The following is a 139,726-nucleotide window of genomic DNA, read 5'->3' on the forward strand; positions in this document are numbered from 1 at the left end:
CCTAAGATACTACCTTTATCACAGCAAGATGCTCTTTAGATGATAAATATACATACAGTGCTTTTTGAGATAGATATTTCTTCCTGTTTAAGCCAACTTGAAAGTCGCCCCAATTCTTTGTTTCAGTGAAGAACAGAAACATGTTTAGCTCTTAATTTTGTAGCTTAGTTTATAACTGTAACTATAATCTTACTGTGTAAGAAACTGAAAAGTATGGTAGGCGTTCTTCCCTTCCATTGTGAAAGTGGAGTACTGTACAGTACTAGCACTGTTGACAGGCAGTTTGGTTCCTCAGGTATTACATCATAACTTTCATCCAAAGAAATGATTTGTCAAATGTTAGCAAACTATTATGCAGATCTTTAAAATGTATTTTTATTTCTTTGAATCATCTGTTGCTGTTAGTAAAATTATAAAATTGTTACAAAGTGACCCAGTTTCTCTGTTATGACTACAGGTGACACCTATGAACTTGGTCATGCTAGCTACAGACATAATGGTTTTATTTTTATTTTATATGTATACAATTCTTCTTCCAGCAAAAGGCTAAAATAGTCTTCCATCAGTAAAAGCAATCTAAAATAAAATAATATTCCATAACAAAAATAATGGGAGTACAATAATGTAACAAAAAAAAACCTGTAACTTTAATATATATTTATAACAAGACAATGAAAAGGCAACCTTATTTCCCCCGGGAAAGGCTTTCATAATCAGAGGGACTCTGCTAAGAAGGTCCCATTCCCACTGTAAGCCAAATTTATTAGGGGAACCTCAGTGAAGGCTTAATTGCTGTTTTTGTTATTTGGGGTGATTAAATTTTTATTTTAACATATAATGGCTTTGAGTAGTATTCTCCTTAGTAGTTGATAATATGTTACCACTTTTGAATACATTGTATATTTGCCTAAGATTTTACTTAGCTTTCATTTAACATGATATTTTATTTGGCTTCTTTAAAAGCTAAGCAAAGTTCTCATTCTTTGTCATCTTTTTCTATCCCATCACTTGCATTTTAGTTTGAAACTGAATATATCCTCATTTCTTCTATTTTGATTCAATCTCATGGCAAATATTCTGTTACATGGACTTTCCCAATCAGAAAAGCCCAATTCAGACTAATTATCTTGTATCTTAATTAATAGTGGGCAACTAGCAGCTGGTGCCCATTGGGACTGATAGAGCAACAGAAACAACTGATTCTGGCTTTATTCCCATTTTCTTTCCTGGGGAATAACAGTAAAGACACTTGAGTGCTGCTGTACAATTATTTAAATCACTTAATTGAACTTATGTATAATCTCATACCTTGGTACAGTGCATTTACATGCTATCGTATTTGATTCTTTGATGGAGAAAAGAAATGTGGCTTTTCTACCATCCTTTCTAGCCACCCATCTCTTCTAATTATTCCACTGTTCCAGAGGAAAAAAAGATGGCCTTAGAGATGTATGGTAAGTTCATAAATGAGATCATGCAACCTCCCCATCCCATGCTTAAGCACTGAGAGAAAGTTGCATTCAGAGTAATCTTCTGGGCAAGTGGATGGCCAATTTATTTCTCTGTCCCTTGATATGTAGATTAATGGCTTTCTTTCTTCAGTATTGAATGGTTATCACTGGGTGATAACTATGCTGATCTCCCATCTTTGCTAGAGAAGGTTCTATTGATTGGGCAAAACTGATTGAATATGTGCAGTAGAAATCAACTGTGCTTTCAGAGACATGCCTAGGATAAGCTTCCCTAGGTTTAGTTCAGACTGAGCCCATATTTGCTAATTTTAAACTTGTACCAGATTCATATGACACATAAAGTCATATTGTAATTTGCCTTATGTGTGTCATTTATCCAGACTAAGGCCCAGATTGTGGCTAAAACAAAGTTAGCTACAGCCATAGTTTGTTCTTCGCTTACTTATCAGAATGCCTTCTCTCGTATTCCTGGTGGATGGATAAATAGATGAATACCATTTTCCTTGTGGTCACAACTGTAGCTACAATTTTAGATAAAATCACAGGTTGTTGGAAAAATATAAGATGGGACCATTATGTACATTCCCTTTAGCTGTACAAAAAATAAAAGGTGGAATATAATACAGGTAGTCCTCACTTACCGACTACTCATTCAGCAACCATTTGAAGTTTCCATGGCGCTGAAAAAGGAGACTTACGGCCAGTCCTCGAAGTTGCAGCCATCACAGGATCCCCACGGTCACATGATTGCAATTCAGGTGCTTGGCAACCGGCATGCATTTATGACAGTCACAGCATCCCATGGTCACGTGATCACTATTTGCGACCTTCACAGCTGGCTTCCAACAAGCAAAGTCAATGGGGAAGCCAGCAGGAAGTCACAAGTTGTGGTCACATGATGTTGCACTTAACAACAGTGGGTGATTCGCTTAATGAGTGTAGCCGGAACTGACATCATAAGTCGATGTGGTCATGGTCACATGACATTTTGCTTTACGATCACATCATGTAATGACAGTTGCTGGTCCCAATTGCAATCAGTATGTGAGGACTATCTGTAATAACTTGTTAGCCCTTCGAGGTAGCCCAGATAAGAAGCACAAACATGAGTACCGTAGTAACTCTATCTTTATTTTAAGGTTACATTAACAGAATCTTGCAAGACTGAAAGTATTTCCCCCCTCCTTTCCTTTAACTTTCTGGAAAACCGGGGATGGTCCCTTCTGAAATGCTTCCCACGCCTCCTCTTCTTCTGTGGGCTGAGAAATCTTTTACATGCCAGTTGTACAGTCTGCAGTGATTCCTCCTGTGTCCCAAGATCATTCCTGCATCCCAAGGTCATTACATAACTACTGTAATGTGCTATACATGACCTGCTTTAAAGACTATTGGAAATTACAACTGGTCCAGAACACAGCAGCACCAATGTCAACAGGCTCTTCTTGCTAGGAGTATGTAACACCAATACTATGGTCCATGCATGGATTATTGATTCATTTCTAGGTACAGTGTAAAGTCCTGATTTTAACTTATAAAGCCTTTTGTAACTTAACAGGCATACTTGCAGGACTGCCTCCTCCAACCTGTATCAACCTAACTGACTAGAGCATCAAAGGACAAAATCCTTATGGCCCCACACTTCTGGAGATGAGGAGAGAGAAGACCAGAAAGGGCTTAGTGGTATTTTGTGCTTGTATTTTGGAAGGATTTTCTGCAAAGTTCAGGATTGTTCTCTCTCCCTCTCTCTCTCTCTCTCTCTCTCTCTCTTTTGATGGCTTTCAGAACATTATTGAAAACTGACTTTTTTTGGAAAGCATTCCCATGATTTTCACCTGCTGCCCCAACCCTACTGCCATAGGGCCATGTAGAGCCATGAAGACTTGGTTTTATTCCCATGCACTGGATTGTCATAATAGATGAGCCCATTCCATGATGAGAGAGTATATAATTATTGCCAGCCTTAATTATATGTTGCTTATATGTTGTACCTGTTTATTTTGGTTGTGTATAGTATTTTTTAAAATTTTGATTTTCTTTTCTGCCTTTTATTGTTGTGTTCCAGATTGTGATGGGGGTTGCAGATCTGTGAAATAAATAATTATTTTAACTTCCTATTTTTCCTAGTTTGCTATACAGTATATGCTTCCTTCTTTGTCTCCTCTCTTTATGTTGTTTATCTTTTAGTCTTACTGTGGATGGTTTAATTTTTTTTTTCTTTTCATCCCTGGTATACTATTGGGAGTTGTGAGATTGCTGCAGGATATCAGTTCAATAAATTCAATAAATAAATAGTCTTTTAATTTAAAAATGACAACAGCCAAGAAATGTTGCTGACCAGCTGCTACATAGTCCATTAGGATACTGAGTAAGAAGAATTGTGTAAATTACAGTGGAAAATAAAGGAGAAGGGAAGAGAGTGGCTGTGGTTATAGGAAGAGATTGGAACTGTGGGCATTCCCTAACTTCAGATGTGTTTGTGTTTGGCCTGGAACTGGCCTGGAGTTTTTTCACTGGAGAAAGATTTGCCAATTCTGAACTGACTATATTACCAATTTTACTGAGATATACTGTATATTTGTTATTTTTCCATCATTTGAAACCATATTTCTCTTCTGATAAATTCTTTTCTATTTTAAAAATGAAATAATTTTCCTTACAATAGCTCCAACAATTAGAGAATATTTCTTTCGGGGTTTGTTGGGCTACATTTCTGCCTCCATTAAACTTTTGTGTCTTGAGGCCTGCCAACAGGATTTACAATACCTACATTAAACTAAATTTAAGAGTAAGGCTGCTCCTGCTGCTAAGATTGTCAGATCGCAAATGTACAAAAAAAAGAAACTGGCAGCTTCAACTTTAATGGATAAGCTGAGTATGTTGGAAAAAGAGCACAGTAGCATATATGAGAATAAAGAAAATCCTTTTACCATTTATGAATTCCAAAATGACTGACAATTCTGCTTTGTTTTACTGTACTGTTGTTGTTATTCTGCTTATAATAAATGCTGATTCAGTTTCCTACAACGCTAATAATAATATTACATTATCATCACTGCAGTGCATTAGTAATATACACTGACATATTAAAATGCTCTTACAGTATATGTGCCAATTTCATCCATAATTTGTTTGTTCTTTGGGTTATTTTTAGTATTGGCTAGAATTTAAATGCACCTTTTCATTACAATATAGAAACAGATATTTTGTATTACAAATCAAATCAAATCCCTTTATTTTGGTCAATGACCAGTGTAAACCATACACCCCAGACAAAAACAAAAGCAATAAGGCAGTAGGGTGAGCAATAAAAAAAAAACATACAAAACAAGAACTGAGAATACTGGATCCCTGTGAGCTCTTAAACAAAATTTGGATGTAGGTAATGTAATATAGTATGGTAAAACAGATTATTATTGAAAATTAATAGCAGACTAAAACTAAAACTCAGGACTAAAACTAATAATAGTAATAATGATATTGAATAAAATTTTGAGAGGAGATTTTTTGGTGGGTTTTCCCATGCCCCAGCCAACTACCTCTTTGCAAATTTTGATTGCCTCTGTACAAAATTTGGCTACATGATATGCAGTGAATGGTTTCTTGTCAGTCAAGAGAAAATCCATATGTAGGCTTTCATTTTGACCTATATGGCATGGTAGAGTTTGGTCACTGTCCTGATCATAGGAGCAATGGAGTAGCTTGTGTGCAGTAGCTTCAGTGGCTCCAGTGCAGCAGGGACAAGTTCATTCACACATGGGATTTTAGCAAATTTCCCATTAAGTACAGAAGAGGGGAGAATGTCAAGCCTAGTTCTGAAAAAGACTCTTTGTTGGGCAGGAGAAATTAGGGTAGTTAAATATCAGCCCAATCCCATCTAGTCTGTTATAGAATTTCTTTTCTAAAAGTTTTTTTAGTTGTGTGAATTTTGATGTGCGCTGAAATGTGTCTGAGTTTATTCTGGTATTTGGCATCTAGAGCCCTCTCTCTAATGGTTTAGTTTGGACATAATCCAAAAGGAGTTGTTGTTCAAATGACACCCTGTAATGATTGTGTTTCCCTACTGCTGCTTGATGCCAAGAAGACTGAAAATGATCCGCAAGGACTAAGAGGATCAGTTGTGATGGGAAATAATGGCATTTGAACCAATAAGGGAAAATTAACAGCCATACCATCACCTCGACTTTTGGTTGCCCTGCTTCCACTCTGAGATTTGCACTGGCTACACATCTGGGTGCTTGGAATAGTGTTCACAAAAACTTACTTTGTTTGATCTCTAGTGGCCTGTAATGTATACATGCCCCTAATTGAGCACCATCAAGTATTTGGGCCATGGGGTTTATAATAAAAATATTCCCAAAACTTTTGTTTTACAGTTTAATGTTACCACCTTTCTTGTGATTTGGGAGTAGCACCTTAGCATTTCTGTTTGTAGGCATTCCCTATCCTTTGTCTGCTGCATTCCCTATCCTTTGATTTTCATAATGGCTGCTGTACTTCTTTGTGCTTGTGAAGCAACATGATCAATATTGGCCTTTCAAGCACCAGTATTCTGGAACACTACCCCCAAGTATTTGAAGCTCTTTACCTGCTCAATTCTTTTCTTCAATAGTCCATTTAAATCTTCTTAATTAAATCTTAATTGAGTACTGACAAATTTAAATCTTCTTAATTAAATACTGACAAAATTGATTTTATAAGAACATTTTATAACTTTAATTCTTCACTATAATTGTTTTAATGTAATAGAAGCTATACCTCTAAGTTCACCATGCTTGATAGTATTCTGAAAATGTTTTGGTTTTACAGTTACAGTGAAGTCTTGTTTTAATGGATTAATTGGGGGCAGGGGTATCTGTTATTTAGGAATGTCAGATGGATCAGAGAGTAGATCAGAGGGAGAATTTACATCTGCATGATTATATTGTTTGTATCATTTGTGTCATTTGTGTAATGATATCATTATCAAATGACATAAATCATTGCGGAAATTTGAGGCTAATATGGTTTATGCCAAATTGATGTTAATATTAGATACCCATATACTATAGTCAGATCTTGTCATAAGTGACTGCAGGTATCTTGATGTAGGTTCGAATTATTTTTATCTGCAAATATTTGGAATGAATGTCTATGCAAGTTGAGAATTATCTGATACTAATTTAAAAATATTCTATATTTATTCAGTTCAAAATGAGTATATTTCCTCCAATACCTATACAAAGTCCAAAACCACATCCAAGTATGGAAGAGATGAGATGCCCTTCACCAACTCTTGCAAGGTATATATTTCTTATTTTTATTTGCTTTCTTTTGTGATTCTTTGAAACTAAAACTCTAGTAACAGAATAATTATAATACAGTACAGTAACCATGCCACATTAAGAGTCAGAATTGTATTTTGGATTAAAATCATGATATATGTAAAGACTATTCTAGGAAGGTAGAATTAAGGAAAGATTTTCATTATTTTTAAAATTCAAAATGACAACACTTGTAAATAGCTGGTAATTATAAATAGTGCAGTATATTATGCTCTAGGGGTTTAATTTACGTTTCCTATTTCCTAGGGCAGCTGTTACTGGGGATAAATTCTTATTCCCTCACTTTTTTTTTAACCTCTCAGTTGCAAATGATTGTTAATTGTGCTTTTGTGAGGAATTCTGTAAAGCCCATTATTGTGAGGTTTGGTATAGCATTTTGAAACTTTGCACATTTATTTATATAAGCATTAAAGTTAGTTAAGTTTTATGTTTTGTACTATTGTATTAATTTTTCCACTGTAGTAATACCAAACCTATAGAATATCAAATACCAGGTTGTATCTAGCTATAAATATAAAATAATTCACATTTTTCAGCATAGAGATTATGCAGGCCTTCCTACCTTTTTTTGGAAATTATAGGAAACGGCTGACATATACCAAGTTGGCATTTTTTTTAAATGCTGTGTTGTATGTTTCATTTTATAAGATTACTTAAGGTAGTGAATATTTATAGAAAGAATATTTTTTCTTAGCATAGTTGTGCATAATCAGTAAGAAAGCAGATATATAATATGGCTCATTTGTGTTGTATTTTGTCAGAATAAAAGAGCTTAAAGTAGAGAAAGAAAGAAAGAAGAGAGAGAGAGAGATGTTATCTTATAGAATAAATTAATTCAATGAAACTTACTTCTAAATAGATATAAGTATATAAGCCTGAAGTTCCTTACCAATTTATTATCATTTTTCACCTCAAGGAAGCTACATTTGGATCCTTTCTGAATTATCAGACCATGTATATCCTGATTATATCTTATTAGTTTGGTATATACAGTATCTGTAAGCATAGATCTATGTACAGTGCTATAATAACCTAGCCAAACAGATTTGATGGCAGATCAATTCTGTCTTCCCCAATTTACAAACTTAGGTTTGCATTATAGTACAGAAAGAGTGTCTCCAGAAAATTAAAAATAAAATGGAAATGGAAAAAGTCATAGAGTATAAGTGCAGAGGTGTAAGCTGGAGAAATGTTGCTTAAAATTAGGTCATTTTCATACAAGATGCAGCAGCAATGTGACTTTATTGTTTTAAGTACACTTGGCAGAGAACTGTGGTCTGTTAATGATTTATGGGTGAGATGCTTGTATTCATAGATACACATTTTTCGTCTCTTATTCAGAAATTTACAGTAATACATTTAAATAACATTTGTATAAACCTATGAATTTCATGTTATTTTTAGTTACATCTATAAAAACATTTTTATATTTGCTGTTTACCTTTGAATCTGCTACTTGAGGTGCTATGTCCTCTCAAAGGCTTAATATGGCCACTCTGAGGACCTCCTCATATCACTCTGAAGTAGGTTGAGCAATAAAATGGTTAATTTGCTACATCACCAACTGAGGTTCCACAACTGAGGGTGGAATTACACCTGCATCTCCCCAGTTCTTAGCAATGTGTAGGTTAAGCTGTCTCTGTCCAGGAAAGGTTGTAGTTAGTACAGGCCCTTGATTTCACAGCACCCATTATGGTCTTTAATTAAGGTAATGGTTTTAAAGCTATATACCTGTTTCTCCAAGGAAAATGCAATTCCATCCAGGGTAGTACATTATCTGATACCTGTTTCCTGGACTTGAGAATCACCCATCCAGAGAATCTTCTATTAAGATTTAACAGCTACACAACTATTCTACTTTGTAATTTGTGTAAGGTAATATCAATACTTTGGCAGTTGTTATTATTTCACTTAAGAAGGCAAATTCATTCTTCATGCCCTGGACAAGCATAACTTTGCTATGTGGACAGTGAACATGAAAGCAGTGAATAAAAGAAATCTTCTTCTAAAGCTACATTTATTATTCTATAAAAAACAAAGATTTGAAATAGGTTCAGATCAAAAAATTAAAATTATATTTGTACATTTTTATAGTATGTTTGAAAAATACTTAATACATACCTGCCTTTGCCTGGGCAAGGGTTAGTTCCTAATATATGGAGCGTATTGTGTTATTAAGTCATCTTTCAGTGTTCTTTATTTTTTTTTGCTTAAATTTAGGATGCATTTGATCAAAGGAAAAGATGCCATAGATCGTTATTTGGCCATGCATATCAAAGGATTGTCAAAAGAAGAGGCTGCTGCGTAAGTAAGCTCTTTCTGAGAATTTAATACTGCAACTTCATTATTTTCTTTGTTTCTAGTATTATTCATTGATATCTGAAGTTCCTCAGGCAATTTTCAGAAGAACATGGCATTTAAAAATTAAAATTGATATTAAATAATTATGTTTCACTGCTACTTATCTTGCATATATTAAAGACGTTAGATCAATGCCTGTGTTTGGTAAATGATTTACTTAACTGTTAGTGTTTTTATAGCATCTGATTATCTATTAGCAATTAAAAACATATATTTTTCTTCCATGGGTGATTGAAAGCCTCTCAAGGATGAACTTTTACTTTCCAAAATACAATTGCGTTTGCAAAGTTGACTCTTTAAAATTCACTAGTGCTTTGAAAGCTAGCATCTAAAAACTGCTAAGAGAAGTACCGTTTCATGCAAGTAAAAGAGCAAAATAGATGTTTTGTGTAACATTTTAAGTCACTGTGTGTACTATAACACTTTAGTGTTAGTCATTTTCAAAAGCGTTGCTTGTTAGTTTGTGCTATTGAAATTATTGTAATAATTCAGTTTTTGTTCAGGATTTGCTACTTTAGCCATTGATCCCTTAATTACATGCAAAAGAAAATATTACTGCATATTAAATGTGATTCTTTTTTCGAGCATGCAAACCTAGAGCAGTTATTCTTTGATAGTCTCCTGAATTGTCTTTTCATGGTGATCTTCTTTATTATGTACACTGTCATTAAAAATAATATTCCTTGTCTTGTATTTAAAGCAAACTGGATTTTTAAAGGTTACTCTTGAACCCTAAAGAACTTTCAAAAAGCTTCGGTTTGACATAATCAGTCATATAATACCATCCTGAAAAGCCATTCCTTTCAAGAGTTATTTGGGGCTTGTAAGTTTTTTATGATTTCTATGAAGTCCACTGCCAAAGCTTGAATGTCTTTGGTTCCTGGAAAAACAACTTCCATGGGCCCATCAATAAACTATACAACTCTGGCCCTCTGCCTTTCTCCTCTTGCTTTTTTTGATAAGAAAATCTTTGATGGAGTCCCAGATGATTCCCTTTGATCATGCTTCAGGTTGCATATTATGGAGGACATAGGGCAAAAATGTTCTCTTATTTGGAAAAAAAATCTTCAAAGCATTTGATGAGAGATTGATAAGGGTACCTCTGTGCCCATACTTGCACCACATTGGGATCAACTGTAGACTTGATTATCTCTTTAGATTTTTTGGTTTTGTGAGCTGAGCCGATTTATTTCTGACTCTGTTATAGTTTACTGGAAATTGAACAAAAGTGGTATTTTCTTTGCCTTACTGTAGCTTTGTAATCTTTAGTGGTGGTATTTTTCCCACTCGGTAAATTTGTCCCTCATCCTATCTCCTAGCCTTTACTTCTTCTCTCTCTCTATTCCCACACCACAGAGATTCAGTGTCCTGTTCTTTTTTTGTATATACTATTTAGAACTTGTCTCTCCCATTTCCCCAATCCAACCACTGTAGCAACATGCAACCATGATTACAAAACTGAGAAAAGAACACAATTGCAAAGTTGCCAACATGCCTTCATTTTACCTTCATAATTCATAGCGGCTTCTCCTGCTACAGAGGAATGGCAGCAAGGTGGCTGGGACACCTTTTGCAGCCTTCCCATCAAAGAACCTTCAGGTTTTTTTGCAGAGGCATCCACAGGACACATCCACTGTCATCAAAATGACAAAAGCAGCATTGTGTTGTCATGATGCAAGCTCCACCCTCTTCATACAGGCATGTGACATCACAATACATGTTACAAAAGGACAGAGCTTACATTACATCAATGTGACACTACTTTTGTTATTTGGTCCCCCTGCCCCCCCAAAACTAATGGAGACAAATAAACACAAATAGATATATTAAGAAACATAGATAGAAGGATTACTTGAATAAGTGATTTCTTTAATTGTCTTCTCATACAGAATGGAGGTGAGAGGGTTTTTGTTATTCCAAGACTCGGCGGGGGGGAGTGTTGGGAGCAAAGGAGAGGTAGAACATTTTCTGAATGATGCTCTTTCAATCTTCTGTTCATCAGTTAATATGTTCATGATGTTCTTTGCACAAATCTGCATTTTGAGGTTGGCAGAAATAAAAATGTTGAGTTGATTTTAAGCTGCTTCTTAGGATAGAAATGCTGGTGATCTGAAAGTAACTTCAGGCTAAGGTTGTATATCAACTGATACGACATTAAGTGAATTCCACAGAGCTTTTTTCTAAGTAGGCATACATACACAAACAACAAATAAAACTATACTAAACACAGGAGCAGATCCTGAAACACAGTATTTCTTCTGCCCCTTATATTATAAGAGTCTAACAAATTAATCAACATGGACCTGATTCTACAAAGTCTAAGAACTATTTTACAAAAAGGAAGTTGCAAAAATATTGAAATACAGCACTGAGTATTACTGATTGAAAAAGTCCCTGTGGTGAACTTACAAACTGTTCAAAATAAACTATTTCTATTACTGCAAATTAAAAAATGTTGATCCCTGTCTTACGTCTGTCCTGAAAATAGCGCATCTGTGGCGCCTAAATGTCTCCCATTATATCATATCATCAATTCCCCTGTTTCAAACAATTGTTGGAATGTATTTATTTATTTATTTATTATTTTCTTGATTTATATAGCTACCCATCTCACTTTTACATGACACATAGATACTCTCACACATAAGTAGTTCACATTTCTGATAGTATTTATATTCTGGAAGGAATTTATTCAATTTCTGTCAGACATTAAGCTTTGCCAGACTTTAATTCTTCTTTCAGTTTTCAAGGGGAGTAATGCTACTTTGATGTATAAAGATTTGATCAGTTTTTATTGCTTGGAAATCTGCTTCTGTGAGTTGCCCTGAGTCATGCAAGTAAGATGAGTGGCTGTATAAACTGGATAAAAAAAAATAGAACAAATAAAATAAAATGATTCATATGTATGCACATTATGAATAGGGCCAGGCAAAGAGATGCTTCGTAAGCTCTGTCTCCACATATGTGTGCATGGGCAGCCTCTTAGCTTCATTGGGAAAAAATTAAAGAAGCCAAATGTATGTGCATGCACACACAAGCAGGGCCAGCTGGGAGCAGGTTACAAATCAGTTGCACAAGCCTGGAAAAGGGTGAGGCTATTTTAATGTTTTATATGCTCATGTTGATTGTAAAACATACCTTTCAGAGGATCGGTACATCCCTTGTTATGAACATTAAAAAATTGGTTAGGAGAGAACTTCTCAAGAATAGCTTTGATTGCCTGAATGTAGCTATAGTGCTTAGGATACTTTAACACTCTTATGAAGTAATATATTTTAAAAGTTGTTTATTTAAAAAAAAATAAGCCAGAGCATTCTGTCATAATTCTGAATACAATAATGTTGATAGAAGAGATAGTTAGGTGAGATTGCATATGTCATCTTTACTGACTCCCAGTTCTGCAAATATGTCAAAATTTACAGAAATACATGATTAAATATTAGGTAAATTAAAACTGGGTTTGAAAGAATGCTTTAAAAATGAGATGAATTTACCACTATACAAAATTATCCATACTGTGGCTATAAAATAATTGCATGTAATGCAATAATGGTGCATTGCTGAAATATTTACTGAAGTTGTTTTGTTTTAGAGTCTAGATCTTTCTTACGAGAGGAATAATAGATGACTGCAATTCAGTATATTGGCTGAAAGATTATGTCAGCCTTCGTTGAAAAGATTTGTGTGATAGAAATACTATAGTTGGTTCATACATTTCTGCTTATAAGCATTGAATTTAATGGGACTTATTCCTAAGTAAATGATTATAGGATCACAGATTTAAAGTACACCCTGGTATTACACTGAAATGTTCAAAATCAACTTTTTTCTTTTTGCAAGTAAATTATACAAATAAGAATTGTACAGTTGTCTTCCCATATTTCGATGCAATGGAATAGTAGGTCTAATTATTCTTCGATATATCTTGGTCAACATATATTGTACTTGGGACCTCAATTTACTTCCATTTTTTAAAAACTTGCTAGACACTTCTTTTTAAAAAATGTCTTCACCAAGAACAGATTATACAGCAGATGTGCAAAACTTAAGATCCAATTTGTTATGGCCTGGATGTGAAACTGTAAATTCTATAAAAAGAAGAGATCAAATGTAAGACTGAATGATCCTCTGTTTCTTTGTGTTGAATTTTTAGCTGCAAACCTGCATTCCCTTAGTTAAAATTAATTGACACTGAACTCAGTAGAATTTCTTTCTCAGGATGCCTTCATGGAATTAGTCTATTAATGTGGATTAAACCTTTGATGACTACTCAGGTATGACCTGCTCCATGATTATATTGCATGTCTTTATTCAGAAGCAAGTCTTATTGTCACAGTAATGCAAGTCTAAGATTGCAGTCTTACTTTACCAAAATTACAATCTTCTCCTACAGTCGTTCAGAGCTCTTTCTGTTCACTGCTATCTTAATTTCCCCTATTCCCAATGAATTATCAGTTATATCTTATTCCTGTACATTAGAGATATATAATCTAATACCCGTGGCTGCATATGTCCCCGCCAAACCTTGGATGTTCTGAAAGCCCATTCAAAATTGCTATTGACTTAAAATACCTGATGTGACAGAAAGTGAAGAACATGAAATATATGTGGAGTAACTATATTAACTATTCTTAGTTTCATTCAATCCTAATTAAATAAATTCTTCTTTATTTGCTGTCCTGGCCCCAGCTACATTTGAAGTACAACTATCAGACTTTCTATTCAAAGGATATATATGCCCGTCTTCTACAAAAAAGGTGGAAATAAAATTATTTCCATAAAATAATTGGAGCCATAAAATTAATTGGAATCTATAATAAAGTTATTGCAAAGAAAAGTGCTGTTCTTCAGAACACTAGCAAACTAGCTAGCTGTATACTATTCAGGAATAAGCCATTCAGCCTTTTAACTGTGTCTTCCTGGCCCCATAATTAGTGTCTTGTGGTCATTGAACATACTCTGTCTTCATTGGGATATTCTCCCCCTCTATAGTTTTTTGAACTTCTCTAAACTTGAGGATTCCCCCAATCATAATCTCTCTTGTGCATACCTGGTACAATTTTGGCTACAGAAAAATCTACACAAAGGGAGTTAGTTTACTTTTAATATATAAGATATTTTAATGAGACATTACATCCCACTAAACTCACTGCTGAGGTAATGCTGCCCAGGAAAGAATATATACATCTTTATAGACATTACTGTAAAACATATATTATGATTTTTTCTAATGCCTTCCAATGTTAATAATGTATGTGTGTATATTATTATTCTATTTGAATAATTTTTCGCAATCTTGCTTGTTGTGACTAAGATTCTATGTTTTCACTAACCAGCATTCTTTCTGGGTTAATATCTCCTTCGAAACAGAGAAAGGAAATACAGTGCTGTTCAAAAATATGGACTCTCTACACTTTGGAATGATGTAATGTACTTATCAGTATAATTAGAGAATGATAAAAGAATAGGATAGTGGGGGAGATAAAGAGTTTACTTTCTGTTAAAAAACTATTCTATGCATTTGTGTAATAAGGAATATTTTCCTTGAAAGATTAAAAAGTTCTAATCAACTTCAGTACATTATGTAGAAGTTCCATTTTCTAAACTCTGCAAAAGAAAGTTTCATATTTAATGGGAAATCATGAATAATTCCATTTATTATCTATTTCTTCCTTTCAAAGACATGATCTGGATAAAAGGCGGGGTGAATAATTTCAAAAAATGCAATACATTTTTAATGGGAAGGTGCAAACTACAGATTCTCATGACTATTAGCAAGTGTAGAGGAAACAGAATTTTACTTGCAAAAACTCATCAGATTCTAGGAAAGATAAAATAAAAGACATACTTTAATAAAGAAATGTACTGAATTTTTTACTTATTTACATACCTTGTTTTGCTAAGTTTAGGTCCATAGTTTTCTAAACCTTTCATTTCTCAATAGTTCACCAACACTTGGCAGGGAACGTAAGACACAAGTAAATAGCTGTGCCTTATTTGAAGTGTGCATAGAGTGCTATGGAAATGTTCAGTATGTAAGTGATACAAAATGCAACTGGGAATTTGCGCACGCTAGAATGTATAGAGTAAGTCTTCTGGACTACACAGAAAGCTTTTTAATCTTACTCTGAATTCCTTTGGGCTGATTTTTTGCCCCCTTATACTTTAAAAAAAGAATACAATATGAAAATCTAAGAGGAACTGTCATATTGGTGCACTGCATATGTAGTATCTTTTTTTCTGATGTTCCCCTTACATAATAGAGTAGACTAGAAGGTTCCTTTTTTAAAAGACAATAGTCCATTTTGTATATAATGCTGAAATTCAATGAAAGTGTTTTCAGGATGCATAGAAGAAGGGGTGGAGGAGTGAATCTGTTGCAGATGCAGATTTCTGTTCTCCTAACACTGAATTCAGCTTATAGACCTTTATCCATTTTGCCTGCATAAGAGAATCTGAACACTCTTTTCTCAATTCAGACATTATAGGAAACTATAATCAGTTAAATAGTTAATATTTTAGATAACCAGTGTACAAGACCGAAACTGATCCATGTTTTTCCTCAGTGACAAAAGTAGTTTCTTTCTGCATCTCAACCAGGCCAATGAAATTTAAGGTATTCTTCCCAAAACTATAGTTTCTGAGTTTTCAAAATTCAGCCATAAACTGCTATGTGTGTGGATAATTTGTTCAAAGGGAGGTTCCAATGTGAAATTACTTAGAATTGATCAACAAATCCCATTCACATTCTAATCTTTTCAGGCTTAATTAAAACAGTGGACTTCTTTTTTGAAGCATGATTAAATAGCAGGTGAAAAGATACCAACCTTAGCCTGAATGAATTGCTCATGTATACTTAGGCTTTGCATAGGAAGAAGGCTGTAATATTATATATACAATTATAGGAAAGTAAAATGCATTGAATTCAGTGGGATTTATTACTTTGTAGACATAGGATTGCACTGTGAATATTACACCATACATTTCACAATTTTTTGTCTTCAATATTTTGAGGATTTTCTTTTCCTCAAAATGCTTTTCTGTATGTGTGTGTGTCTACCAGCCATCTGGTAAATAACATGTGAAATGAGATTTAGTACACAAAAGCTAATGTCATAATCAAACTTTAATAATTATTTTCAATTTTACAGAGTTACTGATTATCAAAATACAGTATGTTAGGCTTCTTTTAAGTGAATACATTTAAAAGTATAAAAACATGTGTCACATTAGGAATGGAAGAAGCTGATCTGGGGGAACATTTCCTGAAGTATAACCAAAAAATAATACAGCTCTTTCTCACTACCTCAGATCACTGTATATTTTAAATGGGCTTAAGATATTATGTTCTAATTGAGTATTTTTCATCTCAGTTAATATACTTTTTCCTATTATAGGGGAAATTGGGGTGGGGGGTTGTATTGTAACATTTATTACTATATACAGTAATAAGTTTACTTATTAAATATATTGTATAAAATAATATAGACTAAAACTTAAGTTTTGGTCAAAACTGAGATTTGTTTTCTTCTGTATCCTGTAAATAAAATTGTAAATAGCCACTTAGGGTAGGGGCAGTAGTAAATAAGGTTTCACACTTAAAAGATCAGTGTTCATTAGATAGCCATCACATTTCACTTATACTTAGTATTAGAATATTCTAAAACATCATGGTATGATAACACTATATATTTTCCTTGCATTGCAAACAGTAAATTGTTAAGAATATGCTTATGAAGGATGTAAAGATGGCACTTAGTATCAGTAGTATTCTGCATTCACATTATTACAAAAACCAAAATAGGATATAAGATGTATTACTAATATCCATATTTATACATTTTGTATTTAATTCAAGCATCATTATCTTTCTTCTTGAAAAGAGATTAGGCTAAATAACCATCCAAGTGAACAAAATATGTTCAGAAATCAAGTTTTTATTATATAATATTTAGAACTAAAATAAAAATAACTGGAGTTATGCTATGCAGAATTCCTTAACTTTTTACTATATGTCTTAAAGCATAGTGACACTTCAACATTATTGCTAAATGTTTTGCTTTTTTGATTTTATACTGGGTAAAAGTAAAAAATACGAGATTTGGAATGTGAAACTGGTTGTTCACAATCACAATGATTACCCAATTAAGAAAATATCCAGTGTATGTTACATATTAAAATATTTACCTGATCAAGCAGCTTATTACATTAATAAGTATTTATTTTTTAAAATGCTTTAAGTAATACACCTGACACTAGACTTCAAATAAAATTTGAATAATGCATTCTAATGTAATTTTTTAGAAACCACAGCCCTACATATTCTGTAGCCTTAAGATCAATTTACAAATACAGCACTTATTAAGCTAAGAAATTCTCAGTGCAAACTAAGAATTTTTTTTCCAACTAAAGAATATTTAATTGTTACCTGCAAAATTTGTAGTTCCTGAAATGTTGACCATTTAAGTACCTAAAGAAATAATACGTTTTTACAATAGTTTTATCTAGTACTTTTCTGCAGTTACATGGATATAGAAGCCTCAGGCTTTATATCTTATGACCTTGTTCAACTTTTTAAAATTAGAAGTATTGTCTTATAATTTAAAGGGCCTACACATATTGGCAAGTATAAATAATGAAATTATGCCCACAGCTGAAGCAGGGAAAAAGAACAACATACAAACTGCAGTTATACAGAGAGGGTAAATAGCAGTGATTCTGTTTTGGTGATGCTCAACCCATTTTTTCAATAATGAACTCTGAGGAGATTGATATAAGCCAAGGGCTGACACATATCAATATACTGTGGAATTTTGGTTTTCACAGCTGTAAGACCAGCTTCAATACACTAAGTTTGGACAGCATATAAACCTATTCTCCTTGGGTAATAAATCTGAGGTTGGCCATCTTTTCCTGTTCCCTAATTCATGCCTATTTAAAGCTACTAGGTTTTGTGAACCTAGAATACCTGCCTAATTCAATCAGCAGAAAACAAAAATTGAGGTCGAGGTTAAGAACTGCATGGGAGTCAGAGGGTCATGGTTAAAAATATAGGAGGGCCCTGTTTTTTAATCTTCATTCTCCTGTCTTTGAGTTAGGTAGTTTAGAAGACCACCCTCAGATAATTGTGTAAAACTCCTTGCTCTTGTTCTGGGAAATAAATAAATAAATAAACCCAAATTAAAACAAAATCCTTGAAGGCCAAGAAATTTCTTTTCTTTGCCTATTTACTTCAAAATCTGTCTTTTTCCTTAATAAACAGCTAAATATGAGAGAAAAGGTATAATTATTTGCTTCAGACCAATCTTTTAAATGCAGTATTACCAGTACTAAGAAGAAAGTCATCTTCTTGGGCAGTACAGCAAATTCAGTAAGACCTGTACAGGAAGGACTACATTGTCAGCTAAGTGGCTTTTTTTTACATGTTTGCCATCCTCTCCATTCTGGCAGGCACACCAAGATTTGTACCTTAAATTAGAGCGGTCTGCCTATACGTTTGCATTACTAGTTTTGCCTCAAAACACCAAAATCTCCTAACTTAAATGCTTTTAACAGGTATATTATTTTGAGAGCAATTATAATTTTGAAATTGCTATGCCACTCATTTATCTTACAAGTTTATAATGGATGCAATCATTTTGAAATCAGTAGGAAAATCCACATGGAAATTATACTTGAGTATCAGGCCCAGTATATGGAAACATTATGTATTTGCTTTTGTTCATTGTTACTCTGGGTGTTGCTTAAATTGTAATATTTAACTGCAATATTGCTATGTTTCCAGTAGAGGCCCCCAGAGGCCATTCTAATTATTGAAAAACTGTTTTGGGGGACAATTTTTGTAAATATTTTCATTAAATGTTGTTGATTTATAGAATATCATTTTAATATGAATTTTCAAGTTGAGCTACATAATATAACTAACAGGATATTCTTGCAATTTGGAAATGAGTTTTGACCAAAACTTGACCATTATAAGTTTTGACCTTATAATATGTTATAAGAATTTAATAGTCAAAAATCTCTTGCATGTACCTTGTGATATATTTCTTTACATTTGGTGACAATTTTTTAAAGCTCTATAAGCTTTATCTTATTTTTCATCTTCAGTTAATATGAACTAATTAATTTATAAAATGATTACATGCAAATGTAAATTCTGAATATTCAAGCATAAATTAGAATCCAAAAACCATATTATGACAATGCATTTCTTATGACAACTTAATACTTCTCAAATACTGTTTGATTACAAACAATAGCTAAGATCATATTACATTAAGCAAAGACCAAACAAATCATATTTGCGGTTTAGTAATATATGTGAACCATGTCATAGTCTGACCCATACATCACAGTAAGTGCATTATGTAATATAGAATAAGTATGAACCCAGTCAATTATTTAAGAAGCCTTAGTTAAGCAGATCCTGACAATGTGATGTGTTACCCGAACCAGTGATAGTCTCAAATCAAATGAGACAGTGTGAGCTAATTTGAGAGTTACATGCTAATAAACTAGGTTCACTCATGTGAACCATGTAAACTGTGATCTACAACCAAGCATGGCTGAGTTCAAAGATCATCCTAAATCAAAATCAAACAACCAAACCATGATAAATTGGTTATCAGTTGATCAATTAGAAGACTGGTGTATTTTTTTAAAAAAATCCAGATCATATAGAAAAAGGCCACATTAAAAGAAGCTGCACTGGAACACTATCTACCTTATCTATGGATAACATTTATCTCCATAGTTCCTTGTTCTTTGTGTTGAGAATGCCTTTTTAAACCTTTTCTACTCTCTACTCACCTAGATACTTCAGTTTTGAAGCCAGAAGCATAGGAGAAAGCCCCTAAAATTGTGAGATTCTCAGCTTTGGAGGTTCTATCTTTGGAATCTAAAAAATGTACTATGATCCTTTTCAGAGAGCACTGGATCACCTTGCAGTTATTTCAGGCCTTAGTAACCAACCCATTATAATTTTTTGAAGTTAATACAAGAAGTTATATTAAATCCTGAAATTAAAGTGGAAGTCAAAATAAAAGAGAAAGATTCAAAAAATAAACAAGAAAAACAAAAAAAGTTGGAGTGAGCGTTCTCCGTTTGTGACTGAACCCTATGGAAGAGTTATTGTTGAGTGGGGAAAGCTGTCCTGTAGCAGAGGAGCTTCGGTCTCCCTATGAAGTTCCTACATTTTCCAGCCATGATAAGTTGTAAAGCAAACATTGTACGCAAGCCAAGGTTATGATTTCATAAGTTTAATATATCAAGATCAGAGGCAGTACACTGAAAGATATGCAAGATGAATGAGGTCAGAATATAGAAACTCTGGTGTTTTGCTCTGGGTTGGTTCCTTGTGATCCACTTATTTACTTACCAAAGTAAAAATTCATATATATATATATATATATATATATATATATATATATATATATATATTTATTTGTGGTTCATGGCTAATCATAAAAGCAAAATACAACAAATATGCTAAAGAAAAAAAATAAAATTACATAGATTTATATTTATTTCCTCTTACAATACTGATTTCTTTGATTTTACTTAGAGTGCCCTACTTCATGATAATTAAGTATCTCTATCAATTCTTTTTCAAAGAGTATATTGTTTATAGGCAGGTTTTTTCTGTTAATTTATATTTAGTGCACATTAGAATAATTCCCGCATATATAAAATGTTCTGTGCTCCTATGTGGAAACCAGCAAGCTACCTGAACTATATTCCGTAACAATACCTAAATTTAGAAGGTTCTTCAGCCTGACCTGCTGTGATGCTCTGCCTACTACTGTCTTGGAAGAAAAATTCATTATGTCCTTGTGGATTGAACGCAGTGGAATCCCTAAGCTATACTTTATTATACTGCTTCTTCTACAGAGATTGCATCTCTTCTAATGGACATCCCAGGACTTACAGACCTTTTTTATATTCAACTACCGCTGGCTGTCAGTACAATCCTACTCCTTGTAGTGGCCGGATTTTGCTTTGCTGTCTTTAAAATCAGAAGCCAAATTTTGATTCAGCAAGAGAAATATTATGCCCCAGATTTGTTTTAAAAAATCCTAATTGCTTCCTGTCTTTTACTTTTTTTTAGGTACCTTTTAAACAATAACAAAAAAAAATGTTTTCTCTTTTTCCTTTTGTGTTTCTTTCTGAAATTTGGTTTATGGTTGTAAATTGAATAAAAGAAATGAAAAATGAATGAAATGTTTTGTGCCTCAGTTTGCCTTGAGTAAACTCACAGATGTGAATATCTGCAGTCACATAGTGTTGGGATTGTTCTTCTCACAAGAGTTGGATAATCACACAGTCTGATCTTATTGGAGTTAATATGCCTCCAAGTATATTTTTAGAATTGAAGAGTTGTGTGCTACTAAGAGTTGAAAAACCATGTGGCTTGATCTCTTTGGCGATAAGATGGACCCCAAGTCTGTTGTTAGAGGTGAAGAGGTACATATTGCTAAGTACTCTAGATCTGTGATAGTCTTGGAATAAAAAATTAAAAGATAAATTGCATCAGTTAAGAAAAATAAAGTGTTATAACAGTAAATATAAAACATGGAATAGCACCATCACTTAAACTCTCATATATGGCACATGACTCAAATATTGAGAAGATGGAGCAGGCACCCAATCTTGGAATGAAGGATCAGAGCAGAAGAAAATACAAAAAGTACAAATACAATTATGAATAAAGCTGAGGATCTGACTGAAAGTTTAATGGACACCACAGAAAAGAGATGGTCTAGTACGTTTGTGGCCAGCAACTTGATTTGTGAAAGTATCAGATGTCATGGTGCAACAAAAATGGATGGGAGAAACAGCAGAAAGTTAATCTTTGTAGTTAAATGTGCTAAAAAATGTCCAAGCCCTTTCTTACCCAGGCTGATGTTACTGTTTCAGCTTTTGGCTTTAAACAGTATAAATTAGATTATATAATTTCTTTATAAAGTTGTTTATAATAACAGTCTGATGATATCAGTTGCAGATCAAGGTTGAAAATGTCATTGATTGTACATTAAAGAAAAAAAAATTCTGTTCAGTGCAGGGCTGAGGTAGTGTATGAAAGTATTTGTTTAGCTACCAAAGGTCATAGAAATCAGACAATGTTAGATAGGCAATGGCAAAATTTTTAGTTTGTTGTCTCCCTTCTTTGTTTTTCAGCATATTTCATATTTTTGTGGCTTAATATACATATTTAATTTCTTATTGAAAATATCTAAGATATTATGCTACTACACTTTGTGGTGGTGGGTTCTAGATACAAAAAAAGTGTGGGTGGGAGGACACATGCAAGATTGCAACAGCTGAAGTGAACTGAGATAGGTGGAGGGAGGGAGAGGGAGGGAGAGGGAGGGAGAGAGAGGCAGGCAGGCAGGCAGGCTAAGTAATCGACTTCATGGAGATCTAGACTGAAGTCAGATCTGAAATAACTTCTAGATTATTTCTGTGAATTATGCCTTGCAGTGCCTCATCAATATAATATCTTGCATATATCTTGGACTATAGCCCCTGTCACCCTAAATTGGCATGGCACAATTTTGGGTGGGCATTATGGGAATTTAAAACATCTGGATGGCATCAGGGGTGAGAAGCCTGCTATTAAAGATCTATTTATACAAATATCTAATATGTATATCTGATACGTATATTAATTTTGAGATATATTTTCATTGTATCTTTGTGGATATGGTTTAGAAAGTAATAAAAAAATATGAAACTTTGATGTTAATTAATCCTCACTGATGACAGTTATTGAACAGAGGCAAATAACATGTAAGAAGTCTAGTTTCAACAATTTGTGTTAGACATTTTAACTAAACCACCATAACCTCCAGCAAAATTGTTTAACATATATGTTGTTTTGACATGCGGTATATGCTTAGTTTTCCCTCTGCTCACGACTTTAAGCAAAATATAGGCTTGTATCCTAGCAAATAAATGTCAGCAAGTTTAGGTGTTGCTTTTTTCATAAATTAATTCAGTTGACATTCCTATCTGATTTCAATTGCAGAAGCCTTATATTTATAATATAGTTTCAATAGAACTAGAACTACTATAGCTTTCTTTTTGTCTCTCTTGAGACAAAGTGTGCTTGATAAATGTGCTGGCATTTTTAATAAGTAAAGCTGATGTAACAAACCACTGTGTTACCTTTTAACCATATGTGTATGTTGTATGAGTTTTTCAGGAAGAGATGATAATCAACAATGAAAAAATTAAAACTGGCCTTTTCAAATTCCCAGTTACCAGAATTCATACAAGAAGAACATCTGCATAGACATGCTGCGGCAGGGTTATCACAAGTCTTTTGCTGAGCTCTTTACTCTGATAGAGAAGTGGAATGCCTTGAGGGAGGCTTCAGGGCCTGGGTCAGCCATATGGCAGGAAAAGTCCCTGGAGGAGCAGCCTGATAAGCTGGATCAGCTTCACTATTTCCTGACCAATGCTGAGGCAGCCCAGCGATCAGGTAAATAGGGGAATTCTGGGTAATGGACCAGCAATGTGTGCCTCAGGGAAGATTTCAATTTTTTCATGTGTGAATTTGAGATACTTCTACAAGTTAGCATTTTTTAGCTTTAGTCAGCTAAACTGTAATTTTGGAGGAAATGATGGGGAATTCTGAATGATGAATCCCAATGCTGGAATGAAACATTCAGCTGACAAAATGAATTTCTATAATGAAGTTATTAGGAAGCTTTCAAAGTATTCATGCTAGTTATCATTCAATTATCACTTTTCCTAAAATTCATTTTTTAGTATATTGACTTTTTAATTTTAAAACATCATAATTGTCAGATAAATATAGTAACTTTTCAAATTTATTTCTTATACATTTCATGCATTTCTTTATTCTTTAAAATGTTAATGCTTAACGTGTTTTATTAAAGAATCAGTTGCATTCCTCATAATCATGTTATTGAATATTGCCTTTTCAGACAGCAGGCCTGTATGTTGGTACACACCTTTAAGCACACTAATTTTAGCAAAAATAATTTATGCTGAAGTACTGAAATTGGAGCCATAAGATAGGAAAATATGAGAAGCTCGATGGACAACTGAGAACATGCATCAAGACCACTTTACTGAAAAAGACAGAAAAAGAAACCTCACATCATGCTTGAAAAAACAACAGTATGACTGGCAGTTTCGAAATTAAAATAATGTAATGCATGACACCCTAACTACAAATGAGAGAGAGAGTAAAAGTAGTTTGCCCACCTCTAGCGTAAAGAATAAATAAGACATAACGCTAGATGTAGTATGGGACCAGAAGCCCATAGAAAGTATATAAGTAGGTTTTCCAAATTGAGTAATGTCAAATAGTTATTATTTTAACTATAAAACTAAATTCCGAATTTAAATAATATAGAAACCAACTAAATTTCTGCAGCAAGAAAAGACTAACATACTGTACATCTGAGTGAATGGCGCAATTTAACTTGTTTCTCAAATTCCAGTAGGGCTCCCAGTCTTGGGCTGCAAAAAAATCCAAATAACCACTTAGATGATAAAAAAGAAATGTAGAAACTGTAGCTCTTCACTACCAGTTAGTGGTTGACCAGGTTTTTGCAATCTAGCTAGGTGCCCTTCGTTCTAGATTCCGTAGTTTGCAAACATTTGATTTGCCAAATGATTTTCCCCTGTGATTATAAAGCATACAGAGCGCTTAAGACCAAATTCTTTTTAAGATAACTTTTGTCTGAGTTATACCATTTCATACTAAATGCAGCGGATCAAACTGAGAGTAATGCTAAATGCATTTTATTTAAACGCACATGTTTTTAAAATTCTAAGAGTCATGCTGATAGAGCATAAGCCACACTGGGAGTGAATAAACAGTTTGGGGCTGGTTTTTCCATGTCAGTAGGGATGGTAAGTGGCCCCAATTCCCAGGGGGGTATGTTTGCTGCACTTTATTAAGTTGTAACCTAAAAAATGTTGCAAAAGTTGCAAATACAAAATTGTATTATTTTTAGTTAGACTCCATATATACATGATTGAAAATTAAAAATTAAAAAAAGAAAAAAAGCAACTCACATTTGCATAGAAAATCAGCATGTCAAAGAAAAGGCTAGCTGGTAATTCTCTCTCTACTATGTCAATGTTTTAATATTTAGAGATATATTATTTGGAGGAGCAATCAAATGAAACCTCTACTTGCGTTCTGAAGTAGGTTTACCCAGCACAGATCAGATTAATACACTTCAGTCAACAAATTAGGTTCCAGAGTAGGGTAATGGTAAAGCTTCCTTCTGGCTTGGCTTAGCTCTGGCAAATTTCAAATAAAGTTATGAAATAGAGCTGAATAACATCATCATACTGAGGACATTTCACTTGAAATCCCCAGATGGCTGGTATCAATAATGCAGTTGAAAAGCATGATGGTATAGAAGGAAGTTTTGCAAATCTTTACAGTACAAATGCTATGAGATTTGGCCACAATCCACCAATACTACTTTTTAAACCAGAATCTGTAAATGAAAAGAACCATAAAATAGTGCGATCTGTCATACACCTTTAGAACTAATTAGTACAGTAGTTACTGATTTTAAAAGTGGCTAAAAGGAAAATCCACACAATCACATTCCCTACCTCTCCCTTGGCAAAGATTATCCCCATGGACAATGAAAGAGGTCTTTCTTCCACAACTAAACTAAACTAAAAATTTTTCATAAACTTGAAGAGTCTAAATAAACGTTTCATCCAAACAGTGCTGGAATTGGACAGCCCTTTGAAGTTCTTTGCCCCTAATAAGTAATGGACTACTAGATAAAATTTGTTACCATCTTCCAAGTCCACTGCGGGTTTCTTAAGAATAGTCTTATATGGTCTTAATCAAGGGACCCTTTCTCAAGAAGTTATTGAAGGCTTAGCCAAACAGCAGGCCATAGTCTAGAAAGGGACAGCAACTGATACCTAAATTTTACCAGGAAGTTATTCCCCTCCCCTTCCAATTCTAGATTATCATTCTCTCTAGTTCTAAAACACTAAATTAAAATCTTGGGATTTTCTAATACCACATTCAATACCATCTTCCAGAAGATGTTCAAGAACCCTCCAGTTAAGAAAGTTAATCTTGCTTACACAACATCCTTGTGGTATGGCCAGCAGCAACAGGGAGGAACCAGATAAGAACAGGGTCCTGCAGAGCTGCCTGGGCCTGCCTATCTTTTTTCAGCAGCATGTGGTGCTTGGAAAGAGGGGGAGAGTGAAGCCAGCCTGGGTTCTGCCTGAGCCAACATATCATCTTCCAAGGATTGTTCTATGCTGAAAGTAAGTAGGGCCTGCCTTCAGTGTAGCAATGATACATGGAGATGGTGCCTAAAGATGTTTGAGAAAAAGACAACCCACTTAGTATTTAAGTCCTTGGATTTTTTAAACTCTTTTATTATTGTCAGCCCAATGGACACTGTAGGCTGCAACATTTGTGGTGCTATAGGCTGACCCTTGGCCTTACATGCTACTAAGTTCCTAGAAATATTTTCCTGGTTTACCCAAATATTTTCATTTTGAAAGAATAACTCTAGTGTGTGATACATAGTAGTTTAAGCTATATCTGCAGAACTATAAAATTGTTCATCTGTCAACCTTCCCCAGACCCTTGTACATGTTTCATAATTGCTGTAATGTTCTAGCTGAGAACTTCAAGCAAGCTTGAGATTTAATTGTGAAATGATTGGGGATAGGAATTCAAATAATTGCATAGAGGGTTATTGGAGAACTTTATTTTTCTAGACATTGATTTTAGCTAATGCATTAATTAAGTTAACCCACAACACTCTGAAATGTAAGATGGCCAATGCTTTTTGAAAGCAAAATTGTTTCTGAGGTTTCTATATTTTAAAAATATAAAGAGACATTTTAAAAGAGAATGTCTTATCATTGCTTTGCTTTATTCATGTGATTCCAGCCCACTTGGCCAGTTTGTGTCCAAAACAATTACACTGAAATGGTTGTCTTGGTGCACTGCTTATTCTTATTCACTGAGTGGGTAGACACTAGGGTATAGGGTCACATTAAAGTTCATTCAATCAAGGCTGCGACAGTAACAGTAACCAGCCTCAGGTCACTTTAATCTCTTGAGAATTGTAGGGTATTTACCTCAAGTTATTTACATAATTTTACTGAAGTTTATTGCTTTGCTATTCAGTAGCAAAGAGAGAACAATTTTAATCTCTAGATAATGCTTTCTTCCAATTAGTAATGTTCCATTGTTTATATTTTCCTCTTTTATCTGTTTCTAGGTAAAATAGTTGCAATATCACTTAATATTATTTTCTGCTATATATGCTCTTGATAGATAACTCTAAGGACTGAAAATATAACATGGAATGTACTATGTAATATTAAAAACCACGCTTTTATATGTTCGTGTGAATTTTCTTTTTTCTAAAATGAGTTTGTGGTGGCACCATTTCATCTAGTATTTAAATGTAAGGATTGTTGACAGATCTTAAAGTTTACAATAACTTCCTGATACTTTTGCCCACTTTCATTGTAGGCTGTTGAGGGAGATAGCTTCAGCATCCCATGTCTGTATGTTTTTCTTATCAGTTTCAATGAATAACTATTTGACTTCTCTTCTAAATAATCAAGTTGATGGAGATTGTTTCTATAGAAGAAAAGTAGCAGTCCAGACTGAACCATTTTTTTAGTAACTGAAAACTGCAGTACAGTGCCCAAAGTACCAAGAGAAGCACATGAAGTTTGACAGGAGTGAGGTCTGCTGAATGCAAAGGAAAAGAATGTGTGAGAGAAGAGATCAAAGAAGTGTGTAAATAATATTGTTCTGTTGTAGTGGAAATGCATTTCTTGTGATTGTATTTTGAATGCTGATGTATTGAATAACCAGCTGAAGCTGAAAATAGTGACATTATAGACATTATAGACCTCTGAGTAAATAGTCAGCTCAGGAATTTGTTTCAGTATCAGAACTGAGTTAAAGGCTTGCCACATCAAAATCTATTCTATTTTAGGATTGGGTATGAATGAAGTTTTATTGTTGCTGCTCCTTCAAGTCAGGAAATCATCCAGATATCTAACAGATCTTGAACGATCTCCTTCCTATTCATGCTGTAGACTAATAAACCAGAATGAGGTGCTGGTGGAGTGGGATGCTGAAAAACAAGAAGCAGAAACTATCATAATATTGGTCACGTCACATAATTGTAACAAGTGTGTGAGAGAAGGGAACTGAATAGAAAGTGGAATGAGGATGTGTAAATTGACAGTGTAAATGGAGAAGTGACACAGGAGGTATTTTGAAAATATATTAGCAAATATCTGTTTTTACAGATATTTCTGTATAAACAATGCTGCTTATATATAATATATATAGTACACAATAACATTTTATATAGCTATAATTTTATAATACAGCAAAACCTAAACAAAAACAAACATAATACAGTATTTTTAATATTATTAAGATATAATCATTTTCTTTTCATTGAAGAATACTATGAAGAGGTTTATGATAATCAGCTGAATTTAGCCTACTGCTTCAACAAGCCTGAAGACAGATGGTTAAGGAATTATTTCTATGAACAATGCTACAAAACTGCTCAACTGATTAAAATCGATGGTGGGAAGAAAGAAGCTGAAGCACATTCTAATATGGGCTTTGTTTATGAAGAACAAGGTATGTTATAGCTCTTATCATTTAGTCAAAAATTATGGTCACCATCTCTAGAAATCTGTAAGATAGCAATTAACACATGCCATAAGAATATAGCATTCGATCAATCAGCAATTTTGGTGTACTAAAGGTAAAATTCTAGCATTTTTGGTCTACTAAAAACTTGTGTAAACTTGTACAGGTAGTCCTTGTTTAGCGACTGCCTCATCTAGTGACCGTTCACAGTTATGACAGTGATAAAAAAGTAACTTTGCAACCAATCCTCGCATTTATGATTGTTGCAGGTCTGTAAAGCAAAAGAAAGCTGAAATAAGATCATAAGCACAGTTGTAGTTTCACTTAGTGACCACTTTGCTTGATGACCAAGTTGCTGGTCCCAGTTGTGGTTGCTAAACAAGGTCTACCTGTATTTACAGAGACACAGATGTTTGCTCCATGATAAATTCATAATGTAGAATTAACCACTGCTTCACCCTCTAATTGGCTGCAACAGTGAAAGTTTTAATTAAGATTAAAGTTACTAGAAATTTGTGCCACAGAGGAAATAAGACATATACAATTGTTACCATCCATTTCTTCTTCTTGAAGCTTGGTATGTTTTATAAGAACATCCCTATAGTGGTTTTGCTGTTGGTACTTGATAAATGGTATTTATAATTAAGAAATTCCTACCAGTGGTCCTATAAATGATAATGGAACATAAGGTGGGATATCATCATCATCATCATCCAATTTGCAACAATTGTTCAGTCCTAAAATGCAGTTGCTAAACAGCTCATTCATTTACACCACTGGTGAGTAGTTTTATGCTGATGGTGGGTAGAACCTAGATTTCTTGCTCCCTTTCTCATTCACAAAGCTTTTTCCTATTTTAGCATCTGAACCTTTCTTGTCAGCACACTGAGATCCCATAATTCCCTTTCCTACTGCCCAAGAGATTAGTACTGCAAATAGCTGAGGAATGTGCAGAAAGATGCATTCTGTTCAACATTTTTACAAATGAGTAGCTGAGAGCAAGGAGGCAAATTGGCCAGCAAACAGACTTGTAAACCTCATGGAATTAGCTAAAGATTACCTGTGGTTCATAGGCTGCAGGTTGCCTTATATTAATTAGAATCTGTGTTGCCTTGCTGTTTTGTGTTTTTCTCCTATTTATTATGATTAGCAAGTTTCTTACAATGGCAAAAAAACTCAGTAAGAAATTACTTGATTTTTAAACTTCACGTTTCCTTCCAGTTTTAAAAAGTAGCATTTCAAACCAACATCTAAAATATAATTTCTGCAGAGAAGAATATGGTTTGCTATCCATATTCTAGCTTCAGTTACTATCTGGAATAAGAAACTTCAGAATCAGCTTTTCTTTGGACTCAACAGGAGAGTTATTATTGACATCACTGAAATCCCAGCTACTATTGGGACATTTGTCCCAGAATCAGCTTATGCTGCAAGATGCATTTGGAAAATATTGGATTGAAGACTAACTTTAGCCTCAGTACGCATGAAAGGCTTACATTACTAGACAGTAAAGGTTTAAAAATAGCATTTAAATCTCTTTTGGGGAAAAACTAGGCCTTTTATAATAATACTACTTTATATCAACTTGAGGGACGCGGTGGCGCTGCGGGTTAAACCGCTGAGCTGCCGATCGGAAGGTCGGCAGTTCGAAACCGCGTGGCGGGGTGAGCTCCCATTGCTCGTCCCAGCTCCTGCTCACCTAGCAGTTCGAAAACATGCAAATGTGAGTAGATCAATAGGTACCGCTTCGGCGGGAAGGTAACGGCGTTCCGAGTCGTCATGCTGGCCACATGACCCGGAAGTGTCTATGACAACGCCGGCTCTAAGGCTTAGAAACGGAGATGAGCACCGCCCCCTAGAGTCGGACACGACTGGACTTTACATCAAGGGAAACCTTTACCTTTACCTATATCAACTTAGTTCTGAGGAAAACCTTTGTAGTTTTTTTTTTAAAGTTTGATTTATCTTAGTGTGACTCTTGGGAGTTAATTCAATTTAAACATCTGTTATTTGCTTTATTTAGTCCAGATGTGACAGCTGCTTTTGAAGTTCCATGGTGGCTAGATGTTCTGGAGGAATTACTGTATTTGTGGGCTCTAGGCCAGTAACACTTCTTATAAGAAGGTGAAGGAAATTGATAAAATTGATGTTAGTTATTTATGTGACCTTTGAAATAATGAGTTTCGATATCCGGTCCTAGTAAATTTTTGGAGAGTTGCATTAAACAATACAAAATTATCTTCCTATTATTGTAAAATGAGGTGAATACAACAACAAATACTGTATTGTGAATACTACATACTTCAGAAAGTGTTCAGTAAGTATTAATTAGAATCACTCTGATAATTCAGGAGCTGGAGCATTAACTCATATTGTTTGATCTTGTCCAACTCATACATTTTGGACGTACATTAACAGGATTGTTAATATGATTCTGGATCAATTAAGTATGTTGAAGATGTATGTATGTCTCTCTCTCTATATATATATATTTGGTTATATCCCCAATATTTGGAATCTTCCAAAAACAATATTTTAAGCACAGGGGTTAGAATTATTATTACACTGAAAGGAGAAATCTTTTCCAGCAATGAATGGCCTTGAAGAAACTATGCACCGACTTTTACAAAAATGTGATTTAAGCCCAGGAAATGAAAAAAAAGAAATAAAAAAGAAAGAAGCTCACACTGACTCCATCTTAACTCTAAGGGAGGAAGGGAAGGGGAAACATATCAGGCTTTGAAGTTTCTGCTCCTATATCTTATATCAATAAAGCAGAGTTCCAGTCATTCTTGAGGAGTTGATTTCCTAACCTGGTCTACCTCAAAGGGCTGACGGTATCTGAAATAAACTCCAGTTTGTTCGTCATGACCTAGCCAGGGGCTTTCCCATTTTTTCAGGCCACAGAACCTGTTAGTTAAAAAAAAAAACACCAGCCCCTGATCAAGAGGCAGAGCAATAGGGATAGAAAATTAGCTGTCTTCAAGTGAACTTAGGATTCAACGCCTTATTGGAAAATTCAGTTTATCTCTCTGCCAGCACAAAATTTTTATTCCCTTAAAAATATACCGTTACATTATATTGTACTAATAGACTGCTAACAGTATTAAACCAACAGCACTTGAACTGATTAGATGTTCATTATTTGTAACTTCAGTTTTTTGAAATCTATAAATAGCATTATGTATAGTAATACATAGCAAAATGACATGCAGGTAACAAAACTATTTATCTGATAAAAATCACAAGGATATGAAAATGATTAAATATGCAAATCCTAGCTTTTTGTACTGATGTGCAATGTTACGTGGTTTGTGTTGCGACATCACAACACATACAGTACTTCGTTTTGTCATTTCTTGCCTGCCTGAAAATGCCTATGAAGGATATGTATTTTTCTTAATCGTGTTATAATATATACATGCATGGTAATAGCTAAACAACTTATGAACTAAAGAAAATGAAGATGATTTGGCATTCTTTTATATTACTGTTTTCTTCCTTTTTAAATATCTGGAAAGTGAAGAAAAAAATATTTTCAGCTGCAAAAATCTTCCATTTTGATTATTTTAAACAAATGTCTATTAAGCCAATCACTTGAAATGTCTATTAAACCAATCACTTCCCTTCCCTCCATGCACAGAGGGGAAATCCTTGGTGGGGCTGAAGGAACGAAGCAGAGATCTTCAGGATCTGAGCTTCGTTCCTTCAGCCTGCCGAAGGGTTTGCCCTCCCCTCCTGCACAGAGGAGAAGGGAAACCCTTCATCAGGCAGCTTTTTTGCTCTGTCTGCTTAACGACCTGGGAGATCGCTTAACGACTGCAACCAGGAGTGCTGGGATTGAAGTTGTTGAGCAAAGTGGTCATGTGTGTATCTCGCATAATGACAAAGTCACTCAACAACCGAGATTCGGGTCCCAATTATGCTCATTAATCAAGGACCACCTGTATTGGTCATCCAATTGTACAAAATAAGCAAACAAATTAAAATATTGCTGCAAATTAAGAGAATATTGTTGATTGGTAAATAACTTTACACAGTGGAAATAAAGTGTGAAGAGAGAAATATTAAAGTTAGGAGTACAACTTCTGGAAAAAAAAAAGTATTCTTGAGGCTTGTGCTAGCATTAAAAAAAACCAAAGGAAACAACTTGGTGATAGGAAGCCTAAGTTACTTAAGTCTAATTACAGCTAATATCCTGTGGTATGCTCTCCACCATTATGGAGAGCAAGTGATTTAGCTAACTGCACAGATCAGAATCAGAAAAGGAGAGCTGGACGTTGAGCAGGAAGATGTGGTGAAAATCTGGAGAATATCAGTTTCACCAATAAGAGGCATGTTACTGAAAACCATGGAAAGTAAGTCTTTTAGGCAAAGAAAGGAGATAAAAGTGCAGAGTATTTGAGTATCTTCCTGTCCTACCAGATCAGATAGGGTAGGCATGCTCCAGGTGCCTTCCCCCAGCGATCTGGCAGGTCCGCAGCCTTTTAGCCTTCTGGAAGGCCATCATGACCTGGCTCTTTACCCAGATACTGGGCACAGTGATGAGAGCCTATGGATGGTTGTTGGGGCATCCTAGGAGATGGCTGAGACATTAGGTTTTTAGTTCTTGGTTTTAGTTTTTATGATTTTATGGTTTTTATGGTTTGTAGTTTTATTGTTGTTGTGAGCCACCCAGAGTTGTGCTCTAAGTTGGGCAGCCATACAAATCAAATAAATACATACATGCATACATACATACTATGCTAACACTTTGTATATCTATTGCCCTTTATGATTAAGTTGGTTTATAGGTACAGAAAGACTGTGCATGCAAAGCTGAATTCCACCAGATGAGGTCTGTGTAGGGGGAGAGGAAAGTTCCTTTGAAATGCATTGCTTTACTGATGAGGGAATTAATAGGTATTTCTGCTCTGATTAGCAAAGAACTGCATAGGAAAAGTAAGACTTAATAATTAGGCGACCTTTCAGTACAAGATTCTCTGAGAAATAAAGCTTGCAATAAAGCATTACATAAAATCAGTACAAATCATAAAACCAAAAGTCAAGAATCGGTAAAACCGGATGATAGTCTGTCATATGGATAAATTAATTATTTGTTTTTGTTGTTTCTGTATTGTTTTAGCAAGGTAAGAAGAAAAATAAGGCTGTTTATAAAGCAGAATCAATATATATTCTAATACCATGTTTTTCACTTGGAGGGAGGGAGGGGGGAAAGAGAGAGTGTCATGTTCCCGTTCCGATGTTTATGGTTCCTCGTAACGTTTCACATGTCATATCTGCAGTTGCGTGCCTGCCTGGCCACGCTGGTAAATTTCCTTTGTGCTGACTTGTGATCTTCTGGAATGTATGTTTGGGTTATCTCTGCTGTTCAAGGTTACTTTCTCAGGCCGATTCTAACGGTTGCTAGCATCTGGGGTGGGTGGTTGCTATGCTAGCCTGAGGGGAGGGTTCGCAACGGGAGCAAGGCTTTTTAAGTTTGCATTTGGCGCGCTTTTGCTCATTCTCAGCTTTCTTCGTACTTTGCATACTATTCATTCAATAAATTAGTTTTCTCTAGTAATTACTGATGAGACTCCTTTTATTGGAATAGGCAATCGTTACATAAAGCTGAGAATCTTTAATATCAGTCCGCTAGCATCCATCCAGTTTCCTGTGAGGAGTTTAATTAGCGATGACTGAAACGCCCCAACCTCAACCACCGGCTCGGGGGAAAGTCAGCTCTCCAGAGGTGGGGAACAAGAGCCCATGGGACCGCGGAGAGAGGGGACTCTCACGCCAGGGTCGGATGACCTCTCCGAGGCAACGGATTCCAGTTGCGATACGGAGAAGGCAGTGAAGTCAGTGGTAGTCAAGAAGACGGAGGGACCCTTGTATGGGTCGCCACCAGCCCCAGCCAAGCCGGTGTATTCCTCGCTGTTTCCGACCGTGCAGATCACCAAAAGGACAAGAGCAGTGACACCAACGGAGATGGAGATGGAGAAATCCCAGCAGCTGGAGGCGAGGATGAAATCCATAGAGGATTTGTTGGCAAAGTTAACCTTTACCAGGGACACTCAGAAAAAGGAAAAGACGGGAAGTGAAGAAGGTAGTGACTCTCCTGACACCTCCGCATCCCCAACCCCCCCTCCCCCAGTAGACAAACAGGGAAAGCAACGGAAATATTGGGGGGGAGGGCCCCCGCCGAGCAGGCCTCCAAAGAAAGCCTCCTTACCTTCCCCAAGTAGGGAGCAGAAGGAGAGAGGACGGAGCCGGGAGGGGGGGAGACGTGTGAAACTTCGACTGGCAGAGGCTCAAGAAATAGCGCCAGAGGTGCAGGAGGAAGAGCCACCACAGCCACAAAAGGCTAAGCACAAAAAGAGACACGATAGCCCAACCCGGGTCCGATATCGAGACTTTAATGTGAAGTTTAATGGGAATCCTACAAAGCTGTCATTTTTTTTGACTAATGCACACAGCTATATGGAAGAGTTTGGGAGCGTGTTTCGTTCTGAGCGGGCTAAGATTAATGCTGTCGCGACCCAACTAGAGGAGAGGGCAGCAGACTGGTTCGTGAGACTGGTTGACATGGACGCTTTGGAGTTGGATTGCTTTGATGATTTCATGTGGGCAATGAAAATGCATTTTGGTGATCCTCTAGCTGAGGAAAAAGCAAAGGTAGCCCTAAGGGAGTTGGTTCAAGGCTCCAGATCAGTCTCGGATTATGCGCTGGAGTTTCAAGCACTCTCCGGCAAAGTAGAGGATTGGTCTGCCACCACCCTTGTAGAGATGTTCAAAGATGGACTAAGACCAGATATACTACGATGGGCAGTTGTACGGGATGACCCAGCAACGCTGTATGAGTGGATACAATTGGCTGCGAAGGTTGAGCAAGCCCAAGCTAAGTATACTCAAACTGAAAGAGGTCCCAAACAACAAGCGATGGGGAAACCTACAAGGCCAGCAGCTACTGCTAGCAAACCAGTGAGACGGTCGTGGCAAGAAGAAAAAGAAAGCCGTTTTGCCAAAGGATTGTGCCTGCGGTGTGGTAAGGAGGGGCACCTGGCAGCTGCATGTCCCCGCAGGAAACCAGAGGAACGGAGAGACAGATCGGGGGGGAAATCACCAGTGGCACCGAGGAAGCTGAAAGCGACAGTAGCAGAGCTGGTGGAGGATGTGGACTTGTTTTATGGTGGGCAAGACGAAAAAGAAGCCTCCCAACCGGCGGAAAACTCCAGCCACCTGCTCTAAAAAGCGCCAAAGAGCAGGTGGAAGAAGAGGGGCGCGATCATGTCTCGGTGAGTGGAAATTTCCCAACGTTAACCGTGAGACTTAAGCTCGGTTCCCCTACAAAAACTGTGGAACTATGGGCTATGATTGATTCAGGATGCTCACGTTCCTTAATGCATCCTGATGTAGTAGCTGCTTTGGAGTTACCCACCTTCCCGTTGAAACGTCCCATGATTTTCACCCAATTGGATGGATCTATATCGGGGGGAAAACCAGTCACCCAGTCTACAGCGTTAGTGGCTTTGCAACTGGGTAGCCACTGGGAAAAGTTGCCCTTTGTAGTTGCACCGGTGGGTGGTCCCTTGGTCATTCTGGGGATACCTTGGTTTGTTCAACAGAACCCTAGTATAAACTGGGTACACCGAACTGTTACTTTTGCAGATGGGTTCTATAAAGCCCCTCCTGGGGATGATGATGAGGAGGATACCAATGTGGGGAGGGCAGCAGTGTCAACGCTGCATACCCTCGCTGTACCATTGTAAGGGCTACCGGACCAATACCAGGACTTTGCCGATGTGTTTGGGGAGAAGGAGGCAGATCGGCTGCCGCCTCATCGGAAAACTGACTGTGCCATTGAAATTCTTCCCAATGCCAAGTTGCCCAGACCAAAGGTATATGCAATGACCCCAAAGGAATTGGCTACTCTTCGTGAATTCATAGACAAAAACTTATCTAGTTTTCATCTAGTGCGTCGACAGTTCTGGTGGCCAACCCTCCGGCGAGATGTAAAAGCCTATGTCAAGTCTTGCCCTGTCTGTGCTACTGCAAAACGAAAAGGGGGGAAACCCCAGGGCTTTGTGCAGCCAGTGGCCAATCCCTCCCACCCCTGGGAGGAAATCTCTATGGATTTTATTGTGGATCTACCTCCTAGCCAGAGAAAGACTGTCATTTGGGTTGTTAAGGATTTTTTCTCGAAGCAAGCTCATTTCGTCCCTTGTGCGTCTCTACCATCTGCACAACAGCTGGCACGCCTCTTTCTAGTTCACGTGTACAGATTACACGGTAGCCCCGCCCGCTTGGTGACCGACAGAGGAACACAATTTACTTCACGCTTTTGGCGGGAATTTATGAAACTATTGGGCACTAAACAGGCGCTATCCACGGCTTTTCATCCCCAAACGGATGGAAATACTGAGGCGGTTAATGCCATGTTGGAGCAATATTTACGTGCTTTTGTTAATTATCAACAAGACAACTGGGTAGACCTCCTGCCATTTGCTGAAGTTGCTTACAATAATGCTGTGCATCAAAGTACTGGGGCGGTGCCCTTTCGTACTGTATTCGGCCATGACTTTGTCCCTATTCCTGAATTGCCTCCACCGTCTACTTCGCCCACCTCCCCGACAGATTGGGCCTCACAACTGGCAGATTCCTGGCCAAAACTACAGCAAGCTTTAGCCGATGCTCAAGCCACTTATCAACGACATGCCAACGAAAAAAGGGCACCACAACCTCTTTTTCAAATAGGGGATAGAGTATACCTTTCCACCAAATACATCAAATCCCCTCAACCATCCAAAAAACTGGCGCCCAAGTTCATAGGTCCATTTCCTATTGTTGCTCAGATTAATCCTGTTACCTTTAAGTTGGACTTACCTCACAATCTCAAGCGCTTACACCCTGTTTTTCATTGCAGTTTGCTTAAACCATTCGTGGAGTCTACCCATTGGCATCCTGAGCCGCCTGCACCTCCCCCCATAATGATTGATGGTCAACAACATTTTGAAGTCAAGGAAATACTAGACTCTAGACGTTTCCATTCCACTCTGCAATATCTGATTCGCTGGAAGCATTTCTCTCATCCAGAGTGGGTCCCTGCACAACATGTGCGCTCTCCCCACTTGGTTGCTCAGTTTCATGCTGCTTACCCTGATAAACCTGCGCCTTAACAATTAAGTTTTTTTCTTTGTGGGGGGGCGGTATGTCATGTTCCTGTTCCGATGTTTATGGTTCCTTGTAACGTTTCACATGTCATATCTGCAGTTGCGTGCCTGCCTGGCCACGCTGGTAAATTTCCTTTGTGCTGACTTGTGATCTTCTGGAATGTATGTTTGGGTTATCTCTGCTGTTCAAGGTTACTTTCTCAGGCCGATTCTAACGGTTGCTAGCATCTGGGGTGGGTGGTTGCTATGCTAGCCTGAGGGGAGGGTTCGCAACGGGAGCAAGGCTTTTTAAGTTTGTATTTGGCGCGCTTTTGCTCATTCTCAGCTTTCTTCGTACTTTGCATACTATTCATTCAATATATTAGTTTTCTCTAGTAATTACTGATGAGACTCCTTTTATTGGAATAGGCAATCATTACAGAGAGAGAGTTGCCAATCTATGGCTTGGTTCATCTGTAACATTAAAACAGATTTTGTTGAGATGTTTGAATATGTGAGCTTATTCAAACAAGCCAAGATTTAAGAAACTCCAATTTAAACAAGAGAGCCAGTTTGGTGTAGTGATTAAGGCATCAGACAAGAAAATGGGAGACTGTGAGTTCTAGTCGTGCCTTAGGCACGAAGCCAGCTGGGTGACCTCAGGCCAGTCACTCTCTTTCAGTCCTAGGAAGGAGGCAATGGCAAATCACTTCCAAAATCTTGCCAAGAAAACTGCAAGGACTAGTCCCAGGCAGTTGCCAGGAATCAAAACTGACTCAAAGGCACACGTACTCCCAAGACTAAACTACTGTCTTTTTCCTCAGATTCTGGATTCTCCCTAAGAGCAGTATTTTCTTCATAGCCAATTCTTAGCTGAAATAGGGAGGAGGTAGGAATCTGACCACCAGACACCAATATGTGATCCCCATTCAAGCATTTCAAAGAACTGTACAACTCACCATGCAAGTAGCAGTGAGCAGTCCTTATTTTTTATAGAGTCATAATCAGTAAAGCGCCACAACTCCAATATAGTTGTCTGTACTGGAGGGCCCTCAGGTATAGTGTTGGCGAAAGAAAGGCTTTCAATGAGCTGGAACCCTGGTAGGCTGGGAGAAGAACAGCTTAAGGGGAAATTTGGTTGGTTGGGAGTTTTTGTAGAAACTTAGCTATATTTACTTCCTCAGATGAAGCATGTTTGAGAATGAAGCTCTCTTGGGCACACACAGTACTACCCAGCCTAAATTTGCTAACTGGGAAGAAGTTCCTGTGCTCAGTGGGGCTATGTTTCTATCAGTCTCAAGTTTCATTCTAGCCCCTTCTTCCTGTTAGAGAAGATGAAACAAAATAGGAGTTGAGTAGCTCTGCTACTTCAATTTTACCGCTATTTTTCCATTTAACATTGTGATAAAGTGTTCCAAGCTTTGTTGTTGTTGTTTATTCGGTTAGTCGCTTCCAACTCCTCGTGACTTCATGGACCAGCCCACGCCAGAGCTTCCTGTCGGTCGTCAACACCCCCCGCTCCCCCAGGGACGGGTCCGTCACCTCTAGAATATCATCCATCCATCTTGTCCTTGGTCAGCCCCTCTTCCTTTTGCCTTCCACTCTCCCTAGCATCAGCATCTTCTCCAGGGTGTCCTGTCTTCTCATTATGTGGCCAAAGTATTTCAGTTTTGCCTTTAATATCATTCCCTCAAGTGAGCAGTCTGGCTTTATTTCCTGGAGGATGGACTGGTTTGATCTTCTTGCAGTCCAAGGCACTCTCAGAATTTTCCTCCAACACCACAGTTCAAAAGCATCTATCTTCCTTCTCTCAGCCTTCCTTATGGTCCTGCTCTAGCAGCCATATGTTACTACGGGGAACACCATTGTTTTAACTATGCGGACCTTTGTTGTCAGTGTGATGTCTCTGCTCTTGACTATTTTATCGAGATTTGTCATTGTTCTTCTCCCAAGGATTAAGCGTCTTCTGATTTCCTGACTGCAGTCAGCATCTGCAGTAATCTTCACACCTAGAAATACAAAGTCTTTCACTGCTTCTACATTTTCTTCCTCTATTTGCCGGTTATCAATCGAGCTGGTTGCCATAATCTTGGTTTTTTTGAGGTTTAGCTGCAAGCCAGCTTTTGCCCTTTCTTCTTTCACCTTCATCATAAGGCTCCTCAGTTCCTCTTCGCTTTCAGCCATCAAAGTGGTATCATCTGCATATCTGAGATTGTTAATGTTTCTTCCAGCGATTTTAACTCCAGCCTTGGGATTCCTCAAGCCCAGCATGTCACATGATGTGTTCTGCGTACAAGTTGAATAGGTAGGGTGAGAGTATACAGCCCTGCCGTACTCCTTTCCCAATCTTAAACCAGTCCGTTGTTCCGTGGTCTGTTCTTACTGTTGCTACTTGGTCATTATACAGATTCTTCAGGAGGCAGACAAGATGACTTGGTATTCCCATACCACTAAGAACTTGCCACAATTTGTTATGGTCCACACAGTCAAAGGCTTTAGAATAGTCAATAAAACAGAAATAGATGTTTTTCTGAAACTCCCTGGCTTTTTCCATTATCCAGCGGATATTGGCAATTTGGTCCCTAGTTCCTCTGCCTTTTCTAAACCCAGGTGTACATCTGGCAATTCTCGCTCCATGAATTGCTGAAGTCTACCTTGCAGGATCTTGAGCATTACCTTACTGGCATGTGAAATGAGTGCCACTGTTCGATAGTTTGAACATTCTTTAGTGTTCCCCTGTTTTGGTATGGGGATATAAGCTGATTTTTTCCAATCTGATGGGCATTCTTGTGTTTTCCAAATTTTCTGGCATATAGCATGCATTACCTTGACAGCATCATCTTGCAAGATTTTGAACAGTTCAGCTGGGATGCTGTTGTCTCCTGCTGCCTTGTTATTAGTGATGCTTCTTAAAGCCCATTCAACCTCACTCTTCAGGATGTCTGGCTCTAGCTCACTGACCACACCGTCAAAGCTATCCCCGATATTGTTATCCTTCCTGTATAGGTCTTCTGTATATTCTTGCCACCTTTTCTTGATCTCTTCTTCTGTTAGGTCCTTGCCATCTTTGTTTTTGATCATACCCATTTTTGCCTGGAATTTACCTCCAATGTTTCTAATTTTCTGGAAGAGGTCTCTTGTCCTTCCTATTCTATTGTCTTCTTCCACTTCCGCGCATTGCTTGTTTAAAAATAATTCCTTATCTCTTCTGGCTAACCTGTGGAATTTTGCATTTAATTGGGCATATCTCCCCCTATCACTGTTGCCTTTTGCTTTCCTTCTTTCTTGGGCTACTTCTAGTGTCTCAGCAGACAGCCATTTTGCCTTCTTGGTTTTCTCTTTCTTTGGGATGTATTTTGTTGCCGCCTCCTGAACAATGCTGCCAACTTCTGTCCAGAGTTCTTCCGGGACCCTATCTACTAAGTCCAGTCCCTTAAATCTATTCTTCACCTCCACTGCATGTTCCTTAGGAATATGTTCCAAACTAGTTATATGTTAAAAACAAGACAAATGCAACCCATTTTGTTATTCAGTTGAACATTTGAAAAGAAGGAAAAGTTGCAGTTTAATGAAGTTTGTCCATAACTTTTTAATACATTTGCTTACAGTTCAAATACCTTTAATACAGTCCTTCCTAGTTATTATTTAATAGCTTCTTTTCTTAACATTCACAAATCAAGATATTTCCAAACAGTTTTCAACCAAAATTTCAAGGCTGCAACCCTTCTTCCTCTGAATTTTAGTGGCAGAAAAAAAAAGAGGGAATGCTTAGAGACTCAGCTAAAACTTAGCTGGAGGCACATCTATGTTTTATTTTGTGACAAGTTACTAGAAGAGTTGTGCTCACTTATGTCGGCCTGCTTGTGTGTAAAAACAATTATATTGGAAGGCACTACATAGAGGCCTTTGTACTTACCCAAACTTTCAAATTGCATTTTCTGTCAAATGCATATAAGTTTTTATAAAAGTCCTAAGATGTATTCTGATATTTTTCCATGAGATGCGTTTTATCGAGCTGTTCAGTGTTCTAAGTGTGATTCTTTCTAGGGCTTTTAGTAGTTTCCTGGCCTGGTTTTCTTGTTTTTTTAAATCATAATCAAATAGTTTTTGAGCTGTATTATCTACATTTTGGAAGCTACCTTTTGGAAGCCACCTTAAAAATGTTTACCTTTGAAAAAAGGGTATAAATATTTTAAATATGTAGGAGATTGTTTTTAAGGCTGAAGGTCAGTGTACTTGTAAACCAATAATCTTTGAACCTAATTAATAGCCTGCCTAATTAATATTATATATACAGGCCAATGAAAGATTCATAATCATTTTCTTACTGAATGCCACTTTTTCCGATTTACTATTTTTATTTTTCTATATTATAAATTTGAAATTTGTGCACTGTTTTCTTAAGTGCAGCAACCCTTCTTTTGCTTCACCCGCCTTCAAGTAATCAATGTGCTGCTGAATGAGTTCATTTTAATGCATTCAATCATGCCTCTAATGTTCATAGCTTACGGGTGCAAGCATCAGTAATGCAGGAATGTTATATGGCTTTAGTTTGGACCATTTCATAAAATATTCATGGAATCAAAAATGTGCATCAAAATAGCATCTAGGAGAATTACATTTACGTGCCTGCTTTTATGGCAGCTTCACGTTAAAACCCATTTGTGTTAATATCTAGTCAATCTCTCTATTCAAAAATAGTACAAAATTATAGAGATTCTATACATCCCCTTTTCATTAATATTTGCCTAAGATGGTTTTTATTTCATAAAAACAGAGACTTTTGGATCTGCTTTGTAGAGGAATAAATATAAAGAAGCATAGTATTCATAAAACAGAAAAAAACTATATAGATCATACATTTCCATTTATTCGTCCAAATCAAGGAGAACACCTTTTATCTTAGCAAATCATCTGCTACCTAGCATATGACATTATGGATTGCATTGTCCAATTTCTTATTGTAGAATTTCTACACTTCTACATTTTGAATAACGTGTGTCCATTTTGTCAATTAGATTGATCCAATTATAGACTACTTTGTTAAAGATTATAGTGTACTATAATCTAGTATAAAGAGTCATACTAGTATGGCCCTGTGCTTTAATGATTTATGCTTTCTTCTCTAATAGCTCTTCTAGATTAAGGGTATTTGATCAGGGTGAATGGCTGGTTCAAGTTTAAAATTTGACTGTCCCTTTTAATCCCCTAAAATAAAATATCAGATCAAGAGTGAATAGAACCACTTTATTTAGCACCTCCAGTTTCACGACTATATGAACATAGTAATTTATCAAAAATCACTGTGTTTTGGATTACTGTATACAATCATATTTCTTCCACAAAATAGATATTTCTTATGTATTTCTTATACAATAATTTATTTAGGCTACTGGACAAATCCTCACCCCCACCCCCCAAAAAAACTATTTCTGACTTCATTTTAAAGAGCAGTTTGCTTGGGATTTCTGTCAGACTGATGAAGCTGCTCATATTAAATTATTAAGAGTTCATCAATTTAGCATTCTTCTTTTGAAGACGTATTTTAGGAACAATATTGCTTGTGGAAGAAATTTGTTTCTCCCAAAGTTTGTAACTGATTTTAAAAGGCTGGACAATGTTAATCTCAAAAACTATTAACAATTAAATGACAAATGAAGGGACAGATATCATATGTTCTATATTGCCCTTTCCCTTTAACCTTAGTGGATTTGTCCCTGTTACTAGAATTATGGAGGATGGAACTATAGAAAGGAATAACCCAGGTGTTCCAATTCTGGTCATGTTACATTCATGATTAAAGTTCTGAACACATATGGAACTGCAGTACTAGTAGTTATTGTATATGTGTTTAATTAAAATGTATGCAAGAACATGAGAATATGTGTGTAACAAACTTGATCAAAATTTTGGCAGTAGTTAAGATGAAGTCATGTGGCCTAAAATTTAACAAATAGTAGTGCTGCTGATTTGAGAATGTGTAGACTGGCACTGAATATGTTTTGATACTCTGTTCAGAGTTTTCATCCTAAAGTTCCATGTGCACAGCAGTTCACTGTGTAACTAAGGTGAACTCATAGTGCAATTTGTCAGAGTGTTTTTAAAAAAACATTTGAATATATTTGTGATGATCTACAGGTGTTCTTGATCTCCATATTGATGAAGTTGTCTGAATTAATGGTATAACCTACTTAAACTACTTAAACCATTCTCTTAAAGCTAAAATAAATTAAGTGTAGGTGCCAAGTCTAATCTGGCATTTTTGGAAATACTTATTTATAATGTTTCTACATAAAATACTACTTTCTACTATACTGTATCTACCTTTATGGTATCTTTAAAGTGTCTATGGACACCCTTTGAAAAATTATACTCCTCTGTTGTTGTTGTTGTTGTTCTTTTGGGGGGGGGAGTTCACAGCTTCATTATTATTATGATCCTTTTATCAATATATACCATTCTGTGGAAGGTATTATGAGTTATTTCGTATTCTTCAGGTCACTTCCAGAAAGCTGTAGAACATTATGAAGCATTCTATAATCTGACAGTGGGACGGACATGGAAAGATGATACAGGCCGGAATTTCAACTCACTAGCCTGTGAGCATCTCTGGAGAATTTACACATTACTGGCAGACAAAATGCTAGGAAATAAAGAACACCAAGAAGCCATCAGAATTCTAATAAAAGCTTTCAAAATGGCAAAAGAAGGTGAGAAGGAAATAACATTCCTGCATTTTCTTTCTTTAATGTGCCAGCCTGGATTTTCCCAAGAGTAAAGTAAAAAAAAAATCATCAAGTGTTTGGTGATTATTTTCTATGAAATTCAAGACAAATGCTATCAATATATTTCTAAATCTTGTTGTAAAACTGAAGTACCTACTTGCTGACAAGTAGGTATCCATTTATTTCGAGAAAGCTTTTAACTCCAAAAATGGAGTCATCTGGGACTACTGCTTTAAAAAATTGAGTCCATAATCAGAAATAAGGTCACTGGAAACATTTTTGGTTGTGTTCTTCACTGATTACTTGAGTGACACTGCTTAGGTATTAAAATAAGATAATATATTGAAATCTTAGGGTAAAACATGGCTCAGGTACATATCCATATATAGATTTTTACTTACTGGGGCATTACTGTTATCACAGTAGTTCTTAAATGATTTCAGTAATAAATGTAGTTAATGCAGGTTTAACTCTAAATATTTGCTTTTTTGTGGTGCACTGATACCATTTTAATTATAATATATGTGGGAATACATCAAGGGTATACATGGCATACAGCCTGGTTACTTGAGGGACCACATGTCTCCCATAATATCTGCCTGGCCAATCTGGCAGGGTTGGCACACTCCAGGTACCTTCAATTAAACAATTCCATCTATCAGGACCCTGGAAGCATGCCTTCTGTGTAGCAGCACCTGTCCTCTGGAATGAGGTTCTCCTGAGATTCGAATGGTCCCCACCCTACAGGTGTTTCAAAGGCCCTGGCTCTTTATCCAGGCCTTTGGTGAGTGTGATTGATGCCCCCATTTCTTTTTCTTTGTTCCCATCTGGGCTTGGTATCTCTGCCATCTTTATTGCTTTTGTTTTGTGCTGTTTTCTTGTTTTTTAAATGTTTTTAACAATTTTTAAACCGACTAGAATTACTGGGAGTTGGGCAGCATATAAATTTAATAAATTAAGTGTAATTAAGGTGAGGCCAATTACACAGGTCTTTTCCATCTGATTGGCAACCTTTCTATACAGAGAAGTCTTACCTACCCTATAATGAACCAATAATAAATTATTGATAATCAGTTGTATCAATACAGCTTAAAAGATAGGAGAACAGTGAGCTCAGTGATAAAAAAAACTTACGGAGTAAATCCTCTCAGTCAGTTTCTCCTATAGCCAGTGCATGTTATGCAGGAATCCTATCATATTTCTCTGAGATGGATAGAACTTTGACACAGACTATTATTTTCTGTTCAAAGTTACTGCATTGTTTAGAAATACATAGAGAGACGCTACTTCTTTAATTCAGCCTGTGTCCACAATTTTTTTTTTCAGTATATGTTTCATGAAAACATATTTTAGACATCATTACAGTGAATGTTGACTTGATATATCTTATTTTTTGTGGGAATAATTCCTTAAGCAGTATTTTCTAATCTTTTTCATTGCAAAGATGGTTTCCTTTTGATACTTATTTTGCTAGCAATGAATCATGGAGATTGAGTTCTAAAGCACTTTAAAAACTGAATAGCTTGACATATTAATGGAAGGCTTTTCATATCATCATGATGAATATCTAGAATATTCTTCAAGAAATCATGTATTTCCATCCTCTACCTAGTGCAGGATTCCACTACCACAGCCATCGGTTCCTTATAGTTAAAACAAGGGCAAACCGTTGTTTCTTGTCCTGAATTCTGGAATAGCTCTGAACCATTATACCCCACCTTCTACAGTTAGCCCTTCATGTACTTAATGAAAGCTAACATTTCTCCTACAGTCTTCTTTAGGCTAAACATACCCAGCCAATCTGGGGCTGCTCCAGCCTTTCAAAGTCCTTTCTAAAATGTGGTTTCTTAAACTGAAACAATATTCTAGATACTCTTGACCAATGCAGAATAGAGAAAAATGATAACTTTTAACAGCCTATCTTACTAATTGTTAATTGTGGACAAAGCTCAGAATTTAAGTCATCAGCATGAATTTCAGATACATTTTTAAATGATTATCCTCTCAGTAAACACAAATACAGGAGCGTGGTGTGTTCCTAATTCATAACTTGTGCATTGGCCCAGATCTGTTACTTAAATGTTTGGAATCAAGAGTGTATTTAGGGATTCAAAAAAAGGACAAAACAAGGAGTGCTGAATATTCTCATGATTTCTCTCATTTGTCTTGGAAGAATTTTTTTCTGCATGTACAAACTAGTGGCATGGGGGGGCAAGAGGTGTCAAAATCTACAAGATGGAAGGTGCAGCATTATTATCCAAGCCTCACCTCTTTGTGGATGCATTAAAGCTGCACACATGTACAAAAGAGTCAGCACTTGGATTGCAATGCAGATTTTGACACACATCCCTGTGGACGTCCCTGGCACAGACATAAATAGAAGGAGATAGTTATGCTATATCCTGGAGAATATGTAGCACTTACTCTTCTGGCAGCATGATTTTAACTTGGTTTCCTTCACACTGCTTGCCAGTGACTAACAAGGAAGAGATATTTTTCTTTTCATTGCATTTCTTTGCCTGCACCCCCACTGAAAGCAAAATGAAACACTTGACATAATATTCTACACAATATGTTTTTCCCCTGTAAATAATACTGATGTTTGTAAAGATGACCTAAGATCAAAATATTCAGAAAAAATATTTCAGTGCCATTAATTATAACATTTATTTCTATTTAGCAGAGAATATGAAAATGGAAGGAGAAACTGCTTTCTGTTTAGGTATAGCATATCATTCAGCTGGAGAATTAAAGACAGCTACATTAGTAAGTCTAAATGATATGTATTCTAACATCTTTAATGTTACAGTTATAAACATTAACTTGCTTATAGCAATTAAATTGAGATCTGAAGCACGTGTTGCAGTATGAAATAGTCCTATTCAGAATTTCACTGTCTGCCATGCTGTCTTAATGAATACTGTTTCCTCATTCTCTCTTGATTTCTGTGTGTTCCTCCATCTCCCTCCAACACCAAACAGTCCATTCTGCTGAATATTCTCAATTGTTATAAATGTCATGGTTCCTGTTCCAATGCTCCTGAAATATCATAACAAGTCTCCATGCCATGTTGGTCCTGACACGTGTTGCTGGACAGGAGGGGGCTGCTATTAGTTCGGACCAGGCAGAGAGAGGGATGATGCGAGTGCAAAGGAATTCATGTTTGGGCTATCTTGCCTGGCCGAGGTTGTTACCTGGAGACTGCCAGCAACCGTTTGAACACCTGCAGAGGAATGGAGTTGCACTGACAATGGGGGGAGGAGTCTGGGATTGCTTGTGGTTTAATTGGGAGAAATCCCACACTTTTGGTATTTTCAGCTTTATGTAATGACTGCCAATCAAATCAATGACCAGACTGACATAGAGGTCTATGGAAATCTAATTTAATGATGAATAGTATGCAGAAACACAGGCAAAGACACTTTTTGAGTGTCTCCCTTATTGGAATTCATCTCTGAATGCACCATCTTTCTGCACCTATAAACTTATTGACCACTGGTGGCAATAGATATAGAAATACTTAACAGTAGTCTTCTGCACTTTTTTCTCTTTACCTTCTGTGAAATACTACTTTTTGCATCTCTACATAATGTGCCTCCTGTTGTTTAGACTGAGATTCTCAGACTTTTCATCACTTCCTTTCTCTCTGAGTTCAGTTCTCTTTCTCTTCTGATTGTAACCTGTGCAGGTCAGGTATTTATCCAATTTGCTCCCCATGACAGAGGAAAATACACTACAGGGGCTTAGCTGTAGACAGAATTAAGCAACTTAGGCTTTCTTCTCAACATGTCATTTCCTAAATAAAAGCTTATCTTTCCCCCCCCTCCTAGTAGCACTATCACTTACAGAAATTATATTCCTAATTTTAATGTTTCTCTCTCCTTGTATATTTTGCATTGTATAAAACTATTTGCTATCCAACTTCCCCTTCACCCTAGTAGTGGAATCCTTATTGGTTTCAAAACTTTGGCATTGGTTTATAATAGTATGTAGTATGAAGTTTTCTTTAACAGAATAAGTATGTGATAATAGTAGTTCTGCCTCCTGGCCTAGGCATTATTAACCTGTTGCATTTCTGGATCTGATATGCAGAGCATGTGTTTGCAAGTTTGGGGTTTTTTTTTACCATGAGATAAGTTTCTTATTTCCCTGGAAAGGGAAGAGAATAATACATAAAGTAACTTGTCTGAGGGGAAAAATGTGTAACTGGAGAAACAGCCCTTCCCTATTGACCCAATCTGTTTCCAAATTTAGTTGGAATGAGTGAAATGTCTATTCTGGGAAAGGTTGTTCTCTAAAACTGCCAGAGATCATATAGATAATCACATGGAGAATTTTCCTTTGTTCAAGACCAGAAGGATCTATTTATTTATGTAATTAATTATTTTAAAGTATAGATTCCAGCCTTCAAAATTATAGTGAAATCTAATAATAATTTTATTAAGCCTACATTGTTAATTGCTATTAACTATCTTATTTGCCAATTCTACCTGCCCTGGAAAAGAATGAGGAGAGCTTACGTTGTTTTTTGTTGGCAATAATTGGTAATATATTGGTAGCATAAATGATGATAATTTCTTTGACTACCCTACAGTACATTAATTGATAAAGTGTAATATGTTTTGCACAAATCCATCTCTTGCACCAAATGTGCCCATTCCTGGACCAGGAAGCCTTGCTCACAGTCACTCATGCCTTGGTCATTTCACAATTGGATTACTGCAATACATTCTACCTGAATCTGCCCTTGTAGTGTACCCAGTAATTAAAACTGGTCCAGAATGCAGCAACGTGCATAGTTTTCTGCACCTCACATTTTGCCCATGTTACACTGCTACTGTGCAAGCTGCATGGGCTTCCAGTTTCTTTCCAGGTGAAATTCAAGGTGCTGGTTATCACTTTTAAAGCCCTGAGTGGCATGGGGCCAGTTATTTGCAGGACCGCCTTTCCCTGAGGGTATATGCCCCTCCCAGCAGAACAGATAGGTCTGGTATCTTCTCTTAAGTGTTGTCATCTGCAGGACCTAGGAGGAGTGCCTTCTCTGTAGCAGCCCTTGCCCTATAGAATAGCCTTCCCAACTGAGCTCCAGATGTCCCTACCCTCCTGGCCTTCTGTGAAGGCCCGGAGTGGTGGGAGGATGGAAGTTGCCAGGCAAACAGGGAGGTGGATATGGAGATGCTTGGACACTGTGGTGGGAAGTCTGCTTTTTTTTTTTTATATACTGTGGGATTCCTGTTTTATTTTTATGTTTTTATTGGTTACTGTTTTGAGCCACCCACGATTATTGTATGTGCTGTGCAGAAGATGTACAGTATATTAGATGTATATTGTATATATTGTATTATATATGATAAGTGACCATATAAGTCTTTTTATTAATATTAATTTAATTATAGTGGTTGGACTATCAAAAATATGTTAGTGTTATATGTATTTTCATGAATCTACAGGACAATAATGGTTTAAATTAAACTGTAAAACCTGAGACTTGGTTTAAAGTGGAAGATAGCTACTTATCCTATTCTACATTAAAGGAATCAAATCATAGAGAGATACAGAGCACACAATTGGTTTTGCTGGTCTTTGAATATAAACAAAATGGCAAGTGTTGCTCTTTACCTATTTTGAATTTGCCTACATAACATCAGTCATTGAAATGAGATTTGAACTTGAACTACAACACAGGAAGGGAGGGACGCGGTGGCGCTGCGGGTTAAACCGCTGAGCTGTCGATCGGAAGGTCGGCGGTTCGAAACCGCGCGGCGGGGTGAGCTCCCGTTGCTCGTCCCAGCTTCTGCACACCAAGCAGTTCGAAAACATGCAAATGTGAGTAGATTAATTGGTACCGCTTCGGCGGGAAGGTAACGGCGTTCCGTGAGTCATGCTGGCCACATGACCCGGAAGTGTCCTATGGACAACGCCGGCTCCAAGGCTTTGAAACGGAGATGAGCACCGCCCCCTAGAGTCGGACACGACTGGACTTTACGTCAAGGGAAACCTTTACCTTTACCTTTTACAACACAGGAAAGGATGTTTAACTTTTGTTCCTTGTGTAGCCTCTTCAATGCTGTCTTCCTCTCGCAGCTGTTATTTCCTTTCAGGAAAGGAACAACCTGCCCCTAATGATTAATTTCCTCCTAGGCAAATAGGAACATTGCAATCCAGATAAGTGGTAGCAAAATAGTTGTCCTCTCTCCTGTACTATAGTTCTGACACTCAGTTATCCCCCTTCACTGATATTTAAACTAAGTTTAAACACAAAGGTCTGTTCTATGCCTAAAGTCAGGTCTAATTTGGCTCTAACTACACCCAAAGCATTAAACTCTTAGGTCATGTATTCCATTCAGATAAAATTTTGGTTTCTTTGTAACACTGGCATTATTCTTGTTGTTTCTGTTCAAATAATACCAGCATTGTGTTGAGTGCTTTATATAACAATGATGTGAGGCAGTCCATGAAAAAAATTAGATGATAGAAATATGAAGATAGGATTAATAGCACATGGCTTGGAAAGATTGGGAAAGTAATAAAAGAAGAACAAACAGAGTGATACTAGGAAAAATTGGGAAATCCTTTGTATGTCATGTTCGCCGTTTCAATGTCTTTGATACATCGTAACGTTTCGCATGTCATTAGCTGGATGCGTGTTTCATCTTTCTTGGGAGGATGGGAGTAGTTATCTTTTGGCTTTGCTCTGGAATGTATTTGCATTATCTACTGCGTTCAAGGTTACTTTCCCAGGCTAGCAGCTCTGACGAGTGCTCGCACCTGTGACGGGCGGGGCTGTTACGAGAGAGGCGGGATACGTTGGCACCAAGGGTTTAAGTTTGTATTTGGCGCGCTTTTGCTCATTCTCAGCTTTCTCTGTATTTGCCTTTAGTTCCCTAATAAATCAGATTTCATATAGCAGCCTCTTGTGAGTCTGAGTATTTGGGCTGGGGGCAATCCTTACATTGTAGAAGTGAAGTTTTAAAGAGAAGAAGGTGGCATGATAAATTGAGAAAAAACACTTTTTCATGCTGAGGAAACGCAGCATCATGAGCAGGAAAAAGCGGAGATAGCATAAAAGGCAAGCTGTAGCTAAGCTTGAACTGAGCAGATAAAGTGGGAAAAGAATCAAATGAGTATTTGTTAGAAACTTCCCTGGCATGTCCAGGTAGGAAACATAGATATAAGAAAACATTTTGTCATACTATCCTCTATAGATCAGATGGATAAGATAAAAGAAGAGCTGGGATGGGATGTAGAATTTGATTTGAAGATATTGAAGAACAAGTGCGACTGGTAGGAATCATATTGGGAGAAAAAAAGATTATCTGGAAATGCTGTATATGAAAAGCAACACGAAGAATTAGAACAGTCTTTTCAATAAAAGAATACAATTGTAAGTTGCACTACCTAGAGCAGCCAAGTCAGGAAAACTGGTAAGTTATAAACCCAGTATGTCTGAGGGGCACTAGATTGAAAAGGCTCCTTTAGAAATGTATCTGAAATTATTTATGTAGCATTTATACAGAGCCTCAAGGCTCTGTATAAATTAGGTTAAATGTTTAACCTAAGTTATATGTTTTCCTTCTTCCTTCCTTTCCCTCTTGTATCTTTAGATTTGTAACTTGCAATCTAGGTTTAACACTTAATTTTACTGTGTTGGTGTCTTATTTATAAGGCACAAAAGAATGTTAATACTCCATAATGCCTTTCAGTAGTTTTGTGGTAGTAGCTTGTTTTGGGCTCTGGATGTATGACTCGGAACATGACTGTCTTGCCTATTTCCACTTAAGGAGGTCATGGCTGCCGCAAGATTTTCACCCTGGGCTTCTTGGTTCACTATTTAAACTCTTAATCATTGCATTATACCAGAAGGCAGCACATAATTTCTATTATGAAGATGCTGACACAGCTGTTACATAACTTGTCTGTCGTATACTTTGCGTAACTTAGCTGATCAGAGTGACTCCATGGTAAATTCTTATCAGTTAATGCAGACAATGTTCACTACTCATGCACTTGGTTTAGTCTGTAAGTGCTTCCATATGTGTTTGTATTTGTTCTGGGTATAGTAACAAATTGTTATTATGTACTACTGAATTCTGAATTCATATATTTAATATAAATATTTGGTGAAAATAGCAATTTTGGGGAAATATTATTTATTATAAATTATAAGAATTATATTATAGAAAAGAAATTAAAATAGAAGGATTTCCCATACTAAATTTTTATCATTATACAGTATGTTCATACATACATATCTACTGTACTGTTCCCTTTGGAGGCAAAGTGCAGAAAAAAGTTGTTGTTGTTTATACGTTTAGTCGCTTCGGACTCTTCGTGACTTCATGGACCAGCCCACGCCAGAGCTTCCTGTCGGTCGTCACCCCCACCCCCAGCTCCCCCAGGGACAAGTCCGTCACCTCTAGAATATCATCCATCCACCTTGCCCTTGGTCGGCCCCTCTTCCTTTTGCCCTCCACTCTCCCTAGCATCAACATCTTCTCCAGGCTGTCCTGTCTTCTCATTATGTGGCCAAAGTATTTCAGTTTTGCCTTTAATATCGTTCCCACAAGTGAGCAGTCTGGCTTGATTTCCTGGAGGATGGACTGGTTTGATCTTCTTGCAGTCCAAGGCACTCTCAGAATTTTCCTCCAACACCACAGTTCAAAAGCATCGATCTTCCTTCTCTCAGCCTTCCTTATGGTCCTGCTCTCACAGCCATATGTTACTACGGGGAACACCATTGCTTTAACTATGCAGGCCTTTGTTGTCAGTGTGATGTCTCTGCTCTTAACTATTTTATCGAGATTTGTCATTGCTCTTCTCCCAAGGATTAAACGTCTTCTGATTTCCTGACTGCAGTCAGCATCTGCAGTAATCTTTGCACCTAGGAATACAACGTTTTTCACTGCTTCTACATTTTCTCCCTCTATTTGCCAGTTATCAATCAAGCTGGTTGCCATAATCTTGGTTTTTTTGAGGTTTAGCTGCAAGCCAGCTTTTTCACTTTCTTCTTTCACCTTCATCATAAGGCTCCTCAGTTTCTCTTCACTTTCAGCCATCAAAGTGGTATCATCTGCATATCTGAGATTGTTAATGTTTCTTCCAGCGATTTTAACTCCAGCCTTGGATTCCTCAAGCCCAGCATGTTGCATGATGTGTTCTGCATACAAGTTGAATAGGTAGGGTGAGAGTATACAGCCCTGCCGTACTCCTTTCCCAATATTAAACCAGTCCATTGTTCCGTGGTCTGTTCTTACTGTTGCTACTTGGTCATTATACAGATTCTTCAGGAGGCAGACAAGATGACTTGGTATCCCCATACCACTAAGAACTTGCCACAATTTGTTATGGTCCACACAGTCAAAGGCTTTAGAATAGTCAATAAAACAGAAATAGATGTTTTTCTGAAACTCCCTGGCTTTTTCCATTATCCAGCGGATATTGGCAATTTGGTCTCTAGTTCCTCTGCCTTTTCTAAACCCAGCTTGTACATCTGGCAATTCTCACTCCATGAATTGCTGAAGTCTACCTTGCAGGATCTTGAGCATTACCTTACTGGCATGTGAAATTAGTGCCACTGTTCGATAGTTTGAACATTCTTTAGTGTTCCCCTTTTTTGGTATGGGGATATAAGTTGATTTTTTCCAATCTGATGGGCATTCTTGTGTTTTCCAAATTTGCTGGCATATAGCATGCATTACCTTGACAGCATCATCTTGCAAGATTTTGAACAGTTCAGCTGGGATGCCGTCGTCTCCTGCTGCCTTGTTATTAGCAATGCTTCTTAAGGCCCACTCAACCTCACTCTTCAGGATGTCTGGCTCTAGCTCACTGACCACACTGTCAAAGCTATCCTCGATATTATTATCCTTCCTATACAGGTCTTCTGTATATTCTTGCCACCTTTTCTTGATCTCTTCTTCTTCTGTTAGGTCCTTGCCATCTTTGTTTTTGATCATACCCATTTTTGCCTGGAATTTACCTCCAATGTTTCTAATTTTCTGGAAGAGGTCTCTTGTCCTTCCTATTCTATTGTCTTCTTCCACTTCCGCGCATTGCTTGTTTAAAAATAATTCCTTATCTCTTCTGGCTAACCTCTGGAATTTTGCATTTAATTGGGCATATCTCCCCCTATCACTATTGCCTTTTGCTTTCCTTCTTTCTTGGGCTACTTCTAGTGTCTCAGCAGACAGCCATTTTGCCTTCTTGGTTTTCTCTTTCTTTGGGATGTATTTTGTTGCTGCCTCCTGAACAATGCTGCGAACGTCTGTCCATAGTTCTTCTGGGACCCTATCTACTAAGTCCAGTCCCTTAAATCTATTCTTCACCTCCACTGCATATTCCTTAGGAATATTAGTGAGCTCATATCTAGCTGATCTGTGGGTCTTCCCTAATCTCTTTAGTCTGATCCTAAATTGTGCAAGAAGAAGTTCGTGATCGGAACTACAGTCAGCTCCAGGTCTTGCTTTTACCGACTGTACAGATGTCCGCCACCTTTGGCTGCAAAGGATGTAGTCAATCTGATTTCGGTGTTGTCCATCTGGTGAAGTCCATGTATAAAGCCGTCTCTTAGGTTGTTGGAAGAGAGTGTTTGTTATGCAGAGTGAATTGTCTTGGCAAAATTCTATCAGCCTATGTCCTGCTTCGTTTTGTTCTCCCAGGCCATGCTTATCTGTAATTCCAGGTGTCATTTGACTGCCCACCTTAGCATTCCAGTCTCCTGTGATGAAAATAACATCTCTTTTAGGCGTGTTGTCCAGTAGGTGCTGCAGTTCCTCATAGAACTGCTCTACTTCAGCTTCTTCAGCATTTGTGGTTGGGGCGTATATTTGGATCACTGTGATGTTAGATGGCTTGCCCTGAATTCGAATTGAGATCATTCTGTCATTTTTTGGATTGTATCCAAGCAGCAGAAAAAAGTAGTAGTTACCAAAAGAAACTAGAGGTGGGACATAACAGAAAGAAAAGGGAATCTGTCAATACCATTCTTCATACTTTACGTTCCTTGCCAGCCATCCTTGCTTTCATCATGTCCATACACTAATTCAACATATCTTTTGTTTTTTTTAAAGTTCTCTCCTCTTTTTGAGGGTAATATTAACTCCATCCAACCAGACCTTTCTCCAGACACATCTATTCTTCTTTCATATATTTATTTTGCAATTCTATCTTCATTCATTCTATTTCATCAAAGCACCACAACATATTCCTTTCATGCAGGTCACTCACTTTTGAATTCTTTCCATATTCATTGATCAGCTACTCATTCTTGATCCTGTCCCTTCTTCTCTTACCATATACATACTTTCTAAATACCCCCTTCCCACTGTATTCAGCTTTTATGTTTCTTCTGACATAGCCAGTTGTCACTACCATATAACAAACTTCTCTTACACCCAGCTGTTTATACTTCTTCAACAAACATTCATTCCTTGCAACAGATCAAATACTACCCACTACTTTCTACCAACATTTGCATAGTCTTAGAATTTCTCCATTTTTCCATCTTCAGGAAATACTTTATCCAAGTAAACAAATTTACTTCCTTGTTCTGTTTTTTTTCCACCAACTATGTATGACTTGCAATAATTCACACCATTTTTCTTGTCAAACACAATTCCTTGATGCATCATACAGTCTGTCTAACAATTTCTGCAAATCATTCATGTACTCAGCTAACAACATACAAAAGTATATATGCATTCATGGCCCCAGTTAACACACCTCTAATGTCACCACAAGCATTTCTTAAATATTTATTAATATATATATGTGTGTGTGTGTGTATACATAATATATACAGCATATATACATCTTATATTATATACAGTATATTATATATATATATATAATATATATACAGTATATGTGTGTGTGTATATATATATATACACACAGTATATTTATATTTATATATATATATATATATATTATACAGTATATTATATATATACACACACACACACATAAAGTATATGTGTATATATATATATAATATATATATATATTCAAATTTTATCACTGCCCATCTCCCCTCAAAAGAAGGGACTCTGGGCAGTTTACAACAAAAACAAAACAAAGCAAAAAAAATATTGAACAACCAAGGGACATTATGCATTCTTGTCTTATTCTCTACTTATTATATTTTTACTTATTTAATTTAAAAATACATATAATATTATGTAAATATGGTATTTCTTGTGGGTATAGTATCTCTAGAGTAGAAAATTTTGCTATCATTGTGGAAAACAATTTTTTTATTTTACTGAGCACAAATCCCTAATCCCGAACATTAGTGTAGGATTAAATCTTGTTTTAAATTTATATTTAATCATTAGCAGTTATCAGTCCATACCATGGTAAAATTTCAATTGTTTTCATCTCTACTGAGCACAAGTAAGCTTTACTGTCAAATTAGAAAGGATTGCTAAAATGTATCTGTTCTTGGTTTAATTGTCCCTTCATCCAAGGGAGTTCAGATGCTTACAGAGACAAAATCATTGCCTTCTGTTTCCAGTGGACTGCTAGTTATCATTACGTGTAACTTATATACAATAGAGCTATGAGCCTGTTTGCCACATGTTGATGTGTATTTCATCACTAGCTTCTGTAGCTTGCCAAAGGGTTTTGCCACACAGCGTGGGACTATTCAGAGATACACTTGGGGAGCTCAGCAGTTATTTTCCAGCTTTCCTTTGAATTTTCATCATCATTTTCCCTTTGTTCTGTGACCCACCTCAAGCAGCCTCCATCTGGGGGAATCTAATGGGAACAGGCTTTTCAGATAACCACTGCCTCTGGTTGTTTTTGGCTCTTTTTGGTATTTCATTTTTTTTTATTTTCCTCCCATAATGCAAACAGTAGAGAAAGAACATGTTCTACATAGTCCCCTGAGTTTGTGATACAGCTTATAAAATATCAAATATATCCATTTTTATTTATTAAGTGAACCACTTATTATGGAATTTATTTTTTCCCTTAAAATGCTTAACATTAAATCATGTTTATCCTTATTTTAATACAAATGAGTTTAACTTTTGGTCCATAAATAAGTAAGTAAGGGTAAGTTTCGAGATAGGGGCTTTCTTGTGTGAGAATTCTCCTGTTCCAGTCAATTGATTGTGTTAAGTAATTGTTGAAAGTAATGGATACCATGAACATTTGTGATACTTCAGTGTTTCTTAGATGTTGTAAGAAGTTGGTTATTTTTTGCACAAAAGACTAACAGGAGAAAATAACATTAACTGTGGACTTGTCAATCTGTATGGGGTTTTAGATTTAGCTTGGGTATGATTGTTATAGAGTGTTCTAGATAAGATAGCACTGAAAATGGCTCAGAAATTTCACTTAGGGCCAAATGTGGCAGTCTAGAACTTGGCACTGCCAAGGCACTTAAAATTTTCTGGTGAGGTTCTGCTCAAAAGACTATCCTGCAAGGAGCAGCGCCTGGTCAGTGGTGATTCTCATGCTGTAGAACTCTTTACCTGGTGAGGTCCGGTCAGCTCCCTCTTCTTCTTTTTTTTAAATAAGCAATCCCTTTTCACTTTAACCTTTAAAAACACATTTTCCCCAGGCTTTATATAATTATATAGGTTTCATTGTTTTTGCTTACTGGTTATGTTCTAACTTGGCCTATTTAGATATTTTATATGACATTTATGAACCACTTTTGAAATTGTTGTGAGGAAGTAGCATATACATTTGTTAAACAAATGGTAGTAAGTAGCCAATCTTGATAATTCATGATAATTCATGATAATCACAACATTGTAGTTCAGAAAACTCTGATTTATAACAGCAAATGTGCTTAGAAATTCATACTGTATGCACTAACGAACTAGTACAAGCAAAAGCAAAATCTATACATGAATACTTAGATATCTCCATCGTATTGAAGAAGACTTAACAGAATATGAAGGACTGCATGTCTATGCTGGATTTATTGCAACTGTCCAATTAAACTCATTAGAACATACTTTTAAGTAGAGACATGTAGGATTATGCTATGTATTAGGTTCCTTATATTCATTTGTTCCCTTGGGCATTTAGCCTCAAATCTGTTTCTTATATTTGCATTTTTTTTTCCTACATAGTCATGCAGAACACAGTGTGGTCATGTATAATTTAACACAAGCAGTAGTGTATTCAATTTAAGGTTGTGCTTATATTATTACACGCACTTTTAAACTGCATCTTTTAACAGCTGATAAATAAAAGTCATTATAGATACTTACATCTAAATCCAGTGAAATTCTTAAGTTTTTGTTCTGATCATGAACGTATTCATACTGCTTGAATTTCAAGGAGGAAGTCCAAACAGTTAATATCTGATGTCATATTTTCAGAATTCATGTATTTTCTTCCCAACAATTTTATTAATTTGTTACAAATAAATTAATATATAATTAATTAATTGAATAATAAGTATATAATTACATAATTAATTGCAGATCTGATCAGAAATTGGTAATGAACTCTGAAATCAATCAGTATTTATAATAATGAAAGCTTTTATTACTGCATATGGTAATACAGTAATTCAGTTTTAGATATTATGAAATCGGATAGCAGCACTGAAGAAATATTGTCAACATGTGTACATGCCCAGCATCTCAGTATATATTTACATATAAATATGTAGAAAAGAATCAGTAAAACCATATTTAGATGCGTTCCTTATAATGGATTCAGGCTCTACAAAATGGATGAGGAATAGGAACTGTTTTTTTACTATTTGTAAACTGCACAGTCAGTTATATCTATAATGTGAGCTTTTTCTTAGCCACTTATCCAATACAAAGTTGAGGAAACCTACAATTTTTAATGGTTATTAAGTAAAAAAATATAAGTCAAAATCTTTGAATATCCACCTATGTCAGCAGCTGGAAGATTTCTTTACATATAAGTAAAACAATAACTAAATGATTTTGTTTTTTAGTAATGTAACAATTTGCACTTATTTTTCTTATCATTTCACCTACAATTTATGTGAAATAACTTCATCTTGACTACAAGGTGCACAGTATCAGCATATAAATCCAATAAGGCACTCCAGTTATCTGGAACACAGTACTGCTGTACAAGAACATGCATTTCTACTTACTCAAATCTCCAGTCATCTTACATCTAGCTCATTACTTTTTTTTTTTTGCCATCTTTGAAGAGTTTTTTCTCCTCCAAGAATACCCTCTATATGCTTGTGTGGTTTTTATGCAACACATCTTGGCCTGTACTCCTCATCCATTCTTCTCTCTTTGCGCTGCTTTCAGGCTGTGTACTGTGTACTGCTCCGTACACAGTGCCATTCTGGCTTGTTTTGTCAATAACCATTTATATATTGCTAGAATAGTAGCAACCATTACATCTGACCTCCCTGTTTCATCAATTATGGATAGATTATTGGATGTGAACATCTGCAAAAGCTCGCTGCTGAATTCACCTCCTGACAGGGATTAGATAAAGTATTAAACTGTTGTTTATTGTTAGGCCAAACATCTGAGAAGCCAGGGAACTCAAAGTCCATCAGATTCCTATCAGCAAGTACCAAACATTGTTTACTATTGCTGCTGTTTCCCATAAGATCTTTGGCATTTATTATTTACACTTATTACTAGTTGTTATAACATACTTGATAAAAGCTCTTGGCAGGTTAGCATTTAGAGGCATTGTCACAGCTGCCAGAATAGAAGAGATACATAAATTATATTTGTTTTAAATCTCCTCTATGGAATATCAAAGCTTCTTCAGACTATTGCACTGTTTAAACCCAAAAATATATTCCCCACATTTTTCATTGAAAATATTGAATTATATTATATTGTAGTTTTTCACTTAGAAAATTATGTGCAGGGATTTGCTTTTATTTTAAAAAATTAAAATGATTTTGTCTGGAATATGAATATAAATAGGAATACCTGCAGATTGCCCTAACTGATCTTTAAGGAGAAAGAGGTATGTACCTATCCAGAACAGGTATATCTTCCACATCAGAAGTTTATAGATGTCAAATAACATGGGAGATAAGATAGAACCTTTTGGGGCATTTGCCAAGAGATCAAGCTGAAGTCTCCTTGTACCACTTTCTGGAAGCACCCAAATAGGTAATAGTCAAATGACTGCATTCCATGGGTGATATGTAGACCACAAGATCCTGTGTTGCATCTAATTCTGAAGTGGCAGAATGACCTGAAGTATGAATGCACAAAATGGAATATGAGTTTTGCATCTGAAACAAAACACTAAGACTTACAGTAAAAGTTGCATCAAACTGGTTGGGATTGGTTACAGTTCAACAAACCCAAGACATTTGGGTATCCCAAGTTTTGTCAAAAATTTAAATTCAAAAGGCCCACAGAAAATACATTCAACAGAGAAATGCTTGCTCTGTTTGCTGAAATGGATACGTTAGCTTGAAGGCCATCTGCAGGAAATCAGCAACATGAAAATAGTGGGCACAACTGATATCAACATACACACACACCTTTTTTTTAACATGCATTGCATGCACGTAAAAACCAGTGTGGCTTCAAGTGCCAGAGTTGCACCCACCATTTTAATGCTATTAGCCGTCTCCTGCAGATACTCTAGGTTAGCACCTATGCTTATACTAGCCAAAATGTGAAATATAATTGCCCCAAATCCACTTCCATTATAATAAAAATTCTTCAGTACTTTGAATGCTTGTACTTAAATAGAAGATTTAGGCTCATTCATTCTTTGCTTTATAGCTCTGTTTTAAGAAAATAGTACTTTCATATTGTACAGTTGCAGTGCCTCGTTTACAAAATTGTACAAAGGGTTCAGTCAATAGCATTTTCCTGTACTTTTCCACTACAATTATGCATTTTCCTCCATGTTTTCAATTCAAGAGGAAAAGATGAATTAGTTAAACAATGGCTCTAGGAGGCATCCACCCAGATGCACCTGAAGTTTAATTCCATTTAATGGAACATTACAGTCTCCTTATTAATACAGGAACTAGCAGGTACTATGTAGAAGCTGATATTGCTCTTTCAGAGAAAAAAAAGTGTTACCTCTGATGAATAGAATGCTAGACTTTAAAATTCCAGACTGTCAACCATTCCATAACTAAAAACTCACAAAGAAAGGGATTCTATTTTTGAGAATTCTGAAAAGGTATTAGTACCAGCCTAACAGTTCTGGAACATTTTGTTATATGAGATGAGCACACAGAGAAACTTCATGTATGTCTCATTAACATATAATGCATATTCCAGGAAGTACATGTCTTTATATCTTTGTAAATGATTAATCAGAGTAGAGCTGTGGATGCATCTATAATACATTGTTGCTTGGAGGGGAAGCATGTATTTCCACATGGCTTCATATTATTGTATTAATTGCCTGTTAATATGTTTAACATTTATCTCTCTCCTTAGGTCAAGCTTGTGTAGCATAGTGCTTAATATTGGATTAAGACTGGGTAGATCAGGGGTTATAATTTCACTCAGTCACTATGCTCACAGTGTGATCCTGACTCAAACTGTGCTATGCCACAAAGTGGTTAAATTTTTGCAGCGTAGTGTATTGTGGATAGAGACAGCCGCTACAGAAATCTATTTTTATGTGTATTTTATCTTATGATATGTGTAGGTATGCTACAGAGAAGCAAGGATTATTAATTTATTTATTTTCTATCCCGCTTTTATTATTTTTATAAATAACTCAAGGTGGCGAACATATCTAATACTCCTTCCTCCTCCTATTTTCCCCACAACAATAACCCTGTGAGGTGAGTTGGGCTGAGAGAGAGTGACTGGCCCAAGGTCACCCAGCCGGCTTTCATGCCTAAGGCAGGACTAGAACTCAGTCTCCTAGTTTCTAGCCTGTTGCCTTAACCACTAGACCAAACTGGCTATCATATTTTATCGTATTTTATATTTTATCATATTTTATTTACCAGTTAATTTACATTTATTTACTTACAGTAAGACTGATACCCAAATTTTAAATTTGCCAGATGCCAATAATTAAAACATGACCCATCTGTATGTACAAAGACAGGTCTGATTCTGTTTGTACCTATGCCAAGTAAGATTCTATTTTTGACCGTAACATGTATTCATTCCTTCTCCAAAGGTTGTACCTGAGCTAAATTAAGATAAGGGCACAGAAATATATGATAAAATTTCAAATATTTCATATATATTGAGCAATATACAAACAATATCCTTTCATTTTATACACTATATGGCAGTTGAAGAGGTATATTTTGAATGGTTAATTTTAGAAAACAATTATGTTTCTTGTATAACTAAATAAATGTTATTTCAGGGATAGTAAAAAGTAAGTGTATTCTGCAGGGATAGTAAACCAACGCTGTATTATTGTTACCAGAGTGTCTATTTTCATATGTAGAACTCTGCAGACTTGGATTAAAACTTAACAAATACCTTGTTAAGGATTAAATTTGAGGAAGTGGCTATTTCCTAAATGTGTTAGCTATATAAAAACTATGAATCCTGTAATGTAGTTCTTATTAGTCATCTTTACAGAACAGAGTCTTTTATTGAAAAGAACATTAGATATTCAGACACAGAGCAATGTAAATGTGGAGCTCATCACCTGATCAGAAGCTTGACATGGCAGGGAATGGAATGACTTACATTTGTCCTATGATTTCAACTAGAATCAAAACCTTTTATTATTTACAGAGGTAGCATTCCTCCTATTGCAAATGGGAGGCAAGAAAGATTGAGAAGACATTGGGGTAAAAGGGTAAAGTCTGCTACTCCACATGCTACAATCTCATAAAGCTAACTTAGTCTTCAATCTAGTTTGCCCTTCATTTCTATGATTCCCATCTTAAAATAAATATGCATTAATACAATATGTTACTACATCAAAAATTATAAATGACTAGTAATTTACAAAAGAATTCGTTTCACTCTTACTTAAATAATTTTAAATTTAACTATTTAGTTATTCATTATTTTTCTATGTAAAATCCTAGTTTTGTGAGATACTATTATATCTGTGATGAAAAACAGTAAAAAAAGACCACAAGACATTTATACTCCTGTATTTTGGGTTAGATGTAAAATAAAAATACTCATTCAGCAAGTAAAAGTGGACTTTCCAGTCCCCTGTTCTCTATTATGGACCTTCCAGCATCCAAGAATGCTACAGCAAAATTCAAGAACCCCTGAAGAGGATTCTTCCATCCACTTTTGAGAAAGCTCCCTTATACCACCATCTATTTATTTGTTTTATTAGATCTATATCCTGCCTTTCATTCAGAACCATAATGTAGTATACATAGCATTCCCTTCTTCTATTTTTTTCCCCACAATAACAACCCTGTGAGATAGATTAGACTAAGAGACAAACTAACTGGCTCACAATCATCCAGTGAAGTTTCATGACTGAGAGTGGACTAGAACTTGGGTCTCCCTATTCCTAGTCCAACATCTTAATGTTATACTATACTAGGTACACTTACAGCCTATTCTGTTCAGCTGTGTCCCCTGACTGTGTAGTATTGAGGGAAAGGGTAGCAGAAATGTTGCTTTGGTTCACAGGGGACAGGAAAGTGTGCTTCTGCCAGTCCCACTGCATGTACCTAAACTATATCCAAACCATATTTCAATAATTTCATTTTTGATAATTAAAGCTTTGGAAAAAGCTTCATATATTTTTTCCATCAATGGAAATCTAATAGTTCATACTTTTAAAGTACAGGGTGCGCTAAATGTACTGATTTTACTAAGTTCTGAAGTAATTTTTTTTGAAGTCAGATTTTATTTTTATTTATTTATTTATTTATTTAAATATTAGGTGTCACCCAACTCCAAAACAACTCTCAGCAGCTCACTTTATCAAACAAATAAAATAAAAACACAATGCAATATCAATAAACAAGATAGGATCCAACCAATCAATAACTAACATATACAAAGACTCATCCAACAAGGGGGTCCTATCCACCCCATCCCAAGGCCGGGGAGAACAGGAAGGTCTTCAAGGCCTTCTGGAACACCATCAGGGTGGAAGCCACATGGATCTCAGGAAGGATGTCATTCTAGAGTACAGGCACTGTGGCAGAGAAAGCACACTTCCTGGGTCCTGAGAGATGACACTGTTTAAACAAAGGGACCTGGAGCATGCCAACTTATACTGGCCAGGTAGAAAGCATGGGAGATATGCCCTCAAATAACCTGGCCCTATGCTATGTGGGGCTCTATAGGTGATAATCATCTTGAATTGCACCCAGAAGCATACTGGCAACTAGTGCAGCTTGCAAAGCAGAGGAGATACATAGGCATCCTGAGTTGCTGCATTCTGGACCCATTGAAGCTTCCAAGTGATCTTCAAGGGCGGAAGTACTGGAAGTCTAATTGAGCTTCATCCATTTAATTGTACTAGTAATTGACATCAAATGCTTTTATAAAAGCTAGCCATTTAATTTACTCCATATCACTGCCTGACATCTAAGTCTAAAAAAATATCCTTAGAAGACGCTGCCAAATCTAGCATCTTTAAGTCTTTGTATTTGCCACAGTCTGTTACTAGCTTCATCTTTAATGTTGTAGCTGCCTGTCTGATTTAAATTCATAAACTATAAATGAAACAGAAGTATCTTAACTGGTTACTGATGATGATATATGAAAGCAATAGAAATTGAAATAAATTAATTTAAGGAGGATATGGAATACATAGTATGTTTTTATACATCCTAGTATATAAGGTTTTCTGTAAACTGGAAGTAATATTACTCTTTGTTATCCTTCAAACTACATATTCATTTAGCTTCTCCATTTTTCACTTAGATTGTCCTGCTTCTCTTCATAGCAGAGGTGGTGAATGACAGAATACGTATTAGGAATCAATATGAATATGCATTTTCTCATATATGAAAACTTTCAAATATTAAATTAATGATGTAAGACATAAAATCATATAATATATTCACATACCACTGCATGGTAACTAAGCCAGTATGGTAAATTAGCCATGCTAATATAAGTGTATTATATTCTGTGCAATCTTATGCTCAGTTAAAGATGCATAGGCCTGCCAAAATTTGTGAAAGTAGTGTTCCTTATTATACAAAATTAAAGAATATTGTATTACATTGGTTCCTGACCTCTTGATCAGGTGCTTGGCCTAAAAAAAACTCTGCACCAGGTTGACAAAACAGAGCCTATGAGCTTCTGACTGAAAGCATCATCATAAAAGTTGCTAGTGTTTATACATTATATAATATACTGCTCTGGAAATTCTTACTTTATAGTTGAAAATGTAAACCTCATGGTTTAACTTAGTTTGGATATGAAATTAGAGAAATTCCTAGTGTAATACTCTGTGCCACAGGAAACAGAGAGTGGATGGATGTGATATGTGATGTAATTATTTGTGTACATATCTATATGTATCTATACTTTGTGTTCCCCAAACTGTACAATTATTTTAAAATTGTATTATTTAGGCCAGTATAAACAAGCTTATATAAAGTTATAAACACTGAAGCAAAAATCTTAGCCCTGAGATCTTAGTTGGGAGTAACTGACCAGGAAAGAAATCTTGGATTGTGGATAGATTGATGAAAATGTCAGTCTATATTCAGCTGCTGTGAAAAAGATAAATTCCACACTAACAACTAAAAATGTCACAATCTCTTTATAAAAATTAATGATGTGGTCATACTTAGAACACTGTATATAGACTTGGCCACTTTACTTCTAAAAGGATGCTGTAAAACTGAAAAAAGTACAAAAAATAGTAACCGAAAGTGGAAAAAAGCAGTTTGATATTGGGAGGAGGAGTGGATATGTGAACTTCATTTAAACAGATGTTTTCTAGCTATACACTATATGTAAAGGATGTTTTAATTTCTGTATATATAACAAAGGGTTGAACTTGATGGGCTGAATGGCCACTTTCAACATTAAGACTTTATCAAATGATCTGTGGAGTCTGTTTGAACATTATTCAGTTTATACAAAAGTATCAAGTAGGCACAATGTGTAGAAAAGATATAGGAACACTTCATCTCTATATCTCATAATACTAGAACCAGGGGTAACCAAATGAAGCTAAATAGTGGAAGATTCAGGACTGATCAAAGAAGTACTTCCCATAATGTACAGATAAATTACAGAATTCATAACCACAAGATTACTGAAATGTATGGAGGAAAGGCCTGCTAACCATTATGGTTATACTTTATATTACTTCAGTATCAGAGGTAGTACAAGAGAGAGTTGAAAACTGTGTTAGAAAGGACAAAATAGTTGTGCTTGTCAGGAGCACACATTGATAAAGGCTTCAGGAAAATATACTTTAAAGTAGAAGACAAATAGTATACTAGAAAAAATATATATAGTGCAGCCAGGCAGATTTCTACATTGGTTTTTATATAACAGAAGGAAAATCCAAGGTTGAATATTGTGAAGACAGATTTATGGATAGTGATAAAGAAGTGTTATCCTATCAGATGTAAGACAAATCCCATAGCTCCAATGTTCGGTTGAAGCTGACCTCCATCTTGAAGTCTGACCTCTGGAAATACATATTTAATGCTAAGACAACATAAATACAATTTAAACCTACTATTGGATTAGAGTATGCCAAACATTTTTTCAGTCCTTTTTATCTCACTTCTGTCTGTATTACAGGTTTTTATTTTATTTTATTTTATTCAATTGGAATGCTGTTTCAATATTTGCTATAATTTCTTGATACTGCTAATATATTTCCACTATAGCTTCCACTCTAGAAGACAGAGTAGCTGACAGTTATGTATATGGCATTCATTTTATTTTAATCCAACAGACTGCTATTAACCGTGCAAAATAAAATATCCCACTACTACAATGAGGGAAAAAATCATATTCAATATATATGTTACTCAAAATAAAGTGCTCAGATTTCATTGATATATTTGCATCTTTTTTTTTAATCTGGCCATACTTATCCAGATGGAAGGTGATATTTATTATATTTATCATCTAGTGAATTAGATCCATCATATATATATTTTCCATACATAGAGAGCATATATCTAAATAGCATATTTCTCTTGCTTCATATTCCCACCAGCAAAACCAATCATCTGTAAAATACCTTTGCAATTAGACTGTGTGAATGTTGTTGCCCTTCATGCAAATCTAGTACCCTACTGCCTTGCAAGGATAATTCTGTTATTGCAAAGATAATTCTGTTATTTCAAAATATCCTGACACATTCTTGCAAAGGTTATCCTAAGAGGAGGAATGATTTAAGGGAAAAGAATCATAACATTGGAAAGAAAAGAATATACAGTATATTTGTATGCGCTAAACCAACATAAACTTTGGAAATAATTATTATACCTATAGTGAAACCAAACATTATTTTAATATTTACAATGATTAGTGCACCAGAATATTTAGCTCTGTTGTGTCTCTAAACCATAATTAAACAAATGGTTGTTAAGCGAGGACTACCTGTACCTCCTTTGACCATGCTAATTCTCAAACTACCAAAATGGACACGAAGGAGATTTAGGACCTTCCAAATGGCCCATTTTTTTCCTGCTGTGGCAGGGAGCTGAGCTGTTTCAGGTTACTGCCTATATCATCCTTTTGCTAGGTTTATTAGTTATGTCTGCCATAAGTCGTCTCTAGCAGAAATCAGTTTGGCTTTTAATCTTTTTTCATAATTCCATTTAAAAAGGTTTTGAATTATCTCACGCATCTCTATTCAGCAATACAGTTATATAAAAGATATCCAGAATCCTCTAAGTGTCTTTTAGTCTCATTCTGAGTGGCTAAAGTTTTCTAAATATTTAGATGGACTATTCCAGGGTAAATAGAGAATTTATTAGTTTTAGTGGGCTTCAAACAACATATGATAACTCAGTTGTAGCAGGTCAGTTTAATATAAAAGTGGCCTTAGAAACAATAGAATAGTAGGGCTAGAAGAAACTGTATGATAATAAAGCAAAATACTTCAAGGGTTATTGGATACTCCTTCACAGCATTTATTTATTGATTTATTAATATAACTTTTATACTGCCCTAAATTCACAATTCTGGATAATGCACAATAATTCCCCAGAATTCAGGTTTTACTATCAACACATCAGACTATTTTGAGATGTCAATTTCACATGTATTTTTTTTATAAATTTGACCTGCCCATTGCCACAGTAATCTGTGGTGGGATATTTGAAAAAACAAGATGGCTGATCAATTATTACAATGTATTATGGATACAGGTTTTTACTAAAATATGCATATACATGTTCATATTGTAAATAGGCATTGTAAACACTTTATATTTTCTTAAAGGCCAAAACTGTAGTACAAAATTTCACTCTGCATATTTGTTGGGAGGTGTGAATCAAGTCAATTTACACTGAGATGCAGAACAATATGTTTGAATGTTTCTCATTCTTATCTCTATTTTAGGAGATAAAAGTCTTTTTGTTGGTTGAATGGTTCAAACTGACCATGCTGTATATTGATATGAACCCCCTTGTGCAGACAGAGTGCATTTATTATGTTAAATCTTGGTTTGCTTAGTAAATAAATAGTATTTATGCTATCAGTTAGTATAGCTATAAATTAGAAACTAAAGTGGTGGTCTTCACTTTATATGCTAAGCTAAAACAAAACGAACTATAATATGTCTTAACATGTTCTGTGAACCCAACAATACAGGTTCACAGTAAAGGTTGCAAACGTTATCCAACTGACCTGATTGAAATCCACTTCAGCAGTGCTAATAGAAAAGACAATCTATCAGAATCTGAGTGATTTGTCAGCAGTTCCAGTCAAGCTTAGTTTGGCTGAGAATGCTTGTGGTCCACTCAGGGTACACCTGATCATCCAGTCAGGCTTTATAATTCTCACAGATTCCTCACTGTAGTCTTTTTCATCTCCTATCCTCCATTAAACCTGGAAAATGAATAATCCTTTATTGAAAATTTGCAAAAAGGATTTCCATAGATAGTCTTCGGAGACTTTTTGTGTCCTCAACTGTGTAATAGATTGGATGAAAGCACTATGAGAAGAAAATTTAAATGTCATTATATATACATGCTTTGCTACTACTCATTCAAATGCATGATTTTAAAAAGTAAGCAATAGAGATGATGGCAGTGTTTAACTTAAACTAAGATCATATGTTTCACTGTGGCAGCTTTGCTTATAGAAGAGGTGATACTAATTGACTGATTTCAAAATTAACATTAACAAAACACTTGTGTGAAGAAGTACATGCAGTATATCTGGTTAAAACAACTTGTTTTTTCTAAATTATGTACAACATGTAACAACTGATTATTCTGGATATAATTTGAAAACTTCTAATAGTAACTATTGCTGCAGCACTGCATATATGGATAGAGATGTTCCACTTGTAGGAGACAACTAAGCAGAACCACTGAAGTGTATAACTTGCTTGTTAATCAGAAGCCATTTGTTTCCTTTGCTATAAGCTAGTTAGTAATGTATTTTTATATTTGATTAGATAATGCGCATGCATGCATGATGCTTAGAGTGAAGTGAAACCATTATAATAAAATCCTTACTCAAATATTTCCAAATATTGTCAATCAAGCTATCTATATTTATCCCTCAGTGTGGGTAACAGGTATGAAAGCAGAAATAACTGTTTCATCGTCTTTCTTTTACAGAAGTTAAATACTTATCTGGAAATATCCAAACAACTGGGAGATTATGTTGGATTAGGGAGAGCATATCAAGCAATAGCTCAGGTCCTTGTAAGGTAGGTTGCCATATCCTTGTTTTGCTATCATTTTAATTTAATTTAGCTGTGGAAATTGTAAGACATACTGTATTTGTTTTGTAATATTGGCAGGCCTGTATTTCAAGCAATGCCTTTATCATAGCTGACATTTTAATTTAAGATTTTAAAATTAAGATAACGTATGATTTCTTTATACATAATATTATTATTTTGGGGTATTAAAGAGAATTGAAAGTTGCATTGTTTGTGCCATTCAGAAAGTTCAAGCCACAGGTGAAAAACAGAACATCCTGCCATATCTTGCGGGTTAAACAACAACGCAAACAATTATGACATGCTTCAGTAAACATGCTACAATATAATCTTTCAAGAATTCCTCTTTGGAAACTTTTCATTGTACTGTTCTACCTTACTTTTTCCAGCAAAAAAAGTAAGCATTTTTGTGTTATTCATGGAAGTAAAAAAAAAAAAAGAGCCAGGAAGCCTCAAAATTCTTGAATTCCAGGAAGTTTTCAGATATACTATAGTTTTAAATGTGGTTTTTGGTTAAGGAATGTCCACACTAGATTATAGGTTACTGATAGAAGGAATATGGGTTTAGTCCACAGATACACAATTGTCTTCAGTCAGGTGCAGAGATGGTATTAAAAGGTTTGAGCACAGACTTTTTTAACATTTGGTGCCAGGGGAAGATTAGCAAATAACTGTTGGCATATAACTTTGGAAATATAAAATCCAGCTATTAGGCCATAATCTTTAATTTAAGAAAAAAGGATCTCTCTTTGTTATCTTTGAAAAACAGAAAACTGATCAATTAGGTGCTCTTTAGCTCTTTAATTCATTTATTGTTAAACTGAAGCCAATATCTAGTTTATGGTTGGCATAAATGTCCATAATGACTCTTTTATACTTGTTAAACATTGAACAGTTTTTCTGTGATTTTTTAAAATAGTTTCTATATGTTCTTTGTTATCTGTGGAGTACCATAAATGAAACGGTCTATTCCAAACAGAAATAACTTTGCACAGATTTACATGAGAACAAAAGTCAGAGGCTAAAGAGTAAGCTATATATTTATATGCATAATTATATTGAATTCTGAACCCATGCATATTCCTACAACATTTTTCATTCATGGAAGCGCTGACAGCTTTTCTACCAAGTTCTTTTACTTCTAGAGGTTATATAAATAGAGGCAATAAACTAATGAATATATGGCAGGATACTAAGTTTTATTAATTTTATTAATTAATTTTATTAATGTATTTGGTTCTATTTATTAACATTATTAATATTAATAATATTAAATAATTTATTAAATTAATATATTTTATTAAGATTGCTTTAGAAATTCCTTGAGATGAGTTGAGATAATTTATTCAAGAGTGATTGAACTGCAACTTAATGAAAAAAGTATTTCTTGGAAATAGAAATGGCTAGTATCTCTGTTGTTCATAGACTATATTAGTAGTCTCAAGTTGTCATATTAGTAGGTACCAGTATTTGTATATATTTTAATAGTTCAGATAGATTTGTTTCTTATGTCTGAAAATATTTAATACTGAGTTGAAAGAGGAATTATCCACCCTTAATGGAAGCTACATGCCATATCTTTTTGAGAGATGTTTCCTGATTGCAAGGAGCAAGACAGAAAGCAATGATGCACAGAGATGCAAAGGAAAATGATGGGTGGCAATTCTGCTAAATCATTGCTTCAGGAACAATTGAATCATTCACAACCATTTGCTAATTAGACAATACTAGTCATTCTCCCAGGAAAGGCTGACTGGAACAGTGCAAATCTTGAGCAATGAACTTTGCTGAGGCACAGTGGACAGACTCCTTTGGGACTCTGTAGAGTTCTCAGAGCTTTTAATTATGACTTAATTTTTCACTGCATAAATACTGTTCTTTTATGCCACACAATTTAGAAATCTATGTTATTTACCACTAATATGCTGCAAGGATTTCATCACACTTTCAGCAGAATTTTTACAGTGGTTGATATAATGATAATGGTTATTGACATACCACTTAAATTGTCAAAAGACTGTTTTCTCTCTTTTCTTTGTTTTGTTACTCTCTTTTATTTTTAATTCATACCGTTTTACCCTCAGACTTAATTGTGCAAATCCATGATTCATTTCAGAGCACTACACAAGTCCTATTGAAATGAATGAAGTTGGTACAGAATTATGTAATTGCACAAAGTGTCTATTTAATTCTGTGAATTAAAGTCCTTTTAAATGATGGAGATTTGGGTTTTAAATTACAACTGATACACTGTATGATCATAACTTGGTTGTCCTACCAAATTGCCATTGCAACTTTTGTTTCAACATAGTGACTGCATTCTCTAGAACATAGTGTATCAGATTGAACTGAATTTCCTAGTTCTAAATTGTCATATGACCTCCTGATACTTCATCAAGGGATCTAGGACCTATGCTAAATATGGTTGTACTATCCATATTTGGCTCCTCCAAGCCCCCTCCCCCCAAGCTTTTAGGATAATTTAAATGCAATAGTTCAGAAATATATCAATTTCCTGTGTCCAAATGTTTGAGTAATACTTATTTGTGCATAGAAACTTGTGATTTATCATTCTAAACTAGAGGGTAAGACAGGATATTCTATGCCTAAAATAGATTTAACAGATTCTTTTGAGTATCCATTCTTAATTTTTTTCAAGTTTTTCATAAATATTGGAGTTTGATTGAAAAAAAAATGTTTCATGTGAATGCTTCATAGTTTGAAGCATTTATATTAAATTATTTAATTATTTTAGTAATCCAAAACTAATATATTCCACTTAATTATGATGGTACATCTTATGAATATAAAGATGGTCCATCTTAACCATATAAAGAGCTCACATAGAAGAACTTTCTACAGATTTTTTTTTCATTGTAAAAGCATATGTTGTGTTTCTCAACATGTGCTAAATATAGTTATTTCTAATCACAGTATTGTGATGTTGGAAGCATATACAGTATGTACAGTATACACATATGCATATGTATATTTGGGTTTTTCTTTGCAATGTTTGTGTTTGTGTATATGTGTAACTTTTTAGGATCAGATTCTGTACCTGTAAAAGTATTGGGAGAACAGCTTGCGATGTGGAAGGCTCTACCAACCCAAATAACTCCATAGATAAGAATTGTGAATAACGAATAACTTCTGTATTCTAATATAAGTTCATATTTGGCTTAAAATATGGTTTCATTGACTTAAGATGTAGATTATGTTTAGCTCTAAATTATATACAAAATAAAACTAATTGCCATTTAAAAGACATGGTAGATTAGTCTATTTAATGCTGTTTGTTTGGAGAGTTTCTTCCCTCCATAATTGTTTTTCAGACTTCTTCAGTCTTATTTTAATTTTGTAGCAGAGTTTTACACTCATGGCAGAAATAAAACTCTTCAGTAGCATACTTTGTTTTGGTTATAACTCTCATTAATTTCTTTTCTCCCTTTTATTTTCTTTTTGCTTTATTGAAATTGAATGGTCTAGTAGCATCCTTATTTTTTATAAACGGAATGTGGAATCTAACTGGGCAATCTCAAAAACTGTCCAAATACCCTCAAAAACATTTCTATTAATTCATTGCATTAAGAAAACCTTTATTCATTTTCTCCTGTCACTGGTTCCATTTGACTTATTACTTTCAGCCTCTAACCCACAAATATGGTAGCACAATCAACAAACCCCTCGGTGGCTGTTTCATCTCTGTTCTATTTGATTTCTTCACTCTGAGTAAATGATTAAGATTTCATGCATTGGTTCAACCAAAATCTATGTTCACTCAACCACATCCTTTATTGATTACTTCTACTGCAAACAGTAGGCCAAGTGTGATATACATAATTGGACAGTTGTCAGGGGATGTGGGTGTTAACAGTCCTGTTTTCCCAGTTGGAAACTGGAATCACCTTGATACACAAATATTCTGCACAGTTTCATTCTCATTCTTTGGACCGAAGAGTACTTTCCTCAGAATATATGTTTTTAACTCTCTAAGGTCTGGTTGAATGAATTTAGTGATTATACCATATAATATGTTGTTCAAGTTGCACCTGTGCACTGCATATAGAAAACTAGAAGAACTGGAATTAATATTTGTCTAACATTTTAACCTTGTCCGTTAAGTTCTATGAATCAGTTCAGTACTTCTGTGTGGAAATGTTTGATTTCCTCCTTTTTGAAAGAAAAACAGCTTTCAAAATGTGGCTCTTCTTTAAACTTTAGAAACCCTTTGACATGCAGTAAATGTTTGCAATGCATTTTACATCCTCATATTATGGCCTTTTCCAAAATGTAACAAAATAATGTCTAAACAATACATTTGGTTGCAAAATTTTAAATACATTAGTTTTAATCTCATACAAATTTTAGGCTACAGTTCAAAAATGGAAATTAGTGGGATTTACTTTTAGTTATAGATAGCATTATATCTATAACTAAGTTATCTAAAGCATTAGTTTGGTTCAGTTTAATCACATGAACATATTACACAACAGTATTATAGTCTTGCGGAGACAGACCTATGTTTCCATGTAAGATTCAAGCATACTAGTGATATTTGGTTTACAGATTATACATTTTTATTTTTGTTTCTACTATTTTGCTTCTAGGGTTTGTTTTAAATAAGAAAATAATTCCTTTTGCCATGACACATAAAGTTTATTTTCCACATATTACATTAGAAGTTGTGGTTTATTGGTAGTTTGACATTTTATTTTCTGAACCACTGCATTAGGCACTCAGGTTCAAAGCAAGTATTTAAATCATGTTTGTTCACAAACAAGTTTGGCTACATGTTATAATAGTAATGGGAGAATTGTTGTTAATATAGCTTGCTTTATTAAAAATGTGCAAAAATCTTATCAGTGTTCGTTTGCCAACATTTAGCTTCGAATTGGGAATGATCTCAGGATGTGTATATTCACCTGGTTATTGGAGGTGATGCACTACAAGTCAGTGCAACTATGGTAGGTAGTATAAGTTTATCAACCATCGCCTTACCCAATTAAAAAGAGCAGCAATTATACCTTGAAGGAGTCTGGCCTACAGTAGTTGCCGCAGTTTATCATTTTCCTCTGTATTGCACTCATAATTAAATTATATAACTTTTAAAAACAAAATGTCACATACAGATTGTTCAGTGCACCTTCAGTTATATTCTGGCATAATATAAGGAATTTCCCCATTAAATATCAAGTGTCTTTGTCCTTAGTCAGGGAGAAATTGCTGAAGCTATTTGGTACTTGGAAAGGTTCATGAACATTGCCAAGAAAGTTCAGCTAAGCCAAAGTCTTGTGGATGCGTGTACATTCCTCGGAAACATTTACAATGAAAGGGTAAGTATAAATTTCACAAAATATCATATGTACTATTACATCAGCCAGAATCAGTATTAATATAGCTGATGTTAAACATTTTACCAGTATATATCTGCAATCTGAATACACTGTTGCTGTTTTTTTTTTTACTGCATTGCACTAATGGCAAATGCTGGGTATTTTACATGTTTTTAAATATTTCAGTTTTTTGTGATGTTTTGATTATAAGTTGGCTCAACATTTAAAAGTGTACTATTAAGTTAGGCACTTCAGACCTTCAGCTTCTAGTTCCAGCGAAGTAGTGAACAGTCAGTGCAATGTATCAAAATATTTGCTTTAGGTTGATATTATGGCAGCATATACTTTTCAGAAACTGGTTGGATAGTTAACTTACGTTAGGAAATCAAACTGCTACATTTTTGGATGGGTCAAATGCAGATTTAATTAAGACTGAAGCTCTATAGTGAGTTGTTCTATTTCAGGTTATTCTATCTCACTGTACTGATGCCAAGAGTTGATAGGAAGCTGCAATTTGTGCAGAACGTAAGATGCCTTGCTTCACACATACGAGAAAAATTCAGAAATTTCTGCACCAGCTCCCAATTAGCTACTGTATGATTTTATTAAGTTTTTTAAAAAATCTAATTGGAGGAGGAGGAGGGAAGGAGGGATACTAATTCAGTGTTTGTGTGATGTGTGTGATCACATTTGTGCTCTGAAGAAATCAAACACTGAAAACATATTCAATATGTCTATCCAGAATAACAGTTGTACAGATCAGTAATTTATTAGGAAAAATTGTGTTGACACAATGACAAAATTTGTCCTTGATTGTAGGGTTTTTTTCCAACAAGGTTGTGTTACAGTAACCTATACACTACTCAAACTCTTATGTCTGTTTGTAACCTTTCATTGGGTGAAATGGTGCAACCCCAGGGCAACAATTTTCGAATTGAATTGAATTGAATTGAATTGTACTCAAATTGGCTGATGGCGTCGAAAATCTGGGACCCAAGACTCCCATGGAATTGAATTGAATTGAATTGAAATTTGGCAAATTTTATAAAATATTTTATGACATTAAAATTACCTTAAAACATTTTATGACATAATGCAAAATGTCATAAAACATTTCCTGTGGTCAATTCCTGAGATGTGACTGTGCTATATAGTTCAATATGAATGACATGGGCTATTTTCAAGGCAGATTCATCTCTGCATATCTCCCTGAATTTTTAAGAACTTTTCCAGTGAAGGCACTGCATTATAAGCTCTGCCATTGTTGAAGGCATTGAGGAATCAGGTAAGGAAATATCTCTGAAACGACGAACCAACAGCTCACTGGTTCTCTAGTTGTTTAATCAAGGCAATTTCCAGCATTTTTCAGTTCCACTGATCCAGTGAATTATCTATTTTGGTTCTCCAATGTTTTGCAATAACAAATATAGCAACTAATAATATGAACTGAATGAATTTCTAATGTTGAATTTGCCTATGTGCATTCGTAACTATAGATCTTAAGGCAACTGCAGGATTTATTATGAAGGATCATTGAGCAATTTTCCAAATGTTTTTCAATAACTTTCAGTCAAAAGTGTTGACTGTTTGGACATTGCCACTAAACATGGTAATATTTACCAGTATGTTTACACCCCACCAACACAATGTAGAAAGTTTGTGATTTTTACCATCCCATTTTTAGTGGAGTATCATACCCCTGTTTAATCTTCATGGGCAATTTTTTATGATTGGCTGAAATCAATTTAAAAGTTACTCTATGGCACACACACAAAAAAGAGATTAATTGAATTCAGTACTCCAATTATCTTCCTTTTTTAGATTTTCAAGAGAAATTGTGCAGAATATGTGTAGAGAGATGAGATTGCTGTATAATTAAATAAAACAGTTACTGCATGCCTCATTTTTCAAATATATTAGTGGTTTTAATCTATATCCGATTCTTGACACATTGAAACAGGGTTGATAGTTGTGGGAGAGTGATTGTCAAGGTATATTCAAAAGATATTTGAATATGTGGAGTCCTTGGTGCTCTCTGAGCCTTGTTGTTTTCTTGCAGACGTTTCATTGCCAAGCTAGGCAACATCTTCAGTGCGAAGAGGAAGTGGGCCTTGCTCTCTGTTTATATACCATGGTTTGCCCAGCTTATGCTGGTGGGGGTGTTGTTCTCTCCTTGGTAGTTCCTTGATTGGGCTGTTGTTTGCTGCTTGGTTGGTTGACTAAGTTAATAGTTCCTTGATTAGGGTATATTGTGTTGTTTAAATTGAATTGAATTGTTCATCTGGTGTTAATCCTAATGTTAATCGTTGCTTATTTGGGTGTTGCTTGCTGGCGAGGGGGAGTTCTGGTCTTTTGGATTTTCTATTGTCTCTTCTGAATTGTATGTAAATGTTGCTTACCTCTATGTGTCTGTTGATGGCTGCTTTGTCTGAGTGCCAAGCTTCCAGGAATTCTCTGGCATTTTTGGATTTGGCTTGGTTTAGTATGCTCACCGTTTCCCAATTTAAACTATGGTTGAGTCTGTCCATGTGTTGTGAGATTAAGGAGTTCTCATCGTGTCTTCTGACCGCTAGTTGGTGTTCGTGGATGTGCTCTGCTAGTCTTCTGCCTGTCTGTCTACATAGTCTACATAGTGGCTGCTACAGTCCTTACACTGTATGTTGTAGATAACTCCTGCTTTTGCTTCTTGGGCTACTGGGTCTTTTGGGTTGCTTAATATGTTTTGAAGAGTTTTAGTGGGGTTTTGTGCTACGCTGATGCCGTGTGGTTGTAACAGTCTGCTGGTGGTTTCTGAGATGTTTCTGATGTATGGCAGTGTTATCCTTTTCATAGTTTCCATTGGTTGCGTTGTAGTGGGTTGAGTGGTCAGGCACTTTTTGATAAAATTGAACGGGTATCCATTTTGTTGGAAGATGCTGTACAGATGATCTGTTTCCTTTTGCTGCTGTTCAGGGTTGCTGCAGTGTGTAAGCGCTTATCTGAATAATGTTCTTACACAGCTCCTCTTGTGTGAGGTTGGATTGTTGCTTAGGTAATGGAGCACTTGGTTAGTGTGGGTGGCTTTCCTGTAGATTTGTGTTTCTAACTTGCCATCATTTCTTCTACTGATGAGAATGTCCAAGAAGGGTAGTGTGTTGTTGCTTTCTTCCTCCCTTGTGAATTTTATTCCATTGAAGATGTTGTTGATGGTTTCATGTGTTTCTTCCAGTTGTTTCTTTTTTATTATGACGAAAGTGTCATCTACGTACCATACTTCGGGCTGTACATGTGGGAGTGCTATCCTTTCCAGACGCTGCATTACAATCTCTGCTATGAGTCCTGAAATAGGTGATCCCATGGGTGTTCTTTTGATCTGTTGGTATATTTGTCCATCAAACTGAAAGTAGGTCTTGAGGCAGAGGTCAATGAGGTCCATTATTCTGGGTATTTCTATTTTGGTTTATTTGGCTAGGTCAGGTGTGAGTAGAACTGCTGCCATGGATTCTTTCTCTAGTGCCAGGTCTATGGATGTGAAGAAAGCTATAACATCGAATGATACCATAATTTCATCTTCTTCTATTTTTAGGTCTTTGATTTTCTTTAGGCACTGTAGTGGGGAGTTGATAGCATATTCACCCACCTCTGTGAGATGCCCAAGTTTCTTTGTAAGCTCTTTAGCTATGTTGTATGTGGGGGTCCCTGGTAATGATAACATTGGCCAGGCTTGTGTATTTTAGGGTGTTCATAGAAGCGTGGGAGGAGGGGTCCACTGCTTTTCATCTGCCTCTGTTCTTCTTGTGTAATTTGGCCTTTCTTGGTGAGGTTGTTGAGAGTTATTTTGACCTGGTTGTCTAGTTTCTGTGTGGGATTGGTGTTTACTGGGGGGTAGGTTTCTTTGTCCTCAAGTAATTCTTTGGCCTTTTGCATATATTGTGATCTGTCCCTAATGACAGTGGTGTGGCCTTTGTCTGCTGGGAGGATGATGATAGTTTGGTCCATCTTTAGGTGTTTGAGGGCTGCTCTGTCCTCCCCTTTCAGCTGGTTCTGTCTCCAAGTCCTTCTGATTTGTGGTATGCTTGTCTGTCTTACGTCCTCTTGGGTTTCTGTAGTAAGTCCTGTAGTTTTAAATGCTGCTTCTAAAGCTGCGAAGAAGTCTAATTTATTCACATTCTCTGTGTTGTAGTTCAGGCCTCTCTGTAAGATGTTGTGTTCTGCAGTGGATAGTGGGCGGCTGGAAATGTTCACCACCCATTCTGGTTCCGGTGCCTCTTGGTTTCTGGAGTTCAATTTAAGTAGTTTAGTTTGGAGTTTAGTTTTCCTTTTTTTGGCTTGTCTCATTGATGTGGTCTTGATTGTAGTTGTTAGCATTTTAATATGTTCAGGAGTCATAGTCTGTTCTAGTTGTTCTTTGAAGTTGTCTATGGTGTGTTGATATTTGTTCAATCTAAGATGTGCGTCCATGATCATCAGCCATATCATTTTTCACCCACTTTGTTATGTTATCTTCCATCCATCTGTGCAGTTTATTGGAGGTTTGTATCTGATGCTGGAGGGCAGGGCATCCTGTCGCAGGCATTCATGCAGAAAGAACAGCTGTCCTTTGGCCGAAGTTCGCCTTCCTGCAAATTTCTCCCATTTGCGTGCTTTCTGGAGCGTTTGACGGCCATATGTGGTACAAATCGAAGCAAATATTTGTAGCTCAGGGTTGAACTGTGGAGTCCTTGGTGCTCTCTGAGCCTTGTTGTTTTCTTGCAGATGTTTCATTGCCAGACTAGGCAACATCTTCAGTGCGAAAAGGGAGTAGGCCTTGCTCTCTGTTTATATACAGTGGTTTGTCCAGCTTGTGTTGGTGTAGGTGTTGTTACACCCCAGTGCACACCAATCCCATACAGAAACTGGACAACCAGGTAACAAGAATTCTCAATAACCTCACCAAGAAAGGCCAAATTACACAAGAAAGATGGCAGATGAAAAGCAGTGGACCTGTCCTCCCACATTTCTATGGATGCCCCAAGATACACAAGCCAGGCATACCACTTTGGCCCATTGTATCATTACCAGGGACTCCCACATATATCATAGCTAAAGAGCTTACAAAGAAACTCAGATACCTCACAGAGGAGAGTGAACATTTGATCAACTCCCCTAAAGTGTTTCCAGAAAATCAAAAACATAAAAATAGAAAAAGATGAGATCATGGTATCATTCGACGTTACAGCTCTCTTCACATCCATAGACCCAGCACTAGCAAAAGAATCTATGGCTGCAGTTCTTGTCCTAACAACCAGGAAACACACTGAGACAAGGAACTGGTCTCTAATATTTATTGCTAGTACTTAACAGGAATCCTAACAAACTGAAGAAGCGTGGGGAAAACCCAGACATATAACCCCCAAGGGTTAAGGCGGTCCCGATCTGTGTCTCTTTGAATGGCTGAACAATTCATCAGTGCTACGCATGCGCTTGACAGTCTGGATGGGAGCCCCCTGCTCGCTATCCTTACTCATGACAGTTCTGCTCAACACACAAGACCTAGCCAAATACACCAAAATAGAAATACCCAGGATAATGGACCTCATCAACCTCTGCCTTACAACTTACTTTCAGTTTGATGGAGAAATATACCAACAGATCAAAGGAACACCCATGGGATCACCGATTTCAGGACTTATAGCAGAGATCATAATGCAGCGTCTGGAAAGGATAGCACTCTCACACATTCAACCCAAAGTATGGATCCCGTATGTAGATGACACTTCTGTCATAATACAAAAGAAACAACTGGAAGAAACCCACAAAACCATCAATAACATCTTCAATGTAATAAAATTCACAAGGGAGGAAGAAAACAACAACTCACTACCATTCCTGGACATCCTCATCAGTAGAGGAAATGATGGTAAGTTAGAAACACAAGTCTACAGGAAAGCTACCCACACCAACCAAGTGCTCCATTACCACAATAACAATCCAACCTCCCACAAGAGAAGCTGTGTAAGAACATTATTCAGACGAGCACTTACACACTGCAGCAACCCAGAACACCATAAAAAAGAAAAAGAACATCTACACAGCATCTTCCAACAAAATGGATACCCACTCAACTTTATCAAAAAGTGCCTCACCACCCAACCCACTACAAACCAAACAGTGGAAACTATGAAAAGGATAACACTGCCATACATCAGAAACATCTCAGAAACCACCAACAGACTGTTACAACCACATGGCATCACCGTAGCACATAAACCAACTAAAACTCTTCAAAACATATTAAGCAACCCAAAAGACCCAATAGCCCAAGAAGAAAAAAACAGGAGTTATTTACAACATACAATGCAAAGACTGTAGCAGCCACTATGTAGCACAGACAGGCAGAAGACTAGCAGAACACGTCCACAAACACCAACTAGCAGTCAAAAGACACAATGAGAACTCCTTAATCTCACAACACATAGACGGACTCAACCATAGTTTCAACTGGGAAACTGAGAGCATCCTAAACCAAGCCAAATCCAAAAATGCCAGAGAATTCCTGGAAGCCTGGCACTCAGACAAAGCAGCCATCAACAGACACATAGAGGTAAACAACATTTACATACCATTCAAAAGAGACAATAGAAAAGCCAAAAGACCAGGACACTCCCTTGCCAGCAATCAACACCCAGATATGCAAAAATCAACACTAGGATTAACACCAGATGAACCATCAAACAGCACAATACACCCTAATCAAGGAACCATTAACTCAGTTAACTATTAACTGAGAACAAGGCCCACTCCCTCTTTGCACTGAAAATGTTGCCTAGTCTGGCAATGAAACATCTGCAAGAAAACAACAAGGCTCAGAGAGCACCAAGGACTCCACAGTTCAACCCTGAGCTACAAGTATTTGCTTCTTGGGAGTTCCTTGAATATTCACTTCGATTGATATTTAAATATCTTGTTATCTAGAATTAAAAATCTAACTCTATAAACAACTCTCCATTCCCATTTCTTGTACAGGACAAATTTATCCTCCTATATAAAATCTTACCAATCAAGGAGCAGGAGTTGAGGAAATGGCTCAGGAGCCAAAGAATGTGACTGCTGGTTACATACAGTTCCTCACAGAATCCTATTTGTAGCCCCCTGACATTCTGAAATCATACCAAATTATTTTTGGTGGTATTTTTTCCATTTTTTCCTATTTGAATGATTGATACAATAATAATTTATCAAACTTCTCTGTAGCAAGTAAAGAGGATGACCTTGATGGAGAAAGGGAAGAGCTATTAGCAAGGTAACAAGGAGATGAACATTGCAGGAGCAATGGGAAGGGATGGGGGAAACATCTCAGACAGACACCCCCTAAATTCACATGAAGATAAAAGAGGGAGGTGGAGAAGCAGATTCAGACTTGCAAGAGTCTGTTACTATAACCAATCTTAATAAAAGTAGTTTTAGGCACACATGGCATATGTTTCCTGGTCTAATCTACCTTGTAGGGCTGATAATACCCCACCTTTCAATATCACAGGAGTTCAAAGTGGTGCACATAGGGCTTTCTTCTGAAGGGGAGAAGGCAAACCACTCCAGTTTTCCTTTTAGCTACCTGAATGTCAGCATTTTGATTTAAGATTTAAGGGATATTTGGGGAGAGGGTGTTAAAGTGGAAAGCAGCCAAAATAGTAGAATTATTTTGCACCATCCATTCTGGTGACCTTCCTCTACCTCATCAGATGAATAAGTGGCAGTTTTTAAGAAACTGTCTATCCTTGTTATAGCAAATGACCTGCTTACTAACATTTCATTTTGGTGTGAGATTAGACAGGTTTTCAGGATGGAGTATTCCTACTGAGAAGTAATGCTATTTCTTTTATTAGTTGTGCCACCCATTACTCCTAACTACATTTTATGATTTTAACTTTTTTACTGATGGATTTTATTGTATTTTGCTATATGGTTTTGTTATAATTTTTTATTTTGTTGCAAGCTGCTTTGGGATTTCAGTAAAAAATAAGTGGTCTTTATTTTTAAAAAGCCAACAAATAGGATAGTAGCCTTTAAATGGCAATAATTTATCCTGTTCCCCACCTTTGAACAGGAATAATCCAGGAGCTTGGGCAAAGCCAATTTAGTTTTGCATGTTCATGGATCACTTTAGTTAGGAGATCAGTGAAACTGCAACATTTTAATCAAATTTTAATTCTGAATGGATAGCTGAAATATTATGTCATGTTTTCTTACAGTATCTGCTTTTTTTTTTTTAAAGTTGAATTTAAAGTTCTAAGTGTGATTTCAATTTTTTTTATCACACTGTCTGCAGTATCAGGCAGCATGAGTGACCAATAGACTTAGACTGAATCACATAGATTGATTGATTTATTATTCAAATTACTATCACCGCCCATCTCCCCCCAAAAAGGGGGACTCTTTAAAAAGAAAAGTCAGGGCAGTTAGACAATTTTCATTGACTGTATATAATATAGAAGAGAACCAGTTTGGTGTAGTGGTTAAGGCACCAGGCTAGGAACTAGGAGACTGTGAGTTCTATTCCCACCTTAGGCACAAAGCTAGCTTGGTGACCTTGAGCCAGTCACTTTCTCTCAGCCCTAGGAAGGAGACAACGGCAAAAATCTTGCCAAAAAACTGCAGGGACTTGTCCAGGTAGTCTCTGAGAATCTGACATGATTGAACACACACACAAACACAGACATACATATACATATACATACATATTAGAAGGCCAATAAAGAACTCGGTAATGTGACAAGACAGCAATTCTGATTGATTCCTTCCTCTCCCATAGCCCTTAATACCATATCACAAACTCTTGTCACAAATCTCCCAGCCCTGCAAAGCAATGTTTTAATGGAAATAAGGGAAATAGGGGGGGGGGGGAAATCACCTTTTCCTTTCAGCCTAGGATCATTTAGTTTGGGGAGGACATTCTTCTGGAAGCAGGTATCCTTTGCCTAAGTATATAAGGCTCATATAAGCCTCTAGCAATTTCCAATCATTGTCCACCTTACCCAATTCAAGAAAATCTACTGGCTGGATCATAAAGGAGAATGATGAGAACAGCAAGCAGTAAGGCTTAATTTCAAGCAGAATTTCACTTGCACACTTCTGTATCAGATCTATGAAAAAGTAGCTCTAATCCAGGCAGCTTCTAAGCAGAAGTGTCACGTATTTCACCTAGTGAAGCCAATTTTTTATATTAGTGTTGCAGAGGACCAAGTTCAAGCCCTTTCAGCTGTGAAACTCACTAAATGTCCTTGGGTTAGTCATTGTTCCTCAGACTAATCCATCTTCCTCCAAGAGGAGATACATACATACATACAGTAGATTTTGATTCCAAAACTTCTCATCAGTGACCATGTTGGCTGGGAATTCTGGAAGCTAGAACACTGGGATTGGGGAGGGCTGATTTTATGTGTGTTTTATTGTGAGAGTAAAATAAGCAGAAGATTTACTAGCTGGAACTCAAAGACTTTTGGTTCCCACACGCTTTTTCCATTTGAAATTACTTACACTGTTGTGTTTAATTGCTGGCTTGAATAGTAATTTGGCTTTTATTTATTGTAATTTTACTGTTTTTGCATTTTCTATAAATAATACTTGAACTGTTTGATTAACAGGTCAGAGAGAAATATATTGTCTATTAAATTCTATTTTACTATGTTACATCTATATACATATAAATAAAATTCTGCAGGAATAGATTTATTTATTCAGATTTCAATTAACATTTTTTCCAAGGAGTTTAGGGTAATATATATGTCTCTTTTCTCCACATCCATTCTGGTCTTTTAGCAAACCTTGAAATAGGTTGGACAGAAAGGGTATGATTAGTCTAAGCCTTCACTGATCAGTTGAGATTTGAACCAATTTCTGCATTCTTGGCCAGCACTCTAACTTCTATTAAGAGCATGCTTCTCCTCTCCTCTCCTCTCCTCTCCTCTCCCCTCCCCTCCCCTCCCCTCCCCTCCCCTCCCCTCCTCTCCTCTCCTCTCCTCTCCTCTCCTCTCCTCTCTTCCAAAGGTCACACAACATTTAAATGACATGCTGGAAACCACATTCCCAGGACAATTTTGATGTAACATACTTCAATTTAAATTTCATATTTCTTTCCTCACCCACAACCACTACAATTCTTTATTTGAGTCAGGGTAGAACTAGTTTGGAAGCAACCTTAAAAGCTTCAAGTGAGAAAATCTGGAATGTTGAAGTTTGTTTGTTTTTTTAAATTAGGGGAATTATTGCAAGGCATGTGAATATTTCAGTCAGGCATTTGAAGCAGCAAAAGCTCTCTCTGATTTGGCCCTCGTGAATGAAACAAAGGTATATTGTGGCATTGGAAAAGCTCATAGCTTGATGGTGAAAGTTAACACTCATACAGAAGCTGCAGATCCCATCAACATCAAGTACCTGCTGGACTGGAAGGAAAATAGAAGTGGCATGTGCATTGACCCTTTTACAATGGGTAAGACACACGTTATGAAACACATTAGTGTTGCATTGTCCTTATGGTTAAGTCATTTTTCTTGTATAGTTTTATTAAATTATTTGCGAGTTAACCCTACCAGTATACCCATGTCTCTGTGAAGGTAGGATATACTATTTTAAAATCTATATTGAATAAGTTTATGTAAATATACTGCTCACAATTTGTTTCTTTTACCTAAGCATTCCTTGACAAAATAGTTTGCTACCATTTTCAGTTTACAGTTCTTGATATTGGCTTATTTTTACTCAGGAACTTTTATGGGATAGATGAGAGCATTTTAAATAAATATGGAAAATATTTAACTATTTTTGTTTTGTCATCATTAAAAATTACTTTTAAATCATTGTAATTTCAAATCTAGAAAAATTAAATAGAAACTAAAATTAAAAATTATTAGATGTTATATTGGAAGGAAATAACAAATTCATTAAAACTTATTGTGATCCTGCAATATTTTCTTTTGCATCTTTTGATTGGTTAATGTAATTTCCTATTGTAACAACTCAGGTATTTATGAGTTTGCAGCATCATGTTGGAAGAAAAAAATAATAAAAGTTTTATCTCATAAATTTTTGAAAAAAAGAAAGTTGCGTTGTTCACCTGTATGCTAAAACTTATTTCAGCATATTTTAGCATGAGATGCTAGGAACAGTTTCTTGAAATTAGTAGCAGGCCATATTCTTGCTAACATGCAATTATTTTAGTGCTAATTTTAATTACACTGTATGAATTTAAAGGTAATTATTCTGCAGACAATATGAAAACTTCATATTCACGAAAATAATATTTCTTATGGGCTTTGGTCCAGAAGCAGAAATTGGTAATGCTTCTAAATTGGAAAAAAAATGATTTCAATACTGGTGTGATAACAAATCATATGTCTTAATAAAAAAATATAGGCATCTGGAAGAAGCCACAATAATGTCAGTGTGCATCACACAAATGATGATGTTATTTTGCATAAGGACATGATGACAGAACTGATGCATCCCCTGTCCCTCCCTTTAGTTACACATGCTTAAAACTCTAAAGCTTGATATATCCTTTACTGAGAGAATTCGTTCATTAGCTTTTTTTTTAATGCATTCCTCTGGCATAATATTACTTCTGTGCTAAGTTTTAGGATGTAGTAATCGTTGTTATTACTGATAATGTAGTAGCCAAAAGATGTTTTTAAGATGCTGTAAAAATCTGTTGAATTCCTATGACACACATAGAAAATATTTTTAAATAATCATTTAAATCATTTAAATAATCATTGTTGCGGTATATGCAATGTCATCAGTATAAATATGTAGTATACACTGATGATACTATAGTATACACTGATGATATAAATATATAGTATACACTGATGATTAAGAGAAGGCATGCTGCGGACCCCGTCTGTAAAAGAATTACATCTGACGGGGTCCAGGAGGTGGGCCTTCTCTGCAGTAGCTCCCGCCCTTTGGAACACCCTTCCCCTGGAAGTGAGGTTAGCCCCCTCTCTGCTGGACTTCATGAAACAGCTGAAGACCTGGTTTTGTCATCATGCTTGGAGTAGGGAGAGGAGGAGCCACTCTTGGGGTTGGTTGGTTCCCTAGGCCTGCCGGGGCCAGTCTCATCCCCTTTGAGTTGAATTAAATCTGCCATTACTTGGATTTTATTATATTTTATATCTGGATTTATTGACTATTGATATTATTTATGTTTTTATTGAATTTTAAACATTTTATTGTGAATCGCCTAGGGTCCTCCATGTTGGGAAGATGGGCGGTGATAAAAAAATATGATAAATAAATAAATAAAATAATGTAAAAGTGCTGCCCATCAAAGAGATTTTGTTTACTTAGATATCAGGCCCTAAGAATCATGAAAATCAACTCCTGATTTCTTGACAAGATATTATGAAATAATACCATTTTCCTAACAGTAAAAGCTAACATATTTCATATATACAATAACCTCTTCTGTTGAAAATCATCTGTTATTTAGCATCAATGTATTATTGATTGAACTTAGATCTTTTCTGAGTCTTAAGAAGTTAGCCCAATGGGTTTATCCTGGACAGTTTTAAAACTGGTTTTAAAAAAGGAAGTAAGAAATTACCAATAACTTTTCTATTTGTTGACAGAATGAGGTGAAATTTGTATGCAGAATTGACCCTCAGGATGTGTTACTTTTATTTTATTTTATTTTATTCTTTTTGTGTGTGTGTGCATTTGTATTTAGTAGATCCCAGGACTAGACATATGTCTGTTTCGCACCCCCCCCCCTCCCACCGCCCTTTTTTTAGGAAGTTGTTATGAAACTTCAGGGGAGATGGGTGGTGGTACCAATTTGAGAAATCAATCAATCAATCAATAAATAAATAGGTCTTTTACATAGGATTCTTCCATTAAGTAAGAAACCTATTTTAAAAAAATACACAGTGTTTTTCTATAAGAGAAGACTTCAGATTTGGGAAAGAGGAAACAAATTTGTTTTCCCAATGTTTTGCATTAAAATAACTTACTTCGTAAAAAAAAAAAAGGTTCCTAGGTATGAAGAGGTTTGTACGCCAGAGATGATGAAAATGAAAAATAGTTTTAGGCATGTTAATTTTTCTGCACAATTAACACAAAGTAACTAGAAGTAAAATGGGGCATGGGTGGATTATGGATATGGTAGGGTAGACATGGGGCAGAAGGACTTGATCATTATAATGAAGACTGATTTATTAAAACAAATTGGATGCTGTTTTAATGAATCAGCCTGGCTTACCTAGCCCCTATCCAGTCCCTGCTACTTCCCTTACTATCAGTCTCACTGGCTTGAACTCAACAGAAACTACCTCGACACTCAACACAGAATGGCTTGATAAGAGTTGATTGTCATCTGTCAACATAAGAGTGTAGTTGCTCCTATACCCATTGCAGTTCAACTCCAGCACATCTTTTTTCCACTTTTCCCACAGTTTAATGGACTCTTTCCATTGCACTTTTCAGGCTTGATATTATGTGGCAGTTGATTGTTGACATAATCTGCATTCCTGCTTTGGAAAACTCTAGCTTCCAATATCAGTCCCATTCCCACTTATAATTAATCTACATAATTGCACTGGCTGCTTCCACCTTCATTTCATTGTGGAACTCACCAAGATTCTTGCCTATAAAGACTCCCAGGAATATTCTAGATATTCTATAACTAAGCGGTTCTCAATCTTTTTTCACTGACAGCATCCTAAACTCATTTATCATATCCTATGACATTCTTGTTTCATTTTCTACTAGTACAGTTGCCTGTCATGAGTAAGGATGGCGAGCAGGGGGCTCCCATCCAGACTGTCAAGTGCATGCGTAGCACTGAGGAATTGTTCAGCCATTCAAAGAGACACAGATCGGGACCGCCTTAACCCTTGGGGGTTATATGTCTGGGTTTTTCCCACGTTTCTTCAGTTTGTTAGGATTCCTGTTAAGTACTAGTAATAAATATTAGAGACCAGTTCCTTGTCTCAGTGTGTTTCCTGGTTGTTAGGACATTGCCTCAAGAAAGCATACTGAGTTGAACTACTGGATAAAATTGAATCTATAAAGATCTAAAGCTAAGACTAAGGAAAGATTTATTTTCATAAGATAGCTTGTTGTAATTAAAATGACAGTAAAATATGTTGCAAATAAATCAACAGCTTTTAGATTTGCTTAATTATTATACATGCTTGGATTATCAGTGACATATGAAGCTTTTAAACATTGTAATATTTTAACTGAAGTTTAGGTTATTTGGTAATTTATCTTAGAAGAGTTAAAGCACTGTAATCCTTTAAAGTCCATTTTTCTGTAATAAGTTGTATCAGTTGTAGCATCATTAATACAGAATGAATTATTATTCACAAACAAAATCACGTATCTGTTGTAATGGTTTTATATTCAATGTCTTCTTCATTGTATTTATTTATGATGTATTCTTCCACTTCCAAAACTAAACTAGCAGCTATTCTTTCTGAATCTTGAGTTCCTGCTAAACTGGTTCTTGGCTTCAAAAAGATCTCTAAGCATCTTGGCCAATGGAAGAGTGAGGCCCACACTATTAGCCTTTGAGACTAGGGAAACTGAGAAAGGCCAGCCAAAAAATGAATTCAGGAGACTATTTTTGAATGTCATTTGGGGCTATAGGTCATGTTAACTAGCATGAGAATGAAACTGAAAGTCAATTGCAAGAAAATATTTAATCATATCTGCATCTTTATCTAGCCATGGCTCATCCCACTTACTCTGAAAAAGAAAGGAAATATACTAAACTTCTGGGAGAGCTATGGCAAACTGAAGACAACTCTGTGAAAGTGGAGCCGACAGCCACGGCAAAGACCAAAGAACTGCAGCAAAGACCAAGGGACTGGTTCCTTGGAACCTCTCTGGATAAAGAGAAGACAGGAGATTGCCCACATATGCTCCAGATGGCTGCTTCCTGCAAGGAGACCACAGGACAGGGGTTTTCCACAGCTTTGAGTGCCAGGAGACAATGGGATTAGCCATCTTGCTCACAACCATGGTGGAGACTTTGAAAGGACACTAAGTTCACAAACCTAACTTTCTAATCACTTTTGGAAATTGCTCATTAATTACTTCTAAGCTATTAGAGGCCTTCAGAATTACAAGTTTGAAAATGCCAGATGAGTCTGCCTCTAATCCTGAATGAAAGAAAACTTTATAAACTTAAGAATTTAAAGAATCTGAAATAAACAGCAAAAAGCTAAATAAGATTTTGATCTTAGAAAGTTATAAACAGACTAAGGGTTGAGATAAAATTGGAATATTGAAACTTTTACAATAAGATTTTGGAATTAATTATAAAAAACAAACTGCTTCTCATGGGAAATAGATCCTGTTTTGGTTTTTATAAGATATAACAGATAAATAATTTCATGATTTAAAAAACTGGACACTAGAGGGTACTGAATATTTTAGGTAGAGAAAAGATATACAGGCCTGCAAGATGGTTATGACAATAAAAATACTGAAGGAGACTTGAAGAATGGAATCAGAAAATACTATCCATAATATCAATAATGTCAGTAATGCTATCTGCTTCTATGGATAGGCTATGGACAAAACATGTTATTGAATAAATGTCAGATGTAGAACAAATTTTATCTGACAAGATAGAGATGGTGTTGAAAGTGGATTTACAACTGACAGGCCAAGCGAATGATTTAGAAAAGGATGTTTCATTGGATCTACAAAAGAAACTGGCTGAGGTTTTAAAATTTAAAAAGGCAATACAAATGACAAATGATAATTTTTTCCTATTGGATTTACAAGAGTCTTGTTAAAGCTTTGAAAAACTCTGTGCAATGGGACAAAGAAGAAATGAAGAGAAATCAAGCCCTGTGACAATATTTGAACAAGCTAAAGAATAAGACTGTTAGAAGTAAAAAGAAGGAATATTAAGTTGGTTTATTTGATCAAGGTTAAAATAAGATATGTTGTTACTTCCAGCTACCCTTTTTGGATTTTCTGCTGACACCAGGACTGAAAAGATGATGTTTTGTTGATTTGTTTATACATAAGAGATGGGATATGGGTGAAGGTATTCATTAATATCTTCATCCATATAATAGATAATTTAAATATTTGTAACTTTGAAAGAGAGAGAATAGTTACTAGATTTATTTATACTTGTTTGATGAAGGTTGGAAATCACTTCTTTGAATATTTATTTTCTCTTTATTATATTCTTACTTTTCTCTTTCTCTTTTTCCTTTTTCCTTGCACTTTTTACTCCTCTCTAATCACTTTTCTTTCTTTAAGTTTAATTTATATTAGATTTTACTATTAAAATCAAAATTCTTAATAAAAATTATATATGAAATAGAAAAGAAATATACTCAAGATACTGCTGCTACTGGTATGGGAGAAAATGTCTGGTATTCCATCAATATTATGAAGATAAAGCACTGTTTTATATTCAAAGGCATTTCTTGCACTCTATTATTTCACCATGTGTTTAATTATTACTAGTTATTATTAGCCTGACATTTTGTACTTCCTTTCTGTAAAAAAAAAAAAGTTATTCTCATTTTTGTCTTAATTGCAATGTATGCCCTTTTTGCTATTTTCTGTATGAACATTAAAACATCACCTATCCTTTTTTTATACATTGTAATTAAATACTTTATCTCTTTAGTTGAACATACATTTTTAAAGTTCTTTCATCTGTTTTATGCTTCATTTATAATTTTGTCTTTACATGGTGGAACATTAGTACATTGCTTTAATAGTTTGGTGCCCTCTGAATCTGTTGGAAATGAACATTAAAAGGAAGAAATGAAGAACAAACTTTTTCCCAACTTCTTTCTGAGGAGCATGTATTTATTTATTTGTTTATAAAGCCTAAGAATCCACAGGGAAAGTCAGCTCCAGAGGCAGAGTGAGGACTGATTCATGGCAAAAAATTGATAAAGTCATCTTTTTCTATTTCTGCCACTCCCATATTTCTTTTTGAATTTCTTACACTCATTCCTTTCCCCCCTCTTTGACAAAAAAAAAAAAGGCAGCCAATTATCCACCATTGCCTCTCCAGTACAAATTACTTTGCTCCCCATAAGAATATCTTCTGAACAGGAAGATTCAACTAGATCCATGTTTTCACAACGTTTTTCTGTTTGTGAGAAAGGGCGGATCTAGCTCTCTTTTGCCCAAGCTGGAACATCTTTTGAAAGTGTAGATATTTGCACTTTCCAAAATTTCTGCTTTCTTTGGTTGAACAGGAGATTGGTGGGATGTTGTGAGCTTCTTGAAATTCAGCAATGAGCCTGAGAGTCACCTCTCTCTTGGGCTTCTGTAATTCATATATAGCCAAGGACAATCACTATTAAAAAGATGGTCAAGGTAATACAGATAAGGAAACTGGTGTTCAAAAACCATCTTTATACCATCACTTCCTGGTATCTTTCCTTTTTCCAGCCTCCAATTCAGCTGAATAAAAATAATGTTCTTTTGCTTAGCTGTTTAATAGATTTATGTATACCACTACATCTCATGATTTTTAGTAGTTCAGAATTACAAATCAAAAATAAAATGTCTACAGTAAATACCATTAAAATTACATTAAAAGTAAAATGCAATCACATGACCCTGATGGTGTCACAATTTACTCCAAAGCCTTCTGGAATAGTTCTTTACTAGCTTCCAGAAGGCTATTAATGATGAAGCTAATCTTGCCATTCTAGAGGATCAGGGCTATTACTGAAGAACAATGCCTCCTGGCCTTGGCCCACCTAAATGCCATGGTACTACCAGCAGCTTCTCCTCAAATGGGTCAAATCTGGCTGGATAAGGTAGTTCTGAAAGTATTCAGGTACCAAAACATGAACGGTTATATAGGTTAAAACCAGTCATTTGAATTTAATTTGGAACCCTGCAGGGCTCACAATTGGTGTTGCATGATAATAGTATGATAAGACATGGGCCACCATATTCTGCACCAGTTGCAGTTTCCAAATGGTTTTCTAAGGCAGCCTCCTGTAGAATGTATTGCACTTGTCCAAGACTGTGGTGATGATGGTCTGTGTCATCATAGCAAGATCCTCCCTCTGCAGGTAGGGCTGCAACTGGTGCATCAGCCAGAGCTGGGCAAAGGACTTCCTAGCTGCAACTTCCATTGTCAGGCTGAAGATACTGCAAGCATTATAATAAAAAAATGTAAGAACATTCATGAGAAAGAGGAGTTTGAATGAAATTCATGGAACCTATTCATTTGGGGAAAGTAGGAATGAGCTCGCTGGGGGTGTTGACCAACAGGAAGCTCTGGCGTGGGCTGGTCCATGAAGTCACGAAGAGTCGGAAGCGACTAAACGAATAAACAACAAAGGAATGAGCTCATCCAAACAACTGAGCTAGCCTTTCTGTATTTTCAGCTTGCAGGACTTCCATACTGTAGGTTTAACATATAGTTGGTGGAATGGGCTATGCGCAAAGAATACATGCAGTAAGAGATGTTTGGAAGCAACTATAAATGAGTCAAATACATATCTACTGTATAGGAACATTATCTGAATTGGCCCAAATTTTGGGACAGATTATATTGTCTAATCATTGTTGGTTAGCCCATTTATTAAAGTTATACCCATGCTTAAGGATCCTAATGTCCTCATTTATTTCATAAAACCTCAGGCTAGAATGTCTTAGAACATTTTTGAAGAAAGGGGCTGGAACACAATGTTGTGAACTGTGCTTTCCCAGAATGAGGCTATCACCCTATGAAATAATAAATATTCTGCTGCTGCCCACTAGGCCAGCTCCAAATCCTAAACCAGTTTCTTCCTGGTATTTCAATCCCAGAGCACATTGGGTGATATTTAATATTTAATGATGCCTGTGTGTCGGAGTGAATGCACAATGCATACATATATTTTATTTATGTCTCTTTTATTATATAAAAATTATATTGGATGAACCAAAACAACTGAGCTGGTTGTCTAAAATGTGATCTCCCAAAAGGCCTTGTTAAGAAAATGTAAATTTGGGGGATATTTTTTTTTTTAAATCAAGTCACCTGGGCCAAAACATAGCTGATATGTCTTACAATTACCTACCTACTAATTTCTTTATGGTTATAGTAAAATATATCTATGCATATGTTTATAAAGAATTGCTGGTTTCGTTGATTAAATTTCTTTTAACATTTCAGACTAAGCAAGAGATATTACACTTTTCATTTCCTGTATTGTTAAAACTCTGGAGCCTGGAAAGTTGTTAGCTGTTGCTATTACACAGAGATAATCAAGAAACTAATCCCAAAAGAATTGCTAATATTAATACTAAAATCAACAGGTCAGTTTTGACCCTACTGCAAAGATCAAATCCTGAACAAAGTGTAAAGGGAAAATGTAGCTGATCAGTAAATAAACTTACTTACATTTACATTTACATTTACATTTACATTTACATTTACATTTACATTTCTTTGAGCCCATAGTTTATATAAATGAATGCCTAATTTGATAAAGGATGCTCTAATAAAATTAGTGTTAGCACTCTCATATAACAAATTAAACTAAATTTTGCTGTGATAAACATTGGGTGAATTTGATTATGCACAGAAAATTGGAATCACAATGTCAGAAGCTAACATTGATTGCTGATATTGTGTGCTATTTATCACTACTGAAAATTACTGATTTTCATTTTAGATATATTAAAGAAAATATCTCCTTGCAGGGTGAAGTATCTCATGTCTCTTGGAAAACATGGGGTTAAAGTGGTCTGTATTTTAGGCTGTATTCAGTTGCCTTGCTGTGTAAGGAGAAACTAAGCAGTCCCGGCTAATGACTTGTAGGTACTGAATCCTCAGGTCTCTCAGGTGGTTTCACTCAACCAGTTTCAGCAGCATGATGAAAAGACTGAGATAAAATAAACTGACAGTTGCTACTCATGGCAGGCAGCAAGCTGTACCCCAGCAGCTGAGACCCTGGGAGCCCTCTTTTTGAAACAAAGGCTCACACTGCAGTGAGCAATGAACTCCACATACAAAATTTAAAAAAACAAAAAAAAAATGAGAGGGAGATTGGCAGCTGGTGGCCATAGGAGGAGGGAAGGAAGGAAAACTGTGAAACACAGCAATTTGGGCCTAATTAGAAGCCATTCCCACCTACTTAATACCAGCCCGTTAAGCAGCAAACACTTTTTCATCTTACTCTCACTGCTTCACATGACATTATATTCCAATCAATACCCTCCCACCGGCTGACTCAGTGCCCACAAATGAACACATTGCAGTTCAAGAATGCAGTAATTGAATTGGAGCAAAGAAATTGGAGCTTTTACAGACAAGATCTTTTCCTGAAGTTACTACTGTAATATTTGTGAAGCTTGGATAAAGAAATAAGATCTTCATATTGGCAGTTGTTAGAAATTGAAAAATAAAACAAAATTAATACATGTTCATCTCCATAGCTAAATAAAAATAGAACATTCCTGTTTGTGTTATTTTTTCTGACTGACAAAAAAATTGCTTTAAATATACATATCTAGCAAGGCTTTCTATTTCATACATTTATTTCAAAAGCTAAATCTGTATCTCAGGTTATTCAGGTTGGTAATCTAGGTTCTGTTAACCTACAAAGACCAGTGACAAGCTCATTCTATGGCAACTTTCTTCTTACTAACAACTACCAGACTGTCATGTAGTGAAAGTTACATAGTAAAGGTAAAATTGCCTTAAACCTTGACTTTTCTTTCCATGGACATTCTAACCAAGGCTCACTCTGATGATGAAGGGATGGAAAAGTGATTTTGGCTGACCTCTAATCTCCAATGCTTTTTCCCATACTGCTCATGAGGGGCAAAGAACCTGCAAAAACCAGATTCTTTCTCTCTCGAAAAAGTATGGTATTTTAATGTATTATTACTGAGGCAAGAAAAATTTGAAAGAATCAGTTATGCTTCACTATATAACTGTTTCATACAATCAATGAAATACTTCCCCCTGCCATTGTTTTCTTGCAATCCCACCTAACCCACCTGTATGTGTTTCTCATGTTGATCTAGCATTAAGCCATAACCAGAGCAAAAATATCTAATGCTGGATATCAAGGATTCTTTGGGTGGGCATAATCATCTCATAAAATTTAAGCCTTGATGCCAAAGTTATAATTCTGTTAACAGGCTTTAAGAAAGGATTTTATTTTTTATTTTTTAATTTCACATAGCAGTAACTGTTATTAAATGTTTCATTTCAAACAATGATTCATGTCTGTTCTCTTAACCTTCAGATAAAGTAATGAGACTGCAGAATATTCAGGCTAGTTGATCTAATTAATTATAGGAATAATATAGGAGGCATTTTTCTAGATTTGGTACAGTTTATATTAGAAAGTGTTGCTTTAGTCATCTTGTATTGATTTCAGAATTTTGGAGAAAATGCACAAACACATCATGTAAGAATCACTGTTCTTGGGCCAGGAAAACTATTTTCAGTACTGCAATAAATTTTCCAATCTGGATACAAGAAAGTCATCTCTATCATGTTTCGATCTATCAATTTATCATCTATCCATCCTAGGTCTAACATAAGGTGGGAGCATAGGCATCTGCAGGGGTGGGAGGTAAAGAGGAGAATAAGTGACACTGTAATACCAACTCCACTTTTTATGTAGTGCATCAAGCTGTGATGTATGAAAGGATGGAACATGTGTCAAGAGGGCATAATACTCTTTCTTCATTTTGGCATTATCATGGTTAGGAATTGATGCCTACAGGTGGGAGTTCTTTGGTAGCATCACACATCAAATGTTCTGCTCTATGATCTTAAATGCAATGTATTGCAGCTTAGATCTGTAGTGCGATAAGAATAGAATATGCTGTCTCATTATAATGCTGAATGTAAGTGACAGCTGTACCACAAAGCACCACCTAACTGCAGTTTAAATTTCATCTTAATAGGAACTGTTACGAAGAATGACCTGCCAGGCAAGCAGAAAAAGATCATAATTATATAAGTAATTTGTCTTGAAACTTCAAAGAATGATATGCTCAACAGAAGAAAACACAATTCTAAGAGGAATTATGTAATTTCTTATTTAATTTTATATAATTTAAATAGGATAATCACTTATTATAGCTTCCCTATAATCTCATCCATCTAATTTATACAAAGACAGTATTTTTGTACCTAAGTGTTTTACTGCTCTGTTCTACAGAAGATTGGTTAGGGACCATATGGAAGAACAGACAGAAGGTTGCTGAGCTTAATGCTGCATGATTTTAGATGACCTGCTCATAGTCCTAAATTTCCCTGCATTTAGTTTCAGTGAATAATCTTGAAACTCTAACAGAGTGAGGAAGATTCTTCTTTTTAATTATTTCTTCCCTTAACCACTCATGTCCAAGCTAACATATCCAATCACTATAGTCTTACTTTGTAGGTAAATTGCTGTAGCCCCTAGTGATTTTGCTTGCCTTTCTGCATTCTGCAGTGACTAAAATTGGGTACTCCACATGTGATCTCACTATAGATTGATATAAAGCATTACTGTAGTGGTAGTTAACTTTCAATTCCGTTTCTTTTCTGTAGCAGCTGCACACTGTGCATATTTTCACTGAGCTACCTATCATTGCAAGATCCTTTCCTGATCAGTCATTGTCAGCTCAGATGCAATTAATGTAAAGTTTGGAATTTGTTTTAGACCAATATGCATTTGCCAATGAACAATTTGCCATTTTGATACCCATTTATCTGATTTGAAGAAATCCTTTTGTAATTCTCGGCAATCATACTTTTACCACTCTAATCAGTTTAGTATCATCGGCAAACTTGACCACTTCACTGTCTTCTCTTGATCATTTATTTAAAAGTTTAAAAGCTCCAGTCCCATCATGTTCCCCAGGATCATACGTTGCATGTCTCTCCAATGAGAAAATTGCCCATTTATTCCTATTTTATTTCCTGTTCTTTAACTAGTTCCTAGACCATGAGAGACTATTATCTTATCCTATAACCACTGAGTTTGCTCAGGAGTAGTTGGTGAGGGACTGTATCATTTTTTTAAAATCCAAGTGTACAATATATTTGGATCACCCAAACTGATAACCTACCCCCCAAAATGCTAGAAAGTAACTGAAAAACATATATCTCTTCAGAAGCCATGATAGTTTTCACAAGGCTTGTTCTCTCTCTCTCTCTCTCTCTCTCTCTCTCTCTCTATATATATATATATATATATATATATTTTCCCATTAACTGGGCTAAATTTTCTGTATCCTGATCTATCCTTTTTTAAAATAGAAGTTATATTAGTTATTTTGAGTCCTCCAAATCAGATGCCCATTTTAAATAGAGTTAATAATTTGGTGCTACTTTTATGATAAATTTCACACAATAATTTGGCACACTTTCTTATGTTTTGGTTTTTCTTTGATTCTACTTAGCCATATTCCAAGGCAAGAGGAATTATGGCTTTTGAGGAGGAACCGTACCATCTAAGACAAGGGTACTTTTCCTGTTACAATCTTTCTAGTCTCTGTTCCTTTCTAAGAGGAGAGTTGCCAAATTTCTCCCCCCATTTGTTTTGCTTTTATTGATCCTAATGTGTTTTCTATTATATTTAGTTCTGTAATTTTAGTTCTATATTTCTAGTCCTAGAATGTACTTAGCCAGCTAAATGGGAAAAGATAAAGGGGAAAATAAGAATATAGTACTTTCAGACACATGTGTTTCATATTTGTTAGCTTTTATTTGTTCCAAATAAATGGGGTTATCTTAAAAAGCGTTGCTCATCAAATAGGTTTTCTGTACGTATTCTGTATTTCATAACAGTTTATTTGGAAAACATAAAATATTTGTATTGCTATTGCACTTGAAAATAGCAAAAGGTGGATGCCTAAGAAAACCAGTAAAAGGCTTGAGGTGTATGTAAAAACAAATATGCAACTTAAACATAGAAAAAACTAATTAGATTTTTTTTGTATTGAATAGGAGCATCCAGGTTGATTGATACAGTAATTTTAGCTTTTGTTACAGCAAATATTTAGCTCATTATCAATTTTAATAGCATCTTGTAGAACAAGCTTTTTTCTGATATGCAGAAAATACTATTAAATTTCTTTGCATAGATACATTGTTATGACATGCAATAACTACTTGAATATAAAGGGGGATTAATAATTTAGGAGGTGTTAACAAATTAGGGCCATCATTAAAAATACTTTGAATCATTTTGTAGAGAAATCAGATTGAGGTAATGCTTTGCTCTTATGATAAAGAATTACAGCATTAATTCTGCAAAGTGAACTTATTGCTCCTATTCGTCTCCAAAACCCTGGAGCATTAAAAGACAGGAAGAATGAAATGATCATTGCATTTTTTTTCCAGGCATAACAGCTCTAATATTTCCATCATGGTTTCATAGTTTACAATAGCTTCCATAGATGGTAGAGGAAAAGCCCACCAACATCATCTTTTCCTTTGTTTCGCTATTGCTGTTTTATGAAATGAAGTCACATTTTATAATAACATATTACGAATTTTGCTTATACAGCATTCCATGCTGGATATACACTGACATTTCTTTTCTTTTCTTTTGGAAATAGTAGTTGTTTCAGATTATAATTTACTTAATTTTATTTGCATACCTTGCCCTTGGGAATATATTCCTTCAGTCAGACTTTCAAACCAGATATGTTTTAGAACTGAGTATTTATTATGTATTAAGAAAGAAGGCTGTCATTATATGCATGGAGAGTTTCGGATTCTTTTCTCTTACTTTAGCAGTTTGTGGAAAAAGTAAGGAACAGTGGAAGTGATCTTTGTAGTCGCTTATCTGCTTGAGTAATGTGGTAAAAAGGAGATCTGCAAGTAAGAGATCTCTGCAGGCCATGGATACATGCCCTTGTCAAGCTGGCAAATGCATATTTATGTGCTGAATTGAGGAAAACTCAGATTATAACTGAATAAAATAAATGCAATTTACCTTTTGAAATATAAATATGTTTTGAAAATGTAGTCTGTTTTAAATTCTGTTGACAAATCCTGCTCCCAAAATATAAAGTGTATTAAATTATATGAATGGAAATCCCATGTTTCTGCTTTTTTTGGTATTATGTTTATACAAATTCATCTCCCTCAGTCTGAAATATTTTGTAACTTCAGTAGTCAAATAATCCAGGCACATCAGTATATCAGCTTGTTCTAATCTGAAATATAAATTTATATTATGAAACAGATTTCATGATTTTGGAGTAGAGAAGTAAATATCTCATTTTCAGCTTCTCTAATTATTGGTCTTGTTGGACTTTGATATATAATTTCAGTTTGCTGAATATTTACATGCATTTTGTAAACATGTACTTTGATTTATGCAGGGATTCAAAAAAAACTGCAGATTGGGGAAGTAGGAATGGAAGCAAGAATATATCAGTGCTTTCAAGATGCCAGTTGAATTAACTAAGGTTAATTCTACTAAATATTGGCATGTTATTTCTAGTTGCTTCCAGTGAGATCAACGTAAAATTAATGATGTAAAATTTAAAAGACTGAAAATCAGAATGCATCTGATCATTAGCATTTTGACCGTTGTTATTCCTGTGATCAGCAGGAATATTTGGAAGGCATTGTGCTACAATAAAAACTGTAACATTACTGAGCCATTGCCAAAAACAACACTGCAGTTTATTTTTATAGCATTCTTTAGCTAAAATATCATGCAAACTGTTCTTCAGGGAGTAGTCAGCTAAGTTCAGTGAGTGTTACTTTTTGGATAACAGCTTTGTAAAAGTGCCAAGTTTCTTGAACGTGGAATATTGCACAAAATCCGTGACTTCTGTGGTTTTGAATTCTTACTGCTGTAAACACCCAAATACTTAAAAATGCAAAGCAGGCTACAGTGACCCCCGATGCATTAGGTCCAGAGCCATAACTGTCTGCAACTGTTTTGCAGCTCTTGGAGAACACCTTCTTCTTCTTTTATTTCTCTCCCTACTTTAAATGAAGGGCTTCATCTTAAATCTGCATTAAGAAACACCACAGCTCCCCCCAGATATACTGATATGTCTTAAGCCCTCACAGATTCTGTTTCTGGAAATTCATTAATCCCTATAACAGCATTCAAGTTTGTAGGGAGTCACATCCTGCCTAGTGTTTTCACCTTGGTTGGGGAAAACATATTCCGTATACTCTGTTCAACTGGAATATTTTAAATTCCATGCCTGAAGTTTCTGAAACATACCGTAACTTCCACCAATGGCCATAACTGGACTTAAATTAAACGATAGCTTTTCGTCTTTCTACCTATCAAAGTAACCTAGGCATGTAAAATTTAACTGATGGTTTATATGGCAATAAGGTAGGAGCATCCTCTTTCATTCATACATTTGTTATTTGAAACCATAAAATGAAACAAGCTTTGTTTAGAAAAGATGCAGTTTTAAAGAAGGCTGTAATATAAAATGCATTAATTAATTTTCTCTCAGTCACAATTTCCCAAGTTCCAGATCAGTTCGGAGTTTCTTTTGGACTACACATAAGTATGTCCGGATTCATCTCCTTGGCAGAACAGCTAGATTTGTGCACAAAGTATATGGTTCATTTTATTTTTCCATGTATCATGTTCTCGGCTAATAAAACAAACCTCTCCCCCAACCCCGGATCATCTTACACTTCTCTCAGCTTCTTTTTGTGTCTTGTCATCTCACTCTCTTTCTCTGCACCAATAACTAGTAAGACTTGTCATCTAAAGCCTTCACAAAATGTGTTATACGTGGCACAAAAGTACAGTGAGCAACAGCCATTATTTGTGATCCATATTCTGGGGGAGGAATTTAGGATGAAATTGACCCACTTGCCAATTTCATAAAACTGGAGTATAGGAATCAGTCATTCCAGCTGAGGACACTTTTGTTAAGGAAAAGTCCTTAGCTGCTTCAGAGCTAGGGCCAAGACCTTTGCAATATACCTCCGGTAAATTACAAAAAAAGATCTAAACAAATGATCTAAAATTTCTTTGAGTATTTGGGTAAGATAAATTTGATTGAAACAAATGTAACTCCAATTTAGAGACATATCTAAACAGGTATCTCAGAGCTTACAAGTGAGAGTTCCTATATCAAAGCAAAAAGGTTCCAGGTAAAAACTGTTCAGCATTTTTTCTTCCAATAAAGCACCTCACCACACACACTTCATAAACATTATTTGATTCTGAACCATGCCAGGAGGCTTTTGGAATTGATGATGGCATATACAGCAGAAATACCATTTGTCAGATGTCAGCTAAGATGTTTCTGTCAGAGGCTGGGTCAGGATAGGAGCTGATAGAAACACACACACAGCCAGGACAGTAGTTAAACAAATGAGGGATTTTATTCTGGACACTATGATACCTGTCCTAATGAAGTAGTACTATTTAATATTATATACAAGTGAAAATCTTATTTACAAAACCAACACATGTTCCTACTGTATATATGTATATATATGTACATAAGAGCATAAAATATATAAGAAATCAAGTCTTAACCTACTTAATTTTCCTCCCTCTCAAGTCTCATTCCCTCACTTTCTGCTTGTATTTTATTATAGCTACTTCTTCCCCTCCTTGTATCAGTTACTGATCCTGAAATGTCTGAGTTTTCTCCCAGCTATCTTGCTGCCAAACAAAGCTTTTAACTCACAGAGTTCCACTGCCCAGCATCTGAATCTCCATACACCCAACACAGTCCATCCTCCTGGGCTTTCCATGCTCTCACATGCTGCTCCAGGCTTTTCTTCCTGGTCTTCCTCCTTGTCCAGGGCCTCCACTTCACTCCACATTAGCCAGGTGACGTCCTCTCCAGCAGCATGTCCTGCAGCATCTGAAATATAAACCCCCCTTTCTCAGCTTTTCCTTACTCTTTTAAGATTCTATATCTAAGGTATGTATGTACCATTTTACAGGTGCATTCTAGCACTTTCCCTCTTCTTGCCTATGTGCTCTTGGCCTTGTGCCAAGTCATCTGCCTTTCCTAAAAAATTCCATGCCCTTGGCACGGACCCTACCACTTTCCTCCAGCCAGGCACTTTACTCTGCCACAGTTTCAGCAGGGGTTCCTTTCCTTTTTAACTCACACAAACATTTTCTGTGCATGTGCCTTATAGTGGCCCATGGTGAACAGATATAAAGAATGATGTTGGGATCCCCTTCTCTCAGGAATTCCACTCCTTCCTGCTGACCACCAATGTTTCAAGTACAGGATGGGGTACTCATGCTAGTCATATGAGACTGAACATCCCACCCACACCCCATACATCCATCACATAAGCTATCTGGAAGTTCTTGTAGTGCTCTAAGCAGTGAAGTCCTTTGATCCCATCATTCAGAGCAGAGTAGAGCAAGTAGTCCCTGACAGTACCACAGGTTATTTTATACCACTAAGCAGGTACACAATATCCTCATGCCTTCTTGATTTTATTTTCATTTCTGACACTGTGATCAATCACCATATATCACCTGTAGCCATTGCTCTCTCAGATATGAACAACAGTGAAGCAGATACTTTCAGCTGTTCAATCAGTAAATCTCTCACATGGATGATATCCCTACAGTCAGTCAAACTCTTTGCAAAATGTGTTGCCCAGATAATTGACCTATTTGTATCAGAAAAAAAATGTCAGCAATTTTGCAGCATTGCAAAAAGGAGTTCAGGGAGACATGCTGTACGCGATGCATTCCTTTTTCCTGGCACCAATCTTCTATTATACACCTTCTCATAAGTTCCAAGAGGCCTCAGCTCCCAATATATGCACCTACAGCAGTGGACAGGACTCCTTAATCAAGGTAAAGGGAGCATTGTCACCCAATCTAGCATCCCTCTGCTTTGTTGCAAAGTTCCTGCTCAGACTCCTTTTTTTCCTTTAATAAATGTTATACTAATCTAATTAATAAAATTAACATATACATAAATAGAACAGAATTAATGGATTAATGTAACTTCAAACTTAAGTATTCATAACAATATTTGAAATGGAAAATTAGCTTGGTAGGTTATGTTTTAAACAACTCCAAAAATGTTAACCAAAAATTTTGATCAAAGCCCCTTGTTGAAAAGAAGCAACAGTAATCTCGATTCAAATGTTGATAGATAAGACATATCAACAATCCATTGCTGCATATAAGATGTAGATTTCTCTTTTCAAATGTGTATGTTAACTCTTTTAGCCAATTCACATGCCTGAAAAATCCACAGTTCCTGATATCTTGATAGATTTTAATTTCTTTGGATATAGCCAAGAAGAATGTATGCATTTTTAACAAACAACAATTGATCCAAAGTTGTATTAGCAATTCTATTGATGCCTGTCCAAAATGTGTTGGTAATAGGACAAGACCAAACCATATGAGTTAGTGTTTAAGTCCCAAGTTCCATTTTCAATGGCAAAGTAATAACCAGCCCTTATTAAACATTAGATATGGAGATGGAGATGATATAGATAGATATAGATACAGTTGTTTTATATTCATTTTAAGATCTTTGATCCTAGTTTCATATTGTTTAAAATGACCTTCCATTGTTTTACCCAGACAGGACATTCTGGCCAACTTCTTCTTTCAAGGGATGAAATATATGTAATAGGAAAAATCCAAGTGGTTTGTTTTCTCCACATTTATTTCTGTATTTCTACTGAACCCACTTTCTTGGTTCTTTCAACCAATTTCTCAGTTTTTGTTATCTCTTCAGCCCTTCCTTTCACTCATTATAGATATATCTAACAGCCTTTTCAGAATTCCTTATTCATGTTGAACATTATATTGTTTTTTTTCTTTTGATTTTGTTTTGGCAGCCCATCACTAAAACCTTTCTAAAGATTCTCTCCAGTTTATAACTCCAATTAAACTTTCTGCTTCACCATGGAGCCATTTCTTGGTAGTTTCCATGTTCTTTCACAGGGCCTTCGGATTTCTGGCTACGGTTTTTGCCTTTTGATAATTAAGGTGCCTTTTTTGGTGTAGTCATTTTGATAATATTTTTGTCGTCACTCAGAGGGATTGAGGCTGAGCTTGGGAATCACTGCTGCGTATAGCGCTACAAACGTATAGAATGCTATTATTATTAGTATGATTATTATATATCAGTATATCTTGGACTTTCATGTATTCCTCATTGAGTTCTAGAACTGGCTCTTGAACGGCTTATACTAAAACAATGTGATATTCGTGTGTTTTTTTTAATCATCTCTTTTGGAGAAGCAATCTAAACATACAACAAGTCACTCTTAATTGCAGAAGGAAAAATCAACCCTGCTTAATAAAATACAATTCATTCTAGGATTCTGTATTCATCAGCTGTCTACTGGATATCTTATCTGGGAAATGCTTCTTTGTTGTATGAGTACCAATGGGAACAAAGTAAAAGAAAATCTAGCTTTCTTCGCTTTCTTAAGATCAGACTGCCTTAAGAGACACTGAGACCAGAAGAGAAAAAGAAAAATTACATAGATCCAATAAGCTGAAAAGTTTCTATTATTTTTCTACCTTAGAGATTGTACCGCATGACAGAAGTTTAGCTAAAATGAATCTACTATATTAGTTTTTGCAAAAATGATTTAAGCCTTCTGTTTATAAAATTGTTATTTTTCAAACAGTCAGTGTTTAGAAGCTAAGCAAATAATCCCTAATCTAAGAGAATGAGGGGAAAGCAGACAGAGAAAAAAATGAGTACCAGAATAAACAAACTACCTGAATTTATGATTCAAACAAGAAAACAATACAAGGTCATGTATTTGTAATACCATAATTTATTTGTAATAACATCATTAAAAACATTTTCTGTACTGACAAGGGTTTTTAAAAGTATTTAGAATAGAACACCCATCAAAAAAGCAACAATGATCAAATAAGAATAATCAACATTCTTAGAACATTCATAAAAATTCCTGAAGGCAATCATCTCTACTCAAATTAGCAACTGAGATAAATCATGATTTATTAACTAATATTAGCCAGGCAGATTATTTCAAGCCCAGAGACATTCCTTGGTTATTTAAATTATGTATACTATACAATACTAATGGTAGAGTAAGTGAAAGGAGAATGACAGACATGAATGTGTAAAAGAACGTGTAGGGAAAATGCTGAACAAAAGTCTTCTGCAATTTCCAGATTCAACCCAGAGATTCCTGCAATTTCCAGATCCAACCCAAAGGAATACAAGGCAGCTTTCGCCCCCATGCTCAAATAATATAATCTATGGAACACTATGTGCTACTATTTCAATACTGATTATGCATGCAGTGAGCAAAGTCTGCCCTGGAAATTAACTTGCACATATTTCTTACAAGGGAAGAAAGTACTATTCATTGTAGCAACTAGATTTTAAAATTATGTCCCCGGTTTGTGAAATATAAGGTCAATACAATATACTTAAAGAATCTTTTTCATTCTGATCTTCAGTATTTTATGTTATTATAGTCAAAATCACTGGTGTCAAATGAGGCTGAAACAAAGGTAAACATGTCAATTAAACATTAGTATTAAAAATAATAATGCAGTTATATTACATAAGGTTGCATAACAGTCTAAAGTATTGCATACTTCAGCTGATGCAAATAGCTGATAAACAGATCAGGGAGAATGGAGGAAAAAAGCAATCCATAACTTCCATGGCTTTTGGTATCACAGATAGCCTGTTGATCCTCAGCATAACGTCTTTGTTTTAAGATTTTGTGCTCTCCATTCAGTTCCATATTAACAACTGCCCCTCTGATATTTATGCTTGGATATTTTATCCTTGTCTTATCCTTGTCATATGAAAAAGATCCGTTTTTTATCATTCCTCCCAAACTCTCAGTTGTCTCTCATTTCTTCTCCTTATTCACTTATGTCACCATTTACTTTGTTGATCAACCTTAAATTGTCTCTTCTATTACTTTTGTCTCCCAAATTGACATCATTGTTAATCATATTGGGTCAGTATTTATGCTGCAAGCTGCCTTCATCATTCCATCTGAAGGTTGTTCTTGTTGTTGTTGTTGTTTACATTTGTATGCCGTACAACTCCAGGTCTTCAAGGCCCTTCAAAACACCAGCAGGGTGGGGGCCATCCAGATCTCAGGGGAACCTCATTCCAGAGGTTCCCCTGAGATCTGGAGTGCTTCCAGAGTCCTGATAGATGGCATTTTTTAATCGAAGTAACCTGGAGCATGCTAGCCCTGCCAGATGGTATTGGCCAGGAAATACAATGGGGGATAGATGGTCCCTCAAGCAACCAGGCCTTATGCCATGGAGGGCTTTATAGGTAACAACTAGACCTTGAAATGCACCCAGAAGCAAACTGGCAACCAGTGCAGCTCATGAAACAGGTCTTACATGAGCATACTGAAGCATGCCCATCACTGCCCATGCCACTGCATTCTGAACCAGTTGAAGTTTCCAGGTGGTCTTCAAGGTAGCCCCATGTAGAGCACATTGCAGTAGGTGAACCATAAAGTGACCAGGGCATGATGACTGTATGAAGGGCCTCCCAGTCTAGGAAAGGGCACATCTGGTTAACCAGATCATTGAGCAGGAGCTGTGAATCCAATAAGACTCCTAGATTGTGCCACACTGTTATACATCTGAAGATTGATGGAGAAGGACCAAAGGAAAGCTATAAGAGAAAAGGTTTCAGGAAGCAGCCATACAGTGTGTACAGACAATATACCTACACACATAATATAACACCTAGACAACACAGAGAACTGAAACTTTACAAATCTCTCAAGACTTCTGTTGTGGATGTAGACTATCTGCAATGCCTGTCTGTCAATCTATATCATGCCAAACTGCCAGATTGTCATGCCAGACTGTCAATCTACATCACCATAAATGAAAACAACTTCTTATGCAATATTGTGAGTGCACATCCTCATCAGGGAGAGATGCTATGTACAAAATGAGATACTCCCGCCCCTTCCTCTGCTAGAAATAGAAACGGGTTAATCATTTAAAACATGAGGCAGAACTCAGCAGAATTCTGTGAGGTCTGTGGACCAAGGCTGGGAAAAGCATAGGACTACAATAATTCCCCACAGCCTCAGATTAAAGTTTGGAATTTCCACGAATCTCTGGGAAGTTCAGATAAATGAGGAAGAGGATCTTTTTCTTCAAAAAATTGCAATCTCTGTAGAAGCAGTTAAAATATCAAGGCAGAAATTTGCACTAGGATTTTTATTTCTATGACTGTGTTGTGCTATCTCACCACATCTTCCATGTTTTCATGTTCTGCACTGCCTCAGCATCCAGGTCAATTTGAGGAGTCTTTTCTTCTTCCCTCACAATTGATAGAGTTACAGTAGACACCACCAGATAAGTCACTTTTCTACCATTGCCATGGCTCTGTATACTTCAAGAGACAAGATTTAGACAAGATTTCCATCCTAACAAAAGTTGGAAACTGTCATTCTTCAGTTATTGGGCTATGCAATGATTGCAAGTTCAGTTGTTTGCTTCATTTACATTAGGATGTGTTTCCTACAGGCATGGTATCCATTCTTCTTGAGACACAGACATAGACAAATCATCTTCATCATTCACTCAGTGTCAAGGAATCTCTCTGCTGGTGGCTGATTTCAGGTAATCACACCGGAAGTATTCCCTTCATGCTTTCTTCCTTAGTGCGTATCCTTATCACTAATGCCTCTAAATTTGAATGAGGGGCTCATTTCCATGCCCTCTGTATCCAAGGCATTTAGTATAGCTGCAAAGCATTAAGACACATCAACAAACTTAAGCTTCTCAATTTGTCTCAGCCTGATTAGGTAGACCAGACCAAGAAATCAACTCCACAGGAAAGCTAAAGCTACTGGCTATAATAACAGAATCTTGCAAGTCTGATTGTGCTGTACCTCCTCCTCCTTCCTATAGTTCAGTGAATTATTAGGTGTCTGTCTGACCTGCTTCTGAATATTATCTTCCTGCTGTAGACTTAAAATATGTCTCTTGCCCTGTTGACAGATCTTGCATATTTCCATCAAGGTCATCTTCCTTAGTGTCTTCAGTCTGGAAGATACTTTAAACCAAAGCTGTCTCCATGGCCAGACTAGAAGTATTGGGCAGTCTGGTACATAAATAAGGTGGGACAAAGTCCATCTTCCTTTTACACCTTATGCCATAGATTTGATATTGGTGCATCCACTCCATTTTCATCTAGGCGTTCCATATCTGGTAGTGATAACATCTTTGCCGACCAGCTTAGCCATAACAGAATAAATACTTAGGAGTAGAAACTGTATCCATCAGTGATTACCTTCATCAAATTACACTGGGGCAACCTCAAAGTTGACCTATTTGTATTGCTGGACAACAGACATTGCCTAATTTTTTGCAGGAGGGTTGGGATAGATCCCCAGTCCTTTGGCAATATCTTCATTTTGTTTCTTGGAATAGACTTCTTTTTTACATGTGTATTCTGCTGACCAAAATCCTGGTGAAGATAAACAAACTGGCAGTCGTGGTTCACTCCATTGTTCCATCCCACCTGTCCATCTTGCATGCCAATCTAATCTCCTTTCCATCTCTCAAAAACTTTTATTTAGACCTCATTCCTGTGTCTTACAGTACAGAGGATTCAATCCACAAAATCTCTAGGACAAGATAAAGCAGGTAAAACTGCTTTCTGAGAAGTCTTCCCCAAAAGCTTCTTTGCAATTCAATCAAAATCTTTTCAGGACTTTTCTTAGAACATTACACCTCTGTTCCGTAAGCTGCATTAGCTGCCTGCTTGCTTCCAGGTGCAATTCAAGGTGCTGGTTTTGACCTTTAAAGCCTTACATGGCATGGGACCAGATTATTTGAGGAACCACCTCTTCCTGATTACAACTACCCATCCCACCAGGTCAGGCAGGAGTCTGTGAGTCCCATATCCAAAGGAACTCCATCTGGCAGGACCTTCACAGCATGCCTTTTCTGCTGTGGGTCCCACTCTCTGGAACATCATTCGCCCCCAGGGTGAGGTTAACCCAGCTCTGTTAGTCTTCCAGAAGGCCCTTAAAACATGTTTTGTTCATCAGCCTTGGGGATCCAATGGGGAGCCTGCAAGGTGGTTATATGAGGTCAAGTGACTGTTATTCTCCTGCAATCTTGGGTTTTTTACATGTTTATTTATGTTTGACTGTTTTTAGATTGTTGAGTAGTTTTTAACTGTTGCTATGTTTGTACGCTGCCCAGAGTCACATTTTTGTGAGATGGGTAGCTATATAAATATGCTAAATAAATAAATAAAACAAAACTTAGTCTATGCAATATCTGGATTCTAATTTGTTGTCCTTTCTCTTGTATTTGAACTAACAAGGCTTGGTTTTCTCTTCAGTAAAGATTTTTTTTCTTTTTGTCTGTGTATTTCTCTTTTTCATAACCAGTTAATGAAGAATTTCATGAAAGCACATTTCTGGTCTCAGGTATTCCTGTCTCTTCCAGACAAGAGCTTTTCCCTTGTTCTTGCCAAGTTTGACAAAACTCTTTGAATCCATTGCCAATTCACTTTCTGTCTTAGCTGTCTGTGATTTCGGCAGGACCTTTAATAGAGGCTAAGAATTCAACTAAGAATTCAAAAAGGAAAAATTGAATCATTGGGGAATAGATTCCATATAAAACTGACCAATTCACAGAAGACATTTAATTTTGGAAAACGAAGAAAAAAATTGAAGTCTTTGAAGTTTTAAAGGAATATTGTCACAAAGTTCAGGGTACAAAATCAGCTTACCAAAATTGGAGTGATCAGTTTTTAATTTGCATCAAATACCTAAGAAAAATACAGTTAGATCTTAAATGGTTGTTTGGACAAATTCCCTAAACAAATAGTTAGGGATCTGAAGTTACCTTGTTCAATAATAATATAAAAGATTGCAGATAGTTATAATCTCATGACCAGGAAAAACAGAGGTTTCACCCAGAATTGAAAGGTATGTGGAGGAGGATAGAATTTCTTCCACCAGCATCAGGCGAGACTTCTTAGATTAGTTTGATAGAGTTTGCTTCTGACAGAAATTCTGAAAGAAATTTCTCTTCATCCCTTTATCATACTTTTTTTCTTCTTTCTCCTCCTCCAAAGTGAGTGAGTGTATGTGTGTGTGTATTTACACACACACAATTATTTCTGGATAGTCACAAAATTATGCACATATCCTGTATGTCTTGTACACAAAAGGCTTTTAAAGGAAATTAAAACAATAACTAAGGCTATTTTTATAATATATATTATGATGTATTTTATCTGTGAATAGTAGGGCCACATCTAAGATCTGGACATTCATTTTATGTAACTCAATTTGCTAAGGTGTAGACTATATCATTTCTTAATATCTGAGTTATTGTTTCAATAAGCATAGATGCAAATCATATACATAGTATTTTTATACTAACGTACATTATACTAACATAGAATGTATGTTTAATACATTGTATAGAACTTGACCAGGATTGACATAATTCAAATGGCAAGAGCTATATATCCTGTTGTATTTCTGTTTTTCATTAGCTCAAGAGAATAAAATAAAATATTGGAGAAACATACCGACCACTTTACACAGAAATTTTCTATGGGCTTTCTACAATTCTCATGAATTTCAATGGGTGGGAAAACCACCCAGAATAATGCTCCATATCACAGTTTTCTAATTTTATTCCTCTACCGATTATTATTATTTTTATGCCTTACTAGTCACTGGTCATATAACAATTATTTGTAGTAATAACCTGAAAACAAATGCTTTAGAATATAAAGAGGATGGGCTTTATAATTTTGGTTGTAGAGACAATGTTTATCTGGCACATTCTCTTAAAAAAGCCGTACACAATGAACTACATAAAAGAACTATGTCAAAATTACAGAATAGGACCCTTGGTAACTAAAATAACATTTCTCCAACAAATCAAACATGTTTTTCTCAGCTTACATGAATATACAGTAGCTATTACCTTAAATTTAAGCCTCAAAATGAACACAAACCCACTGTGGAGATATGAAGGCCATATTGTATCAGTGCAGTCTGCAGAGATTTTCTTCACACAGCTTTGCTGTGCTGAAATATATGATACACTTGAAAGCTATGGGGATTGCTTTTGAATAGACATCACAAAGGTTGATTACATTCGTATATCAGTTAGCAAGACCCTGCAGGCTATTATTCCATTAGCTGTGCTTGTCCACTCCTGCACTGTCAGAAAGTTGATCATTTAATACAAAATGCCCATATACAATGTTAAACTGCAAGAAGCGCTTTAAAAAAGCACATGACTATTTGGAAAATAATTCTTAAACTATTTGGGTTAGACGTATATATTTAAAACTTTCTTAAACTGCTTCCCATTTTTTAAAAAAAATCTCAAATTGGGTTACTTGTTAAGTTTGAAAGAAACATTTTATTTTAATCTATAAGGAGTTGAAATGTGAGTTGAACAACTTAGAAACACTGAAGCCCACAATGGTTGTCAAAAGTCTACAGAACAATTGGAGTTGTTATTACAGACCCTGAATTCCAGAACAGAATGATTAAAACCAAATACAGGTAGTTCTGAGGAGAGCAAAGCAAAGCAGAGCTCCAGTCTTACAGCTTTCATTTGCTTTTCGTTCAAATGTTGGACATTAGTCCTGAGACTGGAAAGCACTAGAGGCAGAAAATTCTGAATACCAGACTATTACTGCTGACTAGGCTGTTGCAACTGAAAATTATTTTGCAATGAAAGTTTTATATCAGTGAACTCCAATGCATATCTTTGTCACCTGCCAGCAAAAATTCCTTTAAAACTACACAATCATTTTTAACTTCTCACAGATTTACCTGTCTTGCTTAGGAAATATATATTTTATGATAACCAGTATGTATGGAGACGCGGGACGCGGTGGCGCTGCGGGTTAAACCGCTGAGCTGTTGATCGGAAGGTCGGCAGTTTGAAACCGCGCGGCGGGGTGAGCTCCTGTTGTTAATCCCAGCTCCTGCTCACCTAGCAGTTCAAAAACATGCAAATGTGAGTAGATCAATAGGTACTGCTTCGGCGGGAAGGTAACGGCGTTCTGTGTCGCCATGCTGGCCACATGACCCAGAAGTGTCCTATGGACAATGCCGGCTCTAACGGCTTAGAAACGGAGATGAGCACCGCCCCCTAGAGTCGGACACGACTGGACTTTACGTCAAGGGAAACCTTTACCTTTACCTATGTATGGAGACAGTGAAGGCAGAGAACATGTGCATTTTATATACATATATTAGAATTTCTTTGACTGTTTTGCTCAACTGATTAAGACTTTCTGGAATCTGGACTTCCAGTGGGGACATGGCAGACTGAACAGCTGTATCTGTGGGCTCAGCGGGCAGAACTGACAATGAGGCAGTTTCTTCAGGCTCAGGCAGGTTTTTCCTGAAGCCTAGGAGTGTTTTTCCAGAAAAAACAAAAACACCTGGAATCACCCCATCTGTCCTCCAGATGGCTGCTTGCAGCCAGAAGATCTCAAACAGTGTTCACATTCGACTGGTAAGTTCTAGCCGGGAGGCTGGGACATCACCATTTTCCAAGCCGCATTGCAGCCTTGAAGGGACACTAAGACTGGCCACCCCATTTCTAAATCACCCAATTTATGTTTCTTTTAAATACATGTACCCTAAGAGAGGCTTTCTATAGCAAGGAGAAGCAGGGTCCCTTGGTGCTTATCATTGTTTTTGGGGTTAAATTCTTTTTAAGTTTTGGACTTTGTTTTGCCTCTAAATATTAAGCAGAATTGAGAGTAATTTTCTCCCTGTTATTATCTAAATTTAGAGGTACTAGCATTTCCCTACACATTGAATTGGCTGTTTTGAACTTTCAGTTTTCTGCTTCTACTTTCCCTGGGGAACTGTCTGACTTTCACTTGTGTAAACACATTCTGGAATTAATTCATATCTTCAACTTTCACTGGTTAAGCTCCTAGGGGGTGCCATAATCTACTGTGTGAGACATGGAGGATTTTAAACAGACTTTCTCTGACTTCCACCAAGATTTTAAACAGATTCTTTCTGATTCCTACCAAGTTTTTATGCAAGGTATTCAGGACATTGTGGAAAATATGAGGTCTAAAATGTGTCATCGGGTTGGGGATGTTGTGGATAAAAATGAGGAGTTTAATAGTGACAGAAATGGTTCTTCTAAGAGTGAGATTGGGATTTCTGTTGAAATGCTGGATTGTTTTGGAGACCACAGGCAACAAAGGAGGGGGTTCCTTCCAGGGGGAAAAACATACTCACAGTGTGGAAGACCTTGAGCACCTGGTCAAGAAATCAGGCAGGACCTGCCTTAGAGTTTCTGGAGTTTTCCCCTTAGAACCTGCTAGTTTTGCTCAGTTTGGCAAGATTCTGCTTGTATGGTAGAAACAATAAAGACTAGAGCTTCATTCTGGCTCAGTGTAGTTTCTTCGCCTAAACCCTGACATGGATGAAGATTGGATAGTCGAGTTGGAGAAATTTAAGGGAGAGATCAGGTTGCAAGCTGCAAGTGAAATTGATCTTCTGGTGGAACACCATGGAAAAGAAGGGGTTATTATTTTATTTATTTTATTTTCTATCCTGCCTTTATTATTATGTATGGGAGGTCTCTTGAAGAGAAGTCAGGATTTTTGAGGGGGGCAGTTGGGCTGTTTGATTCTTTTAAGAGGAAAGCTCTGTGCACATTGTGGGGATATGTAAATGCTCTGGTTTATTTTGAAGTGGGATAAGGGTTTAAAAATATTTATCTGGATTGCTTTTAGGGTTTGGCTGATTTCATTTATCTTTAACAATTTGGATTAAGATTATTAAGGTATAATAAAAAATGTCTATTTGGATGGCTTTGGGTTTAATATGATTAAGACTATTAAAATCGTTGTATTATCAAGTACAATAGCAGACAATTTATATATTTCTTAGTTTGCTCTTTATTATAGTAGATAGAAATGTATAGAATAATAGTAGGAAGGAAATAATTAAATAAATGTTATCTTTGGGAGGGGAAAGTTGATTAGGAAGTTTATATATTTTTTTCTTTTAATATAAGGGGAGGGAGTAACTGTATTTACTGATTTTTACAATGTGCCAATGGAATGATTCATAGAAATAATGAGATTTTGGTTTAATATAGAGTAAGGGATTGATTATGGAAATTTTTGTATATCCTTGCTGTTGAAAGTCGGAAGTCACCTCTTTTTGTAACTTTGAAAAAAAATTACCTTGTGTTTCTACACTTTCCTAGTTTTTTTTTCTCTTTTTTTGTAGTTTTTTGTTTTTCTGTAGCTTTTATCTTTGTTTGAAGCTTAATAAAATTCTTATAAAAATACTTTCTGGAATCTGCTACTTCTTCCTTTTATAGTTGGGCTTTTGCTCTATCAAATTCATGTAGTTACAGGGCTGAAAAGATAGGGTTCTTGCCCTCAGGAGAGAAATACCCAAGAACAGCTCTGATTGGATCAGTGAGCTAGACTTTATGAAGCTCAGCAGGAAATCAGTTCAGTTTGGCACAGTTGCAAAAAATCAGCAAGATAAAGGCTGGGCAACTTCTTTGGGTGACTGACTGAAATTCAACTCCTAGCAACTCCATAATGAGGAAGAATGAGATATGTTATTTAGCAGTATCTAGAGGGCAACAATGTCCCTCTTAAGTAACAGATGAAATAGAACTAATGAAATGTAATCATAATTCAACCAGAGGCCTGTTGCAGCACACAATGCAGTGTCTTGTGGCACCAAGATTAAGACACAAAATATAAGACAAGGAAATGTATAGAACTTTGCTGAAAGTTTCCTCTCTTTCATTCAGAAACTGGTACCTCCAAAAGAAGAGTGCTCTTGAATTATGTTTGTGGGGTATGGAAAGTTGCTTGGAAGGAAGGATTCACTGAAAATCTTCCCTGCCTCAGCAGCTTTCAATGCCTTATCCAGCATAATTCAGGAGGACTCCCAACCCTTTGAGGAAGACACAGACTTCACTGTGGAAATGAACAGGACATTTATTTTCATGAAAATTCCTTAAGCTATCTTGTTTCAGCTGCTATTGTGGTTGTGGTTGTGGTTGTTTTATCCCACCTTTTTATATCTATCTATCTCAAAGTGGCAAACATACCTAATGCTCCTTCCTCTTCCTCTTTTCTCCCACAACAACACCCCTGTGAGGTGGTTTGGGCTGAGAGAGAGTGATTGGCCCAAAGTCCCCCAGCCAGAGTTCATGTCCGTAGGAGGCCTAGAGCTCACAGTCTCCTGGTTTCTAGGCCTCTTCCAAGCTTCCAAGCTTCTCCAAATATGCTTGATAGCAATAGCTTGGGGTGATGAGAATTGTTGTTCAATAGTTTTGGAGGACAGCAGATTGAGAAGGTCTGATTTAAAACATGTATATCCTATATTGTAAACTGGAAATGTTTCTGAAGTAACTTACAAATCAAGAGAAACAAGATGGAGATAAGATTTGATTTTAACATTTAAAAGCAGGCTTAAATGGTTTTAAACTCAGTAATTTGAAAGACTAGACTGTCACCTAAAAGACTCTGCCTACATTTCAAGACAGGGTAAGTAACTTGTAGCCTGTGGCCCTAGTATCCCATTTTGCTCTCTAGAATAGGCAACACTGAATATTCCAGCTATGTTTTTGCAAGTTAGGAGACGTGTATTAAGAGATAAAATGGTTGCCTTCAGCCATGCTGACTTGATGGCACATAATCAATCATCCAAGCCTTGCAGAGAATTTAGGCATTATAGCACTGTATAGGCATTGCAGCACTGTAAAAAATCCAAAATTGGGCTAGTATTTCCTTTATGGTGAGCTTAAATTGGAAAATACATGCCTTAAACATCTGCCAGATTTAGAACAGATTTAGGGCACCAATTTTGCCCCTTAAAATAAATTCAAAAACTTTGTCCTCTATTCAGATGACAGCAGAATATAATTAGCAATGATCCCTGTGGAGCCTACATAGAACAGACAAAAGCATAGCTTCCAGGACAAAACGGTTTTCCTTTTTCTGCTTTAAGAAATGAAAACAATATCTTTCTGTAAATGAGAGGGCCTTTTTTGTAGTGGCCCAGAGTATATTAATTACAGGCACTGATGACATAATTTTAACGGTATTTCCTTGAGCTGTGTTCTTATGAAATTAATGAATTGTGATATATGTTCTTGCATAGCTTTATTTTTAAAAAATTAAATATATAAAAAAGAATGCAGAGAAAAAAATCAAAATAAAAAGTCAGTTATGAGATTCTTAATGTTACATAGTATTTTAAAATGACCTTTGGTGTTAGAAATAGATTGCTCTACAGTTTGACAGCAACCTTAACTGCTCCATAGTACAGTCTGGTAATCTGACCATTCTTGAAGTGGCCGTATTGTTGATCTTACAGAGTGAGGTCTCAGCCTTCTGGAGGCTGAGTGGAATCATGTCATTCCTATTATTACAGGACAGCCCAAATAGTATTACCATCTCCAGGACAGAGGCTCTTTCTCCTCTTCCCAAGGGCTTATCCACATAGGCCTGGTGCCCGATCACCCAAATCTGGCAGTTGTCTCTGGAGGACAGAAACCAACAGTGTCACCCTCTATTAATCCCCTACTCAGAGTGTGTTTCTCTGCTCCATTTCTGATACACATTTTTCCTGTTTGTTGCTTTGAGCATTCCTGTTCATTTGGGACAGAGCATTTCAGGTTGTTGCAGACTAACCTCAGTAGCGCAGTGACTACTTTGAAGATGAAGGACTGCCACTTCCAATGAGCCAGTGCTTATTGGGCACTCTAAGGGTTCTATACCTCTCTTCATCAGCCCTGCTAAAACAGCACACTGGTTACAGTCTTTGCTTTGTATAAAGAAGATTGCCCATTCGAAACTTGGCACAAACCTTTTTTTTGTTAGGCTTCTTTTCTTGAATAACTAGTTTTCAAACAGGCTTTTTTTCTTTTTCTTTTTTTTAAGAAAATTAGTTCAGGAGTTTACTGTTTTAATGCTTTTCTTGTTACTTGAGAGAAAAGAGTGCCACCCTCCCCAGGTCCCAAAGAGCCCAAAGAAACCTTTTTCTTCCCATTTATTCCACAGCAATTCTGTGAGATAATTATGATGCGATATTGTGACTGTCCCAGAATCACTCTGAGCTTCTGGGAACACAACTTTGCCTTGAATCTGGGTCTTCTCTGTTGTTTTCCAAAACATTAACCACTTAATCAAACTGTCCTAAAGATCTATTAATTTTAACTCATTAGTTAATTGATTACTAAAAATTACAGGTGATTAGTAAGACTAGGAATTTTTCATCAGTTTGACAGTAGTAGTGACAGAAGTTTATATCTGGCTACAGTCCTGATTCACATGAGATGTGACCTCTAGTTTATACTTCCCATAATGGGTTCATCGTTAAGCTTTACTTTCATAATATATTTTAGTAGTAGTCAGTGCTTGGGTGAATCTTCATATAATTAATTCAGATAGTAAATGGAAAAGCTTCATTGTCTATTGGAATAATAAACATGATCTTATTAGGTATATTTTATGATGAGCAGATAAATCTTTGCTGCTTAATGTATAATGTCATCTTTTTAATAATAGGAGGCAATGGCAAACCACTTCTGTAATATGCTAAAGAAAACTGCAAGGACTTACCCATGAAGTCATCAGGAGTCAGAATTTTACCTTTAATAATTGAATTAGATATTCCAACAGGTGTTGCTTCTCCTGCAAAGTTTACCACCTGAAATTCTCTGTTTAACACAGCTATTACATGTGCAAAAGCATAGGTAGCCATAGGAGGACAAGTGTCATCACACCTATCATGACATCATCTTGTAAATGATACAGATTGCATACTGTACATCATTTATGTTGTGACTGATGCAAATCACATGATTCACATCATTTGTGTAATGATCTCATGATGCACATGACTTTATTGTGGCTTCTACTCATACAAGAACCCTTCTTTCCTTTGTATCTGAGCACCTTATGTTGTATTCTGTTATATCTCAGTGAGCTTTAAAGAAGTTTCTTACTTCTTCAGATATTCTCTCAGACATTAGCATAATATTGATGGTTTATTTTCCCCATTCCCTGGATAAATTTTGCAGTAAAGTAAGGGAGTGAAATTATTCACTTTTATCCTTAGCCAAGAAATGTTTTGCTGTTGTTGTTGTTTAGAGGATGTTATTGAATGAATGCTAACAAAAGTTCTGATTATACTCCAAACCAAAGCCCTGTCTTGTCCTGCTCTGCTCACTTGCAGAGAAGTTTATGAGACTTTCTGGCTTGTGTGGAAATGTACAGATTGGCTAAAAAAAACCCCAGTAAGGTAGCCATATTTAATAATAACCTAAAGAAAGTGGATTCTCAGCAAGCCATATATGCCTGCTTCCTAGGCATGAGTTTGTACTCTTTACACTATAGCAAATGAAACTGATACCAACTAAGGAGCAAAATTTCTATACTACTATTTAACTGTATGTCCCTTCATAAACTCTGGAGTTTGTTTGTTTGCTTTTTTAATATAGTTAATTACTGTATCCATTTCATACAAGTCACTAGCACATAAACACTTTTTATTGGACTTTAAGCTGTTCTTGCTGGTTATTGTACGTTTTATTTATTTTATTTTATTTTATTTTATTTTGAGCTAAAGATTATTAAGCTCGAGCTCAGCCAATTTCATTAAGATCAATTTTACCTATTTTCATGTCTGTTGCACACTGGTATAATCATAACATTTGTATAAAGCTCAGGTCTTGACAGAATTGTATTCAAAATGTTTTGTCTAGAAAAATGGAATAAATAAATATTTGTACCTGACTAAAGAGGTAGACTAATAATGGCATAAGTGCTTTGATTTGATATAATATGTTTTTCAGAATTATCTCTCTGTTTCTAAAATCACTTGTATTATAGAAGATGGATTTTAAATCAGTTTGACATCCTTGAACTTTTTGAGCTCTGCCAAAAATACTATGACTGTGCCATTCCTTTCCCTTTCCATTGCATATCCCTTGCTGATCAGTGGGATGTGTTGGGGACCGTTGGAAGGAATAGGTTACAGGATGTTTAAAAAAGAATGACAAAGGGCTTCCCTTGAAAACGGTACTCTGATTATTCTGTCATTTGTGCAGCCAATAGGACTGGCCTGGAGGGGGCTAGGCTTACCATGGACAAGAAAGGCAGAATTTTGGCCTGTAATTTACCTAGACAAATGTTACTGATTTACATATTTCTAATTCCTTTAGGTGCTGAACAAGAAGAAAACACTGAAGATATAGTTAGCTCCATTCCAACTTCTGAAGAAGCTGTCTGGTACAATATTTTGTATATATTGCTATATACTAAAAATACATTTTATAGTTAATATTTGTGGAAATAATATAGCCTGACCTCCAGCCTAATGTTCTTTTATATATTTGTGTTCCATCAATTTTATTCTTGATGAAATTACTGAAGAGATGTTAGTATTGTATTTAATACACAATATTTTTTTCACAGCTAAAAAGCTAAATGGTTACTTACATTTCACTTTATTTTTAATTTTGCAGAACTATTGGAGAGTTTTCTAAAGCTGATGAATGAATTTGAGAAGGAGCTTGTTAAAATGAACCTTGAAATGTTAAAATCGGACCAAATAAACAGGCGAATCAAGTGAATATTTTAATGTGTTTTAGCTTTCGTATCCACAATTGTCAACATTAAGCAATAAATTAAAGAAGTTCCAAAATATTTATATATTTACATAATTGGCCCTCTATCCCATATGCTAATATCCCATGTATAATAACTACTCTAATTCCTAATAAAATAAATTACTACGATAAAATTCAACATCTGATAGGACTTATTTATAGATTTGTTCTATGCTTTTTTCTTCCATTTATTGGAATCATATTTGACTGATATTATTAATAAAATGAAACAGCATTTCCATATATATGTCTCAGTTAAACAATCCGCATTTTTTCCATACACTTTTGTGAGCTTGAGGATTAGTGTCAGAACCAAGCCTGCCTCTGACTCGGAAAGTGCTGTTCCAGTATTGTTCCAGTTCAAGAACTGCTGCCTCCAGTCTTGGTGTCGCTGCATCCAGTCTAACCCCAGTGGAAGTTTGCTCCCTGCCTGTTGTGGCACAATTGAGCTTGTTTGACCAGGTTTTGCATATTGAGACTGAATCATTGTAAAGAGTTCTTTAATAAAGAATATTCACTGAGAACCTGTCTGGTGCATAGTCTGAACAGGACAACTAGTACAAAAACATGTAATAAAATGCAGCATATACAGTGTTAGATCCAGGACCAGGCAACCCCAGGAATTTATCAGGTGATTCCTCTCTCTTATGTGGATTGTGTTTGCAGTGATTAACACAGCGGCTTAGGAATAGGGCAATCATGCCATAACATGGTATCAATACAGTTTGTCTGAGGAACCAAAGATGTCTTATTCCAGTTTTAGGTTAATTTATGATTATTAAGGCACCTGCCCTGTGGAATGAGGTGCCCCCTGAGATCTGTATGGCTCCTACCTGATGGTGTTCTGGAAGGCCTTAAAGACTTGGCTGTCCTCCCAAGTCTTGGACCAGGGTGAATGCAGCCCCTTGTGCTTTTTGTTTTGTGTTGATGGCTGGATTTCCATCCTGTTTGTTTATCTTGTATGGTATTGTTTAACTCGTTTTGTTTTATTGTGAGCAGTCCAGAGTTGTTTGGGAGTCAGACAGCTCCTAAATAAATAAATAAATGAAATGAAATGAAAAACATTTCCCCACCTCTGATACTTGAAGGGCTTTTGCAACATTATGTCATGCTTCAGACCTAGCATATTTAGTCTTGTTGAGGTGCAAAGAGGTTCCTATATGATCATTGCATTTACTACCAAATGAACCTTCCTTTATTGATGCAAGTTGGGAATATTACTCTCTATTTCTACATGCTCTTCTTCCAAATTATATAAATTAAAATTTCATCCATTATGGTATTAATGGTATTAGGTATTGTAGAAACAGTTCTTTTTTATTAGCTAAGAATGCTAACGTTTCACTTCTACAAGTTGCATCAGATCATGGTAATAATGAAAATTAATTAACACAGAGGAAGGGGAACCATAGTGCTACTAGTAGGAATAAATGTTTTGTGCTACAGGGACTCACTTTCTAAACATTTTAGCGTAAATTAGTAAAACCTCTAGCTCAAAACTATACTATACGCATTACAGTATATGAAATATGAAAAAAACATAATGTGCTAGAAAATTTGTATAAATAACTCTTGTGTTTGTTTCTCTTTTGAACTTAATCTGTTTCTCCAAATTATGATGATGGACTAAAGTGCTATAGTATTCTGCAATTTAACCACTAGGAATTAGGCACTCTTCCTACCAGCCTTCATATTTAGATATATTTTTGCTGCTCCAACATTTCTATTTGGCATCAAAATCAAATTTCATATCTACTTGGGCATGTTGTTGGACTGGCATATGCTCATATCACCACTCTACCAATTAGACTGGCATATAAAGTAACCATTGAATGGGTCCTTCCCATGTGATCTCAATGATTAACAATCCCTAGCATGGCATAACCTTATTGTAAAAGAATGGCAATCCTGTAGAATAAATAGTCTTCAGTTCTGCCAAGGGTTTTATATAATTTGCTGTCTAATAACCTGAGTATTTTGCTTTTTATTCTTCCAGGATCTATTATGCAAAAGGGATATTGCCAAACTATTCCAAATCTTACAATACTTTAGGAAACAAAGATTAAAGAAATGCATACACTAGTAACACTTAAGTGGAACAGGGCCAAGATTTATTACTTTAAAAAACTGTCCTGGCAGATTGCAGTTCTTGGAAAACTCTGAACTAATCTACACTAAATGCTCTGAGAGGGATGTAAATATTGAACATACTTCCTCATGCATATTTTTCAATAATGTTAATATAAACTGCACAGTCTTATAAAAATATATAGGCACCTTTCTGATTCCATACAAAGTTACATACAGTATTTACATGTGAACTGCACAGATTTCCATTATTGCAATAAATAGATTCTTAACAAAGACATACTTTCAAAAATTATAATGGGGAATCACTTTTTTGTGATACACAAGAAGCTTGCTTGTACAACTTAGAATTTCTTATGTTTATAATCTCCTGGTACTAAAGCATCCATTAGCATTTTTTGCTTCCAAATTCACGTATAGTACCAAAACACTGATCTATGCTATGTCCTTTTACCCAAGCATAAGTCCCATTGAACTCAGTCAGACTTATTTCTGAACTGGCATATATCGGATAGTACTATTAAAAGTCAACATCTTTTTTTGCTTCACAGAAGAAATCAAAATGGTGATACAGACTGTCATCATGGAGACAAGCAACAGAATAGTAACATCAGTGAATGTGGTTATTTACTGTTCATTCTCTAAACTGTTTGAAACTAACTCCTGCTCTGAAGATGCTGTATATTCAGGAATAAATGAATGGCAAAAGATTTTTTAAAAAGTGCTAAGAACTATGAATTCAGAAATGTGCATATTGCCAGTATTGTTCAGTGAATGCTGCTATAAGAAGGTCCAGGGGCAATACTACATAAATCTGGCATCTTTGGGGAAAAGAGCACTATATGCTGAAGTTGTTTTTGCTATATTTGCATCCAAAGGGTGTCCAGACTCTACTTCCTCTTCTTACAGTTCTAAAACTGCTCATTTTATTTCTTTCCACACAGATTCCATACATCAATCCCATATGCACACATACCTTGCTCAAAAGAAATGTTTAAGAACAATGTCAATGTACCCTCCAACCATTCATTTCCATTAATATTCATCACCTGAATATCCTGGATTATTAACATTCTTTTGACCTAATCCCAGAAAAGATATTTAACCAAAACTAAGTGATGATCCAACCAACAGAGATCAGATAACCTGCAAAAATATTAAAACTTGTTCTTGAATCAGAAGCAAGTTTATAGTCGTATTGCAATTTTGATCATACCATTTTTCACTACCACTCAGAATTACTTGTCCTTCTCTATTGTTCAGTGGCCATATTTTCCTTTTTCATTACTGTTCAGATCATTACAGCAAATAAGATTTGTCACCAGGCTGTCTAGGAAAACAGTTTTAACTGATATCTGATACCAGTGAGTGCAAATAAAACCAATTTTCATGAGCATTCATATCTAAATCAAAAATGGTTAGAGATCTCAACTCACATGCAACTTGTATGCTATAACTGAGAGATATTTTATGAAGATGTCCTCACGAGAATCCTTCCCCCAAATTTCTGTTATATGTGAGTTTTTTTGAGAGAAGACCAAATGAGTGGCATCTGCAACAAAATATTGCAATATATCCTTGTATCTGAATGGGTACCCCTGTAAGGCAACTATGTTTTCTTCATAGTTAATGCTCACTTCTTAAGCACTTGAGTAATCCAGTTTCGGACTCTATTTGCTTTCCCATTTTTCCACAATTGACACAGAAGATTCTGTCCTCTAGTTTTCACTGAGTAAATATAATATCTTGTTCAAATCAAACTTGACTTCTGAGGATTTCACAGACATTTGCATGGAGAAAAAGTTAATGTGTTACATAAGTCAAGCTTGACTCCTAGTGACAAACTACTTCTGTACCATTGCTAAAAAAATATATGGATATCACGAGAAGTCAAGAATAAGTTGAGGGCATTTGTAGCTTTTTATCTTTCATATGCAGTTATTTTTAAAATTGATATCACTAAGGACTTCCAAAGCTGGACATGTTCTGGATCTTTCTAGATCTGTTTAATAATTTATTTCTGTATATACTTCTGCAAACCCCCTTGGTTACTCTAAGCATGCCTCTTTTTTCTTGATGTCCCTTGTTTTAGCTTCATTCCCATTGGCATAAGCCAGTTTGGTCTAGTGGTTAAGGGACTGGGCTAGAAACCAGAAGACTGAGTTCTAGTCCCGCCTTAGGCATGAAAGCCGGCTGGGTGATCTTGGGCCAGTCACACTCTCTCAGCCCAACTCACCTCACAGGGTTGTTGTTGTGGGGAAAATAGGAGGAGGAAGGAGTATTTGGTATGTTCACTGCCTTGAGTTATTTATATAAAAAAGGTGAAATAAAAATAAAATAAAATAAATAATAGATAATAAGGGTTCTGAGCCTGTGATAAGGTCTGATCTGCTCAGAAGCATTATCCTTTTTCCATCTTCACTTTCATTGCCACATTTATAGCTATTTATCCCACAACAGATTCAGAAACCAATGCACTAGATCTTGATTCATCAGAGCTTAACTCACGCTGAAGAAAATAAGATAGTAATCTTTGCCTGTTCCCCCTCTAAATGTATTCCTTTGCATACCATAAAAATCTGCTTTTCAGGGTTGTGGACACCCTGTGCAACAGTATGGAAGATAGGACTGGGGGCTGCTGGGAAGTAGAAATCTACAAAAATCACATCCCACCTACTTCCCACTCATAAAAAAATGTCTCAAAGTCACTAGCAATCCTAGTAATCACTGCTCCTAACTGCCATTAACTTCTAAACCATTCAGGACTAGAATTATGGTAACAAGAATCCAAAATATAAACTATATCTGTGCAAGTGCTTCCTGGCTAAAATCCTCAGTAAAAATATGTACAGGTTAATTATGAACATGATAGCATTCCACAATAGTCTATAACGTAAGTTATAGTTCTCACAGGGTTCAAAGATTTGAAACTATACTGCAATCACTTGTTAAGGTTTTATTTGTACTTATGCAAGGTTGTCTGAAATCTGTCAAACAGTTTGTAAAATATCACATACATAAACTAACTTCATCACATTATTAATCACTAGAACGTATTTTGAATAAAGGTTTGGTCTCCCAAGTTCTTCTTCCAGAACATTACTAAGTGATACATATCTAATGTAATTCTTGACCTTTTTCAATTAATATTTTTGATAGTTTTTCTTCCCTTTGCTCACTTTAACTCTTATTCAGTGGAAACTAAGACACATCCATACAATATAAGATGATCACCTTTGGGTAAACAAACCCATATACACAAACTTTGTTCCTAATCAGCATATAAGTCCTATGCATTTTTCAAAGAAAATTGCATGCTCTGAGATAGCTACAGGCAAGCTTGCAAGTTTCCCTTTCCAAAATTGGAACCAGAGGATGTATTAAAGATCTAACATTTTGTTTAAATTAATTTCTAAAAATGTTTAAACAAAGAATGACCTGCCTTAAAGCAGGATAGCAGCCCAGACTGATCCTACTATTGTTCTACAAATGCTTGGCATAACTGAATGCCACTGTTTCTTAAAGTCAATCTACACATACTGGAAAAGCAGTTTATCAACAGCTCTCCTAGGGCTATTTGAGAGTAATCACTATCAGCCCTGTAGTAAAGCAGCAAAGACATAACATTGGAGACGTAAAAGTTAATAGGTCTGTGAGAAAGAGGCATACAATTTAAAGATTTTGAACTTTTTTTAAAAAAAAAGTATAAATACAGTAAGTGGATTAAGTATTTTTAATATTCTTCCTCATTTAAATAATCATTTAAACAGAAAAAAATTGTATGTCAAGTGAAGGTTAACCTAGAACTACTCTCTCTGATATATTAGTTTGCAGTTGGTGAGGAAGGTTTACTGTGAGGAAGTGTTCAATTTACATTAGTCCCTAATAATTAAAAATGTTGCCATCCTAGAAGTTGATCCTTTTTCCAACTATGTGGAGTAGCTCCTCACTTCATGGCATAAATACCTTTTGACCTCCATGGCAACTTTGGGTGCCAACAGTAAACCCATTATATAAAATGGTGTTTTAAAATATTCTACAAAGAAATTGGTATTACAGCAGCATCCTTGCTTCAAGGTAAATATGATCCATGAAAGACAAGTTTTCGTCAAGCAGGTATTAGCTTTCCTTGTCTAGCTTTTAATGTGACTAGCTTTTCATTGATTTGAGCCCTATTGACATTATGATGTAAATGAGCAAAACTACAGTGTTGACACTAACATGTATCAAGTTTTTATTTTGTATTTTGCTCCTGTTTATTGTTTTGACAAGGCAGTTTTGTATGAATATAAAGCAATCCTGGGAGCATGGCAATTTTTATTACGGAAATGAGATATCAATTGCTATGTAAAAACCTGACTACCTGTGTTTAGTCCCTGTCTTCAGGTTGATTCCATTTCATCAGAAAGAGCATCAAATAGCTACAAGTTACATTTAAGTAGACAGAATTAGAACAGCTTTAGCAAAATAAAAATGCACCTTCTCAGTCAAAGATGTTTTACAGGAAAACAGCATGAAAGAATCTCTAGAGGAACATGTATCTTTGCCTGAACATTCTCTATGGTTAAAACAGATCTATAATTGTTTTATGAACAAAAGATCAGTTAGCTTCCTCTTTCAAAATAAAATAAAAAGCATTAGAGCATAGTGACCTATGAATATTTCAGAACATATAATACAGTAGTATGTGTTTGCCAACTTGGTGCCCTCCTGTTCGGTTGGACTCTGGACTGCATCATCCCCAGATAATATAGCCATTGTGGGAAAAGGCCATTCATTCCCTGCCCTAGGGCTGTGCAATGCATTTGAAAGCCCCTTGTCCACGAAGCAGGGAATCAACCACGTCTTTTCAGCATCTCACACAACTGCTTTAGGCTGGGTTTGCCATGAAGTACGGACTGCCAGGGAGAGAGTTTGAAGCAGCCATGCAGGCATTTCCAAGAGTGTGGTTGCTTCAGGGCTTCGGGGGGAGGTGCTTCACTTGTGCTAACATACTTCACAAAGCCCTAATGGACCATCTCTATAAGGGCTACAGTTCAATAAATCATTTAATGGTATCAGCCACTACGTAAGAGTGGATTCAGATGTGTATAAATTGCAAAGGACTGCCTAGCACTTAAAATGCTATTAAGTAATCTTGATTTTGACTACTTTCATTTTCCATTTGAATTTTCCACACAATTAATTTTAAAGGAGGAATTCTTCTGTTATACAGTAGTATTCATAAAATATACTTATTTGGGCATTTACACTAGATGATATACTTGTATAGTTGGCACAAAAAGGAGAACCAAAACTACAACATAAGTAAATAATCTCAGTGAATAAAGAAAGTAACTAAAAATAGGTATGCAGCCTAAATAGTTATGCTCTCTTCCCTGTGCTGTTGTATCAGTCTGATTATTATCTCAAGCCAAAATACATGGATTTAATCTAATTTCTCCATCCTAAGCGTTTGTTAATAATAGAGTGAAGCTACATTCTTTATGCAACAGCTTGTGCCTAAATCAATATTTTTAATTGCTCTTCTCCAAACTACTGTACCTCTTCTGTGCTTAATGGAACTTTTAATGGGCTGACTGTTACAATGAAAAATTAATTTTTACCACAAAGTTAAGCATCTTTGTCTCAATTTGTGAAAACCAAGCACATTTTAATTGTTCACTGACAAAAGTGGGTTTTTTTACTGTTATTAACTTTATTTTGGCCATATTTAATTCCAAATAGAATGAATAATAGATATTAAAAATCAGATACTAAACCAATCTTAGTTTGTATTAGGCATATATGAAAGCCAGTACCCTGGACAGCTCCTAAGAGCTCTCAATAGGGTCTTTACAACAGGGTGCTCTATAAGCTTTATCTTCTGAGGAAAGGGACCTTCTTCATGTTAATTATGATTTGCATCACCATTAGAGTAATGATCATGCTAGTTGATTCTGACAATTGTAATCCAAAGTCATGGAGAGGGCCATCGGTTCGCCACTACTTTTTTATATTTTAAGAAAGAACTAAAACACATGAAATGTTTTGCAGAATTGATGGACATACATATGATCACAACTTTCAAATTTTACTATATTCAGTGAGGAAAAATGTTAGAGCTGCACTCATGCCTACTTGGATTGGTAACTAATATGCAGAAATACCATTTGTATACAAATTGGAAAATAAATACAAACATGGGTATAATTTGAAATATATAGAAACTGAGATTAGAGAACAGTTTAATTAATTTGAACCTCAGATGCTTTAACAATCTGGCTAACAGGAATGCTTCTTAGATTAAAAGAAATACATACTAATGAATTTTCCTTAACATAATATAAGATCAGATAGAGTAGGCACACTCCAGGTCCCTTCCCTTAAATGTTGCCATTTTGAGGGATCTAGGAAATGGGCCTTTTCCATGGCCACCCCTGCCCTATGGAACAGCCTCCCTCTTGAGATCCAGCAGCCCCTCCCCTCTGAACCTTCCAGAAAACCCTGAAGATATGGCTTTTCCCCCAAGCATTGGGATAGCATAGGGTCAGAACTGGAGGAGAGTGCTGTGGGTTGCATCAGGGAAGTTTGGTTGCGCTACCAGCTTTTTCTGTTTCTGGTTTTACTGTATTATCATCATCATCATCATCATCATCTGTATAATGTTGTTTTTGTTGGTATATGGTGTTTCCTGCCAGGAAACTTGGCTGCAGAGGAATCAAGTTACTATGGTAACAAATCACTTTGGCAGGGTGAGAAGGTCAGACTTCATTGTGCTCAGGTTGGGGTGTGAAAAGGATGACCATATAAGCAAAAGCTGCTGTTTGTGGAACTTGCCTGGAGGGAACTTTGCTACCAGAAGGTTCAGTTTCTGTTTTGCAACCTCTCCTCCAGCAGCCTTTCTCAGCACGTGTGCGTGAGCTTGTAAATATGTAAGAAGCTTATGTGCCTATCCAGAGCTCTGGATATGGAAACTGTTTGCTTTATGCTTTCTTTAAATACACTTATTTTTATATAAATGCCTGGTGTGTGTTTTTATGATCTCTCAGGCCAAATGCTTTCAAGCACTCTGCAACAGTTTTATCCTATGATTATGGATAAACGAATGATGGCATTCACAGAAGCCATGATCTGTGCTTTTCTCTCCCCACTGCTTCTCTTGCTAAGGATGGCAGGTGATGCAAGAAGAGAAGCCTGTCTTCTTACCTCCCTCCACCCAGTAGGAATACATGCTCCAGAGCATCTTCCCCCCAGGTGAAGAGGAGCTTGAAAAAGTTTCCCTGCAGCTAGAAACCTCCACAGAACAGCTACATGCCCCCCTCTGGTGGGCAGCTGTGCCTTAAGGATGCCACTTCCCCTGTCATGAGTAAGGATGGCGAGCAGGGGGCTCTCACCCAGACTGTCAAGCGCATGCGTAGCACTGAGGAACTGTTCAGCCATTCAAAGAGACACAGATCGGGACCGCCTTAACCTTTGGGGTTTATATGGCTGGGTTTTCCCACGCTTTCTCAGTTTGTTAGGATTCTTGTTAAGTACTACTAATAAATATTAGAGACCAAGTCCTCGCCTCAGTGTGTTTCCTGGTAATCAGGACATCCCCTGAGGTACAGCCTCCCTAAGACTTTGCTTTGGCACTGCATACCAAATTTTAAATGCATATCCTGTGGTCTGCCAAAAGACTGCTGGGTACATGTCTAAAATACCCCAGCCACAGCTTAGGCATTGCAACAAGATGGAGGGGTATATTCTTGACAAGTTCAAGACTGCTGGGCCTGCCTCCTCAAGGGGTAAGCAGCTGTGTTGTGGGGCTCTGCAGCTGTCACCCACGCACTGAAGCTACCATGGGGGAAACAGCCCTTCAGCTACAGCATGGGGAACAGTGGCTCTTTTTAGCACTAGGAGAAGTGGCCCTAAAAAGATGTACTTCTCATCTATCTCTTAAAGTCAGTAGGTGGGGACCAGAGGGGGTCATGCATGCTATTGCCTAAGGTGGCCAATAGCAATAGGACAGTCCCCTACTTCCAAACCTACCTCAGAATTATTTGCTGCAGACTCACCTCTCAGCACTGCTTATGCCAGCAGAAGCTGGAAAATACCTTCCTGGTGGGCAGGGAGTGGGATGAGAACAGTGTTGTGTCCATGCCTCCAGTAAACAGTTATTGAACCATCTTCATACTGGGGCAAAGGGAACATGCAGATGAGCCTTTAGAGGGACTCTAGAGACCCCACCAAGGGCTTTGAGAGATACCTGGTTCTGGAGCTGCAAGCTGCACACACTCCCTACAGGCCAGGTCAGTATTCAATGTTAGACACTTAGCATGTGGTATTTTATATGCTACTTTTGTTGTTGATTAATGATAGAAGGCTTTGTCCAGAAAAGAGCACCCAAGATGATAAGGGCCTAGAACATGAACATACTGAGTGACAGATTGTTTAGCCAGGTAAAGATCCCCTTCCTCCTTTCCTTTCAGAACGCTTCCATAATATTCCAATGTTTTATTTTGTTTAATGACAACATTTCTTCACTTGTACTACTTGTTACTTGTTACTTATTCCTCTTCCCTTGCTCATCTTTCCACTTACAAATCCTTCATTAATTAGTTTTTTTCAGAACTGTAAATTACATTGGGGAGTGTGTGTATTCACACCTATTTTCCTGTCTTTGAAGAGCTGGGTGATGTGAAGGATGGAGACAGGGGTTCTTTCAAATTGTACTGGCAAATCAAGATGTGTACTTGATTCGATGAGTACTTCTTTTATTGGCACAAGATGGGCTGGGCTATATTCAAAGCAAAGGATCCAGCCATGAACTGGGTTGGGCACTCCTCACACAGACCTACAAGTTATCCATCCAAAGAAGAGCAAAACCTAGTGTCAGCCTTATAGGATATCTATTGCACCACATCACTTAATGGTGAATAATAAACACAAACAGTTAAATATTTTGGATATGTGAATGTTGGTACATTTGGCATGCAGCAGAAATGTGGGGAATTTCCTAAAAGTACACTGGTCAGATATATTGAAAATCCATTTAATAAACTGGGAGGGAGGGAGGGAGTTCAAATATAGCATATCAAGTATTCAGAAATGAAGATCTCAGCACTGAGGGAAAGTAGCATATAAAGATGATCTTGATATGCATGTGTGGCAGGCATTATGTAATAATGGAGCATCTCATCTGGTTGTGCATTCTTGACCAGCTGGGTAATTAAGAACTGGTATACCCATCCTTAATTGGAGTCAGTTGAAGTTGGGCAGTGCCAAAACTGAATCAAACAAACAATCAAACAAACAAATGCTTTCTAAAAGTTCTGCTGTCCTGTGTACTAGATCATGATTATGTATTTCATTACCTTAGGGTTTTTTTATGTATGAGTGCTAGTACTGTATATGAGAAGTTTGTTCACTTTTCAAAAGAGTTGTTGCAGGTCAGAAGCGGAGCAAAGAGTATTAATGGATGCTGTGTTAAGTCTTACAGAAAAGCAGAACATCAATTGCATTAGTCAAAACACAGCATGGATTCACTCAACCTACGCAGAAACATATCAGCCTCAAATTCAAACAATCTACCACCAACCGACTATGGTAAACCCACGCTTTTTAATGCAGAAGATAAATAAATGTATACCAAAGTGTACTTAAGTCTCACAGTACTAGATCTAGAGAAACGTATGGACTGAGTCAAGAAGAAGGAAGGTGGTAAGTCTCTGGGCCATGATATGTGTAAGAGAACCCAGGAGTGGCAGTGGGTATTCCACATTCTAACTTTCATATGAGCAACAGCTGCACTGTGCCCAATCAAGCTGTCTTATCAGTTCTCATCCACCAAGAGGCTCTGCTTTAAAAGAGGTAAATTAGGTTCTAAAGTGAAAGCCATCCAGCTGCTCAGATTAATGTCAGCCTTGGCAGCTAGTTTCAGCCAAAACCAAGAGTTTCCCAGAACTTCTGTTAACAAAATGTATCAGAAAGGAATGGAATAAGATTACAGAAAATGCAGCAACTCAATTGCTTTCACTTTAGAACACAGTTTATATCCTAGCTTAGAAATAAGGTGGAGATCTTATCAGTTTTTTATTAATGCCTATAAACCAAGAAGGTTATTCTGTGGTAGCTGAGCAACATACAGATGGCAAAACGTGAATTTCTTTCAGACTTTGAACATAATTCGGGTTGGTGGGCTGGTAAGAGCAGCGTGAAGACATTAGGAACATATCTGAGTCAGTTGTTGCCTAGTTCTGATAACACCACTGGTTTGGATTCCCATCCTGAGCAAGAGGTTAGACTCAATGGCCCCTTTCTATTGTACAAATAGGAAACGTTTTCCCACTGAGTTGGAGTGTTATCCACCCATCCTTGAATCAAGCAGAGAGTTATACTGGCGCTCATCCCTATTCAGCCTCTATTGCTTCTGTACACCTGACTTCCTCCGAGATGATGGGTGACCATGTCTTACAAATGTTACACACCTGAGGCTGCCACCATTCAGATGCTGTCTGAATAAGGGAGAGAACAATGCTATATGGACAATATAGTGAAGCCTCCAGAGGAAGGCAAAATAAATTAATAAAAAGTTGCCTGGGCATGTTTGGGAGCTTAGGTATAAGTGGGGGAAAGGTCTAGGCTTCCATGAAAGAACTGCAGCCCTCACTACCAAACCAGTTTTCTACATTGCCACATGAAAAATCAGGGCAAGCCTTTTTATCCAAGATCAGCTGCACAACTCCTGCCCAGAGCATACAGTGGATGCTAGGTGGTCTTGCCATTCGCCTTTTACATCTAGGGAACATTTTAGATGTAAAACTAAAATGAACAAATCAAGAGGGATAATAGCAGCCAAGGGGAACTGAACCTGCCTTGACAGATGCCTTACTCTCTATTGAAGAGTGAGAATCTGTAGGAAGCAGAGCAGGGTGTGGTAGGAAGGGAAAGCAAGTCTGGAAATTCAGCCTCATGCCCAGATCACAATCTAGGCTTAATCCACACAATCCTAACCAGTTACTTGGGTACCCACTGCAACGGGTATCAAAACACTTGCCCATCAGTGAGGCTACAGCTGCCCAGCACCTGTATCAGCAGGTTTTCAGAAACAAATAAATATCCACACATCACACTCACATTCCTTTCTCTCCAGTGCCCACTTCATTCATGAAGTGAATGGGTTGTTGTTGAGGAGGAAGTTTATGGTTCTGCTCATGTGCACTGTTGATAGGATCATGGTGTTGGGAGGGGCAGGAATGCAGTCAGGGGTTCCCCAAGGGACTGCAGATCCTGGGAAGACAACTGAAGCACTGCACTGCTGGGTCTTGGAGCACAGGTCTGGAAGGATATGCACCCTGGAAGAGCTAAGATCTGTGGAGACTAGTATTCAGTTCTAATTTTTTTAGGTCCATGGCCTGCCCATCTTCCATACTCATCCAGGAAACCACCTCTTGGCTAAGTTATGAAGAATATGTTTGGGAGCATCCTCAGCTTCCTAGCGCCATGTCATTCCTGGTTGCCACACCATCAAGCACACACATCCATTCCAGTGCTGGAATCCCACATTTTCAATCACAACTACAGAGCACCTTGCTCTGAACTGGAACTTCAGACTGTGGGAGCGAACATCTATCTCCCCCTTCATCAAACAAATTGGAACCCAGAACAGATACTCAGACATAATTAAGAAAAGAATAAAGATTGATGTCAGCTCTTTGAGGTAGGCCAGGTCAGGAAACAGACACAAGAATTACTAGAACTCTACTTTATTGATACAGGCTATAATAATGGAATATTGAAAGCCTCACAGAATTTCTCTCCCCGCCCCACAACCACTGTGCTTGTAGAGAGAGCTCCTGCAAAAGGGGAGTGGATGGGTGGGTGGGTAGGAATACATTGCACTGTGGCAGGGATTACCTGCCACCCTCAACATACTGTCATGGTGCCTTGAGGGAACCACAATATATCCCCATTGGGACACGTAAGGAAATCTAAATTTGTATGGGAACGCTGCAGTTCCTGCAATGTGCTGGCAACTGCTAGTAGTGCCTGTGGTGTCACTGTGGGTTGTGTTGATATAATGAAGAGGGAAGTACTGGTGCTGCCTGCACCACCTCGTCAGATGTGGAGTGGAGGTATCATTACAGACACACAGTAATTCTGAGATCTTCATCAGGCTCCTGACATGATCCTGAATTGTGACATGCCACATGACCATTCCCCGGCATCTCAAGACTCCTGTCTGCTATCCTACAACAGTAATGGTGTGGGCTCCTGTTCCTCAAGCTGCTCTGTGTGTGAACAAGAGGAAATGTGTCAGTTTGTGCTGGGCCAAATGTTGTAGTAGCCAATCAACTTTGAGACCACAGTAACCAGATGCCTATCTCAATTGTCTTGATACTGTAAGGGGAGCTCAGCACTTTGCTCAGTCCCTGCTGCCTTTGCCTGTGGGGTACCATAGGGCCATGTGCAGGAAAAGAGAATATGTACCTTCTTGCAAGCCTTGAAAGGCTTCCTGAAGGACTAAAGCCCATGCTTCTTGTTCTGGGGCATGCCTGCAGGCAACAGTTAGATGGGATGGGTGGGGACAGGAGCTGAGTGATAAGCAAAAGTGTGGGTGCTAAAAATATAGCCAAGTCTTCTTTTCAGGCAGCAGCTACCCAAATATGTGATAACAGGGAAAGCAATGCAGAGCAGCCATTCCTTGGAGAACGGGCAGGATAGGACGCACACCTGGCAGGTGATGGTTTTCCCAATGTGTTCTTCCATTGGTCACCTACATCCATCTGATGTCAAAGTATTGTGAGGCTGTGTATGTGAGTGGTGGCCTCTTCCCATGCTTCTGGAGGAGACTGAAGGACTCTCTTCTTAATCATTTGAACTTTTTGCAGGCTTGTTGGAAGTCTGGTTGAAGCTTTCCTTATGCAGACAACAGGCATTGTGATAGTACACAGCAGCAAAGGGCAAACAGCTTGAAGAACCAGTCAGAGAAGGACCTCCACTTCCTCATCCCACCGCCACGCCCAGCCCTGGAAGGCATGTGGGAAGGTGGAAAAACTTTAGGAAGGTGGCAGGGAAGAGCGCTGTCACTCAGCATGGACAGAGTGCTGCAGTGCCCGCTGGTGAACTGCTTTTGTCAAAGCAGGCACAGATCAGGCATTGACCCATCGCAGAGCAGCAGAGTGTTCATGGGCTGATTCTTGGCTTGGATGTCACTAATCGCAGGCTGACAACAGGGATATGTTTTAAGGAGTCCCATTCAATAACAAGATGTGCAATTCTAAGTTTTTATATACAGTAGACATATGTACATGCATATTTAGGCAGACAGCAATGGATATACCCCAATGGTCAAAACTTATTGGTTGAGTTGTTCCCAAAATGAAGGCAACGACTTGAGCAGCAGAGCACTAGTTCTTCACTGGGCGATTAACAGCGGTGGGGGAATGGGGGGAAGAAAGAAAATTGTAGGACATTGTTTGCAAGGTGACCGGAGACATCGGCAGAGCGGCCACCGGAGGATGAGGTTACCACTAAGAATGCCCCACTCATGGCCTGTCAGCCCTGCTTTGCATGAGTAAAAACACCAAAGGAGGAGGAGTGACTCGGCGCGAGGGCCTAGCAAGAACCCGACGCCAGGCTGGCGACGTTGAACGTGACCTGGACCGCTGTAGGGCGGGCCTGGGAGGAAGGCCCGCGAGAAAGACGCGTGGAGCTGCCCGTGGCTGGGACGGCAACAACCCACAGCAAAGTCTGCTGCTCTCGGCCGGGAAGGAAGGCGCCCTCCAGCCTCGCCTCCCTGGAACAATGAGCCGGCTGCCTTGCTCGCTTGCTCGCTCCTCCGAAGGCCTGGTGGGGTGGCCGGCTGTCCCCAACCTCATTGCCTCAGGCCACTGGCACCGTGTCATTGCCACCGAGCGGGCCTCCTGCCCACCCCCTCTCCGACCCAGCCGCTCATCTGTCACCACGCTCTCATTCCCGTTATTTACATCTGTCTTTAGCATTCTAATTACCCGTTTTATTACTTTCGCCTGGAGCAATCTCGTAAAATGCAGCCACAAAGGAGGCGCCGACCAACAATAAAACGGCGCCCAGATCCTCACTGCCGATTAGGTTCCGCCCTGGAGAGGAGGCGAGGCGCGGTGCGTACGGAGATGACCTCAATGTGTCCTCGCGTTAGCCTGCTCAGGCGGCGCTGGCCCTTCTCCGCTCTCCGAGGAGGCCATTTTCCTCCGGGCGCTCCGGAGCCGACCCCGGCCCCAGCCTGGGGGGGCTCCAGAGGAAGAAAGGGGAGCGCCGAGGCGCGGCTGCGGGGCGGAGAGCGCTTCCCCGCCCTCTGCAGAGAGAAGGCAGGAGAGAAAGGCGCAGCAGCCGTGCAGAATCTCTCTCATCTCCGTCGCTTTGGCTGCTTTTTCTTTCGAAGAGCTTTTCTGCGTTTATGCTCGGAGGGCTGCAAGTGTCCGTCCTGACCATGAAGAGTTGAGCGGTCACTTTTTAATCAAACTGGGAAGAGAGGAAGAGAACTAAAAGCATTCTTCACCAGATGATCCCCTTCATCTGCCATTTAAACATAACGTTTGTTTTTCACGCAGCAGCTGTAAACCAAAGGCACCTTTTTTCCGGCCAAGGCTGCCACCTTCACTCCCTTAACCTGAAAGGGAGCGCTGCTTAATGCCCTGGAATAGCCTAATTTAACTGGGAACAGGATCTGGGAGCAGCTCTCAGTCCAAGTCACTTAGGACTTGATTCGAGGCGCTCCGGTTGCACAGTTGGGAAAAACCGCTCGACTTTGCTGAAGGCTTTGCCTAATCCTTTATATAGCCGCCTTTTTAAGCAGGTTAATAAATTGATAATCGATGGAGCAGTCAAAAAGCAAGACAATTGTTTAATGAGTCTTTTCGTCTCCCGTTTCCCACCCGCTCGCCGCTCAGCTAAGCAGGAGGATTTCGTTCGCCTCCGCCTCGCTGAACTAAAGGGCTCGCCGGTTAATGCGAGCGGGGGGTGGGGGTGGGGGCTGAATGCAGATTTCCCTTATTTATCTGGGCTAGTGAAATGCTTGTTGCACTCAGCGACAATTTAATGCCCAGTCTAATGGGCTTCCCTTTATTATCTTTCACTAACACAATATCCTCCAGGAAAAAAAGATGACAGAATATATGGATTTTTAAATAAATAACAGGGGTAATTTATTGCCCTTGATGCTCCTCTGATGGAATGGTTGATAGATAATGTAATAATATGTACATAATTAAGCGGGCTTACTGTTCCTCCATCAAATTAGGTTTGGCTGCACTGGATGTGTGTTTCTCCCCACTCCTACCCTAAACACTTCATAATTGGGGTTTCATATGAAACATTTCCTTCCCAACTCGAGAGGGAAGATTAATGCCAAAAGAAGATACAACTACAAGAGGAGGCAAATACATAAAGATCGCAATAATAAGTTTCTGCTGTCTTTCACGGAGCTGGGACTGTTCTAAGTAGTTATACATTTTCAGCTCTCTATTGTTTGCAGATGTGGATAGCTTTGGATGCATTTAGGGGTGTTGAGGAGGCCTCAAGTCATATAATGAAGTATTTGGGGGAGATCTGAGACCCATCCATCACCTCCCAAACAGCCAAGAAAGCAGGCTATGTTTAATAACTATAAAATGCATTTCACCAAGAGAGGTTCTTCTCAGGGACTAGAAACTTACAGTACTGGAATTTTAGGGAGTGGTATCAGGCACTAGTGTTAGACAAGGCTGCAAACATCTAAGAAGAGCCATTATTGTGTGTTGAAAATTGGAAATTTTGGATCTAAAATATGAACATATTGAACTATACATTCTTTATAAAATGGAGGAACCAAGAATTTGTGGAGAGATTATCTTGATCAAAGGGGAGATGCACGCTGCCTGTGGGTGCACAAGATGGTCTATTGAAGAAGAAAATACAGTATGAGAGCACCAATTTATACTGATGTTTTATCTAAAAGAAAGAAAGAAATTAGGCATAAAAAGAGTATAGAAAAATAATTAGAGGGGAATCATCTGTATTACTACCAAAATTGATCTTTTCCCAAATAAAAAACATTTTCAAAAATAGAAAGAAGCAATTATAGACATCAAGGAGAAACCAAAAAAAAATACAGTATTATGAATAAAAAATTATTAACACAAAGACAATTATATGTATTACATTAAGTACCAGAAGGACTTTGGAGAACCAATCAATACAGATCTATCAAATAGCTGTAGCTTGAACATTTTCTGAAGTAGAAGAAGGAATCCTACATTTGAAGTGTAGTCTTCAGAGAAGTACTAATTTGGTGAAACATTCTTTTTGGAAATAAAAAATGACTGA

The 139,726-nt window shown here is 36.6% G+C and overlaps 1 protein-coding gene across 1 annotated transcript; it reads left to right on the forward strand.

Annotated features, from left to right (window-relative positions):
- The first annotated feature begins 6,662 nt into the window (after positions 1 to 6,662).
- TTC29 (tetratricopeptide repeat domain 29) lies at positions 6,663 to 121,403 on the forward strand. The gene is made up of 11 exons (XM_063309900.1): positions 6,663 to 6,751; positions 9,014 to 9,097; positions 23,416 to 23,639; positions 28,629 to 28,814; positions 44,455 to 44,667; positions 47,363 to 47,448; positions 70,322 to 70,413; positions 75,638 to 75,761; positions 85,977 to 86,208; positions 120,884 to 120,962; positions 121,200 to 121,403. The coding sequence occupies exons 1-11, from the start codon at positions 6,663 to 6,665 to the stop codon at positions 121,291 to 121,293; spliced, it is 1,503 nt and encodes a 500-aa protein (XP_063165970.1). The 3' UTR covers positions 121,294 to 121,403.
- The last annotated feature ends 18,323 nt before the right edge of the window (positions 121,404 to 139,726 follow it).

Source organism: Candoia aspera, chromosome 8 (assembly GCF_035149785.1).
Source record: "Candoia aspera isolate rCanAsp1 chromosome 8, rCanAsp1.hap2, whole genome shotgun sequence".
NCBI lineage: Eukaryota > Metazoa > Chordata > Lepidosauria > Squamata > Boidae > Candoia > Candoia aspera.

What these genes read in the sequence shown, in the direction of transcription:
- TTC29 (XM_063309900.1), top strand. Translation starts at nt 6,663, where the DNA reads ATGAGTATATTTCCTCCAATACCTATACAAAGTCCAAAACCACATCCA. An exon ending in CTTTGTTTATGAAGAACAAG is followed by an intron (nt 28,815 to 44,454) that starts GTATGTTATAGC and finishes CGTATTCTTCAG; the next exon opens with GTCACTTCCAGAAAGCTGTA. An exon ending in GCTGTCTGGTACAATATTTT is followed by an intron (nt 120,963 to 121,199) that starts GTATATATTGCT and finishes ACTATTGGAGAG; the next exon opens with TTTTCTAAAGCTGATGAATG.